Source organism: Rhipicephalus microplus, chromosome 2 (genome assembly GCF_043290135.1).
Source record: "Rhipicephalus microplus isolate Deutch F79 chromosome 2, USDA_Rmic, whole genome shotgun sequence".
Lineage (NCBI taxonomy): Eukaryota > Metazoa > Arthropoda > Arachnida > Ixodida > Ixodidae > Rhipicephalus > Rhipicephalus microplus.
Window position 1 is genome coordinate 236,462,568 of NC_134701.1, and position 121,896 is coordinate 236,584,463.

The following is a 121,896-nucleotide window of genomic DNA, read 5'->3' on the forward strand; positions in this document are numbered from 1 at the left end:
TGCACATTTGCATTTTCATCTCCACTTTTCTTACTGCTTTTATTTTTCGCTCTTCGCTTTGTGTAGGGTAGCAAACTATACGTGCATAAGTTCTGGTTAATTTCCTGCCATTTCCCTTATTCGTTCCTATCTCTCTTTTAAGGTACAGATGGGACGCGAAATCATCGTAGTGTCCTTTACACTCACCCGCAGTATGCAACTAAAGCACTGCGACAACATTGTTCACCGTTTGTAAAGTATGAGGCAAAGCCAGTGTCACACTTCTGCCATCTGGATGCCACAATGACATCTTATTTCAAAACGTTATTGATTACAAGGTTAGCAGGTGCGAAATCACTTGCCCATGGGAGTATGTTGAAGTTGTGTATTTCTACCAACGGTGTCACCTCACACTCGAGCGTATGAAGCGTATGGTCGTGCCACCTCAAGACTCTCGCTGAAGTCAATATCTCTCTCTCTTTCTTTCAGGAGCGAAGCTCATTAAGGCGTGGGTTGAGCGTCACGTAGTAATCGTATGTAGCCACCTCTCGTTAGTTCTTGAACCAGCCTTAGAGGGCAGTACTTGTACATATAACGAAATGCATATACGCTGAAAAATGCAAATGGTACGACATTAGAGGACATTACTTGTAGTATGATAAATAATTAATACTACAGCATATCCTTGGAATGAATAATGATGACTGGGGCGAAGCATCCATCAGTCCATCCGTGCTTCCGTCCATCCGTTCGTTCTTGCTTCCGTCAATCCGTGCGTACGTCCGTCCGTCTGTGCATACACCCGTTCATCCATGCGTCCGTCCATTCATGCATCCATCCGTCCATGCGTTCGTCCATCGTCTCATGCGCTCATCTGTGCGTCCCTCCGTCCGTACGTACGTCCGTCCCTGCGTTCGTCCATGCGTACGTCCATCCACGCATCCTCTCGTGCGTCCATACGCTTGTCTCTGCGTTCGTCCGTGCGTCCGTCCCTGCGTTTGTCCATCCGTGCGTCAAACAAAGACAGACGCGGCCAGCGGATGATTCATGGTTTGCCGATAAAAAGTATGACGTGCGCAAAGCAGCGGCAGCTCACACGCAAGACAGAACCCCGATGTGCGAGCGCACAAGAAAACGGGAATGACGTCACACGAAGACATTGGTGATCGCGTGCTCTTCGACGGCGCCGTACGCTAGGGAGTGTGGTGTAGTAAAATAAAGCCCGTTTTGGCACACGCGCGCGGTCAGAATGTCGGCGGATGGACAAGCCTCAAAGCGGCGTGCGCGTAAAGCAGTGGCGGCTCGTGCTCGAAGACGAAACCCCGATGTGCGAGCACGCGAGGAAGAAGCGTGCCGTGAAGCTGCGCGGCGGCACCGACAAGATTCCGGCTTACGAGAACGGGAGGCCGAAGCGGTGCTGCAGCGGCGTGCGGACTTCGCTCCACTCTCTACCATTCACCCCGTAGATATGCTGTCATTTTTTTTTCAACCGTGCCGTGAGTGGGCCCACTAAATGGCCAGACTACTAATGTCTTAGAACAAGACATCATGTGCTCACCGCCGTTACAGTGACGAGACATTAAAAGCGACACATTTCTCTATCTCAAGACCACTTGCTCGTGGTGCCGCTAATCAACCCCAGTGCGCCAGTCAGCTGCGATCGCGGGAGACCAAGGCGCTGTTGCTGCAACAAGCTGCTCGCCGCAGCAGCCGGTAGCCCAGACAGTGGTGCTGGTAGTGGTTAGAAGATGACAAAAGGCACCTAATTTCTGCAGCCCGGTTGGGAGCACGGCGCAGTGCCTCCCCCCCTCCCCCTCCCCGACAGTCGTGCGAGCGCGCAAAGGGTGGTTCCGTTCTTTCACTCTCTCCCTTCTCGCGAGGGCCGGTAGCAAGATCAGTTCCTGCCCGCCGGGAACACGGCCAAGGCGCTACCGGTCGCCGTCAGCTGTCACAGCGCGAAAGGAAACATCGCCGAGCCCATCCGCCGGGGAGCCGTTGGCCCGCGCCACTAGATGCCCTGAGACAGGCCACGACACGGCCCTGTGTGCAACTACACTCGGTGTGCCGCACCGAGTGCTAAACGTGGACGAATGTACACTTTTTGTTGTTATTGTCATTATTTGTCAGAAGAAAGACCAATCGAAAGGATTAAATGATTGTCTGTTTCATATAAAAAAGCCTAAGCTTACCTGACATCCTAGTTGTTTGCATTTTAATAATATTGTTACGGATGTGATGGGTTTATTTACAAAGAAAAATGTCAGCGCTCTACCGTCACTGCCGAATCACCATCGCTCGAGCGCGTCCGATCTCTTCTTCTTCCTCGCTCTTTCAGTCCGCGTTACATTTCCCTCCGGGCCAGACGAAGCTCACCGAGCGAGTAGAAGCGATCGGTTGTTGTAGGGCTTCAATCGGGCAATGTGCACAATTTGCGTCTTGCGCGAACGCCGGTTCTGAGCTGTCACTCTCGCGACAGCGTAAGTGATGTCACTTAAGCACTGAGTAATCACAAACGGTCCTGAGTACTTAGAAAGAAACTTCTGGCAAAGTCCCTTTTTTCGAACAGGCGTCCACAGCCAGACCAAATCACCTGTAGCGAAAGTCACGGGCGGGTGTTTTGCGTCGTAACGGTCTTTCGCGCGAGCGTGGGCGGAAAGAGTTCGGAGCCGAGCAAGTCGACGAGCTTCTTCGGCGCGACACAAAGTCTGCGCGACACTGGCATTTTCGTTCGTCGAAAATGGAAGTATGGTGTCAAGGAAACTTTGCGGATGACGAGCATAGAGAAGAAAGAAAGGCGTATAACCTGTGACTTCGTGTTTCGCGGTATTAAAGGCGTATGTAACAAAAGGTAATACGGCATCCCAGTTCTTGTGATCCGCTGCGACGTACATTGAAAGCATGTTGATGATGGTACGATTGGTGCGCTCAGTGAGGCCGTTGGTCTGAGGGTGGTATGGCGTGGAATGGCGATACTGACACCCACAAAGCCGTAGCAACTCTTCGACAACGTCAGCGGTAAACTGACGGCCGCGATCACTTATCACCACACGAGGGGCCCCGTGACGAAGTATGATCGAGTGTAGAAGAAACCATGACACATCAGATGATGTGGCTGAAGCAACCGCCATCGTTTCAGTATACCGCGTCAGGTAATCTACGCACACAATAATCCAGCGGCGGCCGGTGGTAGACTTGGGGAAAGGGCCCAGTAAATCTATGCCGACTTTTTCGAATGGTGATGTCGGTGGCTTAACCGGCTGCAGTGGGCCGGCCGATGGTGTGGTAGGTTGTTTGTGGCGTTGGCAGACATCACAACTTGCGACGTAGTGCTTGGTGGTCTTCCAGAGTCGAGGCCAGTAAAAACGTTGTCGGATACGGTGAAGCGTTCGGGCAAATCCAAGGTGCCCAGACGTGATGTCATCGTGCATGGCTTGGAATACCGCAAGACGCAGGCATTCTGGCACGACGAGTAGTAGTGTGGAACCATGGCTGGAGTAATTCTTGCGATATAGTAGGGCGTCATGAATCACGAATGGCGTGGCGCGTTTAGAGCTACGAGCCACATCAATCATTGGTTTCAGCGAAGGGTCACGCTGTTGTTCGTGACGAAAGACATCCAAATTTGGGAAGTTGGATGAGATTGCGGCCAGGTAGTTGTCAAAATCATCATCATCAGCATCCACAGTTGGAGATGGAAGACGAGATAAGCAGTCGGCATCTGCGTGACATCGACCGCTCTTGTAGGTCACAGAATAATTATATTCTTGAAGCCGTAAGGCCCAGCGAGCCAACCGACCAGCTGGGTCACGTAGTCCGACAAGCCAACAAAGCGAATGATGATCTGTGACGATCTTGAACTGCCGGCCGTACAAATAAGGTCTGAACTTTTGGACGGCGAAAACAACTGCAAGACATTCCAGTTCGGTGACCGTATAATTCCTCTCCGCCTTAGTCAAAGTACGACTTGCATACGCCACGACGTGCTGCCGGCTATCGTGATATTGAACTAGCACGGCACCAACTCCGATACCACTAGCATCTGTATGCAGTTCCGTGAGCGCCTCCGGGTCGAAATGGCGCAAGAGGGGCCCGGAAGTAAGCAAATACTTCAGCTGCTCGAAAGCAGCCTCACACTCAATGGTCCATCGAAATGGAGTGTTTTTGCGGAGCAACTCTGTCAGGGGATGAGCAAGCTGGGCGAAGTCTTTGATAAACCGACGAAAATAAGAACACAGGCCCACGAAGCTACGGAGATCCTTCAAAGACGTCGGTTGCTTGAAGTCTCGGACAGCACTGATTTTGTGCGGGTCTGGTCGTATACCGTCCTTGTCAACTAGATATCCAAGCACAAGGGCTTGACGCTCACCAAAATGACACTTCTTTGCGTTTAAAACGAGACCAGCTTGTTTGACGCAGTCTAGAACAACGCTAAGCCGATGGTTGTGTTCGTGGAATGTCTTGCCAAAAATAATTACATCATCGAGATAACACATACATATCTCCCATTTGAGACCGCGAAGGATGGAGTCCATGAATCGCTCGAAGGTAGCTGGGGCATTGCATAAGCCAAACGGCATAACGTTGAATTCAAATAATCCATCAGGCGTGACAAAAGCAGTCTTCTCTTTGTCAGACGGATGCATTGGTATTTGCCAGTATCCAGACCTTAGGTCGACAGACGAAAAGTATGCGGCCGAGTGCAGACAATCAACAGCATCGTCGATGCGTGGTAGCGGATACACGTCTTTCTTTGTGACGGCGTTGAGACGGCGGTAGTCTACACAGAATCGCCAAGAGTTGTCTTTCTTTTTTACCAATATAACAGGAGCTGCCCAGGGACTGCTTGACTTTTGAATAACGCCTTTCTGCAGCATGTCGTTGACCTGATCGGCGATCACTTGCCTCTCTGACGGGGATACGCGATAGGGTTTCTGGCGTATCGGTGTAGCATCTCCCGTGTTGATGCGGTGGTGCATACGGGATTCGGGCAACATGGAACAACGCTTGTTTTGAGCGAAATCAAAGACTCCCGCGTAGCGTGTAAGTACCTCCTCAAGGACATTCTGCTCGGAAGAAGGCAACGACTTGTTGATCATACGTTTAATCTCGGCTGAGTAGTTGGGCGCAGCCTGACTGATAGCTGGAGACTCTGAGACCATTCTCACGTCAATTGTGGCCTGCTCCTCGAACGTACCCAGTTTGAATCCGGCTGGTAGAACAACAGGCTCTGAGGCTGCGTTGAGTGCCCACAAGCAAGCATGTCCGTCGATGGCTGTAAGGACAGACCGTGGGACCAGCACATTCTTCTTAATGGCGTTTGCATGATCAGGCTCCACAAGTCCAGTGCAGGGTCCTGAGCGGACATGAGAAGAGCATACGGGTACAAACACTGCTGTCCGACCAGGGATCGTCACATCTTCAGACAACGAAAGAGCATCGATGGGCAGAGTCGGAAAATCGTCAACTATTGCAGCGGGCAACGTACTTTGTAGAAGAATCTCTCCAGTTCCACAGTCAAGCGTAGCGCCGCATTCATGAAGGAGGTCTATCTCTAAAATGATGTCATGAGTTGCGCGAGCCAGTACGGTGAATTCAACTCGGAAATTTTGTCCACCAATCGTGAGTACAACTGAACAAATACCAACAGGGCATAACGTTTCGCCTCCAACTCCACGAAAAGTTTCTTTACGATTCCACGCGAACATAACTTTGTGACCCAAGAAACGATGTTTGAAACGAAGGCTCATAACCGAAACAGCAGCACCAGTGTCTACAAGAGCAAGAGTATCTACACCGTCTATACACACACGCACTTTGTTCATCAACATCACAGCAGAAGGAGGAATTGGCGAAACTGACCGTCCCGCGACCGCACCTCCATCGGTCGCACCAGTTAGTTTCCCAGCTGATGCGGGGAAGGTGACCGACGACGCGGAGACGGCGACCGGCGGGACCGTGTCGGAGGCGGCGTCAGGCTTCTCTCGGAGGCAGGGGACTCGCTGCGAAATTCGTTAGGCCATTGCTGTCGGGGACGGTGGTCGGCCGAGTGAGAGGTCCAGGTTTCGTGCATACGAGGCGGGTGCGTCGAAAAACGTGGCGGCACAGGCGTTTCGTACATACGAGCCGGATACGTCGAAAAACGTGGCGGTGCAGGCGGCCGTCTGGGACAGAAGCGCGAAATATGCCCTGGGAGACCACATGTGTAGCAAACGGGGACTTGTCGACTTACGTTAGCCGGAGCAGAGGTGGCAGAAGTACGCGGAGACGGGTCGTGCTCCGCAGGAACATTTTGTGATGAAGCATAGTAATCTTCTGGTAGAGGCCTGGTTGACGACGGTCGGGGGTCCGCAGCGGCACGTCGAGATTGTACACGTCCTCGGCGATGCCTTTCAACAAATGACCGACTTTGTCTTCATCAGACATATTTGCGTTGACAATTCCGCAAAGCTTCAACACTTCTTCAATGTAGGTTGTGCACGTCTCGCCGGGCAACTGAGCCCTACGTGACAGCGTTTGCTCAGCTTTCTTTTTCATGGAACTCGTGTCCCCAAAGCAGGCCTTCAGTTCCTTAACAAATATATCCCAAGTGGGGAGGACATGTTCATGGTTCTCAAACCAAAGCAAGGCTGTCCCGGCAAGGAAGAATACTACGTTCACGAGCTTCGCCGGTGCGCCCCATTCGTAGTAGCGGCTCACTCTCTCGAAGTGTTTTAGCCAAGCGTCCACGTCTTCGTCAGTTTTACCTGAGAAAATTCGTGGCTCAGGTGCCCAGTAGTCTGGTTGTCGAGGTCGACGGCCACCTTGTGGCGTGTCGGTGGCACTGGTGGATGCAGCAGCGTAGGACGTCGATGGGATTGCTGTGTCGTCGTTCATGCTGATGTTGTCCGGAGGTAGGCCAGCTAAGCGTCTGCTTCTTCGAAGAACTTCTGCTGCGGGGTCCAGGATGGCAAGTTACCCAGCACCTCCACCAAAGCTGTTACGGATGTGATGGGTTTATTTACAAAGAAAAATGTCAGCGCTCTACCGTCACTGCCGAATCACCATCGCTCGAGCGCGTCCGATCTCTTCTTCTTCCTCGCTCTTTCAGTCCGCGTTACAATATGTATCCTGCGCCGAATTCGCAAAGCTTCTGTTTCATAAGAGAGTCCTTCCCACTGGTCAGCCGGCGTCACTAATAGTATTTCCAGTATCATGACTGGCTGACATATTCTCTTCCGATTTTTTTTTCGCGTAAGAGGTTTTTAAGAATACGTACCCAGGTTCATTTGCACGTTTAACTTTTGTTTATATATTCTTTTTCTTTTTTAATAATATGTTTGCCTCTCTTCAGAAACCTTTTAATCTCTCTCCACATCTCTATAAAGGGTATCGTTCCAGCGGTTATGTACACGCCGGAAACAAAAAAAAACGTTTTTTTTCTAATAAAGAGCCAGCCTCTCTGTATCTCTCTTCATCTTTCAATCGACAAAATGTGTGCTCTTTTTCTTGTTCGCCTATTAACTATGGCGCACACCCACATTTGGGAATCGACTAATACTTGAGTGATTTTGTAAAGTAGTATGGGGCTTCAGAATAATGAAGGTTACATAATAGAAAGGGTAGAGATTACATAGGACGTCATGGTGCTCGATCTAATGTTGGGCGAACATGTGTTCCTCTTTTCTTGTTTTTTCATATTTTAGAATATCCGTCCAGACTGTCCATTCATCGCAAAGGACAGCTATCAAAAGACATGCAGCTCATTTTTCAAAACTTTTTTTTTTATTGCGATAGCAATTGTATGGACACTCTCCTCTGGCTTTTGCTGCCGGCGTCGGCGTGTGCCGCCATTCACCGTATATGTACACGTATCTATATGTATGAAAAGGCAGGAAAGAAAAATTATCCAGAAAAAGACTCTCTCTCTCTCTCTCGAAACAACGGCTGGTGTCAAGATTTCTAGCGCTGAAATTACTTGCAATCATGTTCTTTTCTTTTTTATTTATATTGGGAAAAATATGGGAAGGTAGGATCCGTCGGAGCCGGCTATCCCAACATCACGGCAGTGATGTACAAGATAAACATGGAAATACGAAAAATTAAGAATAAAAGGAGAAAAAATTAACAAGATGAATTATGAACAAATTTAGGGCTTATAGCACAAGAATGAACACAGTACGTGTGGGTATAGTCCAGTTTATATATCGGGATCACATTGCAGAGACAGTCCGTAAAATAGTAGCAAACATTTTCCTCAAGATTCATGAGCGTGGTGGCAAAACGTGCCGCCATCGTTTGAAGGACATCTATGCTGATTCCTAAGCTGAGTGGATACGTCTGTACGGATAAAGAGGAATCAACTAATGAACGTCTTTGCACTGACACGCTTGAATTATTGATAAACAAAGTGCAATCGCCCAGCTGGTTGCTGTACAATGTGTGCATTAATGTGGAGCTAAAGAACATGAAGCAGTCTATGTTATATTGCAATGATGCGTGTGCTTTAACTGTTCTTCTACTTGTATTAAGCTCTATGCTTGTATTAAGCTACTATGCTCAAGAATGCTTAACAGTGTTTCTGACCTACAGAACCACGTAGTCCATGTTCATGAGTCAAAGAACACGGCCGCTCTCCAGACAGGGCGTGTATATCGACGGCTCTATACTTGCGCTTCAGGATCATCTTCTCATAACCAACGAGAGGTGTTATTTATTGGAGTGAAAACCAAGTCTGGCAAAAAATATCTCAGTACGTGACCATGTGACGTAGACCGCTTAATGGCGTATAGTTGTACGTGGCCTCAAGATCACGCTGTACAGCACGTAAGACAAGTCCTAGACACTGTATATTAAATTCGTGTCACTTATGCGTGGGGCGTACGGTAATTACGAAAACTGTTCTGAAGGGCTTCTGTCATATCGATAATAAAGAAAAGTCACAGTTTCGCCAAAAGGGCAAATCAATGAATGCGACAGCAACAGATTCGAATGTTTTACGAAGCAATAAGCGAGCATTTTTAGGAGACACATTAATTGTAGTAAACATGCGGTTGCTAAGCGACCAACTTTCCTGCGTTACGGCCACAGTAGATGACCACAACAAGGCTCGCGCGTAGTGACAGCGTTGATATACGAAGTGATGCTGGCAGTCAAATGATTTAGATCCGATCTCACGTAACTCTGCAAAACGCTGGCGTAAGAGAACACGGCCGCTCCAGGCACCCATTTGGCACCGTTTTTTTTTGTGTGTGTGTTGAGAGCGCAGCGCGTAGAAGCTTCCACTCCCTGTGGGGGACAAGGTGCACTATGATCGCTGCCGCGATAACTATAAGCGCTCCCTCCCCCCCTCCCCGCATGTTCGTTGGTGAGATTAGCGCGCACGCAGCTGACAAGGCTGGCCGGAAAGGCGATGTTCGCTCCGCAGAAAGAGGAGGCTATAGCGCATCCTTTCCCGTGCATACATACATACATACATACATACATACATACATACATACATACATACATACATACATACATACATACATACATACATACATACATACATACATACATACATACATACATACATACATACACGTGAATGACGGCGGTGGCGGCTACGGCAGAAACCAGCCGAGACTGTCCTTATAATTCCTATCGCAACAATAAAAACGAGTGATCACATTTTCTGAAATACGCACATTCTTCATTAGAATATTTTCTCCCCACGTACCGGACAAGTTGCTAGGAACGTATGGTGTCGCGTTGCTAAGCTCGAGGGCACATGGGTTCAAATGCAGCCCACGGCTGAAGCGTTTCGATGGAGTCGAAATGAAAGAGAACACCTGTGTATTGAGATTTAGGTAGACCTTAACGAATTACAGGTGGTGGCATTTAATTCCTTTACTACAGCATGCCTAATAACATCATTGTTTTCGCACGTATTTCCCCAGCTTCTTCTTCTTCTTGTTATTATTATTATTATTATTATTATTATTATTATTATTATTTGGGGTGCTATTCTGGACACTGTGTATTTCCACCATATTGTCAAATTTCGCAATGGCGGAATTTTAAGCGAATCAGAGAGGTCGTAGCAGCTCTCTTGGCCAATTATCATCAATCAATGGTGGAACTTGACAACATGGCGGAATTCGACAATGTCCAGAATAGCGCCCTTCTATTATTATTATTTATTAACATGTACATAAGTGATGTCTGAATATAACCAACAAATATTGCTGGAAAGCCACTGACTAAGGTCACCAACGTTTCTTGATAGGACAATCAGTAATTCGGTCACGTTACTCACCGATGTAAATCCACCAGAGCAGCAAGCCGTAGACCATGACGCATTCCCACCAGAAGCGGTGTTTAGACCATACATCCATTTGGGCCATGATCGGCGTCCACAGGGAAGACGGCGAGAAAACAACTGGCTTATAGCCAAGTATTTCCGAAGCTCACACAGGCTAACTAAATGAAGAAGCCCGGTCGATGACGTTCAGAATAGCGTCAGTGATGACTGCGTGTTACGCAGTAGCGTTGAAACTCGTGGAACGTCGTCACGTTGAAACGGCAGCGCACCCGCGCGCAGCGTAAGTGCGTCGCATGCCGGGGCGTTCATCCAGAAGCGCGCACAATCCGGAGTCCATTATTCCGTGGTCACTCGGCATTGAAATATGCGCCTGCGCGGGTGATACGCCGACGAGTGCGAAGGAACCGTTCATGTGTACGCGCCCGTCACAAGTCGCAGTACGATCAACCTCCTGTCACAGCCGCGGCAAGCGCATATCAGTACTGCCGCGAAGGGTTGGCAGAAAGCCGCCACCAACGCAACACAGCACAAACCGCGAGGCATCTTCGACGCAGAGACACCGGAACTTCCTCCAACGACACAATGATAAAAGAGGGAAAAAAAAGTAAAAAGGAAAGAGGACAATCCACATCTCCCGCTCAGCAAAGGCGCTGATGTTGCAACTTGAAAGCGACGGAAACAAGACAAAAAAGACAGCAAGGCTTTATTCGACGCATCAGTGGCGTCTCAGTACGTGGCAGTACGCGTGCACGCACACATGGCTGATTTTTCTATCGTACAAATCGGTAAGAAAAGAAAGAAAGCGAAACGTGTATTAACAGAGGTAGTTGAGCGTTTATTCAGCATTGTTTCACCACAAAGTCGAGGGAATGAATGTTATAGCGAGAAATTGTTATGCCACGCGAAGAACGGCAATCAGCTCGAAACTTGCAGCACGCTCCTCGTACAGAAAGCACGCACGAAAAGACACAGGACGAGCGCGAATTGGCAGCTGTAATAACTCGATATTTAGACCGTACGGCTCAAACAGAAAGATGAACGCATGAAACGAGCACACAAGTACGCAGAGGACGAACGCCAATTAACCATAGGGGCTTTTAGCTTGTACGTATACTTTTTTACGTTACCGTGTTACCTGGCACCGGATAGAATCTGCGCATGCGCGGGTCTTTACGGAACGTAAACCTTTACGTTTCCCGCCGGATGGGGTTTAAAAGTTTACGTTTCCCGCCATACAGGCTTTAAGTTTCCAGCCCTATCTCGCAAATCCACTTTCATTCGTAGCAACTCGTGGTATCCGCACTGCGGGGACTCGAGCCATCGAGTTGAAATAAGCCCACGTGCGAGCGCCAATAGCCATTACATTGTTTCAGCCGGATTACCAAAGCTAGAATGGCCTAGGACACAGAAGCCGTAAACGTGCGAACTTCTGACGAGCTGGATAGGTGGCGCCATCTAGCAGGGCAATAGTGAACCAGGTAATCAAAAAATTGTTATTGCAGAAACATTGTGCATTGTACGTCTGATGCAAAGACCGCGCAGCGGTGTTATTACAAATGAGTTACCTTTTTAATCATTTTCACCTCAGAAACATTACGCGTAAGCCGGCATGTACATGATTGTGGTTGCATGAAGTGTCGCAAGATGTCGACCGCATCGTTGCAGCAGCTCTGTATTTTTACCTTTTTGCGCATATGAGGGTACTGTACGAGATAGAAGAACGTCTCGTGATTTTGCCGCAACGGTAAATCAATCATATGTAATTAAATGTGGTTTATATGCAGTTAGCATCATCATTTATGGTTCAACGTAAATTGTAAATGGTTCAACGCAATTGTAAATTCAACGCAGGCCAAGCGTACGGCTCACTATCAGTTAAGTACCGGTAAGAATTGCGAAATCAGCACATTTCTTACCAGGCTCAACACCGTCCCCCGCTGTTAACTCCGCGTAGGCCGCCAGGGCATCTTCTTCCCTGTTGTCGACGCGACGTTTCGCTGGCGGGCGGGCGACCGAGTTTCTTGTGGCTCTTTTTTTGATGTCGTCGCGTTCAGCGAGCTGTCGTGCGGTTGACGGCGGTGGCGTGTAGCCGCACTCGCGCGCTATGTCAGCCGCTTGCTGCAGGAGGTCCTCCAGTTCGGACTGCTCCTCTTCTGTACCGGAGCTATTGCGGAGCCAGTAATCGCAATTTTTGTCAATGGGAAAGAACAGTACATAACAAAGTTCAATACAAGACGCACTTACCTCTTAATTTTCTTCTTCTGATCTCGCAAAAAACGCAGGAGGATTAAGTTAAGCCTTTCCCTGACACTGCGAATGCTGAAGCACCTGCCGAGCACCTCGGAGAGCCGATCGGTTATCTTCAGCCACCTCGCAGGGTCAAGGAAAGGATTTACATATAATACCTCCTTTACTAGAGCGATGTCATCGCTGAGAGTAAATCGCTTGCGCACAGACATTCCGCTGATTCCGCTGATGACAGAGCGAATGTAGACAACGTGTTCGCCATTGGCGCTTCTGCGTCGGCTTGTCTTGACTCGGTGGCTTGCTCCGGGCCCTGAACGTAAAGCCTATCCGGCGAGTAGTTTACGTTACATAAAGGTTCACGTTCCGTAAAGACTCGCGCATGCGCAGATTCTATACGGTATCCGGTAACACGGTAACGTAAAGAAGTATACGTACAAACTAAAACTTTCTATAAAGGTATACGCGTTTAAGTACGTACGTTAACGTATGAGGAGCTGAAACGGTGAACGATATCCGTTCCGGTAAGACAGTAAACGCAAACCGGTATCCGGTAAGACGTTAACGTAAAGAAGTATACGTACAAGCTAAAACTCTCTAATAATAATACCAGAGGTTTAAAGGGACACTAAAGCCAACTATTAAGTCGACGTTGATTGTTGAAATGGCGGTCCAGAAACCTCGTAGTGTTACTTTTGTGCCGAGGAAGGGCCTATTTTGAAATAAAATCACGTTTTAGTGTTCCGCATCAGGTTAGCGCACTTCAAATTACCCGCTTCAAGAAGCGGACCAACCGGTCCGTCTCACGTCACTCTTGCCGTGCACAACGTTGCCCGGATTTACTGCGCTTGTAGCAGCAGTCCGAAAGCAGTGGAAGCCACAGCAGCAAAAACGGCCGTTGATCGGTTTCACTCAATTGGCTCCGAGGTTGCAGATGTTTTTGTTTCAACTGTGCCCCGCTAGATGGCGCTACCTGTCCCGTGTAACCATGCGAAAATTGAATTTTTGAACCACTCACACAATTCGCCATATATAACGTCCGGTAGTTCTTTTTTCCACGAATCAAACAGAAACTACCAAGAAGCATTTTATTGCGTCTCTTGATGCTCGAAAAGTTATTTATTTAGTGCAGTTAGGTCGATTTCTAGGGATTAATGGTTGATGGTCCGTCTGATGTCATTGAGATCATTTTAAAAATGTCCTACTGTGGCGCTTGTGTTCTTGTGCATTTAAGGAGGAGGATTGAAAGAGGAAAGACAGGGAGTTTAGCCAGTTCTCAGACCGGCTGGCTACCCTGTACAGTGGGAGGGGGTAAGGGAGATAAAAGATGAGAGAAAAGAGACGTTGAAAAAAAAGGAGAGGAAAGGTCCTCAGACGATCCACGACGCTGCTTACAGTCTGTCTCTAAGACCACTTGCCCGCAGAAAGCGCAACAACGCTCTCAATGCCTTGCGTGCAGAGGACGGTCTCGGCCAGTGTCCTAATACCCTTTCTTCCGACAATTGGCGATTGTCTAGTCTATCTAAAGCATTCGACGGTTCTTTTCTTGGCACGCTAAAGCGAGGACACTCGCAGAGAAGATGGGAGAAAGTCTCTGCGCAGCCACAGTTGTCACATATCGGGCTGCTGGCCATTCCGATTCGAAACGAATAAGCATTCGTAAAGGCCCCTCCCCCCCCCCCAATCCACAGACGGCACAGAAGTGTCTCCTCAGCTCTGGTTATTCCTGATGGAAGACGGAGCTGTAGGTGTGAGTCCAGATTATGAAGGCGGACGTTGGTGAATGCCGGTGAATTCCACTGAGCGAGTGTCAGTTCTCGTGCAAGTGATCGAAGCCTTGCAGCGGCGTCCGTTCTTGATAATGGTATAGCTGCACAAGGGGCATCATCATGAGCAGATCGGGCTGCTTCATCTGCACGGTCGTTTCCATCAATGCTGCAGTGGCCTGGTATCCATTGATACGCTATGTCATGTTGTTCCTCTATAGCCCGGGGATGAAGCAGTCGTATTTCAGTAATTAGCTGTTCGTTTGGTCCACGAAGATATGGTGAGGCAATGCCCTGGAGGGCTGCTTTGGAGTCGGAGAAGATTGATCATGTCTGTTGCGGTTCTTCAACTAGGAACTCCAGAGCGGCACGAATGGCGGCGAGTTCTGCCGCCATGGATGATGTCAGATGCGTGGTCCTGAACTTTATCGTGATGGATTTCTCGGGAATTACCACTGCGCCTGTTGAACTTGTTGAAGTGACCGACCCATCCGTGTATATGTGAATGCGTCCACTGCGTTTCTCATGCAGAAACAGTAATGTTTGTTTCAGGGCCAAATTTGACAAATTTTTTTTGCATTCCGGGGATGGTTGTCAGGGCTTCCAGTGGATGTAGACACCACAATAGTAACGACGGTCTTGCTGCGTGCGTGAAGTTCGTGGGAATCACCGTGCGATGTGGGGCGATAATAGAGCAGAACGCAGACCGTGGCCTGGAAGTTGCAAGGGAGGCGAGGTGATGCGATTGAATCCGGGTGGCATGTCTTATGTGCGTTCTTAAAACATCGACACGAATGTAGGTTGTGATAGGGTGTTTATGAGCGATTGCGACAGTTGCTGCTGAGGATGCGCATCTCGGAAGCCCGAGGCATATTCTCAGTGCTTGAGCTTGTAATGACTGGAGGACGCGTACGTTTGTTATGCGAGCCTTGCCAAGCACAGGTAGGCTGTAGCGCATGAAACCAAGAAAAAGTGCAGCATACAGTTGAAGCATGGCTCGTACAGATGCATCCCATAATTTTCCCGCAAGAAACCTTAGGACGTGGGCGATCATGGTCAGTTTCTTCTTCATGTGAGTGATATGAGGGCTCCAAGAAAAGTCATGATCTATTGTTACTCCCAGGAAACGGTGGGTCTTTTGATAGCTGATCGTGTGTCCATTAATTCTGATGCGGTATGGCGTCATTGTCTTGCGCGTAAACGCAACCAGTGAGCATTTCTCAGATGACAGCTCCAGTCCTCGTCCTTGAAGGTAGTTTGACTTCAGTGTAGCCGCTGTCTGAAGCCTGGCTCGTACGTGTAGACGCGTGACCCCTGATGCCCAGATGCTGATGTCGTCCGCGTATATCGACAGATGTACAGAGTGTGGCAGGACGTCAGTGAGGCCGATGAGCGCAAGGTTGAAAAGTATGGGGCTTAGGACCCCACCTTGAGGTACACCGCGATAAGTATGATGGTGCCTTGTTGCACCATCTTCTGTCTTAACGAAGAAGGTTCTGTCCTTCAAACAGCTGTAGATCCATTTGTAAACGCGGCCTCTCAATCCAATGCTGCCCAAGGCGTCCAGGATGGTTTCATATAGTACATTGTCATATGCAGCCTTAATATCTAAGAAAAGTGCTGCTGATAATCTCTTTAGGCTTTTCTGCTGTTGGCCCCGCCGCGGTGGTCTAGTGGTTAAGGCACTCGGCTGCTGACCCACAGGTCGCGGGTTCGAATCCCGGCTGCGCCGGCTGCATTTCCGATGGAGGCGGAAATGTTGTAGGCCCGTGTGCTCAGATTTGGGTGCACGTTAAAGAACCCCAGGTGGTCGAAATTTCCGGAGCCCTCCACTACGGCGTCTCTCATAATCATATAGTGGTTTTGGGACGTTAAACCCCACATATCAATCAATCAATCAATTTTCTGCTGTTGCACAGACGTTACAAGATCAACAACATTGTCTATGGAAGACCGTCCACGTCGAAAGCCGGTCAAAGCATCGGGGTATATATTGTTATGTTCCAGGTACCATTCCAGGCGAGTCAGCACCATTCTCTCCATCACCTTTCCAAAACAGCTGGCAAGCGTGGTGGGGCGATAGGAGGCCATGTCCAGAGGCGATTTGCCTGGTTTGAGCAGGGGCACAAGGCGGCTGCACTTCCACGAAGGAGGAACCAAACCGTTGCTCCACGAGTCATTGTATACAGCTAGAAGGGCACGCCGATATGTTTGTCCTAGGTTAGCAAGGGCCATGTAAGTGACTCCGTCGGGTCCAGGTGATGACGAGCGCTTGCATGCTGCCAAAGCTGCCTGAAGCTCCTCTAGAGAAAACATATTGTCCATCCGAGTGTCTCTGGACACCGGCGCGTTTCGTAGGTTACTCATGTTGATCCCGGACCCCTTGTTTGCAACCCTGGCACAGAAGTCTTCTGCTACATCGATTTCACGTCGGCTTTGGTGGAGAGCAAGGCATTTGAACGGGCGATGCTGTTGTGGCAATGTTCTTAGGCCACGGATTATTCTCTATATTTGCAAAACAGGTTTGTGGGGATCGAGCGACTCGCATAGTGACTTCCATCGTAGCGACTGTAGTGCATTGATTCGACGTTGAATCTTATTTTGTAGACGTCTCGCCTCCGTCAAGTCGTAGATGGATTTCGTGCGCCTATAACGTCGTTCGGCGCGACGACGGATTGCTCGAAGTCGCTACAACTCCACCTCATATTTGCAAAAGTCTGGTAAAGGTCCACAATTAAACGTTGCCTCTTGGATAGCGGCTTCATTATACCTTCTAGGCTTTCAAGAGAACCTTCTTGGTTTCTCTCGCATTGCTTCTCTGTGAATGATCTGTACTTTGACCAGTCTATCCGTGAAGCGGGTGCGATTTGCGACTTGCTTAGCCCCTTGATCTTTACATAGGTGGGGATGTGGTCACTGCCATGCGTTTCATTGTCCGCAAGCCACTGCACCTTGGTACTTAGGCTACCTTACACAAAAGTTAGGTTGAGACAGCTACTATATGTCAGACCCCGTAAAAACGTGGGAGTGCCGTCATTTAAACAATATAGTTGGTGGTCAGATGCAAAGGAGGATACATTTCTTCCCCCACGGTCCATCTTCTGGCTTCCGCACAGCGGGTGATGAGCGTTAAAATCACCGGTAATAATCCATGGCCCAGGTGTTGGTTGCCGTCGTCCGCTGTTACTGGATGTTCAATATATGTGAGTTCTCACCTGATGTAAACAATGACCTTACTATTTTCGTTACGAGCTGCAGATCTGAAAGCCCCGTATTTAGAAAATCGTATAGCATTGTGAAGACGTGGTTCACAAATTACGATAATTGGAAACTGATTCTTGAATACATATGGTCGAGAATCCGAAATGCGGAGTTTAAGACCTCCGGCATTACATTGCAAAATTGATGCCTCTTTCACTTGTTTACGGAAGGGCTGCAGAGAAATAGCTATGGTGCTTCTCTTGATTTGATAGCACCGGATTTAAAGCGTCCAATATTTGAAGAGCGCTGTAGGCAGCCGGAGTCTGAATATTATTCAGGAGTACTCGAATTGTCTTCATGAGGGTTTTAATCACGTCTATTATTTCGTTATCTTGACTGTCATGACTTACTCGCTCTGAAGTAGCTTTCAGCGGGCGATTCTGCGGCTCTACTGGCGGTGTCACTGACGACAGCGCTGGCCACGTGTCAGGGTCAATGTTTCTTGCATCTTTCTGAGGGTGCTTGTTGTTGGCACTTGTTGATGCATGTGGTGGTGAGTGCGTGATATGGGGAAGCAGTGTATCCCTGGCCTTGGCAGAGGATGTCCTAGGAGTTTTCCTATGGCGCGAACGCCGACGTCGCACTTTGGCAGCAGCCTCCCTGTGGGTGGAACCGTCTCTGGCCATCTGCCTCGATCAGCACTTGCATCTCCTTCTTCACATTTGGGCACTGCTTTGATGACGCCTCGTGAGGACCTTGGCAATTGCCGCATTTGCCATGTTCTGCTTGGCAGGCTTCTGTGTTGTGCGACTCCGAGCATCGGGGGCACACAGCAGAACTTGTGCAAACAGCCCTCACGTGTCTTTACAGCACTTCCGACACTGAAGAGGTTTCGGCACGAACGGCCGTACTGTGTGTCGAAAATGACCAACTCTTACTTAAGTTGGGAGACTGTCACCCTTGCAAACTAGTTTCAAGCATCGTGAGTTCCCGAGACGGCGGGCTTGCAAGACTATAGTAGCTTCCGTCACTGGTTTGATGAGAAGGGGAAAATCAATATCGCTGATAGAAGTGTCGACGTCGTAGATAACGCCTGACCTAGAGTCCTTGGTATGTAGGGCACTGTTGTTGATAATATTGTCGTTTTAGGTGTTGTCATACATTGGGCTTTCACTCTGACGTAAATTGTTACTTGACTTTAGCATCCCTTTAACGTCCCGAAATCCCGATATGATCATGAAAGAAGGCATAGTGGAGGGCTCCAGAAATGTTGATGATTTGGGATTCTTTAACGTACACCCTAATCAAAGTACATGGGCGAGCACGAGCAACTTCCACAGTTTTTACTTCTTTGTGTGTGAGCAGCCAGCATCCTTCGCAAACGCGGCCGCTGCAGCGGGCGAAGCGACCTTCGTGCTCTCTGTAACTTCAACGCCAACTTGCGGTGAAAGCGCAAGATGTAGTACAAACCACCCCCATCAAGAGATCAGCGTGCGCGCATTGCAAAGCATGGAGCGATGACCTCTAAAGCAGCCCTGTGACACCTTGGGGCAGCCTTATTTAGCACCGGATATCATGGTTGCCGAGACGAATGCAACAAGAATAAGGCATATTGGTGCATGGTGCAGGTGAGCTAATAAAAGTTTATCCAATCCAAGGCATATTGGTGCATGGTGCAGGTGAGCTCTACAAGCATAACCAACCTCACAGCTCGCACTGGAACACGTGTTGGAACAGCCCTAACTCTAAATATTCCCCGCAAGAATTTTGCAGCCAGAAAAGCCAGTTTCGCCAGTGCTTTAAGTACTCCGGCCACACTGTGCGTCCACCGGAAACATGCCCTGTTTTCCTGTTTACCTTGTTTTAGCGTGGTATTGACTGGCTTTGCTGGTGGTGGCCGCTTGCGTTGCGTTGATTTCAGAGCATAGAACTATTCCGCTGAAGCGCTCGCGACTCGGGCACTCCCTTGTGATGTCAGGAAGCAGTCTCCGATGAGGAAATAATTTGCTATCACAAGTCAAAACGTTGCATTTCCCGACAGATGAAGGCAGGAAGAGCGCCTGCATTGCAGTGGGGAGGCGAGAAAACTGTTTTTCCCACAAAGAGCGCGTAGATTTGTTCTGCCCACTAAATCAAGGTCAAGTAGAGCTGAATGCATACCTTAATTACTGGCACCGAGGTGGTGTTCGGGTGTCATTTGAAGGCCCCCAGCTAAAAAAAAAAAAAACACACGTCACTCGTCGTCTTGTTCCACCGAAAAAAAAGATAACTGCGCTGACACCTGAAGTGGAAAGCAAAACGGGGAAGCTGGCTTACACCCTAAAATCTATCGCAAAGGTGTTTGTTCTAGTTTGCGTATACTGTGTGTTTGTACTGATGAGATCTGTACTGTTTGAAGCAATACTCGGGAGTCCAAGGTCGGCAAAAATTGTGGAGCTCACTCAGACTCAGTCATGAAATATATTTTACACTCCAGGCTCACTCGTTGTCACTCACGAAAACTTTCTTCCGACAGACTCGCTCAGACTATATTCACCGAAGTAGAATAGAATGGAATATATTTTTATTTCTAGAAATACAAAGGTTCTGGCAGATACCATCGGCTAAAAGCTGTTGTCAAACAGCTTGACTGAGCGGACCGAAGTATTACTCGTCCGCACTCATTCATACTCAGACTAATGGCTCGATTGGAGTCTGAGTCTATTAACGTAGAATTAGATTTTTCGACCATGGTGTCAATGCCCTTCAGCACGAGTACCTCACGTAACCGATACTTTTCTTGGCACCTTTTTATACAGTACCTTTGAATACGAATTATGAGTGGTTACAAACCAGTCAGGGCATTTTTATTGAAATAGATGTCAACATAAGATATATTTACCAAGTACTTCCCTGGAAGAGTTGCGGGAGGAGAGGGGGGGGCTCAATGAACCCCTTTATGCAATTCATACCTCTGATGAACAAGTATTTAAATAGTGTATTAATGATACTGCCTTGAAATGTATGAACAGACGTGACTATAAACTTGAATCCAGGTAAGGTGAATAGTAATGCTGAGAATGAGTAGATATGAACATAGGTCGGCAAAGAAAAATAACTGGGACTCACTATGACTCGCTCAAGAAATATGTCTTATTTTTTTAATCTGTCTCGCTTAACCCATACCTTTAATTTGTTCACAGTTGATATGGAAAACATGAAAGAAAATATTACCAATCTCAATGAGTTGGTCCACTTCAAGGCGCGATCGTTAGCTGTCCGCGGCCATGGAGGACCTCTGGGTCGACATTGAGACATGGTTAGTAGGGATCCGCCAACTACATACAATGTCATTACTCAGCATTTCGATATGGATAGGAGAAATTCTCCACTTCCCTAGAATATCTAGAAAGGCAGGCTACTTACTCTATGATGCACTTTATTCCCTCACTGTTAATGAACTCACACGGCTGATTACTCAAGCTAGTGTGTCTACCAAGCGTTGGTCAAAGGCCCTTCGAAGACCATCAGAGTTCTTGTTACTGAACTAGCTTCCTATTAACCCTACTTTCCTGCATTGAAGCTCTCACGAAACAGGAACGTTTTGCCGCGGCAGCTGGCAGTGGAAAACGAATCACCGAGAACACATGTATGCCGCATGCAAGAAAAGAATATCAGAAACGTTCAAAAATAGCCGGGATGAAGAAAAAAATGGTATACCATACAGTGCTTACTCCCGTTGAGTTAGGCTGTGCACATCGAATACAGCTCTGAGCAATCCACTCGGAATGAAAGCCGCACACTTTCGGTGGAATCTGAAAGCTTTATCTGTGCTGGCTCAGTGTATACATATATAAAAACGGTCCGCCGATGTGTTCAGGTCAAAACTACAGCGACTAAAAAAGTGGCACGATCAAATCATCCAGCTGTTTCAGCCATCTTGAAAATAAAACGACAAAAAAAGAAGAAAAGTATGATTGAGCAGCGAGCGAAACCTGTGCGCTTCTTCAATGACCTTAGTATAGGCCACGAATGCCTTCTACAGATTCCTGCGTTCTTTCTGGGCTCCCGGTCTGTTCTTTAACACTTCGTACCATGATTAAGAGAAATAATGGAGACAAGTATCAAAAACTTGAACCCCCCCCCCCCCCCCCTCTTCGACAGTGGATCGGCGAAATTACGCGTCACGATTCGGAGGCCTTGAGGTTGTTACATATACGCCTAATCCGACAAAGCGCTACCCTTCTTAACATGCGGGAACGCCTTCCAGCGAATGCAACGAAGAAAATTCTTACTTGACCCGACGACCATGCTGAATCCAACGTCGACGTCTTTTCTTCTTTGGGCAACCTTTCGAGAAGAGGTGGAGCTTCATTTCGCCTGAGTTATTGTACGTTTTTGTGGCAGCCCAAAGCGCTACGAATCATGTTTCTGCAACTCGGAAAGCTTCAATGGTCACTAAAATACGGCGTTTCAGCAAAACGTGAGCAAAGATGAGAACAAGATGACAAATAAGGTCGCCGGTTAATGCGACCTAAGCTGCAGTCACATCACTGACACGTGCGCGGCCACTTGAGGCGCTCTCGTAAGCGCATAGCTGACAGCGGAGTGACGGTCATCTTTTCGGTTGAGCAGTGATGCACTGCAGATCGTTCCCTTTATTACGCGATGAGGTTTGATAGAAGGATGAGCGCTTCATTCCGTGTGAATTGTGCATGTGCAGCCGTATCTGCCTGTTTAGCGCCCAGAGGATACTTTTCTACAAGAAGGATGATATCTTAGGGCGTATTGTAGACAGCACGCGTCAGCGCCGCCACCAGACATCCCAGTCAATTTTAAAGCGATAGCGTAAGAGAGCTCGTGTCGCAGAAATTCCGACAGGTGTTCTCTCTTCCCACGTCGGCGTCGGCCCCATTGGTTATGAGCGAAAAATCGTCCGTGAGCGAAAAAGCTCGTTACAGAAATCGCCGTGGAAGGCCGCTACTTGTCCACGCGTGCGCGCGCGATCACCCTGAGAAAGCCGCGCGTTTGAAGAAAAAAAGAAGAAAAAAGTGTTCAAGGTCACGAGGGGCGGGTGATGTAGTTTTTTTGCCCCTGCCACCCCTCTCTGCTTAGCCTCCAGCGCTTTAGTCGGGACGAGAGAAAAGAGAATGCAATTGCAGCATGCGACAAACCTTTGTAACTCCACTCGCACTAGACGTATTCTTAAAATTCTTGCGGCCTTCAATTCGTCAGGCAATACGCTCTTCTAGTTAATTCATTTCATGGTTTCTTGAAAAAGTGTTTCAGGGCCCCTTTAACGCATTTTGTTTGACAGGTCTCACGACGAAAACGAGCCCATTCGGCGATTTGTAGGCACGTTTCGGAGGCCTCAAACTACGTCGAAAAAGACCGGGATAGTGCAGCCATTGCCGCTAAAAACGCACAGGAGCTTTCAAACAGCTCTAAAAATGGACAACTATGTCCATCTAGCGGAAATCATATCATGCTTTTCCAGAGGCGTTGATCAAGCAAACAGCAAACGCTAGACAATGTGCTGACATTAGTGAAGCATTGTCAGACTCTTTATGGCATCCGAGATGGTAAGCGCGCAGCGTGTATCTCGGAGGCCATACGACTTTTGCTTTTTATCGAAAACCTGTACATACATTCGCGCGGGCGCGCTGGTACAATCTACTACTGCGTGTGTGTGTCCGTGTATGTATGTAACAAAACATATGAATAACGATGCACTTAGCGGTCGAAGGACGCTCTAGGGGCCGTATTTCGCTATCGCGTTCAACTCTTAAAGGCGAAGCTTAAGGGTCTCCCAATTTTTTCTAAACCGGCAGATTGCAGGCAAGGACATTGGACTTTAACCCACACGCTCAGCCAATGCCCTGGGTAGCAGAACTTCAACAGCAGCGAGGACTGGGATTAGGACAACTCTAATATAGGTTATTAATTAGCTGTAATGGTAGCTTAATAATTTTAAAAAAGAAGAGGTGCACCTTGCATAGAAATCCTTGAACGATGTGACCACAAGGGTCATTCTTTTGAAAGCCAGAAATACTCACAAAAGATCAGTTGTTCCATCGAATACTTGCTATGGATACACATAGCCAAATATTGTATGACCCGCATGCCCTGTCGTCATCTTCGTTATGTTACAATTCAAAAGATCACCCAAGTTGTGTTACAATTATCGTTATGTTACAATTCAAAAGATCACCCAGGCAGTTGCATCTGCCTTTAGCCCCTTCATTACAATTGGACTGTCTAAATAAAACTTTAATTCAGACAGAAAGGCCAGTTCAAAGTTGTCCAGAGGGCCCGTGAGAGAGCGGAGGGGAGTCTCCCATCTCCAACATGCATGGGATTAGCCAACAGCCAGCCAGGGACAGTGACCGGCTCCTAAGGAACCTAATGAAGTTCCTTGTTTTTCCGTATGTCTGCTTCTTCAACTGAGAATAAAACATAGACCCACAAAGTTCTGATTGATGTGATTTTAATATTAAGTTACACTTTGTTCATAGGGAATCTCTTAACGGATAGTGCATCCGCCTTCTACATTCAGTAAGTCGGTGCTGTCAGCATAAAAAAGCGCTTTCTCAAGTCCGCTGCAGTACTTAATGACTAGTTCACAACGAAAAGGAGAAGATGCGATTGAGCAGACAGCACATTCTATATATGTCATCATGCTTCTCCATTCACACAACTTTGAGAGCAAGAAAAAAAAACAGCGCATGAAGGTCTCAATACATATACAACAATAAAGTTCGCCATGAATACTGCTCCCGTCGTGCTCTTTACAAGACGGTGATGCGCCTGCGCACGATACTGGTAACGATCACTTCACCAAAAATGAAGGAAACACTTTAAAAACACTTGACGAACTGCGTTATCTGGGACTCAATGTGAATAAGAGACAGATCAAAATGCAGATACAAAACAAAAAGCAAGAAATAACAACAAAAGCACATTAACTGGATTGGAATGCAGATCGTTCTTTTGTTTTCTGTTTCACAGAGCTCCTGAGATGACTTGGTCGATTGAGTATGGCTTAATAGACTTAGGTTGCACAGCCATATGTTTGTCTCTGAAGCTCAACAGCTTACTTACTCCTTTATAAAAAAGAGCAAGATTTTTTTTCACACACTCGTTGTTACCTGATCTATTACAAGATAACTTGAGAACAATTCATACAACAGAAACATAAGTGCCCAAACGCTGTCACTTTTTTATATAAAAATGACATATATTAGGTTGCAGATGCATGGATATACAACTCGGGCGACAGTTTCACGTGAAGAAAAAAAAAAACACGAGACATCCACGCGCAATGAACTTTTTACTGCACAAATGCGTAATTTTGCGTGATTAGTTTTTAGGTGCCATTAAGCCCACGAGTAGCACGCACATCAAAAGCGTAGCCAATGCCACGCAATCAGGTCACACCTGTCGGCGCCACTGCAATATAATTAGAGGTGCCGTATTGAGGAACAGTGCATAATAATGCCCACGTATGCTGCTGGCTTGACTGTTACTCCCCTCAACATACAAGGATTCAACAGACAACATATAATGGATGCACAGACTATAGTTACACTCGGTGAGGAGATTCATTAACAAACACGAGGAACAAACGAGGTAAATGGCACAGTTACGCGTAACATGTGCTGACACACGCGTACGTAGATCCTTTGTCAGAAGAGTACGAGTCACTGAGTAGTGTACACCAAAGGTCCCAACTGAGCCGCTTGTCAGAACACCTGCATAACAATCACTTCGTGCGCAACAAACTAGACTCTGACTGATGAGGACTGGAGTGACGGACCAAATCGTTTCTCCTCTGGTTTCTTTCGCACGGTCACGCGATGCACTCATCGATCACATTCCTCAAGGGCCTAGGGGTGTAAGATATTGTAGCACACAAGCATGCCCAGGCAACAGGGATGAAGAAGACAAGAATACAATTCCACAACAACTCTATGTACACTAACAAACACGAGTCGATAATCCGTGGTATAGTACCTTAGCGCAACGAGTCTATGAATCTCGCTCAGAAAGACCAGCAGAGTCGCGCGAAAAAAACGTTCGCTTAACCATAGGCAGGGAGTGTAGCGAGGCTCCACCATTACAGTGAGACTGTCGGTCAAGCTCTTGATTACTCGAAGCCTGTCGTGTAAGGTCTCAGCTTGGACAGTGCCAAGCCCACTATCGCACCAAGTTCATAGGCTTACGCAATTTCGTGGCCGCTCACACCTCGATGCCCCCGCTACCGTCGACGCTAACGACCAGGTTGTACGCGGGCGGTGGCGTGGCGCAGATTTCGCTTACGTCGTCCGATGCCCTCGCGTCACCCAGTGATCCACCCGAAGGTGGCAACAACGGAGGAGGCACGTCTCGGCGCTTCCCCTGCGGAAGCCGAAGTTGTAGCGTCGGTCCCTTGCCGACATTCATGTATCCCTGGGCGACGCCTCGAGCGGAAGTGTCAACGTCCTTGGCGCTGCCGATCATGGGTGTCATCTCCATGCTGTCTCCCAAGGTGGCGCTACCGTTGTCGACGTTGGCGGTGGCAGCCATCTTGGCGTAGTGTGGCTCCGAACTCGGCTGCGCGGCGGTTCGGCTCGTGTTGATGTAGTTTTCGTCGTCGGACTTCATGTCCAGGTAGTCAGGATCTAGCTTGTTGCCCATAGTGAGGTAGTCGTTGTTGTTCTTCAACAGCAGATTCACATTGGCGTAAGGGTCGTTCAGGGCCATGTAGTACTGCAGGAAAAAGGGGCGACACATTATTAGCTCCCGACGGCATTTATACTATCGCAACAATATTGATTATGTTACAGGGCGAACGATTCCTTCTGTCAATGTTTCTCACTGCACAGAACCTTGTTTACGTTGCTGCCGAGCTGATGCAGTCGATGTACGAGCATTTCATGCTGATTGTTCCAAATAATGACACTCAAGGTCATTCTATTTTGATGCAGAAAATTGTTTTCCTTGCTCAAACTCGACGCTTATGAGATCGACTTCGCTTGAAGTACGTTTGTCTTGCAGAATGACAAACGATTCTGTTCAGTGAAGCTTAACAAGTCTACCTTCATTGGGCGACAAGAGGAATTATAACTTACATTTCTCACTCCAGCCTCAAGGAGGTCTCCAACGCGGGTAACCAAGGTCGAGAAATCCGGACGCTCTTTAGGCTCCCCTTGCCAGCAGCTTTGCATGATTTCATATCTGCGCAGAAAAAAAAAGTGTTTCGTGTCACGGAATTGTCCAGAGAAGAGAACTCGCTCTGAGCAAAGTTAAATTGACATGCTCCATGCTGAGTAGTGAAAGGTAGGCTCAGAGAAAATAATAATACGATTTCATTATTGCCTGCATTTTTGTTCTCGTAGCGTTCATACATTCAAACTTCCAAGCACTTTTGTCCAAGTAGTATATGTGTCTTGCGTCATTTAAGTCAAACGTGATGGCTTACACGTCGTCTGGGGCGTAGTCCGGTTTCTCCATGCGGTAGCCGTTCTTCAGCCTTTTGTAGAAGGACTCGTCGATGGCAACTCCAGGATAGGGGTTGCCTCCGAGTGAGAATATTTCCCAGAGTAGCACCCCGTAGGACCACCTGTCAAGAAAATCACGTTAAGTGACGGACTATGCCACCAAGAAAGCACTCATAATGAGTGCTCGAATCAGGGAAGGATTCTTGACCTAGAATTCTTCGTAAGTAAAATATGCAGGAAATCCTGATGTTGGACAATATTATTGCCGAACGTGGCCAGCCATAGGCAAATAATATGCACTGAAGGAGAGCATCCCTGATTGGCCTTCAAGACCGAGAAAATGCGGTGCTAGCTTGTATTGACCGGTCTTTGTGAGCGCACATTATTGAAACGCAAATGCCTCGGCGCGCATCGTATGACCGACAGAGAACTTTCAGAGAAGCCGTAACAGATGCAAGGGCTGCACCAAGTTCGAAGCCACGCCGGACGAGAGTGAATGTCTCATCTTTAGTGCAGGGAAGTGCTCAAGCTTCATTACAGCAAATGAGGCATGCAACACGATCAAGGTCAAGGAGTTAATAAGTCAAATTCATGAAAAAAGAATTGGGTTGTCACATGCCACTGTTTCTTTAGTATTACTCACTGCCGCAAGAGGTAAGGTCCTTAGTGTGCACAGACGACTGTGAGAAAGATGTGATTTTACGAAAAAAAAAATGCAGCATTGTTTCTGCGCAGATTTATGCTACCTGAAAATTGTGTCAAGTAAAATTGTATAGTATTGATAGTAAAAGTGGTTCGACTCTTATTGCTTCCAAAGTTTTATTTTTTATTTGTTTACTTCGCCTTTCATAAATCTATATTGTGTCACCACAATGAAACTTGCAATGGAAACGCGATTATTGTTCCCCATGTAAGAACATACCTGGGGATTGATAGGATATACGCTATATCGTGCGCCTGAATTCCTTTTAATGAACAAATTGTTGCATTAAGTTGCGGGTTACGAGGCGAATTACCAGTTTTAGCTTATTGACTACGCTCCCGCTCCCTCTAGTACAGAACCGACAGCTTTTCAGTCGAAATACCAATCGTCGACAATGTATAAACCACTAACGACATCTAATCAAGGTATAGAAACGTACACATCGCTTTTTGTTGTGAACACTCGGTCCATGATTGACTCAATAGCGGTCCATTTCACCGGCAGAAGACCCTGAAAGAAAAAGAATAGAGAGTGAGTTAGACAGCAACGTGACATAAAGCACATTTAAAAAACAGCCCTAATTAAGCAAACATCAAAATGCTCTACGCCTAATCTTTCTGCAAGGAAACGTCATTTAAATGTTTTATAAGCTTTTCTTCAAATTATGAAATCATATTATCGCACAAAGGCTTGTTCCTTCTCTTTGCACAACTTTAACGAAAAAATTGGATTAATTTTTGTATCGACATTTTCGGATTAGAAATCTTCAAAACTTGCGAAGTGTGAGAATAATTGTCATGGAACAGATACATTAATAATGTCTTTAATATTCTCAAGCATACTTACAGCACAATATAATTATTCTGCACAGTTGAGCTGTGGCATGTCATAACCACGTCATGAATTGAGTTCCCGTTTGGACCACAGGCAGAACTCATTAGAATGATTAGAAGAAAAAAAACACAACAAATAACACAGGAATAACTGCTTCTTTCGTGGTTAAGTGCGAGGTAGGTGCGCTGGTGCGATACGCATATAGCTAGAATTGGTGCAGTACATTCGCTAACTGCAAATTTGTCGCGTATGTAATGCTGTCAAACAACATTTCATGAAAGGTGGTTCTTACGTCTCCTTTCTTGATGTAGTTGGAATACTTGTAACAGTCCTTCGCGAGGCCAAAATCGCAAATTTTCACTACATTCCCTTCACCGAGCAGAACATTTCTTGCCGCCAAGTCCCTGTGAATCAACTGCAAATGGGAAAAAAAATGGCAATGAAACAATGTTAGAGAAGCACTTCGCGAACAGTCATTCTCGTCAACCCGTAATAGGCATCTAATAAGGATTTATAATGTGTTATGAAGTGCGAACAGAGCTATATTCTACACGGGTACAAGAAGACAATATTCAGCAAAGCACTGTGTTGAATGAGTTCAAGCATTCCTCAGTTCTATATATTTGTAGCTTTGTTGCACTATCCCATACATACCAATCCTGATAACAAAACGTTCATATTAACACACATCTGTAAGCAAGCAAATAATGGTAGTATATCGAGTAAATTCACTTCGAAGTGTATATGCTATAGGTGAGATATAACTCGGGCTTTGCATAGACCACGCGTCTCAATGTCTGAAAACCTCTTGGCGCTTCTGGCGAAACGACGGGACAAACGTCAAGTCCAATCAACTGCTGTACGTTGATTCTTGTAGAAATGTAAGGCTCCCATTACTACTAAGTAGAGACAGTTCATGAGGCCACACAAATGAAGTTGTTCTCCAACCAGTGCAAAAAAAAAAAAAAGTAGAGGGATTCTCATTGAACCTATGGTGTTATAGGAATGGAAAAACAAACTTCCGTTTGAACAATCTTTAGAAAAGAGTGCCTTCTGGAAATTGTTCTCGTTGGAGGCTCAAGATTGCTACCCCTTCTGGAGAATTTTCAAACAAAAGTTAGTTTTTTTTTTCATTTCTGTAACTCCATAAGTTCTATGCAAATGCCTCCAGTTTATTGTCACAGGCCACAGACCTGCTCCGATCGTATGGGCTCATGAACTGTCTCTACTTAACGATACGTTTCAGCTTCTGTGGTTAACAATCTGAACAGAGGGCATGGAGGCAGGGGTATTTTTTTTTGCAAGATTCAAAGCCTGGACAGTATACGAGCATTAGCGTGGGCAAATCAGTGCACAATTACCTTTCTCGAGGCGAGGTACTCCATTCCGCGGGCGCACTGGAAGGCGAAGCAAAGCAGGTCGCGAGTGGTGAGTGCTGCGTCGCGCATGTCTCCATGGTCGCGCAGGGAGGAGCCGCTCATGAGCGTCGTGTTGTTGCCGCTCTCCTGCGGAAAGCCGTCAGTGGTATCCGACACCGAGAAGCTGAACTCGTTCCCGTTGCTCGTCGGCGTGGCGCTCATGGCCAGGTCAGCGTACTTCAACGTGGGCGTGTTCTGCTGTAGACGCTGTTGGCTGAAAGAGTGCATTGAGGGCAGCACGATCAACACACCTCTCACTTCGACATTACGCAATTGAAGTAATTCCGCCTCAAGTTAGTTGTTATATGCTCTTGGGCTTGCTCATCCCCACCCCCCTCCTCCCCGTGTAGGATAGCCGACCGATAATGCGTCTCGTTGACCTCTCTGCCTTTCACTCCTATTATTTCCTCATCCTCTCTAGCATTCATGCAGAGCAAACAAAGATAGAGAGCAGTAGAAGATTCCACTGTTAATTTCGTATCTAGACGACCAACAAATATAATTCGGCAACCCAAGGACTCTGCCAGGGCTCAAGGGCTCCTGGTCGCCATCCAGAAGAGAAAACTAATCAGTCAGAATTTCGCCGAGTCACATTAATGCTGTTCCTCCTCCTCAATGAAGAAAAAGACACGTATTCATTCTGATATTCTGAAACACTGCTCAGGGAAGAGAAGGAAAGAGGGTGAGAGAGGAGAACCATTTTAAACTGTGACAGTACAGAAAAGATGAAAAATACGAATAGCCCACACGACGAAACAAGCTCCCAATATAATACTCTGTCATCAACTATTTCATCAGTGCCTGTGCCTCTAACCTTCTCCACCCCCCCTCTATCTGTCCTTTGTATTCATGATTTGTTGTCAGCATGCTGTCAAATAGTACATTTTTAATTGTTTTGGCAAAATAAGATACATAACTGAATAGAGAACGCGAACACTCGGTAAAGAAGGAAATAGAAATTACTATACATATATACGTGATACATGAGTGAACAGCTACAGTGTACAGCTACCTTACAGCAAGTACAATATGATAACTTAAACCCAGTGCACATGTCCACAACACTTAAGTGTTTATTGCTGCACCAGTTCAAGTTGTATAACCCCAATAACAATGACGTTACAAAGTGATGAGTGCATTTCGAATTCTGGCCAGCGTTTGACGTCATTATAGCTGATCGCTTTCGATAATTCTTATTACAATCATTCTGCTTATGCGGAATGATTGTAAAATCATATTATCAAGTCATCTTTTTTTTGTATAGTCCACTTATGTTCTGCTAGTTTACTTGTTGCTTCTTTCCTCATACACTCAAACCTTTTATTCATGTGGCATTAAGAATGCGGGGCCACCAATGCCATTTGATACTAATAAGTATCATCTGATGTGTCTTTGAATATTCGTGAATTAGTATTTGTTAGTTTTCTATAATATAGTTGGTCGACTCTGCCGCCTGAACATTTCAGATGTGATGACTTTTTTTCCCCTTTTTTTCTGCTTATCAAGTGACTCAAAGAAATGTTACGGTAGCTACGAGACAAAGAATGGTTGAATTTTTTTTCTTTTTCTCCTTTAGAATGTCTTCATGACTATTAAAAGTGCCCAGTCAGTATGGCGCTGTGACAGGAGTATATAAATAAAAAATAAGCAAAAATGAAGAAAGTTAACCTAAAGCGGCCGTAATGCAACGCTGAGAGATCTGAAAGTGACACTCCCTGGCACCGGTTCCACTCCTTTTGTGCACTTTTTCGGCATTCGTGTTTCGTGTGTTGCCAAAGCCCCATAGACAGAAGTGCGTGGTTAAGATTTGATCCATCAGTTGCCACAGCAGTGGGTTTCCGATTGGTTTTTGTGATGTAATTGCTGCTTGTACTGATTTCTACAATTTATACCACTCCATCTATACACAAACAAGAGAAAGGCAATGAGTAATAACAACTATGCAGTAAACTTTCACTGGACGTAGTGGTACTTATGTACAAGGATGGAACGATTTTGTTACTATGAAGGGGGTTACAGAGACACATTAAGGTTTGCAAGGAAGTGTTTTTTTATTTTCAGAGGAAAGTTAACAGCCGATTTTATATCCTGGGGCAATCTATTCCAGATTTTGGTACCGACGAACTGCAGACGCCGTTCTCCATAGACGTTGTTCGTGGGAACAAGGTTGAAATTACCGGCAGCAGTAATCCTCATAGGGCGGGATAAGGAGCAAAGAATGGACGAATGAACAGGACGGTTATACCTTATGATACTATTAATGGCAATGGCTGTTCTCTGTTGATGCAAACTGTCCATCGGTAAAATTTCTAGTTTACTAAACAGGGGTGCGCTGGGATGATCGTGGCTTGAGTGCGTTATTATTCTTAGTGAGCACTTCTGTAGTTTTCGTAAAGGCTCCAGGTATGTAGTGTAGGTCCAACCCCATGAATCAATGCAGTAGGACAGATGACAGTGGATGAGAGAAAAGTGCAAGATCCGTAATATTGCAAGGTCGAAATAATTTCTCGCTTGCAACAATGCATTACAGCCCGAAGATAACCTCGAGCACACTGATTTTATATTGGGTTGCCAGTGAAAATGGTTGTGGATAACTACACCTAGGGATTTCATTGAATTGATGCGTTCGAGTGCATAATTATTTATCTTTATTTGAATGCTGTCTAGATTTATTGGCATATGTCGGGAATGGATTATCATGTACTTTGTTTTTTTCGCGTTGACGTTAAGTTTATTTGCCTTGAACCAATGTGATATATTTGCTAGTTCAGCATTTGTTTTTGTTTCAATTTCTTGCATATTTTACCCGTAACAATTAAAGCTGCATCATTCACGTACAATAGTAGCTCTGCAGAATTAATGACCAGTGGTAGGTCATTTACATATAATATAAAGAACAAAGGGCCCAGGACAGATCCCTGCGGGACCCCTGTGCTTATCGGTTTTTGCGAAGAAGCCACCTAGAGAAACAATTTGACTACGATGAGTGAAGTAGCTGGAAAAGTATTCAAAGCTTTTGTTTCTAAAGCCATAGTTATTTAAATTTTTTTTAAGGATGCTGTGGTCGACAGTGTCGAATGGCTTCCGTAGGTCAAGAAATACAATAGAAACTAGTTTATGGCTATTTAAAGCTGTGCTGACATTTTGTGTCAATGTTTGAACTGCAGTGGAAGTAGAATATCCTGAGAAACCATGCTGTTGCGAATATAAAATTTTATAATTTTCCAGAAATTTGTTGATTCGAGAAAAAAGTACCATGTTTTTGCTAAATTACATATTTCTGTTATCTTACCCAAGTTCGAGTATCTGAATATATATGTCTGTACAATGCCTAACCTTCTTTACTATATCCGCAATGTTTAGCACCTTGTAACCTGGTTCAATGTCTTGTTCTATTGTTTTGCTACATGTGCTATTGTTGCCTTGTGCTATCGTTTGAATACTGTGCCATTTTGTATCGCATCATTGGACCCTATTCTAGCCTTTGGCTATGGGTCCAAACAGTTTTTTGATCTATCATTTTGGAATTGAAAATAAAGTGAAATGAAATGAAAATGAAATAAAATGAAAATGAAATGAAAGCCCATTATATCATACACTTAGCTTGAGCCATACTATCTGTTTTATATGATTTTACTTTATCGGAGTTTTTTGACAATTCTCAGGTGCTAGACGTGGTGGTCTAGAAGCTAGCAAATAGGGTTATGCGGTATGCGGTATTAGTGTCACTAATAAATATATGAGTGATCATGATCGCAGTCATATGCGATCGACGATCCTTCTTCAGCCCATATCTCACATATGCGACTCACCAGTAAACGGGGTTCGAAATGGCGAATCGAAAACCAGGTGACGTCGAGGCTGGTGACGTGGGGCTGTGGCACATGTCCGGATCCAGCTTTCCCGTCAACGGGTTCAGCTGGTTGACGAAGCGCGCCCGGTGTCTAAGAAGATAATGCCTCAGGTTGCCAAACTTGCAGTACTCCACGATCACCATCAATTCACCTGCGACGAAGGAATTCATTGAAACAATTAAACTGAGACACTTAGACGTCCATGTTCACGTCCTGAATTGTCGCTAAACTATCTCACGAAAGCCCTGACAAGCCATATATCGATTTTCACATTAGGGTAGCTTAAACGTACTAGTTCGTGGCGCGGCTTTACTGACTTTTGTTGTTTACTTACTGCACCGAAACAAGCTGAATGCATTTTTTTTAGAATTCACCTTCTGCATAGTAGTGGCGCATAGGTTGAATATATTATGGTGCAACTCCGCCAACAGCACAACACGGCCCGAACTTACAACACTTGCATAAAAATCAGACAAAAGCAGCCTTTAGACTTACCTTTTGCTACGTTTTTCGTCACTGCTCCAATGATATTCACGATGTTCAGGTGCCGACCAAGATGAATCAGTATCTTCAGCTCGGCCATCAATGCCTTGCGTTGAGACATATCGGCTCGTTCTGGATACAAAAAAAAAAAATGCAATAATAGAAGGTAAACAAGAGGAAACAATTTACGTACACTATTCAATGGGTATTTTTGTCAATAATGATCCGTTTCTTATTGGCACCTACAAAAATGTCAAGGCTTACCTTTGAGCATCTTCACAGCAACTGTGAGCGGCTGTCCCTGGTCACCGAGACCAATGGCTTCAGCCTTGACGACCCGGCCAAATGCGCCTTGTCCCAAGGTCCTTCCTGCAGACACCAGAATGCGTCAGCGCTCGAAATGAGCTGATAATTAGGTATATTAAAAAGGCCCTCCAACACGTTCAGAGCATATATTCAGAGAACGCTGCCGAGTGGTAGTCAGGGCTACCGAGAACATGCATGCCAAATATTATAGCACCGCGTGTGGCCTGGAGCTGACAATAAATTTTCGAAGTCAGCTGAAAATCTTTTATCTCGAAAAGTGATGCTAAGTGTATATACTAAAAAATAATTGCGCCATATGCCCGAATATCCCGCCATTGGCTGATTTGAACATGTAGTAATCGGGAGTTGCTGGGGCCGCCGCGGCAGGCCGTGAGGTGTCCGTGCGAGCGATCGCAATCACACTGAAAAGCCGCACATTCAAAGAAAAAAAAGAGAGAGAGAAATGTTGAAGGTCACGAGGCATGCGTGGCCTACCCTCTTTCCCCGTCCCTCCCCACTTAGCTTTTAGTGCTTTCGTCGGGACGAGAAAAGAAAGTAATTGCGGCGTGCGACATATATTTCTAAGTCCACCCGTACTGAATGAATTTTAAATATTTGAGGCTATGAATTCGTGAGGCAACAAGCTCTTTTGGTGAACACATTCCATGGCTACTTGAAGAAGTGTTGCAGAGCCCCTTGAAGCTGCGTCAATTTTTTTTCTATCCAGAAAACAATCGGGTAATAAGTTTATGGGTTTAACTACTAATTAATTTCACTTTAAATGTATTCAGTACACATTTTTTTAATCCAATTAAAATGCTGCTGCCCTACATACCCCCATTTGATAAATATATTACACGCGCCGTTTGTTCTCACGAGGACAACAAAAACAAATTAATTTCATCGGACGTCGATCAGGAATTTCCCCATCAGGCATGTCATGATGCAAGGTACGAAGCTAAATATATGAACATTCAATTAAGGAAGCACATTGAAAGCATCGGAGAACATGCTCAAGTCCCGAAACTAAGTTGCACTGCTCAGTTGACGAAGGCAGCCCTTCACAGGCAAGCAATATGGCTGTGACCTTGACACGTACGGTGTGCCATAACAGACATATTCACTTTTATGAACGCCTTCAGTGTAACGGTGGTTACATCGGGACACCTGTTTGGAAACATTAGTCCATTTGGTTGACCCGAAGCTCACGACTGTAAGCCGCCGCAAATGGTGGCTAGAACGCTATGGTGGTGGCAGCGAGGCAACGTACGTTGCGGCCAAACGAAAAAGTGGTCCGCGCACCGTCTCGTGTGAATAATTAGAATAATTAGCGCAATGACTAGCTGAGCGGCTGGCCTCTGCACACACGAGACAGCTGGTCATTTCGTGCACGTTGTCTCCTTGAGCCTAGTGTTGGACGTCATGTTGTAAGTTTTGGAGACACGTTGAAAGCGAGTGGTATAAACGCGATACACTTGTGCACTTCTTTTCACACGGTTTATCACGCCAGCCTTGTCGCTGGAGTGAGTGTTCTCGGCCATAGAAAGAGATATGCTCGTGTTTATCTGTGCACGTGTAACATGACGTTTAGTAACTTGATTATTAAAAGATCATTTATTATCATATACAGAGCTAATAGAACCATTGGTAATGCATTATGTATAGTTGTCCGATTCACTGATGTGGCTATCAGTACTTCTCCTTTAGGGAGAGATTGACTTTCTTCTAATTATTAACGCTACTTATTTTTGGGCGACCAAGGGCTCTTACGGTTCTAACCCACGACTTTCTGCTCATACCCCAAAAGGTTATGGAGATTCATTTACAGATGCGTCTGCGTACCGAGTTTGAGACGATCCTTTGGAAACTCCCAACGCTGGTCGTAGGGCAACAGCTCTACCTGCTCGCACAGGGGGAGGTCAGGGTTGAACATGTCCACTTGGCCTTTGTCGAAAAGCGTCTTGTTCAACAGCTCCATCTCTTTTTCCTCTTTCTGTTGTAAGAAAAATGAAATTAGGCGGGCTAGTAAGTTTCTGCACATTTATTGAACATGGGAGTCTTGTAAACTGACCTATGAAATCTCTGCTTTCTTTTCTTTGATGACAAACATAACTGGGCTCCGTAAAAACAATCTTATGCTATAGCTATTCGTAAGAAAATGAGATTCAACTGATTTGTAATGTTGAACTATCAGCAAATGTGGTCCACCAGTAGAAGAAACTACTGATGAACGAAAAAATTTGTGAATTAAGCCCTCCCGGGGTCAAACGAAGATCGGTTGACGACCATAAGTGATAATTTTTTGTACATTTCCCCCATTTCAACTAAAATGTTCATCGCCAGGGCCGGCTGAAACTTCTAATGACGAAGAATTTTACAGCAAAAACTTCATTTGAATATAGCATCCCTGACTGCTAGAGGTAATAAGGAAAACAAACGTTTTCTCGAGCTTCGTTATAAAAACGTATTGCCGAAACGTCAGTGCAACATTACGCATTATAAAATTAAAAAAAAAAGATTAAGGCGTCTTATAAAAAGGTTTTAAGACTCCGTAAGTTGGCTCTTAGGTCGTGACCGGAAGCATTAAGAATAGTTAATCGACGAAGCGCGTTTACAATCAAGGACAAGGAAAGGGACCCTTCCCTTGTCCTTGATTCTAAACGTGCTTCGCCGATTAATTATGTCTTACCAACATGCCCAACTTTATACTCTAGTCAAATAACAATAGCTTTCGGCCAACCGAAAATTGCATAGAGCTTTATTTCAGTTCATAATCAGCTAAGGCACAATTAATGGGCGTCATACTCATTCTGAAATTTAGAACTCAGAATAGCGCATGACGTATATTTTGTGTAGAAGGTAGTGGCTTATTACTTGACGAAATCTGTAAAAACCTAACGGTATTCATTTGACTAGTTAAGTGAAAGGCCAGGCATAGGTAGGTATAGCTGTACTCACCATGTGAGCGCGATATTTTTTGCAGTAAACCAGCACGATGAGGAAGCAGATGATGGCAATGACAAAGACGACGCTTATCAAGACAATGTGCGTGGTATTCATGGCAGGTGCCGGTATTCCTGAAAGAGTAAGAAATTGTCACGCAATTCTGCCTATTTTAACGTGGTTGCTTTAAATCCGTATATACAATCAAAATCAACAATATCAAGCTTTATTAGCAATCAAGAAGAGAGCTCAACGTAAAAAACCAGCTTGTGGGTCAAGTACAATTAACATAGAAAGTCATAGGAAGACGGTACATCGAAGTAGCTTTCATAACGTTTTTTGTTTAGGCTATAGTGATGACAATCTCAGCGTCTTACATGTTTTACTCAAACCTAAATTTGATTGAAGTCAACTATACACCTTATATAAACCGGAACTTCGCAGGGCACATCATGCTGATGGGCTATTATACTGTGCATGCACTTGATACCCCGCAAACGCCCCAAACACGAAGCGAAAATGAACGCGCAGCTCGCAAATCTCGAGCCACGAGGCGCCCGTTGTTGTGCCATAGTTCCTGCCAATCGGGCAATCATTCTTCCCACAGGGAGAACAGCTGGCCGCTGGTGTTCAGGCGAACTATTGTCTCCACCCATCGACGCCTTTACGTTGCGGTTCCAGAGAATAGGTCCGTCTTCGACTTAACTGTGGCGGCCTTTGACGAAGTGCCCCGGCCGCATATGAGTAATTCCTCGTACTGCGGGAATCCGACTGTTTTGGACAGTTCCATGTGTCGTGCATGCCTTACCACGATCGGTCGATGACCCAACGGCGTAGCAAGATGTCTTAAAGTGGGTGGACGACGTGGACCTCGAGCGCCGTAGAGAAGATACGAAACAATTGGACTTATACGTTAACGCCGTGCCGACCCCTTGTTGAGGGAGTCGCCCCAGCTGACTCTCTCGACCTTGCGGGAATTCGTATTCCGCTAACCCTGCTACAAGCTGCAATGAACGTTGTTACCGTTTTTTTTTAAAGCTGGCCTCCATATTCGATCTCGGAGTGAAAGTCCAACATCTCCTATATCGGCTAGTCAGCATTGACGCTCACTACAACACGCTGACATCGTTACCTAGCGAACTTCGTATTAGTGGCGACAGCAGTAGGATACTGACCCACTGAACTTTGTAAAAGCATGTGTTAATGTGACTTGTCATGTAATTTCAAGCCAACGCGGGCTCTTCGCTCAATTAAAGTCACGTTTGTATAAGAGGTCTTTCGCCTTAGAAATTTGCAATGAGGTACGTGAAAAATATTGCGCGCCCGCTGGAACAGCCTAAACAAGTGGACCTAATCTCACATGCCCAAAAGGAAAACTCCAACAGGTGACAATTTCTCAAACCAACTGCAAAATGCTTACGAAGACACGGACGAACGGAGGAACACGAGCGCTTCCTGTCATCCATCTGCTGCAGTCACCACATGTCACTCCAACAAGGCCGCACATTAGTGTTGGTCTATTTCTCGGGGGTCCCGTACGCGAGTAGTGCGTGTATACGTACCACTGGCGACGTTGATGGTGGTGTTGGCATAGATGGCACCGGCCCTGTTCTCGGCACGACACTGGTAGAAGCCGCTATCCTGGGGCGTCACCTTCCGCTTGACGAGCCAGCGGCCTTCGTCGAGGCGGTCGATGCCGCTCATGTTGAGCGGCTTACCGTCCTTCAGCCACGAGATGCTGGGTTCGGGAAGCCCGGTCGCCGTGCACTGCAGGTCGAGGTACGAGACGTCGCTCAAGACGTCGTTGCGTAGGTTGGTCTTGTTGAACTCCGGTGGACGCATATCTGTGCAGAAATTTCGAACCAGAAGAGGCGGCAAAAGTGAAGTAGCTTTTCGTTGTTGCCGATCGTCTGAATCTAAGCACACCTAGAAAATAGTAAAAACGCTTGGCAACATGCACTTATCCCTGTGAAAGTACACACGGGTGAAAGCAGTTCACGTGTGCTTTGTCACAGTGCATGAAACCTATTCACCTCATAGAGTGAACAAGATTGCTTGTTCAAAGATATTCCGGGCATTCAAAAAGAAAGAGTACTGACTGCGCCTGAATTTGCAATTATCGTCAACTTGCCCTTTCACCAGTAACGTTTAACGATATGGCGTTATGCAAAGGGAGGGAGTCGACATTGTGTTCTGGTTAGATTGTAAGCTGCCAGCTTCTGTCATCAGTGTAGCACAAAAAGAACAAGTACAAAAGGAAGAACAAGACAAATACACAAAGCGTACGTGTGCCCTTCACGCATCATTTTCAACATACTGCTGAAAGACTGGTAATTTCTAAATCTCACGGTAACATTTGTAAGGTCACGTGGAGCCTGTGTGCAGACGGTAAGCGTTCGCTTCAAGGTCTTGTTGCCCTTTTTGCAGCTTTCACGAATGCAATGCAGCAAGAACAACTCGCACGGAGCCGTACCTCGCACGTCAACTTTGATGAACCCGATGTGCCTCTGAACTCCTCCTCCACGAATGGAGCCAAAGCACTGGTACTCTCCTGACTGGTTCTTGCTGATATGGTTGAAGTGAAGGGTCAGGTTGTTGGAGAACGCCGTCGACGACATCTTTACGTCAAGATTGCCTGCACGAATGGCCAACAATAAGCTCACCACTTAAGGGTACCGAAGTATTGCCCCATCTGCTAAATTCACACTATCTAAACTCTCACGTGTCCCACCTGCTGTAGTGGCAGACTGAAATGCTGAAGCAAGAGACCCAACTATAGGCGAAGGTACAATCTCAATGATCGTCGGGGACTCAGCAGTTATGGATTGATTAATCTATAGATCCATCGGTTGATCGATTCAGTGAATAAATTTTCTGATTGATTGAATGATTGATTGATTGTGGACAGAAAATGTTGGCAGCAATCTTTATCACATCGTCAGTTTCTCTAAAAGTACAACTTATTAGTCTCTGCCTCAGACTTGACACACGTTACAAGTGTATGGAACAGTCATTATAAAAAAAGCTACTGATGGACCACGCTACTGCAGCGCCATTACCATTGGGGATGAGGCTGACGAGTTGTGAGGAGCCTCTTGGTTTCCACTTCCAGGTGAGGCCCTCGTACTTGAACTGGCTGGCCAGGCAGCTGAGCATCACACGATCCTGGTCGACGGGTATGACGTCTGAGGCGATAACCTCGAAGCCGTTCCTTGCGTCTGCGTGATTACGCAGACAGGCATCAATAAGAAGACCAGGAGAGGATAAGCTCTGACAATCAAGACAGACTAATAATAAAGGATATATCTGTAAATTAGGGCACGTCAGAAACAAAAGCTGTGCAAAAAGCAGAAAGCATTCTATCATATGAAAGGAATCAAATTCACCGTAAATGACAACAAATAGCATGCAAGCCCTGAAATTAAATCTAAACCGTAATGTAAGTATGTATGCAAGGCTTGAAAGTAAAACTGAATTGTAATATACGTATATAGTATAAGCAAGCTCACAGAACTATATCTATCATGAAAGGGGCAAGTCGGTCCTCAGTATACTAGAGCAAACCATCCTGTAGGATTGGCCAAGAAAAAATCACGAATGGAAATTTCGTATTGTAAGTAGTAAATCAATACAATAAAAAAGTGGTTTATCATAATAAATTTATGACCTTTGTGATACGGAGGTAAGAGGATAATCAAGAAAGTAAATCAGGGAATATTACATTGAGATGATACAAATACTAGCTGAAACAAATATTTATTAAAGCCAACGTATGCCAGTTGCTTTTCCCTTTTGTCCACCGAGAAAGTTCCTCTTCCACCTTTCCGCATTTTTTAAATTACATTACGACATTCGCTTGGGGTTTCCGTCTCTTTTTTCGCACAAATTAGGTTTTGTTTTTAAGCATGCCCTGAGAACATGCTTCAAAATTTACAGCACGAACGCCGTACGTCGCCGCTGGAAGCTTTTACATGAGATGCGAACCCACCAGTGACGTAGAACCTTGCGACGCCGAGTCCGGTGCCAAGCGAGTTTGCCGCGACGCACCGGTACAGGCCAGACTGTTGGGCGCGAAGCATAAGGGTCAGGTTGCGGTGCCGTAGTCCCTCAGTGCTGCGCACCAGATGCCCCGGTGGGGCGCCAGCGTTCCTGTGCGAGCTGTCGGCTGCCAAGCGCTTGAAGACGCGGCCAGGACCCTGGTCGTCGCATGCCCTAGGGTCCACGCACTCACGCCACTCCCACCAGGCACGCAACGGCTGGCTCCCTTTTACCGTGCAGACCAGCGTGTAGTTGGAACCGTGTGCATAAAGCTCCGTGTTGTTCACCACTGTCACCGTAGGCTTGGCTGTGCAGGACGACAGAGCGCAGAAGCAAGCAGGTCATACGCAACTAAAAGTCACTAGCAAGGACAGTTCCTTCACTGTAATCTACTCGTTTGTAACTCATCATGTAGCGATGCGCAGGGCTTGCTGCATGCTGTCACACACGGTGCGCACGTTTGTTGCGTGAAACACACACACACACACAAATGCGCCCCCCCCCCTCCCCAAAGGGAATAGCGAGAAAATGCGAATGCATTTCTTGCACCGAGTACGAGTACCATTGCCGTCAAGCATTCGCCTTCAGCGACTTCTGCCATCGCCTTGAGATTCACCCAGCCAGCGAACAGTCGAGAGTGAGGAGTGAGCGGACGGGAGAGTAGGGTGCCAGCGTTCTCGGCTCGGCGTTTCACATCGGCTTCTCGAGCACACATTTCCGGATGTTCTCGAGAGGTGTTCTGCCAGCCAAGGGTTGAGAGTGAGGCGCCAGAAGACGGGGGCGCGAGGCGTAGGGAAAAGAGAAAGCGAACGGCGAGAGAAGGAGCAGCAAAGCACTGCACATATACCCTCTCCTACACTTTCTCCCATCACATGCTCCGGTTGCTAGGGGCGAGAATAAGCGCGCGCCCTTGCAGCTATTGCTATGGGAGAGGAAGTGAGAGCGAAGAGATATCACCTGCAGGCGCGCATACAACGCCGGATGCCTGACATAGCCCGAGTAAGAAATGCATTTGAATTTAAAACACATTTTGATTTGCACGATTTGTAGGTTGAAATAGTAAATGTTGCCAAGTAGAACTCCACCATTTTACTGGCAATGATAGTTTTTGGAATACATTCAGAAGCATGTAAAATAAACTGAAGCGATTTCATCAATGTAACAAATTCGAAACAGGTGTGCCCGCTGAAGCTTTGTAGCACAAGCGTCTCAGTCACATATGCACCAAAATAAACAAAGAAATCGCGTTAAAGGTGGTTCATGTGACAGAACAAACAGAACGTCGTCAGATGCCTAAACAAAAGTGCCAAGCAGTACAGTATACACCACTGCGTGCCAAAAGTTAAGTTATATACACTTATTTACTAATTATTTAAGTTGCTTTGATGTCATTTGAATGAAAGTGAGTCCTATGCCAAAATATTATTTTTTTGTTATTTTAGTGCACCTTAAGTAACACCACGCTGCTAAAACTAAACTCGAGTGATCCGCCAGCGTAACGGACTTCAAAAGCCAAAGCACCGGTAATACCTCCGGCAATCAAAAATAACACATGAAATGGTTAGTTTCATTCTTTGAGCACAATCAACGTCTTACTGCTCTTCCTTTGCCATCTTCCGCAACTTCGTGCGGAGACGCTGATAAAGATGCCAACAATAACTGATTGAGTTCAACTTATCTCGAGCGAATTCTTTCTTTAGCTAGGTAGCGCATTTACTCACCCTGTACGAGCACTGACTAGATGTTGGTTAGCCTTCACTGAGAGACAATCAATGCCGACTGATGCTAGTTTTATCTGTTTTTATAACAACAAGAACACACTCTTCCTTGGACCTCGATACATTGATGGGCTTTTCGTTCTTTCTTGAAGCCGACAGTGAAGCAATACGTCAAACGTGGTATGCTCACACGAGATGCTGACGTTGAAGGTGATCTTGGAGGTGACGTTGTGTATGCGTGCGAACAACGTGTACTCGCCGCTGTCGTCGAAGCGGGCGTTGGACTTTTCGAGCACAGCTCGCGGTTCGCGGTACGAGAGCCGCAGCTCCCCGCCATGGTAGAGCATGGCGCCGTCCTTGAGCCACCAGAAACTCGTCTCGGCGAAGCTCGGGTGCGCCTCCACCGTTACCACCATCTTGAAGGTGCCCCCCTCGGGAAACACCAGGGAGTCCGAGGTGTCCAGGTCCGTGGTCAGGTTCACGTGCGCCAACTGTTCGGACTCTGCACACGGACGAGAAGGATCGGGGTTGGCATCGTCTACTACCGCAATTTACTATACGATGAGCTGTAAACCAGAACTCGCGCGCTTATAGTTGTGCTGCCGTCAACGGGAATAGGAGATATTTCGTAGGACTACAAGCCGGAAGTCACTTGAAACCGACACTTCGAATCACGGACGCCTAAAAGTGTTGTAAAAAGAGCGAAGTTGCAACCGACAGAAGCCTACGTTTTGGTATGTGTACATATGTTTGTCACATTTAGTAAACAAGATCACGGGATCTTGAACCATAGTTTCCTACATTAATAATGCCACAGAAGCCTTTCTGAGCCTCTTGAAGACCACCGGAGTTGGCAAGCATCTGTGAACTGCAAGCGAGTTGTCATGTTGTGTATTCACAAACACTGCTCATTCATTCTTTTCTCAATCTCGTTCTTTCTTCTCTATTCTACCTGTTATTTCCCCTCCACATGCCCCCCCCCCAACACATGTATAAGGTAGCCAACCGAGATAGAGCTTGATTAATCTCAATGCATTTCTCTTCATTTCTCTCTCTTTCTCGGTGTGTTAGTTTTCAACGATTCTGAGATGATTTCAAGTGGATTCAATGTCAACGGCAATGGGCTATTATTTGGAATGTTTATAGCGATTGCCAAGACTGTATAAAACTGAGTTTTGAGCTACGTTTGGAAATTTGCACGCATCTACGCTACAGTTAACTCTCATACCGTGTTACACAATAAATCACGTTCAGCGTGCCCAAATACTAGGCTGCAAATGTACTTTCCATTTACGTAATTGCTGACGCTGTTCATACAGAAATACCCTCTCAAGAAATTGTCAAAGGGCTCACGCACTCAACTGCTAGAGTGCCGAAATTCACGTGTGAGCGTATATATTACACGTTGAACCTATATCGAACCCTTTCAATTGCTTCTTATGACCTCGTACGAGCACCAATACCAAACCGGTTGAGCGCGTACAAACGTACACATTATGAAATATATTGCTAAAGCAGCAAGGAGGCGTGACTGCGCTTAAGTCATGTGAAAAGGTATAAAAAAAGTTAAACAAGAAAACAAATTAAAAATGAAGAAAACTTTGACACTGAACCCACGCGGCCCCCAGCGAATATACGCATATACAATAACGAGCAAACGCCGACTCCTGGTCAAAGGTCACGCGGGGCGTCTTTGGGGCGATAGCGATCGCCGTCGCGGAGTGCATTAATCATGCTATCTGACGTCAAGGTGTCGCAAGACTACGGGCTAAGTGCGACCACCAGCTTTTTCAGAAAGCTTGATGGGAGGGCCATTCCTGAAATCTGCTCCGCTTGAAAGCTGTGTCCTTCGTGAATAGAATATGGCGATGAACGATCCCACTTGAAAAGCTGGTGAAACCACGGCAAGTGTGACTTTCTCAACTCTCAGCTTCTTTTTTTTTCTTTTCTTAAGTTGACGGACATTTATACCCCTTACGAACCATAACAATGATTTCCAACGCTTACTAAAAGGTGGCCGAGGTGATATAAGAGTAAAGCGCACTTTGAATTTTTAAACGTTGATGTAATCAAGCATTTGCAATAACTTTGAATGAATGAGCATCTTATTCTCGTCTGGACACATGCGTAAGATAAGTTTAGGCAAAGGTGTACAAGGCTCGTCTTCGTAGGCCTGTCTGCCTGTCTGTTTTGGGGTGCGCTGCAGTCACGTTTGCAAAGAAATACCATTTAGCCCGTACGCACACCTTGTTTCTGTCTATAAGGACCGTACGCCGTTAGTACTTATCATGTAGTATATTTTGGCACGTCTGCGCTAGACATTTGCAAATTTTCGTAACCAGAACAACAACAGGACCAAAATGTAACGGAGAAGTTGTGCAGAAAAATGATACAAGGGTAGTGGACCTTCATTTGATATCTGTCAGTTCCCAAACATAAGTTTACAGTGCTCTGAGTGATCCGTGGTATTTGTAACTGCCACTTAGATGTGAAAGGTCTTGTGTGTCTATAAAAAAGCCTGACTTTATTTAAAGAAATCGAAAACACAGAATTGTAACTCGGCGCATAGCCTTTATAATTTTGTCAACGCTTACCCCTTTTAGTATAAAAAACTCCATGCTCAAGCGACATATAAACCATCGTTAGTTGCGCAACTAAACAGGGCACACGAGCTTGCTAATGTTTAAAGGTGTGAGTCTTCCCTCAATAAAATCAGTTGTTAGTATGCGCCTTTACTTGTCTGTTCCTTCTCATGTGTCCTGTTAGTTGCGCAACTCACGACGGTTTCTATATAAAAACACCAATTCGCCCAACAGTCAACTCTTTAAACGTTCACGCTTAAGTGCAGCGCAACAAAACTGTAGGAACGTCAAGAACTTTAGGGCTCAAAGCGCCGAGAGGGTCTTGACTCTCTTACCGTAGACGGAGACAAAGACCGAGTGATTGTGCGTCTTTCCACCATGATCCTTGCAAGAGCACGTGTAAAGCCCTTCGTCGCTCCTCTGCACGTCACGAACGGTCAGCTGTGACGTCACCACGGACAGCATGAAGTGATCTTGCCCAAACGGCTTGTCGTTCCGGATGGGCTTGGTGACTTCGATGCGGGAGCTCTGGAAAAAGGAGATGCAATGTGCTGGGTTGTGCGGACGAGAAATCAAGACGTGCGCTTGTTTTTAATAATGACATCGGAGCTGTTCTCAGTCGAGGATTCAATGTGCGGGGGCCGTCGTAGGTCGGAAACGGGTATGTGCCACTACTCACAACTCCGACAATTCACGACTACACCCACCCCTACTAGCTGACTGAACGAAAATATTTCATTACGCACGCATCAAACATCTCATTCAATTATTGTAATGACCTGTTCATCGTGTCTGTCATATAGCAATGCCCTCCCATACAAACATTTGTATGTGTCATATTTAGAGGATGACCTCGAGAGCGCCCAGGCGTAAGGCTAGATAGAAATGCTCAAAGTGCTTCAAGTTTGCAAAGAGATGTTCCGAATTAATACACTACGAAAGGGTCGCGAGGCCGACAATTGCTCCAAATCTGTAACTCTTCTCGGTATTCGCAATAGTTAAATTACTTAACTAAGGCTATTAAACAGTGTTGTGCAAATGATGACGCGGACACATAGGAAGAGACCGGTGTGCTACTTAGAACTGATTTACTGACAGGAGAGAATGTGCGTATTTATAAGTGTATTTGTATGCGTATGCATGATACGAAGAAAGTGAAACACGTATATCTTTTCCAGCCAGTAAATAACTTGCAAGTAGCGCACCGTTTATCTTGGTTGCTCCTTGTGTCCGTGTCGTCCTTTGCGTAATGCTATTTCACGTAGCCTGACTGAGCCGCCTAAACAGCTACCAGAACTTACGTTCTTGTTGGGGTAGTCCCAGGTCATGATGAACATGATGCCCGCTTCGACGGTGACGGTGCAGTTGAGGGTGAACGAGTCATTCAGCACAGGATGAAAGTTGTTCTCCTTCGAGATCAACACGTTGGGGGCTATGTCCACCGGTGCTGCAATTTGTTTAGTGTACAAAGGGAGGGAACAGAAAGGGAGAGAACGATTCGTACGCTGTTTTTCCTTCGGAGGCCATGCTTTCGATCGCACAGAAAACTTTATTATTAGAGAGCGTGCTACTTTTTGCAGCCTGTCTCACTCACCAGAGGCATGCTTAAATTAAATTTATGTTTACATGATTTGGACTCACTAAACTTGTTACAAACCAAGCATTTCGACAGTGTGGGCCATCTCTACAAACATTAGTTCTACATTGCCTGTCATCCTAATTGACCTTGCATGCAGCGAAATTTCTCGCGTGATTGTAGGATGATGAACTCAGTGCAGCACTCTACCAGGGCACGTCCCCTGGCCAAGAGCCAGAAAACTCGGACTCAGATATTTTGATTTCTACCTCTTCCTTTCCCCACGCGCAGTAGCCCGTCAGCGACTTCTATATGCCGGCCACACCTCTGCCTTTCAATAAAAAGTTTGTCGCTTTCTCTGATTGATATGTGGGGTTTAACATCGCAAAACAACCATATGATTATGAGAGGCACCGTAGTGGAGGGCTCCGGGGGTTTAGACCACCCGGGGATCTTTAACGTGCACCCAAATCTGAGCACATGGGCCTACATCATTTGCGCCTCCACCGGAAATGCAGCCGCCGCAGCTGGGATTCGATCCCGCGACCTGCGGGTCAGCAGCTGAGTACCTTAGCCACTAGACCACCGCGGCACGGAAACTTTCTCTCTCTGGCTCTCATGTTCACACTCTCGGAAAGGAGCGTACGTAAATGCCCCCCCCCCCCCAATACCTCTATTTCTTTCTGTCATTTCATTCTGTGCTCTCATCTTCTAGTGTGACTACCACTTTGGATTCAGTAGCTCTTTCTAGACAGTCACAGTATAGTAGGTAGTAATTTTTTATTTACCTCATCTTTATACGCATTTCCTAATATAAACAGTTAAGATACAACACGTAACAGCATGCTACACTCACGCAGGTAGACGAAAACGACGGCCATGGTCGAGTCGTTGTAGACGCGTCCCGGCACCGATCCGTTGCAGATGAAGTGACCGGAGTAGTAGCTGTGCGGGTAGTAGATGACGAAGCCCCGCATCGGGTCGAACTCGACATCGTGCGGTGCCAGCATCACCTCCTCCATCTCGTCCTCGCCCAGTCCATCATCTTTCCAGAGCTGGACGCGAGCGCCCGAGTGCGTGGGCAGGCATGGCACCACCGACATCTCGCCGTGGCGTACCGTCACAAACACCAGCTGGTCCATCTGTTTCTCCGGCTGGAACAGGTAGTAGTCATCTGCGAACAGTAAGGATACGAAATGCGTTTAAAGGGACAATAAACAAAGCAGCATTTTTGTAAAATGCATAGCAGCTCTTTGACTAGCCTGTGTAACGCTGTCCCGTACGTCCACACAAAGCCCCTTGCCGCAGATGTTGGAGCGGTGCCAAATAGGTCAAGTAGCAGCTGCGCGTTGACCTCACTCTCTCCTTCACCCGAAGTAGCTGCCGGCCCCTAAGTCCACTCACAACATCCTTCTCTCTCGATTCACCCTTTCCACCACCCACAACGCTCGACCACACGTCGAGTGGAAACACTATAATAAACAGTTTTAGTTGCACGTCCGTAGCAGCCGTACGGACGCGGCCTGTCACTGAAAATAGCTATCAGGCTGCGTCCGTATGCCTGATACGGACGCGCAACTAAATCTGTCCAGTCTTTAGGCTCATTTATCTAAGATGGAACTTACACGAGACCCAACCCACCTCCCGTGTCCTTGCGCTTGAAACAAACGTTTACCCTAGTAAGCAGTACACCGAGTTTCCTTTCAAACCTTTACTTCAGCACCCGCATCAACGCCTGTTTCAACCGAATCAACGCCATGAGCACCGCTGCTGCTTCGCATCCCATCAAGGTTAACTTAAGGGAGATGGTTCATAATCTTTTCTCATATAAAAGAAATAAAAATTTACGATTCCAATATCACCACTATCACGGTAGGCAGACGCTCGGGAACCAAAAAAAAGCAAAAAAAATTGCAGGTGGCAATGTCATTTTGAAATTTTTGCGCCAAAGGTTGTGACATCATAGACTTTGACGTCACCTACTACGTTTTACGTCTTTTGTAAACAGTAAAAACGAGCACATGCCCCTGTGAGGGGCCATAAAGTTAACATAGCAAGTTTCAAGAAATTTCCTTCAGTCAATGTTGTAAAAATACGAAAAATACACTTGCAACTTGTGGCGTCTCGTGCGGCGATTTCGTCACACGGAATTTAAAAATGAATCGTTAAACTTACTTGTATCCTCTATCAACAAAGCTGTGATAGTGAAATTAACAATATTAGAGTTCTAAGAGCGAAACTTGAGGCTCAGGCGATTTATTGTTGCGCTTTAGTGCCCCTGTAAGACGTTTGACATTGTTCCTAACTCAGCGATCAAGCCACATTGAAAGATGAAACTCAGCGATCAAGCCACATTGAAAGATGAAATATATTTTTTAACAATTTCAGCCCAAGATGAACCCTTCTGGCTTATGCGCGTGGTGTCGGCTTTACCAAGTTATGTGAAACAGCTCTTTTGGCAATGCGTTAGTGCTAAAAACAAACCTGGAGTCTTACAAAGTGGATTCTGCTTAAATTGAGGATGACGCAGAGAGCAATGGAAAGGAAAATGGTAGGTGTAACCTTGAGAGACAAGAAAAGAGCAGAGTGGATCAGCGAACAAACCGGGGTTAAGGATATTCTAGTTGAAATCAAGAAGAGGAAATGGACAATGGGCCGGGCATGTAGCGCGTAGACAGGATAACCACTGGTCATTAAGGGTAACTAACTGGATTCCCAGAGAAGGCAAGCGGGTTAGGGGGAGAAAGGAGGTTAGGTGGGCAGATGAGATTGAGAAGTCTGCGGGTGTAAAATGGCAGCAGCAAGCACAGGATTGAGTTGACTGGCGGAACATGGGCGAGGCCTTTGTCCTGCAGTGGACGTAGTCAGTCTGATGATGATAATGACGAAGACGATGATGATGATGATAGTGATGACGACGATGATGATAGCGCTAAAAAGACAAGTTGTTCTTACGATTACAAGTCCATCATGACCATTGCGTTTTCCTAGTAACATGAGGTACTGTTGCCACTGGTCAAGTTACAACAACTGCTATGAACAGTGACCATTCAGTTACAACGCTGCTGAAAACTAAGCTGTTTTTGCCCATAGCACGATGTGTACCATCTGCGTAAGGTGGTGCAACTTGATGAAGCAGGAAGCACACGAAGCTGCGATACGCCCTTGTGCGCGTGGTCTCCTGCATATTGAAAGCAATCTTGTTTTTGTTTATACGATTGCATATAACGGTAAAAGCGTCAAACACCTTGTGTTGCATCAGCCTTCGACTTGGTAAACGTCGTGTGGCATTAAGAACACTATACACCCTTATAGGCCCGAAAATACGCAGCTGGTGCTCTCTGAGCATCCAAAAGCTCGTGCTGGAGTGGCATAAAAACACCTATGTACTCCATGAACGCAAAACATTCTGCAAGTATCTTAAAGCAAAAGGCGGCCAGTGCGCGGATGCAGAACGCGATAAAAGCACCCACCATTGACGAAGACGTATACTGACGTAGCATTTCCCGAGTTGGTGAGATCTGTGGTCCCGTTGTAGTAACAGATGTATCGACCCAGGTCCATGACGTCAGTGGTGTTGAGCTCGAAAACACTCTTGAACGGCCGAATGCCGTTCACCTCTTCATCATAGATGGATGAGCGGAGAGACACGTTGTCCTGAAAAACATAAACGAAAAGGATGGAACTAGAGTTGGCTCGAGCAATACGTATATTGCATGACGAATGCGCGATAGATAACAACGCGTTATTTTGTATATTTGTGCGTTTTTATTAGTGCGCAAGCACGATGTGAGTTTTGAAGGAACAAGCAATATAGGCACATATGCATACAGGCGTCACACATTTAATTCGTATTGGCAAAACAACCATTGTGCCATGGCTTTCTAATAATTCTTGCCATTTAGTTCGGAAGAAGTATGTGTGCTAGTGTTTTTTTTTCATTGACGCTTATTTGTTGAAGATAACTGAGAATTTAGAAGTCATTATATTGATAACTCACTGCTAATAAACCGCAAACTATACTCGAAGGTGGAGCTGTTGCGGATTTTAACTGCATTCTGGAGACACAATTTCTAAAAAGGCACAGATTATTTCATGGATTTGCACACGCAAGGGTTATTATTTCGTTTACTGCCATTCTCCAGCGTGTTCTTCTCTAGCATTGTTTTTGGTAGCCCAGCTCTTGTGGAAGCCTAATTAAATAGACTGCATATATAGTTCATTGACCCTTATAGCGCACCAACTTTAAAAAAAAATAGCGCACCAAGGGAGAACACCGTGACGTAACCTTAGTTTCACAGTTTTTCAGGACAGCGTAAACACGAGATCTGCGTATGCACAGTGCAATAAATCTGCAAACACCCGTCGCAGCGTGCAGTATCCGCTGTATACAGAGTTATCGACCTTGGTATAAGCTCTGTATCAATGCTTTGATGCGTCGAACGAACTACAAGACAACGCCAGGGATTTTAATGCGTATTTGTTGGGTCTCGACGAATCTGCCCCATCAGCACCGTAAAAGCCTTGTCTCGACCACCGAGCAAGGTTATGTACACTTTCCCTGCCTGGAAGCCCAGAGTTTCAGTCAGAGATAAAACGCAGTCACTGATTTGTCAGCCGCGGGATATTGTGGTAGCATGCTGTGAGGAAGGTTTTCAGTGAGACATCGAAGCCGAAGGCCATCGTCGAGCCACTCTACGGGCTCAGTGAGTCGGAAATGTAAGATTACGAACGCAAGTAAACAGTACGCGCAGGTCTTTGAATTCGGGACAATCTGAACATTGAGGAACTCGCAAAAGCTAACATGGAAATGCATAGTTATCCATGCAGGGGCATAGCCACAATTGTTTTTTCAGAAGGAAGAAGGGAAAGATTTCTGCCACATTTGCTTGTACGAGCGTTTCTGCTATGCGTGTATGATGTAATACGCAGAATTAAAAAAAAAATCGGGTGGTTTAAACGCTCCCTTTCCCGCCACTATTTCATTCCATAAGAACTAAAATGATACTTGATTCGTTTGAAGAAAAGAAGTGCACAATTAAGGGCTCGTTACCTTTGTTGGACACAATATTGATGAGATTCAACAGACAGCGGTATTCAAAGGTCGCCGGTTCAGTCTCTGTCCACTGCAAGTTATCTTTCCGCCCACTTTTCTTTCTTCACATTTACATTGAAATTACCTCTAATCACATCCTCTATATTTTCTTGCACATGATTGCCTTTCAGATCGCCCTTGATTAGTTTGTCATTCATACAAGGGTTTACAAGATGTGTCTGGGAATATTCGTTTTAAGCATACCAAGTGGTTTTGCAGACGTCATTCAAGGCTGGTGGACACAAGTGGTGGAGACAAGGCCGGTTGAGGCAACGCTAATACCTGTGGACACAACTGAACTCCACCATAACAATGCAATTTTGCTATTTTTGTTTATCATAAGTTGCATCTCATTTCGTCCCACACTATACCTCCATAGCGCCACCGAAGTTCTGGAAGGCAACGAGACGAAGGTTTTCTTGGGTTCAGCACAACGCGCCACTCGAGATAACTGCGCTAAGGCATGAATACGCCGAAAAATTATCAATTTATTATGACGCTATCACGCGCTTAGTCTAAGGGGAAACTATATATAAGTGTTGCTATGTTTGATAAAGTTCTTATTTCATTTCACCAGAGCTGAATATCGCGGCACGGCCGCGAAATGCACGGGGTACTCCACGTATGTTTCTAAGTTACCACTCTGTTGTTTCAACGGTCTCAGACGCAATTAGCGTAAGCTCCTCCCGAATGGGCAAAGCTTGTTGACGGCTGAATAAGTGAGGTGCTCGAGCGATAAGAGCAGGGTCATACGAGCAGAGAAACAGTTCCTGCTAGACACTATGTATGGTATGCAGGCCCGATGGCATTGCTCCCTTGAACCCAAACCAACACCACATGCAATGACGCGACGTGGTTGGTGAACCAAACGAGATATACACGCGTTTACAGACGGAGCACTACTAACACGACCATGGGAACGACTACGTAGGAGCATGAGCATAATGTTTCGGACACGAAAACCCGCCTCAGTATAGTTTAGCAGTATAGTTCTGCACTAAGCTGAAGGTGGCGGTTTCAGTTCCCAGGCACGGTGGCCTCATCACACGATGCAAGTGAAACACAACAAGCGTCAATGTGCCTAAATTTAGGCGAATGCATGCTTAAGAACCCAGGTGGTCACAGTTAAACGGGGAGTCTTCGATTGTGGCGTGCCCATATTGTTACGCTTCGGAAACTAAGCAACGTAACGACTGCATGGTTTCGGCGTGAAAATCCCCAGGATCTCTGTAGCTCGAATTTCATGAGTGGCTTAACTGTGAGATCCACAAAGTTTCTGCAGTGCATTATTCCGATTGGTATGAAAGTATACAAGCTCGTTATTCTTTGTTCTGCCGTTGTGAACGTTCCCTCACCGCACAGGCTGAGATGAGATTTTATATGTATGAGTAAGCATGTCAGCTGCGTTTATTACGCCCTTAATTGTCATTTTTCATTATTCAGTCACCTTCACTGGCTCTGTCTGACATTTATATATGGCTAGAATAATATCTTACGAATACTGTAGCAAGTAAGGACAAATGCAGAGTGCCGATGGCTCATCTTTGCTCTGAATAAGGGCGCGCACTAAGACAAGGTCACTAGAACAGGAAATTATCAGTGCGCACCCTTATTCAGTTAAAAGATGAACCAATACTAACTAACCCAATTATCCGTGCTCCTAATGGCGCTTCTTGTGCGCTTTCTTGCACGTTCTATCTCTCTCTCACTGGTGTGTGTGTGTGTGTGTGTGTGTGTGTGTGTGTGCGTGCGTGCGTGCGTGCGTGCGTGCGTGTAAGGCAGATATAGTGAAGGCAAGGCAACAACTAAAAACAGCCCGCGGTCGCGACGAACCGCACAACAGAGATAACCTCACGAAAACAATAGCCGATCATAGAGCCTTCGTCACGACTAGTCGTCAACTGGCGCTATCTACAATGAGTGCGTCGACAGTAAACAGTCGGAATGAGTTCACGTCCTACGTGCCTCATGTGACCGTTCATTTGATTCTGCTTCGCTGAGACTGGGGCCGTATGTACCACGCCGTGTGTTTCTCGTAACGTAATAGTAAGCAGTTTTAGTTTCACGCACGTAAAGACTTCACATACGCAAGCGTGAAAAGTCCACGTATACGTTATGTGGCCACCATCTGAAACACTTACACGTATACTTGAAGCACGGTGAGAGCTACCACGTAGCTCCATCTATTAGGAATCATGAGCACTGCCGTAGAAAACTCTCGACACGCTATCTTGTTATTGCGCTCGACACGCTATCTTGTGCGAGTACCTGCGCGAAGCTGTCTCCAAGCGCAAGAAACGCACGCGAAGAATCAGATAACGGCCGCACGCACCAGTGTGCTGCCGCAACGTTCTGCGCATGCGCAATGCTTACACGTAGAAGCTCTACGTACGCAAATTCTCTACGTACGTGAAACTAAAGATGTGTAGTTATTAGCAAGAGGAAACACCCTTACATGTTATTGTGTGTGAAATTAAGGTGAAGAAGAAATAGAAATCTTGAAAAAAAGCCAGGAGTGTAGGTCGAGCTGAACCCTCTCGGCTATATATAGAAGGGAGAAAGGGGGTAGAAAACTCAAAGATTATTATAGGATAAATGTTCCCGACATACAAAACGTTAATGCAATGAATCGTTCATGATTGAGTTAATCAGGAAAGCAACAAAAGATACAGAACGCGCGACAGATAAACAGTGGCGTTCCAGTTTAGTGTGGTCAATGACGTGGGAGAGAAAAAAAAATTGGCAGATCCCACGCACAGTGGGAATCAATGATATGCGAAGCATGAATGACAAATGCTGATATGTCACATTAAAAGCAGCTCAACGTTACGAAGTAGAGGTAAATGATGCCGCACATGACTTCCATGTCATGATTATCATGTTTGGATGTGTCGTTTACCTTCGTCATCTATTCACATCACGTGATACCAAATTTAGTATATGTGGAGCTAGCGAAATGGCCGCGAGCGTGCTATGAGCGTGGTATGTTGTCATGCTCTTACATGGAACGCGTGTCAGGATTATCACATTTGCACCAGTCATATGTTTCATCATCGACTGACGTCACGTAACACCAAATTCGGTATATGTGTAGATAGCAAAACGGCCGCGAGCGTATCATGAAGGGCCCAATATACTCCAATGTAGCGTTGACGGGCGCCCACGATGGGCACAGCGACGGTATGTTAGCAAAACGCGAGCACTCTACAGTCTAACCCCAGGCGCGACCAGCGTCCGTCGTCGTGGCCTGACGGCAACTGGCGTAAAACGCGACATGCTGCATTTCGTGCCGATGCCATAGAGCAACATTACTCTATGCCGATGCGTTACCCAGACAACACTGCGTCTCCCTCTTTTCGTGACGGAGGGACGCCGGACGCGCTGAAACGCGCATGCGTTAAAGCAACACAGCACGGCGCGCGCCTGCGAGTATATGGCAGGACCGGCGCCTGGCGTGGCAACGCCTGCGTGACGCGACGAAATGAACGCCGGTGAGCACGCGCACCGCGTCATGTCGAAATGTATTGGCACCTTCACTGTGGCATGTAGTCATGTTCTCACATGACACACATCTCATGTTTATCATGTTTGCACCAGTCACATGCCTTCGTCATCCATTGGCGTCACGTAATACCAGATTTGACATACGTGAAGCTAGCGAAACGGCCACGAGCGCATCATGAGTGTGGCATGTAGTCATGTTGTTACATGACACGCATGTCGTGATTATCATGTTTGGATGTTTAATTTACCTATGTCGCCCGTTCGCGTCGCGCTAAACCGAGTTTGGTACATGCGAACCTAGCGAAGCGGCCGCGAGCGCGTCATGAGCGTAGCATGTAGTCATGTTGTTACATGACACGCATCTCATGTTTATCATGTTTGCACCAGTATCATACCTTCGTCATCCATTCATGTCCCGTAATACCGAATTTCATATAAGTAAAGCTAGCTAAACGGCTGCTAGCGCATCATGAGCGTGGCATGTAGTCATGTTACATGACATGCATCTCATGATTATCATGTTTGCACCAGTCACATACCCTCGTCATTCATTCACGTACCGTAATACCAAATTTGGTATATGTGACGCAAGCGAAACGGCCGCGAGCGCATCATGAGTGTGGCATGTAGTCATGTTGTTACATGACACGCATGTCATTATTTTCATGTAAGGGTCTGTGACTTGTGTTCTCCATGCAATCATGTCATACCATACCAGTTTTGCAACATGCCTTGTGAACTGAATTACCGCAAGAGCTGCCGGACCGTGAAGTGTAATACATACGTGTCATGGTTTTCATGTTATGACTAGTCAAATATGTTCTTCATACAGTCATGTAATGCCATACCAAGTTTGGTATTGATACCGTTATCTAAACGGCCAGGAGAGCTAAAAGTCGTAGGTGGCTAGATAGATAGATAGATAGATAGATAGATAGATAGATAGATAGATAGATAGATAGATAGATAGATAGATAGATAGATAGATAGATAGATAGATAGATAGATAGATAGATAGATAGATAGATAGATAGATAGATAGATTCAAAGTCGCCGAAGTTCGCTAAGAAATGCTTCGCATTTAAAACTCTGTGGAAGCATAAAAGTAGACGAAGCAATAAGAAAATATGAGGCTTTTTGATCTTTTCTGGACAGACTTACCCCGAGCGGTGGGAGGGACCAGGCCAGCGGATACCTTCCGTAGCATGTTATGCGCAGGGTGCTGTTAGCAGGAATGTCGATGTAGGCAGTGTCGATGTCCAGCTTTGGCGGCAGGAACCGGGAGACTCCGGACGTCGCACCTGTGTATCATGCAAACACGTTCTTTAGGACGATGAGTCTCGCGATAACCACGTCTTATAAATGTGAAACTAACAAGTTAAACTGCAGTGCACTATCTGTCCCGTTCTTTGAGCTGTTAGGCCACGACACTTTGTACTAGTGAATGAGTGTGAGCATGTGCTTGCGTGCGTACGACATCTTGCATCTACATCGTACACAAACCAAGCTGCTTGATAACGTTGGCTGGCTGTTTTTCCCCACTCAACAACTTTCCTTAGAACGATATTGTTTGTCGACGGTGTCTGTCTCTTCTGTCCACGACCTCTTGAACGAACCGCTTGTGCTTCGGTTCGAAAAGGCGTCGTGGGGCTTATTTTAGGGGCAAAGCGTTTCCGAAGCGAAGAGGCCTGTAGACTCTACTTAGAATAATATAGCGCGGACGTCTCGTTGCATGCAGGTCAGTGCACGCCTGTTAATCTTTGCATGAAGGCACCTAGCTTTCTCGAGGGCAATACAATTTGCACGATAGCGTGGGCGCCCCACACTGCCCATTCGCTCGCTGCGCGAGACGCGCGTGCACCCGTTATTACTGCATGTGTCGGCAGTACCATGCAGCGCGTGGAAGCCGCAGCACGCGTTAGCACTTCAGCAGTGCGATTCGCGGCGCGATTCGCGCGGGTGTCCCAAAATGTTGTACTTGGCGACTTGCGCCCACCAATAGTAACAATCAGCGGTTCGAGAAGCCGAGCACTGGCCAATCGTAAATACTCTTTCACGCAAAACTGACTCAGGGTATACGGCCGATGTAGTTTGACACCTGTAGCCTACGCGACGCTGCACAAAATTAAGCGAGGCAAGGCATCGCCGGACGTCACCTCTCCTTGCCTTCTTGAGACGAAGCAAATTATTGCTCGAGGATCGTTTCGGGAGGCAATGCGACTGGCTTGGTCATAACATAGGGACTGGAGCCCTCGGCGACGCGCAGTATTCTTCGGCGATTGGCTGTAAAGACCAATCGTGGAAGTCGGAATCGGCCCCTCCCGCCTCTGAGACTCCCCCGCCAGCCATTTCACGATGGCTCGCATGCCCCTTTCTCTTCGCGTCATTTGAGGGCAAAATAATTTACTTCCAGAACGTTAGCCTCGTTTCCGTGAGGCGCGGTACGATGCCGTCTATTCATTGAGCCAGGATGACATTTCACTCGGAAAGCTCAGCTTCGGTGAAAACGACTACGAACCACGAGATTACGGGAGAGAATTCGTGGTATACTCAAAAATACCACGCCATAGAAACAAAACTCGGCGAATCATAGTGTTTTCGGGCACAGAGCGACGCAGTGGAAAAAAAAAAAAAAAACACGGGATCCCACACGCGTTATTGAAAAATACGCGCGGTGACAGCTCTGCATGCCAGCGGAGCTATCTTAGGCAGTCCTCTTCCTGGAGATTTTCTATTGCTTTCTCCTCGTCCACAGCGCACGACTTCGAGCATATGGAACCTTCCACTTGTTCTTTTTTTTTTATCAGTGCCCGAAATAGCCATTCGAAACAACCAGGCTATGTTATCCAAAGCTCAACATTCTCTTACTGCTTTCTGCCTCTCCCGCCAGTGCAGATTTTTTTATTTATTTACTTATTTTTGCAGCGATGCGAATGAAGACTTGTTTCTTGAGTCGGTGCCAGCTGCGCCTCAATTTCTAGGATGACATTTATCAGCGGCAACGTTGCTCTTCCTAGTGCGTCTTTTCTGACCAAGGCTTGCATCTAGAGGCGTAATACAAGCGAGAGGACTTGTGACCGCGCGGTGATTAAGTAGAAATTAGCAAGTAGACATCACTTCCTCGTCGTTCTCAGTGGCTGTTCAGCTACTGCGACTTCAGTGTAGCCGAGAAATGGGGCGAAGTATACCTTCCTTATAACACCTTATCAGTAATGCATGTTGCTGGCGCAGATGAAACACGTTACTTAATCTTTGAAAGTTCTACGTCCCCTTATAGGTAGACAACGTTCTCTCTTTTTGTCAACAGACACAGAAATACGTGTCTAAAGGCCTGCAGTTGGCGATTCTGTGTCGAAGCGAACGGCAACGCCGTGCTTGCAAAAACGCTGATGACGTTCCGCAGAGTGGCAACTCTCGCAGAAACGCTATTATCAAAAAAAGCTTTGCACCAAATTCACATATAGGTTTCCCTTCGTAAGTGCCCTTTCCCATTGTTAATATGCCCCTGATGGTGATATTACCAGCATCCGTATTGGCTAATTTTTTTGTTCATTACGAGCTACTCTAGCGTAAGAAGTAGTTTTTATGAATAATACTGTTTTGTGCTCCTCGCTCAGCTCATGTAACGTGGGGAAGTTGAGGGAGCTTTCTATCTATCTATCTATCTATCTATCTATCTATCTATCTATCTATCTATCTATCTATCTATCTATCTATCTATCTATCTATCTATCTATCTATCTATCTATCTATCTATCTATCTATCTATCTATCTATCTATCTATCTATCTATCTATCTATCTATCTATCTATCTATCTATCTATCTATCTATCTATCTATCTATCTATCTATCTATCTATCTATCTATCTATCTATCTATCTATCTATCTATCTATCTATCTATCTATCTGTCTGTCTGTCTGTCTGTCTGTCTGTCTGTCTGTCTGTCTGTCTGTCTGTCTGTCTGTCTGTCTGTCTGTCTGTCTTTGTTTCTTTCTTTATTTCTTTCTTTTTATGTCTGCCCATCTTAAAAACGCGACCCTGTCCCCGTAGGACGATATCTCAACGTTTCACATTCACAAGAATAAACAATTTTTCCCTTCGCAGCACTGCCCTAGCCTTTCAAACACACAACCAAGCGAAAAGTCATCTGTTTTAATGCCTAAATCTGCAGCACTCGACGTCACCACAAGTGCCAGCAATATATTAGATAAGGCAATGCTCTATTACCCGTTATCACTGTCTCCTTCATATTCTCTCGTAATTTTATTGAACACTTATTGTCAATTAGCCGCAAGCTGCAGGCACTGCTGATATCAGCAAACGTTTATAAACAGTGCGTTTGTGAGTGCGCGTCATTTGTCGCGCCATTCAGCACCTGGTTATCAATTCGCAGCTGTCGCACGCTTCACATTGTTGCGCCATGCAGGGCCTTTATATAATGTTTTACTTGGCGCAAGCCTGATTTGGAGGCTATGATGCTACCTTTACTCTTGTATCTTTTTTTCTGCACGCTTGTTTGTTTTTTTTTTTTTTGGCTCGCGCTCTGCTTTCTCTTTTCTCCCGTGTGAAAGGCAGCAAACCAGAAGTTTTGATTTGATAGATTTGTGGGATTTAACGTCCCAAAACTACCGTATGATTATGAGAGACGCCGTAGTGGAGGGCTCCGGAAATTTCGACCACCTGGGGTTCTTTAACGTGCACCCAAATCTGAGCACACGGTCCTACAACATTTCTGCCTCCATCGGAAATGCAGCCGCTGCAGCCGAGATTCCATCCCGCGACCTGCGGGTCAGCAGCCGAGTACCTTAGCCACTAGACCACCGCGGCGGGCAAAACCATAAGTTTTAATCACCGTTAACCACTCTACCTCTCTCTCATTTGCTCTTTCTATGTACAGAGTACAAAAGTACAGAAGAACGCCTGCATAGATGTACAGACATTACCTCTCTACCTCCGTGCCACTCCTTTTTGAGAGAGAGGTACAGTTGAGGCAAGAAATCATTTTAGTGCCCATTACTGTCATTTGCAGCATGCAAAAACGTTCAGTGAAGACAATGATAACCGTTTGTGGTACATAAAGCAAATCAAGCATCGCACTTAGCTGGATGTGCCACTGCCACCTCGTTAAAATTCGCGCCAACAAACGTAATCGTTTACAAGGTTAGCACGAGCGATTGGACTCGCCCGTAGAAGTACTTTTTGAAGTTGTTTGTGCCAATGGTGTCATCTCATACTTCAGCGCTCTAAGCAGATGACCCTGCTAACATTTCCTGACTCTAGCATAGGTAAACATCTCTCCCCATTTTTGTATCCCAGGGCATCTTGCTATTTTCTTTGACCGTACCATGAGCGTCCAATGAACAGCCACGATACAAATTTCTTCGTACATAACCTGATGCTGCTCATCTCTGCTCCGCCCATCGCGACGTTGTCTCGCATTAGAAGCCGAGCGTTTATCTGCCTCGAGGCCCCTTTCTCGTCATGCCGCCCTAATCAAGCCGAGTGCGCGCGTCAGCTGCGGTGGCGGGCGACCAAGACGCTGCTGTTGCAACGAGTTGTTCGCTGCTGCAGCCAGCCGACCAGACAGTCGTGCGAGCGGGCAAAGGCTGTTTCCCTCCCCTCTCTTTCTCTCAACCCTTTCGCGAGCCTGTGGCAAGAAGCGTTCCTGCCGAGGACGACGGCCAAGGCGCTATCGGTGGTCGTCAGCTGGCAACGAGAGAGGAAATCCCCGCCGCGCACATCCGCAGGGAAGCCGGTGGTCCGCGCCGCGAGGCGCCCAGAGACAGCTAGCGGCACGGCCGTGGGTGTAACAAACACCGTGGCTGTAAGCACACACAATTTGTCGCACACTTTGATCCTTCAACCAAGAAGTGTTTGTCGTATTGACATGCGGTTTCTTCTTATTGCCTGTTTTTCCTCCATAATTTACAATAACTGTTCAGACTGTCCATTCGCCCCGCCGCGGTGGTCTAGTGGCTAAGGTACCCGGCTGCTGACCCGCAGGCCACGGGATCGAATCCCGGCTGCGGCAGCTGCATTTCCGATGGAGGCGAAAATGCTGTAGAGCCGTGTGCTCAGATTTGGGCGCACGTTAAAGACCCCCAGGTGTTTTAAATTTCCGGAGCCCTCCACTTCGGCGTCTCTCATACTCATATAGTGGTTTCGGGACGTTAAACCTCACATATCTATCAGACAGTCCATTCATCGCCTATGGCACCTGATGAAGGGCCACGTACCCTATTATTTTTTTTCTAACCTATCTTTCTACCTTTTTTACGCCTACTTTCTTCCCCCTGCATTACAGCGAATAGGCGAATATACGCTGGCCAATCGTTTGGCTTTCACTACCCTTTCTCTCTCTCTATGAATACGTTTCAACAACGTTACCGAAGTACAGAGTGGTGACGCATGGCAACGAACACAACATTTACACTCAGTACAAGAGGTTACGTAAAGCAACTGTGCAGTTTAAATACTGCCCACGGTCAGCGATTTTAGTGTAACTATACTATTATGCGTGGTAGAACTACACTCTGCATTTACTATGGCTCCGTCAAGTCGTTCCGGATCCGAGTTTCCGAACAGCTATAATTATCCGTTTTGTCATATGCGTGCTGGAGCTGAAGAAAGGAAAGAGTTCTGCGAAGAAAAATAGCGGGCTATAGTTTATCGAAAAGACTGGGTACTGCCCATAAGTATGTTATAAATATGTATCGCGTAGTTTTGAACAGGACTCCAAGAAGCATAGGGGCACAGTCCCGCGATGAAATTCTCTATCAAAGCTACGTTTTTAAGCTGGTGAGCACGATTTTTGTTTGCCATTGGATGGTCAAGGGCGTCTTTTTAATGCAAACAAGTTTCGTTGTTTGTCGAGTGGGTGGCGTTGCATCACACGTTCGGTTAGAATGTGCCCTTTGGAGTTAGGAATAAAAGCCCTTGCAGTTTGAGCATCTGAAGCAGGACTCACAAAGCTCCTCATTCATAATTGTCATTTTTTATTGGCTCGTCGCATTCGAAAATACGAGATGTCTCCGGCACTAGGATTCATTAAATTTAGATTACGAACATTTTAGCCTACAAGAGTTTCATGAGTGACCCAAAGCCTCATGTTCGCAAGAAATCTGTCAAATTGAACGTGTAAAATGTAAGAAATATGTATTGATAATCATACCACGACGTTTGAGCTTTCCTAAGCTTTCTTGTGACCCTCGGCGGGCAGAAAAAAAAAGGACAAATGTACAAAATAAATTTGGCAGGCGCACAATTGAAGGGCTACAATACTGCACATGGCTTCCCTAACGAAGCTGTCCTCCTGATGTGCCATTTAGAAGCCCACCAAGCGCAGTTTAGCAACTAGCACATCTAACTAGACGCACCAAAACTGTCGCTCCTAAAGATTGCAACAGCTCGGCTGCTCCGACGCCTCTGACGCAAGCGCAATGTCGCAGAGACCGCTTTAGTGCGTGCGGAGAAGTCAAGGATGGCCTCATCGAAACCGGTATTGCCACGACGACCAAATGCACAGCGTCGGCCTCTTGTTCATGATCGGTGCCAATATAAACCCATTATTATCGAGCTGAACGGGACCGGACTCTCCCCACTCGAGGAAAGACACAATATCAGTGCCTGAATGGAACACCCCGGAGGGCGCTCTCGCAGATACTGCCAGGTCCTTGGCAGCGCCGGAGTGGAAACATCCAACAGAACGGCGCGTCTCGAAAGCGTAGCGACGAGCATGAATCACTCGTGAATCCCGATCGTAAAAACGGATGAAGAGCCATACTTTGCAGAGCTTTCCGGAAAGTAGGTTTATTCCTTCGAATCGATGTAAAATTGAATGTCTCTGATGCGCATTTGAAACAACTTGGTTCGAGTTGAAGTGGAAAACACACCACCTTACACCAATCTAATCAACGAAATGGAGGAGCGTATCGACAGGAGAAGCAATTTTTGGTTCTTGCACTGCATGAATGATCTCTTCTCGCAGTTATCAAATGCGTCCTGAGTACAAAACAAAGAGAAGAATGTTACACCGCGCTCTCTTACTTTACTCGCGAGCATAAAAGACATTGTAGGCTCGTGAGCAAATACTGTAACCTAAGCGCAGTGCAACATATCCTACCGACATCTACGGCATGAGACATCGCCCGCAACATTTATGTTCGCGCATTTTACCTCGGCTCATCCTAGCACAAGACAAGACGAAAGTTATGATGTACTCATGATGGAGCAGAGATTTTCTCACAAACACATGTTATGAAAACGTCAGGAAGATGAAAAAAGTCGCAGGTGTGTTCGTTCGACAAGGGTCACGTGTGAGCTGAGGTCTCGGAATAAAGATGGTCGGAACGAAAATTGCCAGGTCGTGTACACGAAGATTCATGAAGTTACATGAAGGTCATTTACACGAAAAAGTCACAGCTTTGCCACAAAGGCAAAGCAATGAACGCGATAGCAACATATTGGAAGGTCACGCGAAGAATGGCAAGCAGATCGAAATATGCCCCGCGTTTCTCACGCACAAATGACGCACGAAACGTACTCACAGGTACAGATGGACGCGAATAATCGTCTCAGTTGTTACTTCGCTGTGTCTGAAAAGCGCGCCCTTTTCGCAAAAGGAGGCTGTGCAACGATTGCAGTGACATTTGTGCGCCCGGTAACTACAACAGAATCGTTCCGGCGAAATCCAAAAGCTAGCCAAGACGTACGATTCTCCCCATGGCAAGATAAAGGCACTTAATCGAGCGTACATCCCCTTATTATTTGCGCGGGCCAAAATACACGTGAGATATGAGAGCCGCCGCGCGCTCACTGCGCCATCTTGCAGATAACGCTGAAAACACGATAAGCCCCCCCCCCACCCCGAGATGCCCGCCAACAACGGTTGAGTGGTATATATAAATAGCCTGCCGTTTAAGCGATGACGGAGGTATATCTCGGTGGCTTAGTGGTTAACGCCTGGTATTCACGACGCAGAGGTCCTACGTTCGATTCCGCACGCTGGATCCTTTTTTTCTGAGATTTTTTTTTCTTTTTTACGCTTTCATATTGATTGATTGATATGTGGGGTTTAACGTCCCAAAACCACCATATGATTATGAGAGACACCGTAGTGGAAGGCTCCGGAAATTTCGACCACCTGTGGTTCTTTAACGTGCACCCAAATCTGAGCACACGGGCCTACAACATTTCCGCCTCCATCGGAAATGCAGCCGCCGCAGCCGGAATTTGAACCCGCGACCTGCGGGTCAGCAGCCGAGTACCTTAGCCACTAGAAACTTTCATATTCATAAATACGTATACATATACATACGGTGCATGACATCGACGCTGATGCTGGCGGCAAAATCCAGCCGGGAGTGTCCATAAATTTGTTATCACAATAAAAATGAAGTTGAAACTTCACGCATAGCTGACGTCTGCTTGTCAGGCCAGCGTAAACGATATAGTCGGTCAGGCTGAGTGAGTTAGGGTCGAGCAGTGGCAACTCGCCTGCACGACTGACCTTTCCTCACGCTGGCTTGTATGACGAAGCCTTTGTAAATAAAGTCCTGTTGCATCGGCATTTCACATTAAGCCAGAAAAATGATGCCACATTAAACTTCGACCCTTCTGAGTCAACTCACCACGCTACTGCTGAGTTACGCGAAAAGCTACAGTTTCCCCACAGAGCATTGTTGGAGGATCTAGGCGACTTCACTCAGTGCTTGCTGAGTACACTACTGCCCATTGCAACTTCGCACGTGTTTCCAAGCTGGGCTTTCCTTTCTGTGATGTTTTTACAAACTCTATAGCTTGTATGCCACTCAAACAGACAATGCGTTAATCGGCCGGGTGTTACCATCTAAACACTGACTCGTGTAAACATTAAAGGGGCCCTGCAACACTTTTTTAGCATGGTCAGAAAACGCTGCCGATCGGTAGTAATGGCTCCCGAAACCCCGCGAGCCAAATAGTGTAGCACAGCACGCGGCCTGGAATTCACAATAAATTATCAAAGTAAGCTAGAAATTGCTTTCTCTTCTCTCGACAAATCACGCAATGTGCCCAAAAATCACTCGTCAATTGCCCATCTATCAGCCATTGGCTGATTTGAACATGGCGCACTCGCTCGTCACAGAGATCGCCGCGGGAGGCCGCTACTTGTCCACGCGTGCGCACGCGATTACAATGACAAAGCCGCGCATTCGAAGAAAAAAAAAGAAAAAGTGCTCAAGGTCACAAAGAGCGCGTGAGGTTTCTCTGTGGCCCTGCCAACGTTTTTAGATCTAAAAACGTTGGGCCCTGCCATCACTTCCTGTTTAGGTTGCAGCGCTTTCGTCAGCACGAGAGAGAGAGAATGCAATTGCAGCATGCGACAAACCTTTGTAGCTCCACTCACATTGAACAGGTTCTTAAAATATTTGCGGCGTTGAATTCATGAGTCAATAAGCTCTTCCAGTGAATGAATTCTATGGTTACGTGAAAAAGTGTTTCAGGGTTCCTTTAAGGTGCTTTCTTCAGTTTCAACCACGCGTACTAGACCCCGCGACGCTGTGGCCTGTATTCACAAACCAACCTTATCCTTATATCATGTTTTCCTTGGGTTTCTGTACAATCTACGTGTGTTATAAGGCCACAAAAATGGCCCCGCCACGGTGGTCAAGTGGCTAAGGTACTCGGCTGCTGACTCGCAGGTCGTGGGATCAAATCGCAGCTGTGGCGGCTGCATTTACGATGGAGGCGGAAATGTTGTAGGCCCGTGTACTCAGATTTGGGTGCACCTTAAAGAACCCCAGGCAGTCAAAATTTCCGGAGCCCTCCACTACGGCGTCTCTCATAATCAAATAGTGGTTTTGGGACGTTAAACTCCACAGATCAATCAAGGGCGCAAAAATGTTAACAGGGAAAAATATAACTGCAAATTGGCTTGTGAATACCACCATACTATATCAAACGCACTAAAAGCCTGGAACCGATAAGGAAAACGCAAAGTAAGTATAAGGTTGGTTCGTGCGTACAGGCTATGACGTCATTGCGAATAACACGTAAATAGAGAGCGTCTTATCGGTTGTGACGTCGGGCGTATAAGTGTTAGTATAAGAATAAGAATAGTTATTGCTCCAAGCTTGCGAGTTCGAAGACACGGGTCGGATTCCTTTCTCCTGCAGTGACCCCATTTAAGGAAATACGAGACGCAAGAATAAACACTCATGCGCTTATATTCAGCGCTAAATGTTTCTGCGTGCTCAGAATGAATTCCGAACCCTCCACTTCTCGACGTGGCTCAATAATCTCGGTATCCCCTCGTATAACTACAGAACTTAGTTTTAACAAACGCTACTGTATGTAGATTCAAGTAACCGGCACACTGCTAAAGCATAATGCACGACTGAGTATGTATTGATTATTCACAGCGCCCCTATATATATAGGGGTCAAAGTTCCAGAGCTATGAGAACAAGATTTCAAAAGCGCCTACTTATGCAACATTACGACGCAGGCTAAAGTGTTGCCATGCAATGAAGAGAGTTTTCTGGTTAGTTTTATAGCGTAAATGGGACTTCGCTTGGCTGAGGCTTTTTCGCCTTACATTTACTCAGCGGATATTAGCGAGACGGAATGCGTTATTGGGCCATTAAGTTCTGCCTCTATCGTAAGCGGCGATAAAGTTTTCTAAGTAAAAGAGCCTTTCCCACTTTGCCCACATTAGCAAGGAGGAAATAACTTTCTTTGTATGCGTACGCCAGGGACATTTGCGCAGAGTACGTGGTGATGCACACTTCCTAAACTTTATATATATGCAAAGTTCTGCTAACGGTTTAAAAACTTTACGACTGCCGAAAATGCATCAACAGCGACGCACCGGAGCTTAAGGAACTAAATGTGCATCATGCAAAGAGAAAGAATATTGTCTGGTATACGGCACACTTAAAGCAATTTTGTGCGGTCAAGTCAAGTGACATCATATACCTTTCCATTGGTATGAGCCGCAAACGTTTCCTTTTTCCATAATTTACTTTAAATGTTTGGCTAAACTTAGCAAGCGGCAGGGGGTAGTGTCACAAGGTTGTACTGTAGGTCGACATTTAGCAGCCTATGGCGCTAGAAGCGCATGCCAGCTTTCCCAGCGAAAGCTATTGTGAGATCGCAGCAACCGCCGTTTTTGATGTCATAGTTGTCCGCCACATTGGTTGGTGTCTGTAACCTCTATCGCGCTAAATGAGAACAAATGAAATTAAAACAAAAAGTATTCAGGATCGAATAGGAATTGAACGTGGACCCTCTTCATGGCAGTCGAGTACTTTGCCGCAAAGATACTCCTCTGCTTAAAAATTTGCAAAAATACCGTATGAAGGCATAACGTGAGGCAAGAAATCCCATCAGCATGTGTAATATAGATTGGAAAGAGTAAAATAACAGCCAGGCATCACCCAATATGAATTATGCGACAAGAGCGCGGCTTATACTTTCCATCAACTACTAAATTCTCAGCCATAATTTTGGATCGCTGTTGTTGTTTGTTATGGGCATGGTTCATACCCAATGAAGTAGACTGACCAAGTAGAGGGCGAATTTCTCACAGTATATTCTGTAGCGTGTCATTCCTAGCAGCATCGACAAAGTGCACACAATGCCTTACAGATGTGTAGCTGGTACCTCGCTTTGCATGGTACTTCTAGTATACAGTGTATACTTCTTAAAAAATTATGATGACCTGGCGTAGTGGACACCTGGCAAGAGTACTTGCATTATTTGACCTAAAATAGCTTATAATGGGCTTTAGAAGTGTGAGTATAAAGTGTCAGTAAGCGCGGACAGAGCGCTAATTTCAACTGATCTTTAGAAATCAACCCCCTGGGTTGATAAACAACATCCCGCAGTATGTAAGTACAAGCCAAAGCATAAGTACAAGCAAGCAAGGTCACTCTTCCAGCTGTCGTTGTGACTGTGATGCGAGTTCCGCACAGCCTTGGCGTTTTCTCTCTGGTAGCGTTATTCGAGATGCTAGCCCAGTATGTGTCAAACTCTTTTAACGTACAGAAGCAGTCCTGCAAACATGCGCACCTGTGTATATTTTCAGTGGAGCTGAGCTTTTGTTTCACTAAACCGTTTTGTTGTCTGCAATAGTATACCTTGGCGAGAGTGCATCTACAACGTACCACCTCGTATTTTTTTTTCTTACTTTGGCACTATGCGATGGGAAGCAGCCGTCACCGTACGCGGAAGCCCAAGTAGATATCTGATGGAATGAGGAAGCGCCCAGCCTTTCGGCACAACAAATTACTGCGTATCGGAGGCACCGCATTTTCAGCCTGGCGAATAACTAAAAATGACGCACAAGCAGGAAAGTTACGCGATTCGTCTACTCGCATGTGGTCTGTGCAACTAAACCAGACTGTGACACACACACACACACACACACACACACACACACACACACACACACACACACACACACACACACACACACACACACACACCCGCACACACCCGCACGCGCACACACACACACACACACACACACACACACACACACATCCGCGCGCGCGCACACACACACACACACACACACCCGCACACACCCGCACACACCCGCACACACACACACACACACACACACACACACACACACACACACACACACACACACACACACACACACACACACACACAAATTAACCACAACGATGAAGTAATATCCTAATAGGATACCCTATCCTGTTGCACACGTTTTACGGACTAAATGTCGCGGTTAAATGCATACATATTTTCACAGTGAATAGTAATGTTCTTCTAAGTAAGCGCACGTAGTTCAGACTCCATGATCGAAAAGACTGCCGTGGTTGTCTAGTGGTTGTGGTGTTTCATTGCCGACTCAAGGCCGCTGGATCGAATCCCGGCCGTGGCAGTAGCATTTCGATGAAGGCTAAATACTAGATGCGTGTGTGCTTGAATTTAGGTGCACGTCAAAGAACCCCAAGTGGTAGAAATTTCCGGGGCCCCCCACTGCGGCGCCTCTCATAATTACGTGGTGTCATTGGGAAGTAGAACTCCGATAATTATTGTTTTAGGTGCAAAGCGCCTCAGGGAGGTTTGTCGGCGTCTCCTGCCACTGCACTGTGTGTCATGTAGTGGCGGTTCTTCGTGAAAAACGCGTATGCGCAACAATGGGTAAATGCAACTTCTCGTCAGCGGTCGACTAAAAATGAATAAGGTCACAGTTACACCAACTACAACCAACGACGTTACTGGAGCGAAAATTGCTCCAGTAACGTCCAGTTTTTGCTCCAGTTTTAGTTCCTATATACGTGCCGTATAGCAACTGAAGCCGGGCCTTTTGGAAGAACAAGAAGAAAAAGCAGCAATTATTTAAAGTCTTGCTTCAGAGTATTGCTGCTGAGTCAGCCAATACTTCAGAGTGGGTGTGAGCCATATTTATAGGCCATCATCATCATCATTATCATCAAGCTGCATTCCTATGCAGTCCAGCTTGGGACGACATATTGCGAGCTTATATTATATTTATGAAATGATTAAACAACTAATTTTCAATCTGTGACATCAATAAGTGCATTAATCGTGACCAATCGCCCATAGTAAGTTGCGCCAATATATTGAAGAACATTTCAATGTATCTATCTTTTCTTCCTCGTCCCACGTCACCAGATGCATGACATTGCGGAATTTTAATCTTCCAACTACTAAAAACGTGTATGATGAACGCTTACTACAGTTAGTTGGAGCTAAAGTGTGGAGTAACATACCACTTTAGATTGAAGATTCTAGGGCTTTCTCGAGCGCACTCAAAAGAATATTTGCAACATGTAGAACAATAGTATTGACCACGTACAAAAGCTTACACATAGTTCAGTCTCATTCTCACTTTCTCTCTCTCTTACACATAGTTTGATGTTTCGTCTGTACTTGTTTATTGTTTATTTCATTATTTATGAACAAAATGCAACAATGTGTTCTCTATACATTTCTGTACGTTCTATCAAGCATTTACGTCACCTTAAATCCCAATGATATCTTCTTGTATTTTTGTTCGTTTTCTTGAAAAATCAAAGTTTTTTTTTTGATGTTCTGATTTTTTATACAGATTGTATTCTGCTTGTATGCTTTCTCCCGTTAGACCCCCTACTAGTCTATGGCTATGGGTCTAATCAGTGTTGTGCATTTCATGAAATGTAATCAAAACAACCTCAATAAAATCCTAAACCAACCAACCAACCAACCAGTTGTCGTCAGTGGAGCGGCGACACGCTTTTCCACATGTCCAGTTTCAGCCTTGGAACCACTAGTGCCTCATCTAAGAAATATCTGAAAACACTGAACCTTTCGCCCTTCCCCCAAGTTTCACGTTTGCGGAGCTAATATACTTTCCTAGATGGCTCAACCCCTTCTCGTGGCGTTTCTCGTATTCTATTATTAACGACCGAATTGTTCAAGCAACGGTAATTAAATTGAAACAAGACTGTTTATAATGCACGTGTGCACATCGCAAAGGTTTGTTGCGTCGTAAGTGACTTGGCTACATAACTAGGCTGCAGCACCGTTGCCAGGAATGTGTCAGAGCGGACGTTTCTTCAACCGGAAATGCGCGCACGAGAGCAGCGGTTTCGCCGAGGAGCGCGCTTCCACCGGAACAACAAGACCGTCCCCTCTTCCGGGCCGTTGGGAAAGAAGCCACCACTCGCGAACTGCGCATGCTCGCGAGACTGTTGGAAAAGATTTCTTTCCGCGAGTGGGATAAGGAGGGCGACGACGAAGTTTTCATTTTTTTTATTGCTGCACGTCCTATCACCGGCAGCGCTGAACTGTGGATACATGTGGCAGGTGTAACCGCTCCCGTAGGTGTTCCTGAAAAACAAAGGCGCTGCATTTTCTTCTGTGTACAGGGTTTGACCTGAGATTGATGTCATCGGCAAGCAGGAACATCCTCCCCTGTGTGTTGTTCTCATTTCTTCTCTAAGAAGAATACAGGAAACGCGCCGCTGTAGCATGGCGGACAAGCTTAAAGACGGTCTCATTAACTTGCATCACGATCAATCAAGAAAATCAACCGAAGTAATTTATCGGGTCTCTTTCCCTTTACACATTAAAAACACAGAACAAATTGATCTTCCCGCCTTGTTTTTGCGAACTAACCTGTTTGTTGTTGTTTTTAGTTGTTGTTTTTGTCTTTCAGAGAGAAAGACAGCTGGTGTAGAAATTGAAACAGTACACGAACCAGCGGTTGCATTGTGGCATGATCTAAGGGTTCCGGCTGGATTAAAGGCGATAAAAAATTAGAATTATATACGATTGTTATGATGAAAAATTTTATTTTCATCAGAAAGAAATTGGGTTGAGAGAAAATCAATCGGGTACGTTTTTCGGGACACCGTTGGCATATAACGTTGACCGTGATGCTTAGGTAACGATATGCAAAGTACAACAGAATGAAACACAAGAATAAATAAAACGGTCACAATTAAACAGAAAAAGGTGAAAATAAAAGTGGGGCCTTATAACTACCCTGCATAGCGGGGTGACGCTTCATCTCTAACGCAATGTCCGCACGACATCAAAGAGTGAAGCTGCGTGTGTATGCCATCATGCGCTCAGGAGATTGCGTTCCAGTGTTACGAGATTTTCTCTTGAATCAATGGACAATTATGCAGTCGAGAACTTTTTCTTAGGCGCACTATATTAGACATTTTGTCGGAAAAGACCGTAACTGGTTCCTTAGCACAATCTTTTCGGGAAAAAAGAATTTCGTTTAAATATAGAGACCGAAGTTAAAGGGAGAGAGAGAGAGAGACAGAGAGGCCCAGTGCGTGATACGTTATCGAACGCGGTCGCCAAATATGGGAAGACCTCAACATGGCAAAAAAGATTATTTATCTGTAGAAAGTTGAGCAAATTTCAACCTAAACTTAAAATTAAAAGCACCAATGATTGTGACCCAATATCGATTTCTGAGCGATATTTCGTCGTCAGTATTATGACGTGTTGACTGTCCCGTTACCTATACGTGCGGATTCACCTTTATGATGACCACAAACATGATCAGATCATCAATAGCATTTCGGACGCTTTCTCTGTTTCGAGTGGTCTAGAAGAGGTCGACAAACTCGGGTGATAGCGACTCTTTGTACGTCTACTGCAACGGATGAACGCAAACTGGTGTTATCTTAGTATATGCTCACGCTGTGCTCCTAATAATCCTTCCTCCCATATTCCGAAACTGTGGCTCAGGGCGTTCCTTTTCTTTGAAATAAAGGTTCCATTCATTCATTCATTCTTTCACGTTGGGGTAAGGTTGTTCTACGTATGTGGGTTTTGTGTTTTTTTCCCATAACGTATACTGCTTGTACGCATATTTGTTGTACTGCATACTCGATCGAACCACGAGCTAATAGTAGCCAGTGCTTTATTTGCGCGCCAAATCTATTTCATCTCGATAAACAAAATCAAAAGGTGCTCCAACTAAGACATCTTTTTGAAATTGTGGCCAAGTACGCCGACCGTCTTCGCGGAGTATAGACACGAAGTTGGAGAGAATGAAACAAAGAAAACGAAGTTCCTTTTCCTCTGGACCTGACTCAGCCGTTTTAATGCAAGCCGGGTTTTTCGTGGAATTCGCTGTCCACCCTTGGGGTTTACGTCCTATACACGTGTGCCAGTGGTGCAGCGAGCTCAAGAATCATCCACGGATACTGAAAGGCAGGGAACCAGCGAGTGTATATGTTAGTGTCGGAGAATCCTGCGAAAATTTTTGTTGGCTGCTGCGAAAATCTCCTCGAAAGGGAAGAGAATTAGTAGCAACCTGTACCGAAAATTGGAAGAGTTCGGGAACATTCCGAAAAAGTATCGACTTGGCTACGCAGTTATTATTTTTCCAGAAATACGTGGACGAGCTGTTGCGAGTGGTTTCATTTCCGAAAAAAAAAAAGAGAAAGGAAAAATCGCATTTACACTTTGCAGCACTGAATGTTATTTACCCCAAATTTAACTCTAAAAAAACTTATTAAAACTCATTCCGCTTTTAAAATTAGGCTATAATAAAAGAGCTAATTAAGGCCCCTCATTATAAATATACAGTATGCCTTGGTTGAAAAGAAGATAACGTATTTCCTTCTCCTAAAATTTCTATAGAAACGCATTCGAAATGGCTGTAGTGTCTCATAGGTGTCCTCACAAATATCTTGTGACGTGAAGTATTCGTGTTTGACGTTAAGCTCGCGAGAGCAATTTAAAGAGCTGTTCAAGTAAGCAGGTTATAAAAAAGTCACTGCAGGATAAAGGTATGCAGTGTTTCGGTATTTTTATAACTTCTAGAGGTTTACGGAACGGGTTCACTGAAAAATACACAATTCAATGCCTCTTTGTTTCTGAAATTACTCATCAAGTTGTGTGGCACATTGATAGCAGATGTATGCAGCCCTGATAAGTGTTATTTTTTTTATTCATTTTCTTGTACACTTCCTACAGTGAACAGGCGCTGTTCTCCTCCTAGTGGCATTCGTTAGCTATATAACTGTTTCTATGGGTTACTTTTCAACACAAAACTTTTATACTAAGAATACGTCGGCTGGTCTGCGAAATGTTAAGGACTTCATGCCGAAAGCTTACGAATGCAATGTGTGGAATCAACGAACGGAGCTTTCCTCACGAAATATGAAGCCCGACATGGACAAGGTTTATTTTATATAGAGAGAGGTTCGGTTTCAATACTGTATATTTCTTTATAGAAGTGGGTACTTTTTTCTATTTCGACTGAATGCCATATGAACTTTGGTGTGGGGTTACACAAACTTTTAGGTGAGCACGCTGCTTGTATAGTATGACTCCGGGGAAACCTTTCGAATGCCAAGAAGTTTTCTTTCGTAAGGATTCCCTGTAGAAAGGTTGAAACGTATATTATCGCAGCGATCGCCACACCAGTCGCTCCACGCTGGACAAATTAAAAACAAAGAAGCCTACTCGATGTAATATCTGAACTATCGGGCAAACAGACGGGTCGTAAGTAAGGCCTAAAACGTGACCATGAGGTTTATTGAAATAATAAAAGAAAAATGAAACACATTAAGCGACTGTTCATGGAACTAAAAGGCTTCGCAGACACACCGGGTTGGCACATTGTAATAAAAAAATACGAAATTCTCATTCCTATCCGTCAAAACGACGTGACGAGTGTTTTGAATAACGTTCATGAAGGCACCGCAACGGAAGTGCTACATCAAAAGCACACGGTGAAAATACCGACATTAGCAATAATTACATGTTTTTTTTTAACCTTTAATAGAGGTGACGCGCAATTCCGGCGCCTACAGATTCACGAAATCCAAACCAAGGCCGCAGTGACATATCCAGCTTTCGACTTCTGTGTTTGCGCCGCAATGCATTCGGTATATCATAAACAGATAGGAGACACCCACTTCAAAGTCTCGTGAGCACGATGAACTTTCGTGTGATTAATTATTCTGCAGAAGGTCGTAACCACAGTTTATGCTATCCTTGCTCCCAGAATCATCAATGTTACTATTCAATAACGTTTCGTTACAACGCGTAGGGCGTACGCGCCCCAGTACACTTTATCGGTTGAATAACAGTGCCAAAACATCAAACCCATTGCATAACACTGCATGTCAGCTAATGCTCTATAACTTGTGTTCTAAGCTTTCCTCGGAACTTTACGATAAAGAGTATTAATTGCGATAGAAAGCGAGATTTGAGGCGTTTTGCTGCGCCTTAGGAAGTAATTTACCTCGAGTTTATTTTCGCCATGATTTCCTGCAGGAGCTCGCATACACATGCGCTCAGCTACTGACTTCGCTTGCAGAGACGGAGCGGAAAAGCGACACGCTAGAGCGAGTAGCAAATCTCAAAAAAAAAAAAAAAACACCCAGGCCTACGCGTTTGCCGTGTGCGTTGGTGAAGGTTGCGTGGGTGTAGCACTGCATCGCATTTTGACGCATTGCAACACGCCCCGTCCTACGCCAAGGCGGCCGGCCTCGATGGCTACCTTACTTGTAGTGCGGCTCTGTATGTACGCTGTGAGAGACTTTCTTCGCGTCGAAGTGTAAATGTCGTTGGCTGACCTTCTGCGCATGGTGTTCGTAAGCGACAGAAATGCGATTTCAAGAAAAGACGAGAAATCGTCGAACAAGAAGCGACAGAGAGAAGTATGTTTTCAAGGAACTGGTGTGGGTGCGATGTACTATTTGCGAACTTTTCTGTGATTTTCGGAGTGAATCAGCAACTGTTTAAACTTATATTTTTCTCTTCAGCTATACTCCGGAGCTGGGCCGAATTCGCTACGCGTCGTGCATGGCGAATACAAAGGGAGAAGGCAACACCATTGATGCCAAATTTCAGCATGAATTCGCTTATTTAGAGAAACAATAATACAATGCAATGATAAAAGCTACTTGTTATAATAAAGTGATTTTTTTCTTTCATCTATCTATCTATCTATCTATCTATCTATCTATCTATCTATCTATCTATCTATCTATCTATCTATCTATCTATCTATCTATCTATCTATCTATCTATCTATCTATCTATCTATCTATCTATCTATCTATCTATCTATCTATCTATCTATCTATCTATCTATCTATCTATCTCTCTATCTATCTATCTATCTATCTATCTATCTATCTATCTATCTATCTATCTATCTATCTATCTATCTATCTATCTATCTATCTATCTATCTAAATTACCAGCCCTGTGGAATAGAACAGAGTAGCACTACCAAACAGACGACGTATAAATTAGCGTACCACGAAGGTCGATGGCATTGAAAAACATCACGGGCCCGGAGCGGAGGTAATGCCCCGAGTGAACTACGGCCAATTTCCAGGGAAAGAAAAGATTCCCCCGAGATGGGCCTCCATCGTTTGTCTCAATGGCAGCTTCCATTGAACTTGGCCGTCCCATCGATCCGTACTTTTTCCTCGCGTCGGTGCTGTATGGCCGGAGAGTTTATAAGGTCTCCACCTTGGTACGTACAATACACTTCGGGGAAAATGCCGACTTGCACTCTGCTGACCTCCCTCTGGGAGATGCTTCGATGGGCTTTCAAAGGGCAAACTCTGTAACTCAGGGCAATGTTTGGGCCGTGTTTGCCTATACCGGAGCGTGAAAGGTCACGTCACGGCTTTCACTGTGTAGGTGTAGCCGACAGATCGGGCACTCCCGAAAGTTGCTGGCACGCTGGCTTACACCCTTACCTAAACTCCTTCGACCCCTGTAGACGCCGAAAAACTCGTCGCACGTGTCCCGTTGCATTTTTAAATTGCCATCTAGGGACTTGTACAGCTCGATCGATTCCGTAGTCGACACAAGACTCCCGGACGCCAATCGTCGGTGGTTAATTGACAGAGATGTGCGCTTGTCGTCGTGCGTGCTGTCTAAACGAGGAAGTGGACAGGCATCCTGTTTAGCGACGACGCTAAATAAGTCCGGCAAGACGCGAAACAGAGAGAGATAAGACGATGTGTGCACATTTTATTGTCCGCAGCACAACGAGAGGCGAGTGCAGTGAGCAGCTCCTTAGGACAACTGTTCTAACGCCGTTAATGTTTGTCACTGCAGTCTAAAGGAAAGACTCGCTCACACTAAAGTGGACCCATTTATCGCACGCTGCCATTTCATTTCTCACAATGAAACACCAAATAAGGTCGAAACGGTTGCCCGCTGTTGATGTCAACAGACACTGCCTAAAATCAACTTCGTCGTTCACTGAGAAAATGAACAAGTGTATACTCTGTCGGACGCGTAAGGAGTTTGTGTGAACGAATTGGTTATCTTCTTCTAACAATAATTTTAGAGAAGGCATAAAATGTAGTAAAAATACAACTAAATAATCAATAACGTCATTGAAAGTGCCATGTTTAGTGGAATACATGGTGCGAATGCATGGCTGTAGACCTGAGTGTGCGAGGAAATTGGAGTGATCACCAAGTTATTGACACCATTTCAAGCAACCAGACGAAATCTGGCGGTACGTACAGCAATCGCATTCTCGTGAGGGTGTCACGAGAGAAAGACTTGATGAGCTTTTGTTTCGCGCCAGACATATCGCCACTGTTCCAGCCACAGCCGCTAATCTTGCAGATATCATGCTTGAACAATGTGTCGCTTTCCTTGTACCTCCACTGTCGGACTAAAGGTATTGTTAAAACACTTCACTTTGTCGCACATCGAAAGTACAAAAAAGTTGACCAAGCAGCGCGGTCAATGTTTTGTAAGCGACGGAAAAGGAGGCTTCGTCTGGTCCACGGCAATAATTGTAATCCGCATGAGGAAAGAAAAAACTACAATAAACGAAACGAGAGAAGCTACACTTTTATTGGCCAGAGGAAATTCGTGCACACCGAGTGAGACCTGGATCTGAGATGTTTTCGCAGTGCCATGATCCCATTTATTCTGTAAACCATTTTCCTATAGGGCATTTGTGTTTCTATATATTGTTATTATTTCTTTGCAATTACTACCGAATTGCTTAATATAGCCACATCTTTGGCGATGTCCTCTCACGTGCTACTGCGAGCTCAACAGCAAATTCTGATGAGGAACTTCCAAACAGTATTATTAGTTTTATAAATTCGATGGATGCTTTTCTGATAAAAAACGTTGTTGTTGTTGTTGTTGTTGTTGTTGTTGTTGTTGTTGTTGTTGTGATTTGATTTTATCTCATCTGATTTGATATTTCTGTCGTCATCCTCGTCATTGTCATCGTTGTAACAAATGGGGTGTCTCTGATGACTACAATTCTGAGCCCACGAGTTTCTTTGTTCCGATGATTTTCTAGAAATTGTCGGGCGGAAGAGACGTGTTTTTTTTTTTTTACGGAGAAGAAAAAAAAATCAGGTACAAACGTTCATGACCCATTTAAGTAGGTAATGCAAAGGCTAGTTGTACAATGTAACCATAGTATAACGAGTTGAGAAGCACATATTCAAGCTATCCTCTACAGTCTATAAACAGTCAAACGTCTTCATAGGCAGTGTACTGGACCATTTCCAGGAAAAACTGCAAATCTAGAATTCAGGCCGCTTGGCCAGACCTCATATAACTTTGTTTTCAGCAGTAAGGTCTTGGACTCTTTTGAGCTTCTAGCATAGATTTGCCCATTATATGCTCTACCTTCATCTTTTGTCTTCACCGTCATCCATCTTGTACTTATTTGTTTCCATTGTCTCCTTCACACAGCATGCACAGTTATAATTTGTCATTCTTTTGACAAGTTATGACAGTCTGACAATTATGACAAAAAATGACAGTCTGTCATTCTTTGTATTTTGCTCTCTTTATTTCGCAAGGCCAAATAATCTTAGCTTTTTACCAGAACTATCTGGGAAGTGGAAAGCGTAAGAGAATGCACATGCAGACCTTCATCAGGCAAACTATAGTGATATAGAACGTTGGTTCTAGTTCACTATAAGATTAACCTTGACCACATTTTCATTGGCAACACTAACGTTTACCAATGTCAGAACAATTTAAAGAATCACTGCCTCTCAAAACCCTACTATAAAGAAAAATGGAGACATATATATAAAGCAAGAAAGTAGACATTTGGAAAGCTCGACATGAAAAGCAGAGTTGGACGCCCGATTTCACTTCAAAAGATCTAACAACCTTTCGTTGAGACAAAACCTTTTTTTCTTTGCACCATGGTCGTTTTTTGCTGTGGCCTACAACAAAGAAGAGCGTACACGTTCGTGCGTAAATCAATCAGTTCTCGGAGATTATCCAGTGATTCTCCGGCGTTCTGGTTTCTCCCCTGTCCATGCTCGCTCTTTCGGTAAGTAAGTTTCGGGAATTTCGTCGGCTTCGAAGGGACGCGCCTCCATGCGTCCTCCAAGTCCGCCAAAACAGAAAACAAGAAACAAAAAAAAACACACACACATCAGTGATCCACCACTCCGAAGATAACCGGTGTTTTCGTTCTCCTTGGAATTCATGTTTCGGACATTTCTCAAGGTCTACAGCCGCACACAAGTTGGACGGCTTTCCTCCTTCCCTAGCCGTTTCCAGTTCGGAGCGCTAAGGGACTACAGATCAACGCGGCTTTTCGGTGATTGTACCTCCTCGCTGTCATGAACGCTATCCCGGGTGCATCTTCGAGCTCAACATTCCTCTTGAACTTGGCGCTCAAACACACACACACACACACACACACACACACACACACACACACACACACACACACACACACACACACACACACACACACACACACACACACACACACACACACACACACACACACACACACACACACTGGAACTTAATTAATCCTGGTATTTTAACTACACGTTCAATAAACTAAATAAGTGGCTGCCTAATCTACCTGTATCTATCAAAAGTATTCTTGCAGCTTGGTGCCATACGAAAATTGTAGAGGGAGCGGTTAAACGAAGTTGCTTTTTTTTTCGTCATTTTCTAACTTTTATTTAAGCCACAGCGCATATAGTAGTAGTGGTCTGTTGATATTGTATTCACCAATCTTGAGCTCATTTCGTGCCAGGCCATTGATTTCTTCGTAGTTCTGATTTGAAATATTGCAGTGCGACGCGACTTGTCTAGTATAAAAACATCCGGCTCAATGGTTTTCTTCCCGGAACCATGCTCTTCCCCCCCCCCCCCCCCTGTACCCTTTATGAAGGGGCACCTTCTTGAATTCGTTGTGCGGTTTCTCATCCTGTTTGATATTAAGCCGGTCTATAGTTGTACGTGACACTGCAGCATCTGCCGCTAACGTATGGCGGGACTACATTGCTTCGTAGCACACCACAATCATCGCACATATACTTCTAAATGTTGGTTGCATGTGCGATAAAGGGAGAATAAAATCTGCTTCTGAGTATACAGCTTCTCGACAACGCGTGGCGAGCATCTGGCAAAAAAAGAAAAAAAAAGTACTGCGCAGCGGCTACGACAACACGAGCCGACTATCAAATCTCCAGTGCAGACGGGGGCGACTATTTTACGCGCACTGCACATGTTGGATTCGAGGCTCCAAGCAATAGACCGGCAGTCGATCCACTTGCTCTAAAAGTAACACAAGGCTAGACGCAGTAAATGTCTATATGTATATTGCGACGCGACGATACTGTAGCCTCTAAACTTGTTTTATATATATATATATATATATATATATATATATATATATATATATATATATATATATATATATATATATATATATATATATATATATATATATATATATATATATATATGTATATATATATATATATATATATATATATATATATATATATATATATATATATATATATATATACCGTCCACTTGGACAAGTTGGTTTATAGCCGCGTTGTGAACGACTCGATAGAAAAGCATAGTAGCTCACAATGCTGGTTCGTCTTGTCCAACCCCAGCGGTTTTATCCAGTATATAGGGTAACGGTAAAGGCTATGCATCACGAAAACAACAAATTGGCGATTGCTACGCAATGGTTAACGTTAATTAGGGAAGGCCAGTTATGTGTATTCATGCAAGCAGAGTCTTCTAAGAGTATGAAGAAGACATCGGCATGATTATTATCTAAATTACCATTGCGACGCCTGGCCTGTTTTCCAGAGTAGGTATGTGCCCGAGGAAACAAACGAACGAACAAAAATGTCACATGCATCTTCCCACGGGCGTGAACCCGAGTAAATGCGTCACAGAGTAGGGGGAGTATTGCGTGATTGTTGCGTAATCGGCTATGGTTTGGGAATATTTAATTGTTATTTCGTCCTTATTATTCTTATTTATTGAATGCTGGAGAAGCGTTGCCTTTAACGTCAAGCGAAAGTCAAGTAAAAACGCCTTTGACTGAATTCCGAATGCGTGATTCAGATTGGAAGCGTTGTACTGCAAAAACAATTTCTGGTCACCTAATTTACCAGCTCCCAACGTCGAAACTGAAACCACGCTTTCAAGTTTTTTTTAAGGGTAAAGAAAACCTCTCTTTAGACTCAGATAAAATGAAGTCTCTTCTAATTTTTATGCAGCTCAGAAGAAGATTTACTTGAATATATTTTGTCAAATAAAAGAAGAAAACTGTAGAAAATCAGGGGGCCATTTTTTAAATTTTGCCAAATAAAAGAAAGAAACTATAGAAGATCGTCAGGATTTCCAAAATCTTTTCTTGCCCAAAGGCACATTGGTAGACGAAACCAGATGTCATCAACGACCTGTGTTTGTAAACAGTGAAAGGGGCCAGTCAACGGTTGTGCAGCGCGAGCAGTGTTTTTTTTTTTTTACTAACAGACACTGCCTACGTCGGCCTTGCGAGGCGAGAGAGTGGGAGGGGAGCGACAGGTTTGCGGATGTCTCCCTGGGCCGGCACGAGAAGCACACGCAGCGGGCGTGTGGACGGCGCCACCACCGACGCCGAAGCGCGAGATCATGCGACTAAGTATAATGCTTCGCACTCAAAACAAGAGCCCATGTCTCTCGCCTCTTAAGAGCTATAGGCCCTGCACAAGTGTCAATGGGAAGACGTAGACTGATTGATTGATATGTAGGGTTTAACGTCCCAAAAGCACCATATGATTATGAGAGACGCCGTAGTGAAGGGATTTGGATTTGTGGGGTTTAACGTCCCAAAACCACCATATAATTATGAGACGCCGTAGTGGAGGGCTCCGGAAATTTCGACCACCTGGGGTTCATTAACGTGCACCCAAATCTTAGCACACGGACCTACAACATTTCCGCCTCCATCGGAAATGCAGCCGCCGCAGCCGGGATTCAATCCCGTGACCTGCGGGTCAGAAGCCGAGTACCCTAGCCACTAGACTACCGCGGCGGGGCGAAGACGTAGACAATGTAGAAGAAGATGTTGAAGAATATTCAGGGAGTAATATAAAGCGAGCCAACAGTTTTGCGTCTTTAGTGTTGAACCTCAGCGGTGCGTGAACAAGTTTACTTGCACGTATACACGCGCCGTGCCACGCTACAGACACAATACGTAGGAGCCACGCAGCACTAAACTAACTGTACAAAGCCGGCCGTACCTAATGAAAGTATCTCTTACTCTATAAACACTATCAGCATGAAGGCTTAAAAGCTGACCTTAACCAGCAATATTTGACTAACTAATAATTGACTAGTCGTTGCAGCTTTCCTTCATGCACAAAATTTTCATTAAATGTTAACAGACCTCAACATCTACTTTTATGAAACACTAAGAACAAACCTCCTTTTTATTTCATCTCTCCAGTTGCTCCGAGGTTTAGCAAGAACATGTGAGGACGCATACCTTGCAACCTCGTTATTAGCTGTTCCACGTGAGCCACTCCCGATGGGATGAACAAAAAAGATAGCGCAGTTGCGTTACGTCTCGCAACGTAAACGCAGGAAATAACCGTCTGGCCCCGGGCGACAGCAAACACCGTGCTGGTCGATTTCTCACGCCTTTGTGTCCACATCCTTGACGCCGGGCATTTCTCTGGCATACAACCGCTTCGCTTGTCACGCATTACTTTGCTTTCTTTGTCTAGTGATATTTCCTACTTTTCGTGCGTTTTTATTGCAATGGTGTATTTTAACAATTTTGGTTCGGCATTTTCTAATGATGTTCACACATCATCAAGTAAAAAAGAGGACACGAATTGAGCGATTTTTAATTATAACAGCTTTTGTGGGGCATTACGGTAATTCAGCTGCGAAGTGGTTGTTCTGTGCTTTCATTACATACTATAGTTAGACGCAGCCAGATGCAGACTAAGTACGTTTGTCGCATTCAAGGCAGAATAAAAGTACCGTATTTACTCGGCTGTAATACGACCACGATCGTAACGCGAGCATTGACTTTTCATTACGTCCAAGAAGAAAAAAAATAGAGTTTTGCTACGCGATTGCAGCGTTAGGGTGTACTTTAGGTAACGAAAATCTGGCAAAAAGAAACTCGCGTTACAAACGAGTAAACGCGGTATACGCACTCCGTTATGTTTCCATCGCGTGCTGTCATGTATGTCAGAGTTAGTTTCACTTGAAGTGTATTTTAAACTGTCATGTAGATCACTGAACAAACATTGATTTAGGCAGTGTTACTCACTTTACTGAGAGAGAGCGGTAATCTCTTCCTGCATTGAAGTAACCACGGACGTGCAACTACGAATGGAGGCCTGATGCGCATAAAAGCAAATGGAGCCCTAAACGACTGTGCTTTTGAATTACCCTTGCGGTGGGCAATTACGTTGAAAGTGGGCGGTGTATGACGTGCAAGTTACCCTCCTGTTGTGTCAGCCACGTGGCTCAGCAGACGGTGCCGAATGAAACTCTACAGGGTCAGCAACTGCCTTTCGAATCAACGGGGTCAAGGTTTCTAGCGCTTGAATTACTCGGAGGCATTTTTTTTCGCCAGATTAATGAGCGTAGTGGGAAATCATGCCGCCTTCATTTGAAGCACCTCTACATTGAGCCGCATGCTGCAACGGTTCGCCCACATGAATAAAAAGGCATCAGCGCTAAGCACCAACGTGCTTGAACCAATAACGAATGAAGCCCTAGTGTTTGCTACAATGTGTGTATTTACATAGAGCTAAAGAACAATGAGTGGTCTATGTTGCGCTGAAGTGCTCTGTGCACGTCAACTGTTCTACTTGTTCGAATGCATATACTGGGCGCAAAGAAGTCCACCATGCAGTTCATGTTGATTAGACAGGGAGTGTTCATCGGCCTCTACATCAATGCTTCGAGATCCCCTTCTTAAGTTATATTCGGCGATGTGCGTTGTTTGATGGAGCGAAAACCTGATCTGACCAATGAGATCTAAGTACACGATCATAACATTCATACGCAAACACCACTGAAACTCTGAATTACAGAGGTTCTTTTTGTCATTATTTTCTTTTTGAAACATAAGTAACATCTGAATACTAAAATCAAATATTCTTGGAAAGCCCGTGACTGAGCTTGCCAAAATTTCAGCGACAAAAATGAACCACCCAATCGGTTACTCACCAATGTACATCCAGCAGAGGAGCAAGCCGTAAAGGACAGCACATTCCCACCAGAAGCGCCGTTCAGACCGCAAAGCAATTCGCGCCATGGCTGTCGCCCGCGATGAAGACGAGAACTAAATAATACTCCACTATGGAAGTAGCACAAAAGGCTCACATGCCCTAACTGAATAGAGAAGCACTGTCGACGATGTTTAGGAGAACCACATCAGTGTTGGCGGCGTTGAACGCAGTCACGTTGAAACGGCAACGCTCTGGCTCGCAGCATATGCGCGTCGCATCCCGTGGCGTTGATCCAGAAACGCGCACGATCCGGAGTCCATTATTCCGTGGTGGACAAGACGCTAACGCTTGCGCCTGGGCGGACGGTACGCCAACGAGTGAGTGAGATCGGTTGTGCGCGCGCGTCACAAGTCGCAGAATGATCAACCTCCTGTCACAAACGCGGCAAGCGCATCCCAGTACTGCCGCGAAGGCTTCGGTGAAAGCCGCCACCACAGCGCACACCGCTAGGCACCTCCGACACAGACACACCGGAACTTCCTCCGGTGGCCCAATGAAGAACGAGAAAAACAGAACGAAACAGAAGCCAATCTATCTCTCGCTCTCGGCAACGTCACCACGACTTCGCAAGGAGGGCTAGATCCGACAGAGAGGGCAGTTGTCGCATCTCTCCCTCGCTCATACCGCCCAAATGCCTGGCTTCCCGTCGATGTCCTCGGTTCTCTTGCCGTGTTGTTTTCTTTTGCCATCACCCGTACCACTTTTCCTTTTTGCTCTTGGCTCCTTTCCCAGCGGAGCGAGAACGTCAGAGTAAGCGGTTTCTCCGCCTTGTGGGCCTGCCCCGAGAATTCAACAACGTGAAAACACTCTCCATTTCTCGCTCTCCACAAAACGCCCCACGGTTGTTGTTTCTTATTCTGCGGTGGTACGCGGTTAGCGTTACGCAAACGATCACTATATACGGGTCTGCGCGCTCACCTACGGACGGACCTGTGGAGCCCGACGGGAGAGGGCAGCTGCTACCAACCCCCTACACGCAACCTCACAGACGTACGTCCTGCCGGTAGTAGCTGAGGCGTGACGGCAACGGTGAATGCCGCCGGCCGCTATACCGTAAGGGACCGCAGCCAAATGACCACGTGTGTGCGAGCGCGCGGAAAAAGGCAGAGCGGGCCCTCTGGCGCGGTGCAGTGATTTGAACCGGTGCGGAAGACCGACGGTGACGTCCTCCGTGCCCATAGAAGTGAGCGACTGTTCGATAGAGTCAGAGCGGTCGAACTTACAGTCATACAGTTGGCCTATGACCCGCCTGCATAGGCGTGCGCCCAGAGGGGTAAGCTCCGCCTTCCCGCCCAGTAATCTCAGGGGTACCGTCCCATACCTGTCCTCAGTTGGAGATATCCCACCGTTGTTTAAAATAAAAGATTACGGTCATGCAGGTTTATTCACGATAATCGCGGCCCAGGACCACTGATTGATTTCATGAGCTGCTCAATTCCCATTTTAAACTCCCGAAAGACATGGACCGAAGGCAGGTCACTGTTGGGAGCACCTAATCAGTTCATGTTAATTTTTGCATTCCCTGCGAGGCTTGTTTCCGTTAGAACTAGACCAAAGAGTGGGGATGTTAAAGAGGGGGGGTTATGGTGATACTTCGTGTCCTCTTATGGGAAGACCAGAGCCCTTCTATGCACACTAATTTCGAGTTCAAGCCAGACAGGGAACCATATATAGTAATGACACATCCTCATTCGTAGACTGCACTACGAAATTTCGTTGGCAAACCAAGAGGGCACATCAAGGACGTTTAGCTACTTTAAACCAGGTTGAAACCTGAAAAGAACATTACGCATACGAGGACACGGCCCATGGGCCACGCGCTCGAACGCATCATTTTCCAAAGTACTAAGTACATTCCTCCGATGCCATTTATGATATAGCGTACTGAGAAACTATATAGCGTTTATCGAGAACTATGGCTTTCTGGAAGGGAATGAGTAGATAGCGGAATGAGAAAAAGATACTCCCGCAGTACGTTTATCGCCGTTTCAGTCTACGATATATAAAGATAGAATAAAAGGCTGCCTCGGAAAAAACTGCAAACTCTTTCGCTGTTTCGACGCGACACGAGGGCGCCACAACAGTTATACGATCGTATCAGTTCAGTCGAAAGACGCTAACAGTGATGAATGTGTGTGTATCTGCAAGTGCGAATAAAGAGGGTTTAAATGAGAAAACAGTGTCACAGTCGCAGGACTTTGCGCATTCAACTGTCGAAACAAACTGCCTTGCTGTATTCGTTATTCTCGCTTCATTTGCTGCTAACTTTGTGCTGATCGTATTGCATCGGGTTTCATTCAGTGAGTCAATGCATTGAGAACCCAGGTCTCCGCACAGTCGGGTTGATAAACGCGCGCGCTTAGATGCGGTTTTAACGCAAACGAACCACACCGTAATGAAAATCGCAGCCGTCTGAGATTACAACGCTGCTTCTCATTCAACACAAATGCCAGGAAGGCTATTAGTGTTTCAAAGCTGGTTTAACAGGCGCCGTTTCTAGAAACAACAGTTCATCGTGAACGATGTCGACACTGTTGCATGACACTGTTTAAAGCCTGAATAGAGTGAGTCGGAACTGAATATGGGTGTCACAGTCATTTGATAGATTTGGCACAATATCAACTGAGCCTCTTTGCGTTTAATCTCATTAAACATACTTTTTATTTTCAGTAGTATTACACGACATATATATAGGGGAATCGGCCCTTAGACTGCGGCCGTTGTAGATATTTGACAAGTTCTCGCAAATACGGCATTCTGGAGATATACGCAAACGTATCATAGTAATTTATTTTACCATCACGAGGCTTCGCAGAAGTCGGGGGAAGGGGAAAAGCGAGAGGGTAGATCAAACACAGAGGAAGCGTGTCATAAAACAAATACAGCAGAAAAAAATGTTTCAAATGTCCTTCAAAAAATCCTTCAAATGTACGGGTCACTTTTTCTGCAAACTTGCCACCACCACGACGCAATGCCTTCAATGCAAATTATTCAGTGAGTCTCGTGATATTTTACGTACCGCAAGTTGCGATGCATACGTTATCTCAGATCAAAGATATAAAGGTTTCTTTACTTACGTATTCGACTAGTGGTCAACTCAGGGAACTGTGGAAACGTTAGAAACGCCGTGTAAGGCAAAACTACACCGCGAACTGGACTCGATGGTCATGGGTCAGCCTATAAGCATCCAAATCAGCTTATTCCCATAATCTACAGCTACAAAACTGTATTAGGCTGGGTCATCTTATTTACCTACATTGATCTATAGTTGTACTACGAGGTTCAATAAGAGGTGAGTAGCGTCAACGTCTTCTTCACATCTACTAAGAGTTCTCGACTGAGCGTGCTCTGAATTAACAATTCGTAAGGATTCAATACGCATCATCTCCCTTGGTATCCGCCTATTATCACACGGACTTTGTACTGTTTATTTACTTCCTACCCCCCCCCCCCTTTTTTTTACTAAATGTATATAAGGAGAGTGGTGCCATGCGTATCGCCAGCTACGCATCTTCTTTTGCACAACGGTCGTGATCGCATATTAGATATTAAACACAAAGCTATACAAAAGTGCATTGCAGATCACTTACGCACCGAGTCTGAGTTTTTCGATCCAAAAATCTGGCCACACCTTACAGGGTTTTAAAACACACACACACACACACACACACACACACGCACACACGCACGCACGCACACACACACACACACACACGCACGCACACACACACACACACACGCACACACACACGCACGCACGCACGCACACACACACACACACACACACACACACACGCACGCACGCACGCACACACACACGCACACGCACACACACAGTAATGACGCAATTAAAATGTCCACACCAACATGAAAGTTTGCTAAAACACGGTCAAAAATGATCGTGTCTCTCGGCAGCAGTCCCTTTAGTACTGCACTGTTTTCACAAATATTCCTCCACCAAAATGTGAACACAGGAACACTGAAGTGAAACATACCTGCTAACAGAACGTGAATACACTTTATTTTCTGGTTTAGTACTTTTGTGACATTTCTGATTCCTCCAGAAAGTGAACTACTGCACGCGCAGCAGTGGCTTGTAGGTTTCTTTTTGGCTAGTGGCCATTAACTTTAAATGCGGAGCATTTCATAGTCGCACCTATAATACAACTCTCAAATCCGGCGTTGGTGGCGGCGTCGGCACCCCCACTGCGCATGCTCGCGTCTCACGTCTCGAGCCGCATGCTCGCATCTCGTGCAATTGTATATGATGAATATATGATGAAAAGATGCGAGATGACGGTACTTGGAGTGTCCGTCCGTCCGTGCGTCCGTCTGTGCGTCTGCCTGTCTATCTGTCCATCCATCCGTCAGTCTGCCCGCCCGTCCATCCGTCCGTGCGATCGTGCGTCTCCCTGCGGAGAGCTTCACCCCACTCGTCATCATTCAGCTCGTGGGTATATGCTGCTTTTTTATTACTCTAAAGAATACTTGCGTCATGTGCAACATGCAATCAAATCTTCCTGTACACCATGCCAGGAAGTGCAGACAATAACACTGTCAATTCGTTTCGCAAATCCGTGCTTTCTTCCTGGCCATCATTTTCACACAAATAAGCTATACCCCTGTTGTACAAAGAATGGGTCTGATGAGAAGGTCCTACGATATTGTATACAGCGACCGTATTCGGTGCGATGGGGCAGTAAAAACCTTTGCACAGAGCAGTTCATCCTATTCATGAACGTACCTTCAGGCTCAATATACGCATTTTCTCGCATGTAGAAGACAGAATCAAGTGGACCTCATTTTGATGTACAGTCTTCTGCATTTCTTCAGTGGCTGCTGAGATGAATTTTCGTACGAAGTATCGGATACGGTTGTAGGCTACGCTAGTGTTTCTGGGATGGAATACAAAATATGCTTACGCTCGCAGAGTTAAGTGCCCGAAAAGAAGCTTAACGTGTTCAAAAAAAAAAAACAGTAGCCTTTCTCTGTGGCGTGAAGCCAACATGTCGTTTCGTAACATTGTTATCGACCAATAAATCGGCCTACCAAACAAAAAGGCATTCATTAAATAAGCAAATCGAACATTCGCGTAGTTAATGAATGTTCCCATACACTACACTGAAAGTTGCAACGTCGAAGTTGTTGATATAGTTCACCGCACAGCTACAAGAATGACGGTTACTATGATTCAGAAAAGGTGCACATATAATTTTGTCCGCCTTTCCGGCACTCACCCTTGTGTACGAGCAGTAATATGTACCAGAAAAGACAACGAAATTTAGTACCACACGGAAACCGGCGATATCGTTGAATGATTTTAGCAAGCCATGCAGCAATGGCTGCCGGATTGTTTTTTTTCTCTTTTTTTTTGCATTTCACATGACCATGTGGTAGTTGTTCTGCAGCGAAAGCACCAACGTTCTCACGGAGCTCGAAGGTAACTGTTCTCACCGAAATTTCCTTCATACACGAAAACTCTCCTGCGCCCATTGAGCACACGGATGCCAATGTCCAGGCGCTCCGAGCGGCCAAGTAGATGATCCGGCATATGAATAAACATGTATACGCGCACAGTCCTTCTGCGTTCATTCATTGTTTAATTCCTCAGCGAGTAACGGTGCAGCTGGCGGGAAGCGGAGCAAGGTGAATCAATTTCCTCCTGGTCCCAAAGTCAAACACTCCACAGCCATGCGGATTTCCCACGGTGGGGTGCGGACGGCCGCCGAACGCCTTGCAGGGTCTGCGGTCGGGGCTCCGGGTCGAAGAGAGACTCATCGGCTCGAGACCATTAACCTCCACAAATGTTGTCTGTTTCGGTTGAGCAGATGACGTCGACAGTAGCACAGCACACGGGCTTAAGAGCAAAGAAGGATGTACTGCGGGAGAGGCGACGCGGTCGAGCGAACAGGTGATCCCGCTGTATCCGAACCTATAAACGCGCATTCTTTGTGTCTAAGCGCGCGTCCTGTTCGACCGTGTTTGGCCGTCGCAGGTGTATAGCTCAGCGCGAAAGGAAAACCAGCCAGACGTATACACACACAGCACCGGTGCACGGTCCCCGGACAATGGCGTTTGCTCAGCGGCGCAGTGCTCCATCCCGTCGGAAATGAAGAGGAAGTGTAAAAGCTGCATAAACACTGCTCCGGGTACTGGTGTAGATGATATAAAAGAACAAGTGCAGTTGGAAACATAACGGCATGGAGTAAAAACAAGAAGGGGGGGATGCAGAGGGCAGAGTGTCCTCGTTATTGAGAGTTGCATTGTGACACAGCCTAACTAAGAGATAAAGAAAAAGAGTGCAGAAATGTGAATGGCGGAAAACTGCTCGAGACCTTCCCACTCACCAAATCGCTAAGGGAGGTTTGTTACAAGGTGGTCATAAGGTAGCTGTACTGGCGAGCGTCAAGTGCTTGGTCATGGAAGGCCTGACCAGTATGATATAGTATTTGTCTAGTTACTTATACGGTGAGGATGACCAGCAACAGCCGTCCTGAGCCGTGGAACGTCGATTAAAACTTGTGCAAGCTGTTGTATACAGCGCTTATACCATACTGCGCATATGGTACGAGAACCACCCAGCAAAGGACTGTTAGTGTGCGTAGATGCTCACTTTCCATGCATTAGCATCGACATGCAGCAGCCTCGGTATATAGTGAAGGCCGCGACCTCGAACAGTGAGCAGCAAGATTCTGCAGCCGTTCGGCCGCGCATACGGCCTATGTTTAAAACGTTTAACGGGAACTATAAAATAGACAGGTCAATTCTAGCGGAAGAAACGCAAAAATAGCGCAAAAATAGGCTAGTTGTTACATAGTGAAGTGGAAACAACGGCAAGAAAAGCGTACTGAGACACACACAAACAGAGAACATGAACTTGTACAGATCGCACTATAAAGCCTCGTCGGTGAGCATACTAAGACACAGCATACTGTAAGAACACTCGGTAAGTGGGGGTGGGTGGAGGGGCGACCTCTCACCGCTTCTCGTTCGCACTCCTACGAGAAAATGTGAAGCAGCAGTGCAGCCAGAAACATTTTTCGGGGGGGGGGGGGTACACATTTTTTGTATGCCCGTACGTGCGTTTGTGTGCGCCTGTTATACTACACATTACTACACATTCAATGTTGATAAATTCTAGGGCAGAAAGGTAGGACACCCCCCCTGGCCCCCTTCCTTGCTTTCTTGGCTATGACAGTTATGTGAAGCGATTAAGTCAAAAAGGGAACCTCGTTACAACCATTTAAACCTTTGTTTTAGGTCTAATTCTCACATACAGCAGGAAAGCGCAGGCGCATGTTCATTGCCATCATCATGCGGGCAGACCCGCAACCGCTTCCACCGCCGCTTGACTCGTAACTTTATGGAGGCGGAAATGTTGTAGGCCCGTGTGCTCAGATTTGGGTGCACGTTAAAGAAACCCAGGTGGTCGAAATTTCCGGAGTTTTCCACTACGGCGTCTCTCATAATCAAATGGTGGTTTTGGGACGTTAAACCCCACATATCAATCAAAACTCAAAACTTTCTTTCTCATAAATTAGGCTATTCGTTTTCACTTATCACAGTTCAATACTTTCTATAGACGAACTCTACAAATACAACCAATCACACGGCTCGCCCTAAAACACGCGTTGGAACTGTTCCAATGTGAATGTTTCCGGCAGGCGTTGCATCCAAAAGGGCACACATATCCGCACGTGTGACGTGAGTGAGTTTCGCCAAGAGTCGTGGGCATGTGTATAGAGACAGCAAAGTTTTGTTTGAGTACATGTGCTCGATCACGTGCACATGTCAGGCATGCATCAAGAACCGCCTACAAAGACAGTCGGGGCGAGGATATCTCAGCACACTGGTGCTCTTCGGCGCTGCGCTTTGACAAAAAAGGGACGTGAGAATTCGTAATCCGATCTGCTCTGGTACACGCGTGCTCGACTCGGATGCCCGTTTCATAACGCTACGCGTGCGGAGCGGTGAAGACAGATTGGAAGGAGCGGAACGTGAGCTCTCCGCAACGCAGAGGCGGGAGGGACGAGTCCGCAGTTGCGGGCGAAGACATCGAGCCGTCACGACTTGGATCACTGGCGTGATCCCGCCGCAATCGCTTCAATATGCTGCTCGAGAGGAAACCCTCCCACCATCGAGTGAGCCGCATAGCCAAGCCGCGTCGTCTTTTGCCTCTTGCGGAATGCTCCGTTACGTGGCAAACGCCGGCAGTGACACATAAAATAGTCTGACATGCGTGAGCAGTTCGAGCCAAATCCAGCCGAAACTGAGGGCTTTAGAGCTAACGAGCTTTGGAAACTACCTCGCTCCATAATATTACTACGTTAAGTAAAAGGCGCTATATATAGCGCCTTTTTTAGGCGCTATATCTTTATATCATCATCAGCAGCAGCAGCCTGACTGCGCCCTTTGCAGGGCAAAGACCTCTTTCACATTATGGCAATCAACTCATGTGCTTGTTGCGACCACGTTATACCTGCAAACTTCTTGACCTAATCTGCCCAGCTCTTTTTGTCCCCCCCTCGCGTGTGAGCCCTCTCTCGGAATCAATGTATTGCATTTAATGACCGGCGGTTATCTATCTTCCTTACACGCCATATTCCCTGCCCACGACTATTTATTCGTCTTGATCACGACTAACATGTCCTTAACAATCATTTGTTCCCTGACACACACTGCTCTTTTCCTGTCTCTTAAGGTTATAACCATCATTTTCCTTTCCATTGCTCGCTGCGTCATCCTCAGTTCAGGTTGAGTTCACTTGGTAAGCCCACAGATTTTTGCCGCTTAGACACAGGTAAGATGCAGCTTTCACGTACCTTCGTCTAGAAAGATATTGATAAAAAACCATATATGATTTGAGAATTATTGATGGTCTTCCCTTCATCCGGCTATGAAATTTCCGCGTTTTGCAAGTCTTTCAGGTAAGTTGTATCACTGCTCTTTTTAAGCACTCTTCATTAAGCTTTGAAGTGGTAGTATAGCCTAGCCACCACCTTTCGTAAACCACAAAGCATCACGTGGCAGCGGTGTGACTATGGTAACGCACACATCAATGGTTGGGCTACCTGCTGTCTTCTTCCTTTCTAATTCGAGTTGTGTGCCGTTGCATTTATTCTAATTTTGTGTCACATACGCGTCTATAATGATGATGGTGTTCTGACAGGCCACAGGTATGTGGTACTAACCAGTTTGATGGGATAACTATTGACTTCTTCATTAGTGGCCAGTGCTGAGTAGTCTGGCATTTACACAAACTCTGTGGCGCATACTCGTTCATGACGCCCGCGAGCATTACCACGAATCCTGAGCATGAAAGCCTGTAGAGTAAGAACAGCTTCACCGTTAAAAATTTTGTGGCGACGTGACTCATTTGGTTAACGTATATTAAGAAACAATAGGCTAAAAACTGGAATAGTTATATTACAGTATCTCATTTTCGAATTGATATTGTGAATAATACTAATGCCAAGTCATGTGGCAAGCAGGTGTCCCATCGCAACCACATGTGGGCATCTTTCTTTTTATATTACATTATTTTAAATGTTTCCCGAGTAACAGGCGTATGTTGCAGAACGCACTAAAACGTACATAACAAAACTTTCTTTTGTCTTGAAGCAAAATTGTCCACCTGAGATTCGTGCCAACCGTAAGCTCAGCTCACGAAAACCTTCCTGTAAGATTCGCATAATGGCGCAAGGCACAGACACATCCAAACAGTCTACAAAAGCGGTACCCCCTTTTTTACAACGGGAAACGAATAAAAAAAAATATCCACCCGTACACGCTCGTGCGACTTTTTGCACGCGCCTTCATGTAGTTGTACGCAGGAACAAAAGCTCAGAAAATCACTTCGTGAATGTCTTCATATGTGAAACAAAGAGACATGGGAAGGAGTTTCATTTCCTTAATGAAAGAGGGCGAGCACTTTGGAACCCATTCCGCGCAAGGTTTTATGTTTCTACGGGCATAAGAAACGCCAGAGATGAAAACGATGCCATCCAGTCACGCCTGAGAGCGCCACCTTTTCTTTTGCGTACGTCTTGTGCGTTTCTCCTAAAGGTTAGTGCTGCATCTCTAGACTAGTATACGTGTAGATAAATTACTTTGTCAAAGTGGAGATTCTCACCTGGTAGTGAAAACGTAATTTGAAAGCGACATGTTTATTTCTTCCCGAGCATTAAGTGGCCTCTGTTGTGGCACCAGAAGGCAGAAAGAAAAAGAAAAAACAAGCTTTATTCAAGCTCAACACTGACGTAGATAAAACCATTTGTGAACTGCACAGCGCAATTTCTCTGTCTCTCTCTTCTTTTCTTCTAGGGGGCCCTTATGCGACAACGACGTGAGGTGATTTGTGCACGTGCCTTTCGTTGGACAAGCACAGGCTTGGTAACCCAGTACCTGAAAGACGTCCAAGTTTTGCCGCTTGAAGAAGGCGCAATTTTTTCTGAACAAAATACTCAGGAGGACAGCTATAGTTACATCGCGGTGCAAGCTAGGGCTATCATGAAAACTAAGCATGGCATCATAAAAACTAAACTTCACTATGGTCAGCAACAGCGGGTCGTTATAAGAACCTGAAGGAACAGCAAGCCTGAGCGAAGTGCTATGAGTTTCGCTTTTAAGGACAAAAAAAAAGCGTGAGCAGGATGATCAAAATTTAAATAGGCAAAGGAAGCTGGTTATAAAAGCGGACGTGTTAACTGACTTGCTTATAATATCGTGATACGTTTGTTAAAGACAGGTCTGCGTCAGGTTCATGTGCTACATGTATTCAGACTTTCAATGAAGGTCTCCTGGTGAATATTTGTTGTTCGAGCCACTTGTGAAACGAGAAACCTGATACGCTGTGCGTACGATCTGTCTCGATAGCCTCAAGGCACTAGAATAATTTAATGGTAAATCAGTTCTCCCAGATCAAGCTAAGGACAGAATGTATTATGAAAGGGAAGATGGGCATTCAACTGATTAGAGAACAAAACTACGAGGCAATCTTTACGAAATGCCGAGAAAGAAAAGCTTCCTTGTCGAAGCAAAGTTCGTTGTGCAGCGTTGGAACAGCAGATACATACTTTTTCTAGATGGTCACTAACAGCTGAGCAAACAAGGAGGCGAGCAATCGACTCTGCAACGTACGGGTCTGCGTTGTGGCTTTGTGGTATTATCTGGTGGATAACAGTTTCCCCACTTTCATGAGCCAGTATACTGGCTTATGGTATAGCTCGAGTGCTCAAAGGAAGCGTAACTTCTCCCTTAGTTGATTTCTTTCAAATTTGCCTGTAGCGTAGCGCTAGTGGTGGCCAGCAGGCTAGAGAAAATTATGACAAGCGCTGGTGGCTCGCGGCACCCATAGAATGTCCGTACGCTACTGGCTCGCCGGACGCCACGGCCACTGCTCTACTTCGGCAGCTCGCTTCCTCCTGTACGTCTCGTCTGCTCATTTAACCTGCGACAACAGCCCCTCTACGTCGGACGCCATCACGTCGCCTACATGCTCAGAAGCAAATGTGCTTCAAATGAAAGGGGGCGCCAGAATTTTCTTCATCAAAGAAGAAGTTACAGTGGGCGGAGCGAGAGGAAGGCATCATGATGACAGGTGTATGGAGTTGCATGGGTAGACCTGAAGCAGTTCATTAGAGGGATGGAAGGACAGCCTGGGTGCGTATTCGCAAAAAAGTTTCTGCGCTAGAGACATGTTTCTAAATTAAAATCCAGAGCAAGATATTGCATTAAGCATATCATTTAGAAAAGGTGACGGGCGAAGAGAAGACAGTGCTAACGAACGAAAATCTTTGTGAAATCAGCCCATGTTTTGCATACGTGGAACAACAAACAGTGGCGAGCACTTGTGCTACAGTGCTTCCTCTCCTAAGATGTTGCATAACCCTTTCGCAATACATTGCAGTGGTCAAACGAAAGCCTTTCTTCTTCGGGGAGCATTTTTCACCGCTATCTCCCGCAGTGTTTGTCTCCCACTCGAGATCTTTCGCAGGCGCCCATGAAAGATGTCTATACTGGAAGGCCACCTGCCTCCTCATCTTGTGTTGCGGACAATAAATAAAACAGACAAGACAGCTTTCGCGCTCTGCTCATTTGAAATTATTCTCTCTCTCTCTCTCTCTTTATATATATATATATATATATATATATGTATGTATGTATGTATGTATGTATGTATGTATGTATGTATGTATGTATGTATGTATGTATGTGTGTGTGTGTGTGTGTGTGTGTGTGTGTGCGTGTGTGTGTGTGTGTGTGTGTGTTGTGTGTGTGTGTGCGTGTGTGTGTGTGTGTGTGTGTGTGTGTGTGTGTGTGTGTGTGTGTGTGTGTGTGTGTGTGTGTGTGTGTGTGTGTGTGTGTGTGTGTGTGTGTGTGTGTGTGTGTGTGTGTGTGTGTGTGTGTGTGTGTGTGTGTGTGTGTGTGTGTGTGTGTGTGTGTGTGTGTGTGTGTGTGTGCGAAGTAAAAGCAGGGGTGTGTGTCACCAGGTGTTGAAAGGTCTCGTACTTCACAGAAAGAGAACCAACGGATTCTCTTCCTCGTTGCCACGCATGACCTTCAGGAAAAACGACGTCTGGAAATGTTCGAAGCCTGCAGACCGATGCTTTCCTCTCAGTATCAAACTGTGCGAACAGCCACGGAACGCTTGTTATCTCCGGTATCACTGCAGAAGGTACAGAACGGCGGGAAGCGTATCATCCAGTCTTGAATAACGAATTCCGGTAGCACTCGGGTCGGTTCTAATGCGGTACAACAGCGTTACTTCCCGATGCATGTTGTGGACCTATAGTTGCTTCAGAATGAAGAAAGGTCAAGTACGCAACCCACGTAGACGAAAAAAGAAGGGGACAGGACAGGATCCTGTCTCCTTCTTTTTTCGTCTAGGTGCAAGGTTGCGTCCTTAACATTTCTACCGTGTTGCTCCTTTTGCGAGCAAGTCCGTGAATAACACAGATAAGAGAAGAGTGGCTATAAGCTACGGAAGAGAGAAACAAGCGAGACCCGCACGCTGTGTCGGCTTTTCTATTTCTGACCTCGTTTTTTTCTTCACTTCGCCAGCCTAGCATGCGCCCTTGCCCAAACGCCGCTTTGTCTTCACTACAGCTAATACACTTCTCGTTGCAAAGTGCGTAGCGGAATGGATAATACTTTCCATGAAATTACTGCTAAAGTAAATATTGGTATATTACATTGCGGCAACCCTTCATTATACACATCTACCTCGCAACCTCGTCGTTTCTTTCCGTGACGCACATCCAAGGCAAACCCCGACGAGCATAACTATTCATCACTCTCGTATGATTCGTAATGCTCAGTGGTTCCACACGTCTGCTGCCTCTGAGCGAGGCTGCATCAAGGCGGCGTTCCGCGCCCACGGGGCTCTCGCGACGCGCATGCTTTCTTGTAATGACGTACGTTGAACCTTCGATGCGCAAGACCGGAAGGCTAACGCGATTCGCGGTCGCAATTTCGGGGTCACTGATAGCCGTGAAGCGGCCGCTTCGAGCTCGTATGGCAACACCCATCTTTGCAGAGCCACAAAACTGCGTCATCACTGCTTCGGTGCTCACAGATGACGATGACGTAAGGCGGCACGTGTCCCGCACGTTGTCGAGGCCAATACTATTTTTGGAATTTCTGTAGCTTTGTTTTGCTATCGCTTGACAATATAGCTTTTAGATGCGAATCACCTCTTCGACTGGCCTGTGTAACTCTGTCCCGTACGTCCGCACAAACCCCTTCGGCGCAGGTGTTGGAGCGGTGCCAAGTAGGTCAAGTCACAGCTGCGCGTTGACATCACTCTCTCCCTTACCCGCAGCAGCTGCCGGCCCCTCCGACGGCTCGCAACACAATTCTCTCTCGCTTTACCCTCTCCATCACCCACAACGCTCGACCACAGGTTGAGTTTCCGGCTCGTTTATCTGCGATGAAACTTACACGAAACCCAGCCCGCCTCACATGTCTTAGCATTTCAAACAAACGTTTAGTCGAGTAAACGCTACACCGAGTTTCGCTTCGAACCGTTCTTCTAGCACCTGCTTCGACACTCGTTTCAACCGGGTCGACGCCGTGCGCACCGCTATACTGCTTCGCAACACATCAGGGTTTCCGAACAGAGAGATGGTCCAATTTTGACGCTTTTGTCACTGGAGAGAGTGTTTTTAATGTATCCAAAAACTATTCGAAACTGTGATGTTTCAAGAAGAAAAAAACATGTACCAAGAACCGAGAAAAGCGTGGATGCACTGTGGAGATGCGTATATAGTGGTTGAATTGAGAGCTACAAACGTGGTCACTATACTTTATATAGGTGAACCTGTCACTGTCATTCAAGCGTTGAGTGCAAATCAATGTAACCTTGAAGACAGGTAGGTTATTATACCAACAAATAACTATCTTGGTAAGGTGACAGGTGGACACATCGGCCATTAGCAAGACGCACCGAATAGAGAGCTGTTATTGTCGCAACACCGGCTTCAGCAGCACTTATTGATCTATCATTGTTGATCCCTTCAACACCGCATCTTCTTGTTGATCACTGTCTTTTTTCAGCTTCGTCCCGAAACAACACAATGCAGGTATACAAGTGACTACATATCGAGGAAGTGCTTCGCCTCTGAATGGGCGACACCGCACTCGCAGCAGATGACAAGTAGAGGCGCAGAATGTAATAAAAAAGACTAGGGGAAAGAGTTACTGTGGATGTACCTGTCATGCATTGCGCATGTGTGAAATTATTAAAATGTATACGACGAATAGGTGGTGTTTATTCATCTTCGAAGCATTTCTGATTTATGAGAATACTCATACGAAAGTATAACATAGGAGGAAAAGTATTCGGGGGTGATTTCATCGTACTGTAGAAATCACTCTTTGGGAACACGAACACTGTTTTCTGCCCGCGGACAAAAAAAAAGTGTTGCTGTACACAGGCCAGAAGGGGAATGTGTAGAGGCGTCTGTTGCAGTTAGTGCTTGTTCTGTCATGATCCTGTCCCGCGTTCACTTCTTTTCCTTTTAGGGGCGAAGCTCCTTATGGCGTGGCTTGGGCGTCCCTCGTAGTACGTAACCACTAGTGGCACATACCCGAAATAGGTATAACATTTGACCTCCAAGGTGGTGCCGGTGAGAGATTTCTTCTGTGCGTTGTTTAACAATAAACAATAGTGCTCAATGTATATGCCAATGGCTGCTAATGGGGAATGAGAGACAGGAGCATTCGGCTTTTAGTCAACGCGCACGCTGCGATCCCCATTAGCAGCCATTGGCATGCACATTGAGCACTATCGGACAAGAAAGGGTTGCTACATTATACTAGCTGGGTGTAACCTCCTTAGTTTTAGAAAGGTTTAGCGAGCGTTGAGCCGCAGGGCCATGAATACAATGAACTAGTATATACCATGAATAAATTCGAGGTGGTTAAAGGGGGAAAGCAGATACGAAGCGCAAGCCGTAAGAAATTAAAAGCTGAATCCTCCTGTCTCTCATTTCACATTAGCAGCCACTGGCATGTACATTGAGCCCTATCTGACAGGAAAAGGTTGCTACGTTATACTCGCTGGGCGTAACCTCCTTGGTTTTAGAAAGGTTTAGCGAGTATTCATGGCCGCAGTGCCATGAATACAGTGAACTAGTATATACCTTGAACTCAAGGTGGTTGAAGGTGGGAAGTAGACCCCAAGCGCAAGCCGTAAGAAAGTGTGCGTGTGCCACCTCTCGTTTAGTCCTTGGAATGTCCACTGAATGGCGGTGCTTCTATATGGGGAATATATAATAAAAAGATGCGAGATGGTGGGACTTGGAGTGTTGAATAGATGGACGAACGGACACACAGACAGATGCATGGATGGACGCATGAACGGACGCATGAACGGACGCAGGGGCGGATGCATCAACGAACGCAGGGACGGGCGCACGAACAGACGCATGGACGGTCACACAGACGGACGCGTGGACGTACGAAGGCTTCGCCCCACTCTCCATCATTCACTCCGTGGATATGGTGCCATTTTTTTTTAAATTTTGTGACGTTAATTTCGAACGTACCCACAATGGGTTTCAAACCACAAATTTCACGCAGGTATCGAAGCGATTTTCTGTAACAACGTTGCTTGCCACTCCAATCACTCCGCCATGCATCTCACATTCGGCTGGTGTTGCAAAGCTTTCTGCAATGTACCACAATAGTACAGAACCATCGAGTCAGTGCGATACAAAAACGCAATATAATATGGCTGATAAGCAAGCAGCGAGTTATCGCGCCCCGGACAAAGCTTTCGGCAACTCTTTGACTCTGTATATTGCTCTAAGTTCATACGAGATAATATTATCCGGTAAGTGCTTAAAAAAAACGGCTCTCCAGAAGAAAATGTATCAATAACATATAATATATCAATTCTTAATTGCTTCACGATGAACGGCTTATTACTTACCTCTATATTACGTACTTCTCGTTTAAGCCACGATGTGATCGTCGCGGCTATGCTGCCTGGGGTTTGGAAATATTCACCCTTCTCCGAAAGACCTTAGATCGGCTACATCGTAAAGGGCATTTTCAGAACAGATTTTGCTATAGGACAAAAGCCGCCACCAGTTGTCGACGAAAGTATGCGTTTGCCCACTCGTAAACTACTGAAGGGGTACCGCACTAAGTCATCTTGCGTTGCAGTTATCGTGAGCGATCTTCCGTGCAGTGTTCGCTCTCTTTTCTCTTATTCCTGTAGCCCTTCTTTCGTTATCACCGCCAGTACATGAATGGCAGCAAATCGAACTATCGTCTCATTGACAATCCTCCTTTTAAGTGTGAATACACTTTATAAGCAACCCCAAACCATCCACCGCCGTCGGCGGCGTCCGCAGTCTTCTCTCTATCTTTAAAAGAAAGAGGACTTGGCGGGCCGCAGCGCGACGCTCTACCGAATAAGCCACGGACGCGACGCTGATATCGGTGTCAGTAACGCGCCTTATACCCCCTCCCCCTTCGCTCGCTTCTCCGCTCTCCTCGCTCGCTGCAGCTGCGCGCGCACCCCTCTCTCTCGCGCGCCCGCCTTCTCTCTCAGTCTCCCGTCAAGAGCGGGTCGTGAGGGGGAGTAAAGTTAAAATCCGTTGGCATTCGCCAGTGAGTTAACGTAAACTCCCCCGTGTGATCAAATTGCGATTCCCAGGAACCATTACACCATAGAGGCACCATAGTGTGATGAATAAATATAATAGTGCGAATTAATAAATACCCCTCATAGCATCACCCCGTGTATTCGCACTTATCCATGTTCACCCTCGGGGAAATGCTTGGGAGTTTTTTTTTACCACTTTCTTGTTTTTTTTTCTTGCTGCTTACAGGGATAGGAATTCTCAATTGTAAACATTTACGTTGAATTAATATAGCTTGCGTTGTGACTGTACGGTTGGAATATCATACATGTATCCTAAAAAGCAGCTCTACCTTAAGTACAAGTAAAGAGGTTTATTGTTCATAAAGCTCGCTTAGTCAGCGCAAATATATTTCCAGTAATCGAAAACACGAACACTAGCCATGGTCGGTCCTTAACCCTCCGAATACGACGTTACACGTTCTGTATAGCCGACGGCGAAAGCCGAATCCGGAGAATGGAGAAATAGAAAGTGTTCGCATGGGTACATTAAATCGGTACACATTCCAAACCAATCGCCGGCCTGACTGCATTTGGCACTAACACTCCCAGAGTTAAATACACAGATGCACTAGTAACACTACCCAATGAAGTGTACCTGGGGGATGACCGCCGATGTCGCACAACTGGAGAAGAGCATCGGATGTGTATTTCGAAGTATACGGATCGGCTGCCAGAGGCAAGTTATCTTTTTCCCGCTTCACTTTCTGCGCGTTTACATGATAATTAGTACAGATGACGTCCCATGTGCTTTTCTTGGTGTTATTGTTCTCTTTTTTTCATTATTATTGTGTCTAAAAAATAACGAGCCCTTACAATTCCCCTTCATTTCTTCATTCATAGAAAGTACACAACTTCTCTCATAGAACCTAATCGTGCTACTATCAATCAGTAAGGAACACATTTTATACTGTACTCGAAAAAAAAAATATGATGCGATCACGGCTTGAAAGTATATGACGCGTATTTAGCGCAATCAGCTCAATATTCGAGCTCGAGAGCGTTGACTAACTGTGAGTGCCAACGGTTGAATGTGATTGAGCCTATTGTGCTCGGTGTATCCGACAATTCGTCGAATACCTTGAATGGTGTTCAAAGAAAACCAACAGATAAATGTAATCTGCGTTGTAACCGATCTGTTTTCAGAGAAGAAACCATAGGATGATGATACTTGTTGATGATGTACAATGGCGAACGGCGCGCCAACGGGCACATTGCTGATTACGGGAGCGCCTATATCGAACGGGGCCGAACAAAGAGAAGACAAAGGCGAATCGAGGGTCACGGTGCCAGACCCGCATTTACGAGAGTGATAGTAAATGAATGAGGTCTATCGAGCTCTGAAGTTAGCCAAGTGCGTCTTCGAAGTTACGTAGTCCTCTGAGCTACGCATTTAGAGAACGCTTTCTGTGAATACACACTTCGTAAGCCTAAGCCTTGGCGAATATCCTTGACTTCGTGCACGCAAGGCAGCTCTGTATAAAAAAAAAAAAAAAACTCCAAGATTGTGCAACCAAACGTTGTCTTCATGATATGGAAAAAGCCTCAAAGCATTTAGCCGTGACAGCACGCTGAAGGATCGATATTTCCATTGCAAAGCAAGCGGTAATGACGAGGACGCAAGAGCGACTGTGTAATGCCACCACTCCGCTGCTTGGTCCGCTTCTTCGTTTCGTTGTATGGGCTGTCAGACTATTGGCAAATGTTATATCCCGAGAGTTGACGTCACGCTCGCGTCACACCATTGGACCATGCCCACTCTTACTCCTCTAACTTGCCGTTGGAACAAAGATTCAGGCGAACTTTTTTTTTTAGATCTATCTATATACATTTAGTTGCGTAAAATGTGTGGAAAGCACAAAAGAAGGACATAAAGCAAGCACTGGTGATACGTGCAAGTCTGATATGTGTCGGAGGAGTCTGAGGCTCAGGAAATTTTTAATTTCTAAAAGGACGTCAACTGTTTGCTTGAGTACCGATATCTTCACTTTAAAAAAAGTTACAGTCCTCGGAAAGGCTTAGTGTTTTGTGAGAAAAATTCAAAGAAAGAAAAAAGAAAGAAAGAAAGAAATAAAGAAAGGAAGAATGAAAGAACGAACGAACGAAAGAAAGAAAGAAAGAAAGAAAAAAAGAAAGAAAGACTGTGTCACTTCATGACATGCTCCTGATAACATCAGCTTCCTTGTTAGCATTGAAGGGGCTGAAATAAGAAATTTGTTGCTTGTGTATATTTTTTTTTGTGCCAAACGGGTCATATTGCTCAAGGAGCATGGCACACGCTCGAAGATACTCTCAATGAATATTTTGATTTGATTGATATGTGGGGTTTAACGTCCCAAAACCGCCATATGATTATGAGAGACGCCGTAGTGGAGGACTCCGGAAATTTCGACCACCTGGGGTTCCTTAACGTGCACCCAAATCTGAGCACACGGGCCTACAACATTTCCGCCTCCATCGGAAATGCAGCCGCCGCAGCCGGGATTTGAACCCGCGACCTGCGGGTCAGCAGCCGAGTACCTTAGTTAGCCACTAGACCACCGCGGCGGGGCAATGAATATTTTAGTATCGCATTATTGATGTGAACAACCTTCGGCATCTGTTTCTGGCAGCCTAACTGAACCCTCACGTCACTGTCTAAGACATGTGAAATCATGGGTCCTACAAGCTGTGACGCGCAAAGTGAACCATCTTCTGATCCCGCTGGAAGCAACGCGAGTATATAGTATACCGAAACGTATCGTATAGGGGTCAAGGTCAACACCACCTAGATTTTCAAGGTTCATAAAACCCCGGGCACAATATGCGCTGCTTATTTTCCCCTTTTATTTAAATGAGTACCAATGGAGACACCTGTTAATAGCAGCGTGAATTCGAAAGTACATTGTTAACATGCAGCCGCGTCCCACCCAAGCCACTTTTCACTCTTTTCGCTTTCAAGCATTCGTTTGGCCAAAGATGTAACGAACTCCACAAAACGTCCAAGCCGGCCACGATTGCGTACGCATTTCCTCGAGTGTGGACACGACCACTCACTTATATCGCAAAGCTGGTATACTTCACACCTTCCTCTACGAAGCAACAGATATGCGCTCTCCATGCACTAAAAAAATATGATACGCTACAGGAAGAGCACCGCCTCGTATACGCGTATGACGTCAAACGGAGCGTATAAGGAACAGCCATATTGAGATAGTCGCGTCCGAGTGGGAGGCTTGATAGAGTGGCGAGGAGAATCACTGGCTTCCAAAGCGCCCCTCTTATCGGCCGTCTCGGATCTGCTTACTGAACCCCTCTTATATGAGGAAACCCTACAGTATCTCCCCTCCATCAACGTCCCACGTTCTCTCGCTCGGTTTCGCACTTTGTATTAGTGTTTACGTTTTTGCTGGGCGACGTGTGAAGTGCAAGGTGAAGGGCGTCCACTTCTCTGCCGTCCTGGGCCACACGAGGATTACATAGTGCTTTCTTTGGCGCAAACAAACAAATAAATAAATAAATAAATAAATAAATAAATAAATAAATACAACATAAGACAGACGACAGGTGGTATCGTTTCGAGCTAAACAAGCACTGTGCATTGACACCATGCAACTAGCCCACCGACGCGTTAGGTTTGGTGAATCACTTATACGTTGATTGCAACTACATTAAATCAACAAGCATAACTGCAACAAAAAGAAAATGAAGAACGTGCTTTATAGCGACGCGCAAGCTTTGACAGTTTTACAACTGAAGCAGAATGTGTGTACTTCATGGTTGGTAAATCACAACGCCAGGGCACGTGTTAACTAATATCCGAGAATGGTGTAGATTAGATTAGACAAGAAAAGCACTAAGTGTACCGCATATAATACCTGCCGTCTAGCCACCTGCCGTCTGGCCACCTGCCGTCTGGCTACCTGCCAACCTTTCAAAGTGATAGCTAACCTATACGCCGCACTAGACATGTACTACATGTCACTCGAAGTTGTCAGTGGGACAGTGTGGTGTCTAGGTAATAATACATGGATGATGAGTCACAATATGCGGGGCAATACGGAAGTTTTGTGAGAATTGGGGGTTACAGTGTCAGTAACTTATTCACAGTTTGATTTTCTTTTTCTCACAATGCAGAAAAACGGTCCCTATTATTTAATACCACTGAATTTGAGATGTGCAGTAATGTGAAAGCTTCGCATTAACATTAATCAGTGTTCTAGCATTTCACCTCACTAGAAGTGAAGCACTCCACGCTCAGGAAGCGAACCCGTGGCCTAGAAATCCGCAGCAAAATGCCACTACCGCTAAGGTTCCGTAGCGAGTGCCGCAGAAACTTTAGACCGTTTCGCATTAACACTATACAGAAGAAGGTCAGCATGTCACACACCGTGCATGGACACGCAATCTTCCAAGGTTTCCTCTGACGCACCCAAGACATCGGGTTTCGTGTAGCGTCAGGCCTAAAGAAGTGCTGCACGGCGGCGGGTAGGCGGAGTCAACCGGAAGCACCAATCACTCACTTCCGGCGAGCGCTATCGCGGCTCGGCTCCTGCAAGTTATCGCGAGGATGGGCAGGCTGTGCGCGCCCTTGCGGCTCGTTCCGCCTGAGCGGCTGCTGCAGACCGCTCGGCGCTCGCGTTCAGTTGGATGAGAAAGCGGAGGTGACGTGCTCGCTTTTTAGCGCGCCCATTCACACCGTAGAGTTTTCTAAAACTGACTAGAGGGGACACTGGCGCTGCGTCATTTTTCAGCGACCATGGGAATGATGGGTAGCACACAAATTAGTCTAATCTTGCACATAGTCTTCGTGCTTGCGGGCTTCAAAGGCACTTGCGACTTCGTTTACTGTGGTGCTTTATAGTTTTGTTACCAATAAAAGAACGGACCGTTGTACACTTCGTGAGCCTAAACCGTTAAGGTGAAACTGCTCAACAGCTTCTGATCGTCGTTTCGTGACAAAGCGGTTCCGCGCCACGCGATGCCAAACGGAGCCGAAAGAAGGAAGATTAAACAAATTTGTGAACTTCCATACTCGCTGAAGCACCATGCCACATCCTAGCCGTGTGTCCCATAGACACTAGCATCATAGTTCCCTCTAGTGCACAGGAAACTCTGATTCACACCACGGTGAAACACGGACAGCCAGGTTGTATGCATTTATGCACGGAGAACAGACAAACGTAGGACACTAAGGACAAAAAAAAAAAAAAAGGTTCCCATGGGATTGGAAACGCATTCAGGGAAGACAGGGAGCTGAATAGAGTGAAGAAATAAAGTTCAAAGAGATAAAATTTAATCAGTTCGCACAGCATAGAATAAGCTGGAGATCATTGGAAGGCATTCGTCCTGCAATGAGCTAAAAGAGGCTGGGAATGAACGCGGGTATGACAGCAACGCTTGCGATGCAGCTACCATACTTGGCAGTAATGAAATCACAGTGGTGTAATAACGTATCATGTAATAAGCAACGCGAATTACTATTTTGGGGGTGATGATTCAGTAACGTAATGATTACTTCAAGCGAGTAACTTCAAGAAACTTGCACATTAGTTTCACAACTACTTTTCACCATGTAATTGCTTTCTTGGTGGCGTAAAAAATTGACCAATGAGGAAAAGGGAAATAACAAAAACAATCAAATGTGGGTGACAAACTTGAAGCGTGGGAGGCTCATGGCAAAGTTCTCTTAAGTGTGAACGTACACGTACATGTGTAGTGAATAAAGTGAACACGAGCTGTCCATGAATGATGAACGTTTTCCTGCGCGTGTAAGTGCGCTTAGCCATATGCTGGTATAGACTTCATTAAATCAATGCTAAAGAGAAATAATGCCTTCGTCTAGACTGACAAACTCCACTCTGAGAACTCTAATGATATACGTTTCTGTTCCGTAAGTTCATTATTAGCAGAGAAAATCAAGGTTGAAGTTCCATTTTTAAATATCGCGCCGAAATCTTCGCGCGTGACGTCGAACATTTTTAAATGTATTGTTCGTATTTTCACGACATTCGTTCGATAAAACCTTCCTATGCTATAAGTCTACGGCACCCACATATGCCAATGTAGTTAATTTTTATCAATTAAAAGCTGCGTAGGATCCAGCAGACGCCTTCGAATGCTATGACGTCACGCTGTTTGGTGCATGAGTCTCAACGCGTCATCTATCCACTAGCATTTTCTTTTCGTGCGTTTTCTCGCTAACCAAGCTTCGTGCCGCGGTAAGAGCGGTGTTTCCCGTGTGGTGAAATTGTACTTCACTAATACGCAAAATATCGCTTTGCTCTTCAGTACCCTTTTAATAAAACGACCAGCTTTTGGGTAGGTTAGATTGCTTTCTTTCGAACAGTAGCGTAAGAGCATTATAAGCATGCCGCAGTAGGTTATTATGAAGTGAATTACTTCGATGACATCAGAATCATTTTTTTATTATACCTGAGTGTGCAGAGGTAAGATGGGAGGCTTCGAAAGTTAAAGCTTGAGACTAAAGCGTGGCGACTCGCCTTAGAACACGTCTCCTCCCCGAATGCATTTGACCTAACATAACCTGTTGATTCCGTGGACAAATTACTGAAACAAATTACGCAAGGGGAGTTGTCTCGGCAGTAACGCTAGTTTCCTTCAAACGAGGGTTCAGCTTATAGGTGTTATATCTTCCAAACATTAAGCGGCGCCCCGCCGCGGTGGTCTAGTGGCTATAGGGTACTCGGCTGCCGACCCGCAGGTCGCGGGTTCGAATCCCGGCTGCGGCGGCTGCATTTCCGATGGAGGCGGAAATGCTGTAGGCCCGTGTGCTCAGATTTGGGCGCACGTTAAAGAACCCCAGGTGGTCGAAATTTCCGGAGCCCTCCACTATGGCCTCTCTCATGCATAGTCATATGGTGGTTTTGGAACGTTAAACACCACATATCAATCAAAGATTTAGCGTCTTGCCACTTTATTTGTCAGAGACCCCGTTTCAATTGTGCGTATGAAAAATAGCTCCCTTTATCGTGGAGAAGCGTCCGCTAACCGGTGTACCGATACTGACTCCTGCCTACTCGTTAGCACGTGCCATGTTTGACGCGGCGAGCGAGAAATAAAACGTTGAAAAAACGTGCCCTTTGTTTACACCGCATGCAAGCTTGACGGAGTTCGCATATTTTTGCTGACAGCACCAGCGTATATAGAAAATAAGCAAAAAAAAAGAATTCACTTGCGAAGCAGTGCTGTATATACGTCACTCAAATTCCAGGCAGCAGTCGTGACCGCGTTAGTGGACGGAATGCTTTCGTGTAAACGCACTCTTCCCACGATCTGATTGATTGATATGTAATGTTTAACGTCCCAAAACCATTGTATGATTATGAGAGACGTCCTAGTGGAGGGCTCCGGAAATTTCGACCACCTGGGGTTCTTTAACGTGCACCCAAATCTGAGCACACGGGCCTACAACATTCCCACCTCCATCGGAAATGCAGCCGCCGCAGCCGGGATTCGATCCCGCGACCTTCGGGTCAGCAGCTGAGTGCCTTAGCCACTAGACCACCGCGGCGGGGAATTCTCATGATCTGCGGTATAGATGTTTGTAACTCGTGGTGATATGCACCGTTGGGGTGCCTAAATTATGCTGATGCCTTCTAGACCCGCATCATAATTTCAAGATAAAGATACAACGGCGAAAAGAAAGATGGCTTTCAACTTTTCTCTGCCAACTCCGGTGTTATCGGCGAACTGCAGCTCCAGTGACAACAAGTATTATACGTCCCCTCTCACAACAGCCGGTAAACCTACTGCGGTTCTGCACGACCCGGTGCGGAACAGGTGCTTCGGCGGGCGGCACGTTTTGTGTATACATGCATTCCTGGGCCTGTCTGGATGCCTCAACGCGAAGCAGAGAGCCAGGGAATCGCAAACTGAAAGAGGGGCACGGAAGGCGCGGAGAGTTGCGTGTTCGCCACGAACAGAAACGCACGACCGAAGCACGGCTCCCGGAGAGAAAGAAGCGCCGTACTGTGTATGCGTCAGGACCCTCAGTCACACATCGCCGCTTCCCGTCTTATGATTCTTCTTCACGGTCAGCTTCATTTTCTCACGGTCTACTCGTCGAGAACGCGCGCACCACCGAGCACATTTCGACGTCTGAGACAACCGCGACGTGTCATGACAATCGTTGGAAGATTCAGTTTGAAGTCTGGGTCAGTCGGTGCATAACGCTCAAAGAACCAACCAGTCAAACAAGTGTCGGACAAAGTAGAGAAGTGGCAAACATAACGAATGGAACGCTCGAAGACGCGGGTAACTTTGCTATTGGTTGACGCCTTGACACCCATCTCGTGCGTGCATCAAGGTACCAGGGTTCTAGTGGGAAATCGTTTAGGGGTGAATATTAACAGAGCAAGGTGAGAATAGGAGTGCAGGGAGGCGTGTCGGTGGTGAAATATTAAGGTTATTAATTTCTTCGGAATTCCCATTTTCGATACACATCTGCATTTAATTTCTGATCGCGCGTTCCTGGCATCCCTGGGGCACATGGAAAACGGAAGCAAAGAAGATCGTGTTTTAGCGTTAGCACTGGAGTTGGCGATCCTTGGAACCGACTGAGGGCTACTTGATGAGATTCCTTTTCACCTAACAAGGTGGCAGGACGCACGGATCACTGGCGTTGCACGCCTACAGCTGCTTATTTGTTGCTCAGCAGATTATTTTTTTTTTTCAATGGGGTATCGAAGAGGTGGGCGACATTTTCATACCGCCGACCTCGCTGGCGGTGAGCAGCGGGAAACGCACAGGCGGCTGGTGTCGACGCAAGAGGAGTCAAGACATGACATACACAACAACTTTGCTCACATAAGAAGTCTGTCATTGTTCCGATCAAATTTCGGAAGATAGTCTACGGGAGGTATATTCGATAATTACACATGTACGAAACAAAATGCAGAGATATAGCACCCCTGGGGGAGCGCTTAAACAGTGCATGCATCAGCTGTGAAGAACATACATATCAAGAAAATGCCACTTTGATGACTCATGTTAACACAACAAAGTCTTCGTCATACACTTCCAGAACTGTTGAATGAACTGCATAAATGTGGCATTGACTTAAAAACAATTGAAAACCATGCAATCAAAGCGTTTTTTTTTTTTGGTCACCGAAAATTAATCCATTGCCTTCTTGTAAAGGGTACAGCTTCTGTTCGATACAACTCCAAATTTTCCTGTATTTCTTTTTTTTTCACCTAAAATTGTGTAAAGGAAAGCTCATTTTGTTGTCATGATTTGGGAAGGATTTATCATTGTATAAATATAATAATATATTGTATTTCTTGTAACTATTGTATTGTTCTGTGGCATTAGTTTAGGTGTTATGTTCCATAAAAAGCTGTATATGTATTGTGCGCTATCGCTGTACGCCCTGTAAAACGGGGCTCAAGGCTTCTCAAGTGGATAGTTCCGCTTTTTCTCGAGCCTCCGTGTTCCATAACAAACAAACTTGTGGACGAAATAAAGTTTGATTTGATTTGATATCTCAGTATTTCTTTGTAACAATCCTCAACTTTACAGAACGAAAGGACTGGAAAGCGTAGTGAGAGCGAAAAGGAGAACATATGCGATTTAAAACACTGGTATTGCCTCAACCGGAAGTGAGGCGAAACCCAGCCGTTTGCATACGTACGCGTCTACTAACGCTTACCGAAAGTTAACAGCCTAATATGATGGCACTTATACCTATCCGTAAAACAGTCTACATACAAAAGAACCATTGAAAAATGTAGGGGGAGGGGGGGGGGTGCCAACCTTCTACACTCCCAACCCTAGCTACGCCCCTGCTAACGGTATACGTAAGCATCAGGAGGCGATACCATGAATGTTCTCGGATTCTCAGAGTTGAATTCACAGAACGTTTCTTTCGCGTGTGCTCACTGGCCTAGGTTAATCAAATGTCCGGCATCACGGTTAGCTGAAACATTTCCTTGTGGGCATCTTCTATGCAAGAAGTTTCTGATTGCGGATCTTCCATGGTTGTGAATGTTAGATGAGAAAATCAACTCAGACTGATATATGAGATAATTATAAATAAAAATTTTGTATAATAAACCTTCAAGTGCGCTTCAACGCACACACAGTTTGACATAACCGTGGGGATAGAGCTCAAGTGGCATGTAGAATTGTAATTGATGTGTCAGCATCCAAGCTGCAGATGGCGGTATCATTATTCGTCCTATGTTCCCGACAATATCTATTCTTTCAAAATACCCTTGTCAGCATCACAACTAGCGACAATTAACGCAGTCAATGCCATTTTGGCTAGTTGCGTGAGAAGGCCCGGCGTGCTTATAAAGTTACAGAACGTTGCATATCGGCAACCGCGACATTGGTTCGCTTAAAAACTGAGAACATTACCGCAGTTTTTTTTTTACTACGTGTAGCAAAACATCACTGCTCGATTGTAACTCCATGCATCGCAGAAACCATTCACGAATCAACAGTCAAGATGCGATAGCGCATCAATCGGTGCAGTTGAGGTACGATAAGAAAAAAAAGATAATCTCATGAGACAATTATGCTTAACGTATGCACAATTGCTATTTAAGTATATAACGTTTTTATCCTTCATTATATGTACGCACCCGACAAAAAAAAAAAAAAGAACATTACGCGTTTCAATTTTGGAGTCAATCCCGCTTTCTCGCCATATAGCCAACATTATCTGGCACCCCTGATTTCACAAAGCGAGTATGCACTGGTCATTCCGCAAACAGCTTCTGTTTGGGCATTAGCCACAGACGTGCTCAAAATTAGGCACGATTTTTTTCTTTTGAAAATTGCAATATCCACTCTTACAAAAATTATGTGTATACGTTCCGTTCAATGTCCGCTATTTGGTGAAACACGGATGGCTGTAGTTGACAAAACAAAAACTTCTTTTTCTTCGTTTAACCGAGTCACATGCAACATTCGCCGCATACATTTGATATTCCTGCAATGTAAATTTAAGCGCGTAAAGCGGCAATGTAAAGTATGGTACTTTATAGAAGTGAATTTCATTACACACGGGCATGGAGATTTTTTTTATAGGGCACGGCTTCAGTAATGCAACACCGGTTAAAAAAAAACGATAAGGGAAAGCGTTAGAGCTGTTATGGTCATGTATGCCTATCGAGTTTCCTCGGTTGTGTGCATGTGTTATGCATGTTACACTCTAGTACTGATGATAACAAAAGTGAGCAACCGAGATTTTCCAGCCAAGGCCACTGTAATGACTCTGCAGGAAAATTTTCACGGTGGGCGGGCCTGGTGCGGTGGGAGTTGGTGCATATGTCGGGAGGGAGGGGGTTCGTCATGCATCGTTTTATGCAAGACATCTTCGTAAACAGGGTAAGATAGTTACGACCGTAAATGTAGTGTATATAACTATGAATACCGATGTAAGTTCATATTGACTTGATGTTCAGTACGTTTGGTCGAATGCGCCATTTGCACACATGTCTTTGACAAGAGTACAAGCAGCGAAAAAAAAAAAAGCCCGGAAAACCGACGGTTATGTTAGGAAAAATAAAACAATTACTAAGAAGAATTCAAGTGACCTCAGTTGCGCTTCCAACTATACTCCTTGCAGCGTGTGCAGCGTTCTGAAAAAAAATCCCGGTAGGCACTACATTCGAACATTTCCGGCAGCTGGTAAGGTACATAAATATATCACTTACCAGGTGCCGAGTTGAAACCACACACAATATATATATATATATATATATATATATATGTGTGTGTGTGTGTGTGTGTGTGTGTGTGTGTGTGTGTGTGTGTGTGTGTGTGTGTGTGTGGATTTGTGGAAGGCAGTATATTGCACCAATAATAAAATCTACACGAAGTGTGAACGCAGTCCGTTGCGCCAGGTATTTTACTCCACACAACACACGTGCGGCCTGCGTGTTATTTTTCTATCTGGTGATGACAGCCGTAATTAATTTCTCACAATCTCTAACTCGTTCAGAATACGAACTTCTAATTTTGAACCTATTGGTCAATGATATATCAAACATATTTATCGATAGGCATATCCAGGCAGTCGATAAAGCTTCAGCTAGCAGCGGCTCCAAGCGAATCGCCAGGGTAGTCAGCAGTGTTTGAGCCTACCTCGTAGTACACTCGGTACAGTAAATGAATAAGCAGAACTTGTAGATATAGCATTTTGTAGAAAAGCGCATTTCGAAAATAGGATTGTAAATCGTTTATCGAGAAGCAACTTCATTTGCGTTGTATTAAGTCCATCTTAATGTAAAACTCGAGCATTGCGAAATTTTAAATGACAGTAATAAACAATGGTGCAGTCATAAAATGAACATAACTCATTTTCTTGTAATCCGTTAATTATTCTATGTATTTGGCATTTTTAACAAGTGTTCATAAGCGTCAAATGACCTATTGGAGTGCCAATTATACTCACGGTCTCCGACGTGCAATGTCCGGCACAACAACAAGAGCTGCATCAAAATCCACGTTTTCGCGACGGCTGCCCATGATGTCATCCTCGAGAGAACGCGGAACGTCCATCCAGCTACGAGTACGACGAAACACCTAAAGCACGTGGATGCATCGACAGCCTACGGCTCCCCGACGCGGTCCAACATAGCGTCGCGCATAGCTCCGGTCAGCGTAGGGCGAGGGCCCGCGGAGGCGGAGTCCGGCGCTGTTCAGCTGATGTTCAAGCGCGGGAGAAATAACCGGCGGGGGAAAGCGGAGCGCGGGCCGTGCGCTCCGCTCCCGTCGCTCGCTTGCTCACGTGGTTGCTACGCCGCTGATTAAACACACCGCCCCAAACAAACACAGACTAAAAACTGTGCAAAGCGGAACGAGCTTGCTCTACTTTGCTTACAATTGATGTATATTTGCAATGAGCTTGCGTGAGCCTCTCGCATGTTGAAACGGCAGCTATGGGATACAAAGTAATGGGAAGTTATGCAATACAAACATCAAGTACATTTTAGCCAATAGGAAACCGAAATCGAAACTGAACAATATTTAGACAGTGCTTTAGGTGGCGAAACTGTGTAAAATTGTTCTACTTTGCTTACAATCGATGTATATTTGTAATGAGCTTGCGTGAAGCTCCCGCATGTTGAAATGGCAGCTATGGGATACAAAGTATTGGGAAGTGATACAATACGAACATGAAATACATTTTAACCAATAAGAAACCGAAATCGAAACTGAACAATATTTAGACTGTTTTCGGTGACAAAACTGTGCAAAGCGAAACAAGCTTGTTTTATTTTATAAATGATCGCTTTATGTTTATAAAACACAGGTAAAGTTTTTAAGTATTCAAAGAAGATGCGATGTAATAGAAGAGATCCAATACACATTTAAACTACAATAGATAAGTTTAAAATCGAAACCCTGAAACGAAATCAGTTTTCTAGGTGGCGCTCAAAGTGCCGAATGCTTTTTCTGTTTAATATTCAGCCGGCCATTTTGTTTAAAAGCTGCTTGTTCACTGCTTCAAGGTAAGTGCTCTATACGCCTTATTTTGCTAACTTATTGTAAACATCGCTGCTTGCGATGTTTACTGTAATTAATAGTAATTACATGCGCCTAAAAAACTCCCAAGTATTAAAACCTTTGGCGAAGCTAAGCTGCAGAATCTAACTGCGAACGACTCCGCGAATCAATCTTTGCATGTCATGTCGCGTTGCGCACAGCGATGTTTTCGGATTTGTTACAATACGGCATAATCACTTGTCTTCCCATGACTGTGGTATACATTTTAATGTGTGTATCGATAGTAGAAAGGCCCTAACTAGACTGGTACAACGATTTTTATGTGCAGCCGTTTGAAAGCACGGTTGGTGATGTGAGGATGCTTATGTGGGCTCCCGTGTTGACGCTGTGAACTACATCATTTCACCGTTTTTTTTTTTTTTTCTCGTCAGATGAGTCTTCCACCACTGAGACTCACAGACTCTGCGAAGAAGCCTGCGTCGATGGAGCATGGCGCTTATGGTGTGCCCGAAGTTATGCGTTACGGGTGAGTCTCAAAGGGCCGGACAGACTTTTATAATGTTCTTGAGGATGCATCTTGATTGGTGGATAATTTATCTGTTTTTCATCTTCAGGTTTTACAGCGTGAGAAACAACCTCGCCGCTTCCCACCCGTTGGAGGAATCGGAAAAACATGTACGTTTGCTTTGTAGCTGCTTGACGAGTTTATGTACATAAAACTATTTCTCTCCCTTTTTATAGTTCGAGGAAAATGCTAGAAAGATGCAACTGGCCACGGCTCGATCTATTCAGGGGCTTCATGCCCCTATGAAAATTATGTTGGAAAGAAAAGCAGCTCTACAGGTAAGCTGTTGCAGCAACTCCTTGTAGAACGGCAAATAGGTATCAAGTGGGAAATTCACCACGAAGTCTCGCTTGCTCAAAATCATCGGTAGTACTACTACCGAAAAACATCGCTGTTGATGTCGCGTCATCCATAACTGGACAGTACAGCTCTGCGACGGGAGCATCTTTAGGAAAAGATCATACATAAGGAAATATAAATTTAACAAAGCCTTCCAACCTTTCTGAAAAAGGGACATGGTAAGCCTTGTGGCACCATGTCACTTTGCTGTTGAAAATTACTCACCTGATGGTCAAAAAGCTGAATCAAGTTTGTACAGACTTTTAAGGAGCAGAAAAAGTAGTGCCTTGTTTTCATTTGACATTGCCCTGACCGCTATAACTATGGTGCTCAATTTACTTTACAAATTTTCAAGATACAAGGCAACAGCACATTGAAAGTGTTGTTCAAGTGTAGGCTGATTACTTCAATTCAGTAAAGAATAGTTAGTTGTTGCCATCATTTTTTTACACACACTGACTGTTTTACTGATTACCACTATCGTAACGTTCAGAGCCTTACTTAAAAAGAAGTGACACCCTCTTTAATCGATGTTAGAGCTGAGGGCTTTTGAATGACTTTACTACTGTAGACTTCTAACCAAAGTAGTAGCCAGTGTTTGCAGTCTGTGCTCTTATTGACTGTAACCGATTACTGTCTCCGCCAGATTGGCAGATTGCCATTCTTGCCAACCTCTAACACCATGTTGGAAGCACTGGACGGACGGGATGAAACCATCACATTTGAGGACATCTACAATGGTGCGTCGCCTGCACTCAACTGGGCCTTTATATTTCGACTTTAGCGTTGAAGGATATTATAAGTAAGGAAACCGCAATAGCCAATACTGGAGCCAGAGATATTAGATTGCATTTGCCGTGATTGTGCGACTTCCGAGCAGCTAATCCCGGTGATTTGGCATACGAGCCAGAAATATTCGATTGCATTTGTTGTGGTCGTGCGACTTCCAGGCAGCTAATCTCGGTGATTTGGCATACGAGCCGGAAATATTCGATTGCATTTGCCAGGATCGTGCGACTTCCGAGCAGCTAATCCCAGTGATTTGGCATACAAGCCGGACACATTCGATTGCATTTGCCGGGATCGTGCGACTTCCGAGCAGCTAATCCCGGTGGTTTGGCATGCGTCATATCTAAGCAAATGAACTAGGGTCACTAAAGTGCCAAATTAAGTTGGACGTTAGAAAATATGGCTTAAGGTGTCTCTAGCATGCCCATGACCTTACTTTCAAATTTCAAATTATTATGCTTTATAGTGTGACATTTATTTGAAATAAACTAAGTTTTTGCAAAGGCCATTTTAGTTAAGCACTTGAGCTGAAGCAATGTTATCCATTCTCATTAATTTGTTAGCTAGCACTATTTTTTTTGGTGTTGTAGCCAATGTAAGAATTTTTTTTTTCTTCAGGATATTGAAGTATAGTAGTCACATTGGCTGCTTTGTATAAAAATTTCTTGATTTCAGGCATAAAGGTGCAGAAATCATATCACCTTCATTTTTACTCTCTGAAGTGTTACGAAGCTAATGTGGTAGTAAGGACTTGTTTCTGATCAATATTGTTATTTTTCAGAGTTCTCAGAATCCGAAGTTCTGCGGCCACCTCACCTGGTAATGGAGAAACATCTGAACATGCTGTGATCCTTTGAAGAAATTTGGTCATGTAAGCTTTCGCCAATAAATCCAGTGTTGGGCACACACAAATGTTTTCTCTTTGGTATGGCCTTGTTTATCACACATTCGCTCATCGAACATCTTTGCACATCCTATTCATGTACAATTGTTCTTTTTTTAGGAAGCAGACAAGAAGGCAATAGGTCATTCCTTGTAATCGGCCTACATCAATGGCTGGGGCTACATATTCACAGAATGATTAAGCATATACAGCATACATAACCTATAGGTAAATGTTATCACTTCACGAGTATGCACTTATTTTTTAGGCATTAATTCTGCAAATAATATTTGAAGGGGCTTCAATAACCAGCATATGACGAAGAAATTGCCTTGGCAACAATGAAATACATAAAGAGGATACTTGAAAGTAACAAGAATACCGAATTTAGATGCTCCTGAAACATTTTTAAAACAATTGCCATCTAAGTACACCATCTGGCATGCTATGGACTTATCCCACTCATGTAATTACTGTTAGCATACTTCATATCTTTTGCACTGAATTCTGAGAACTTTAAAGTTCAATATGCTGGGATTAGATGAAATGTCATCCTTTCTATGGCGGGAATGTCCTCGTATCGGTGCTGGGAGTTGCAGGTTTCCATAGTCGCCCAAGCAACATCTCCATATGCCCTAAAAAATTCTCAAACCATTTTTTTCCGGTTTTTGTTGCATAACCACATAAGTAAAATTTACCTATTGAGAACTTTATGCTTGTTGTTTTTGCACTTGTCTTACACTCTAAAGAACTTTACGGGGGTCCGCCGCATTGGAGCAGTGGTTAAGGTGCTCGGATGCAGGCGTAAAGGACGCGTGTTCGATCCTAGCTGTGGCGATTTCAGTTTGATGGAAGTGAAATGGTAGAGGTTCACGTACTGAGCAATGTATATGCTTGTTACTCAACACCAGTTGGTCAAAATTTCTAGAGCCTTCTACTATGGCGTCCCTCATGTTGTTGTTTTGGCACATAAAACCGCACATTATTATAAAAATCTTTGCAGGAGACTGGTACTTTATGTATTGCTGGGAACGATGGTATCATACATACCTAACTGCATGTTCTTTATTTAGTACCCTTTGCACCAGTAAATGTTTGCATTTCACAGGTGCATTTACTGGAATATCGCATTTTACATTTAAATCTGTTCCTGGCATAAAATTTCAGACAGAGGCAGCTTTTCGGTGTGGGTCCCTGCATATTGAGCATTTACCAATTATCGTCCATAGAACAACAACAAAAATATAGCTGTAAAAAAAGGGGGGGAATGGAAAAGGGTATCAAAAGAGGATATACAAGAAACAAGTGTGCTGGAAACAAATGTGCTACATAGATAATTATTAGAGATTGTTCCTTCAAGTTTTTAAATGCCTGTGTAGCATGGAAACTGTCGACGTTTATTGCGGAAATCCCCTCCTATTAAGGAAGCAGTGCTTTGAGAGTGTGAAAGGGCACATGTATCAAAAGGTACTGACACCCATTTTGAAAGCTGATTTTAACTGGTAACTGCCGGACGAACCTCCTATATACACAAAAGTGGTTCTAAGCAATTGCGGTGCTCAGAAAATGCTGATATGCTATTGTACTTTCACATTATAGTCAATTTTCATTTGGTGCATTCACTAATGTGAACCGTTTTCTCTGACACTAGCGTGATCTCACGCTTAAGTGTCAATACTAGTCACTTCATGCACAAGTATACCTAGTAGCGATGACAAAAACATGTTAAATGGCCGCTCGTGTATCGCCAATTTAGCCACAGAGCTCATCAGTCCCTGATAATGTGCCACTGAAAATTTTCGTGTCAGTACCCGTTGAACATTTACAACTGGTCTAGAGATGCACATCCTAACTTGCTATGGAATATCACTGTGAATGACACATGAATGATTCTTTATTTAATATTCTGTGTTCTCGATTGATTGATTGACATGTGGGGTTTAACGTCCCAAAACCACCACATGATTATGAGAGACGCCGTAGTGGAGGGCTCCAGAAATTTCGACCACCTGGGGTTCTTTAACGTGCACTCAAATTTGAGCGCACGGGCCTACAACATTTCCAACTCCATCGGAAATGGAGCTTCCGCAGCCGGGATTCGATCCCGCGACCTGCGGGTCAGCAGCCGAGTACCTTAGCCACTAGACCACTGTGGCGAGGTTATTCTGTGTTCTTGCTCCAGTGACAAGAATGCAATGAAAAGTATAGTGAGAAGTAAAAAAAAAATAGTGTACTAAACTTCACCTTCTGAGAGGCTGTTTTACTGGCTTTGCTATTACTTTTGAATAAGCCTCCATTGCACATCGCTACCTTGACAAAGCCAGTATAAGTATACGCCAAGTTGCTTATGAAAGTCTGCAAGCTTTCTTTATGAGGTTCGGATATTTTCTTATTTTCAGCCCATAGTAACTTTTTCTAAATAACCCGCAGCTGAAGATCTCCGTTTACGCTACTCACGAGAACAAGCCGTGGGCACACAAAAAAGGCATGACGCAGCTTAGTGTTCAAAATGACGTTCCCTTGTTGAGCATTTTCATATTGAATATGGCGCATCGCAATTTGCTGCATTTCACTAGGAACGGATATGATGCGCTCAGGCCCTATGCAAAACAACGCAAACTGACCAAAACATGTGCTTAGGTGCCATTGTGTGACAAGGATGACAATGCATCAGACCCCTCTGATTGGAATGCTAGTGCCACATATGTGGCTTTCGTTTCAAGCGATTATAATGTACAGGCAATCGTTCCCATTTTCACTTTCATTTGGATATTTTTTGCCCCCCCCCCCCCCCCTGCATTTTCCCCTCTTGGCAAGTTCTTGTGTTCTGTTCTATACTGTACTATTGTAGGGGAACTAAAGATTGCGAGAATGTGAAAAGACAAACATTTTTTATTGCTTTCTTTGCTTATAAAGCCGGCCCTTTCTCCACCTACAGGCTAGGGGTGATGGATATACCAGCTTTATGCGCTGTCCTTTTTTTCCCGCTTACCCGCCTTCTCCCTCCACGTCGCGATTTGCTTGCAATTTGCTTTCATGTCCTTTTTTTTTCCCCCATTTTGCTTTCTCTTGTTCCCCTCAATCCCCCATGAGATTGTAATGTTCGTTGCACAGAATCCCTGCAGTTGTTGGTCGCTGCGAGAATTTGTCTTAACAAAAGAGGCCTGTTGCGCGGTTCGTCTTAAGCATATTTTTTTGCGTTGAGTCTATGGTAAACAAAACACTCCCATTTTAATTCTTCTAAACAGAATTATACTTAACGAGAGTTTACTGTAGATCTATGGACACGTTGTCAGTGGCCTTCCATCGCTTCAGGTTCTTTTCGCAGCCGCCACTACCTTTCTCGTTACCTAGTATTCTCTCCTTGTGCACACTTTGGGCCTTTGGCTCGTCGCCGTCGCTTTTGAGCCCTATTTCTGCGGCACACATGAACATGTTTTTTTAAGATAATAATAGTTTTTTTGGTATGCTGACAAAGAAAGATTTGCTAAACAGCTTTGCTTCTGACAGGTAGGACTCCTTGCGTCAACACGATGCGCATTCTGTGCTTTGGCACTTGAGAGAACGCAAGGCAGCTATGCAATTTGTGGACGCTATCTGATGCAAAAGCGGGGAGATTGTTGGCTCCAGCAGCTCAGCCTGTGGAGACATGGTAACTAAACGGTTCCAATTAATGTTAACGTGCCT

The 121,896-nt window shown here is 45.4% G+C and overlaps 3 protein-coding genes across 7 annotated transcripts in view; 1 reads left to right on the forward strand and 2 right to left on the reverse strand.

Annotated features, from left to right (window-relative positions):
- LOC119169507 (vascular endothelial growth factor receptor 1) overlaps positions 1–12,739 on the reverse strand; it is a 154,116-nt gene extending 141,377 nt beyond the window's left edge. The window contains exons 1-2 of one of the 2 annotated variants that reach the window (XM_075877744.1): positions 12,503–12,739; positions 12,175–12,422 (exon numbers count right to left, since the gene is read on the reverse strand). In XM_075877744.1, the coding sequence (XP_075733859.1) occupies positions 12,175–12,422; positions 12,503–12,717 (463 nt within the window). In that variant the 5' untranslated portion in view covers positions 12,718–12,739. Of the gene's footprint in view, positions 1–10,252; positions 10,840–12,174; positions 12,423–12,502 lie in introns of those variants that run through there. The other variant, XM_075877748.1, reaches the window with a different exon arrangement.
- A 12,574-nt stretch (positions 12,740–25,313) lies between these two features.
- On the reverse strand, positions 25,314–114,806 carry LOC119170244 (vascular endothelial growth factor receptor 1). 3 transcript variants are annotated; one of them, XM_075877780.1, is made up of 22 exons: positions 114,579–114,806; positions 57,143–57,282; positions 50,856–51,039; positions 48,239–48,556; positions 47,108–47,253; positions 46,142–46,334; positions 43,415–43,726; positions 41,457–41,813; positions 40,528–40,686; positions 39,930–40,103; positions 39,031–39,312; positions 37,484–37,602; positions 36,368–36,518; positions 34,484–34,588; positions 34,232–34,351; positions 33,695–33,887; positions 29,826–30,096; positions 28,757–28,879; positions 28,070–28,140; positions 26,909–27,049; positions 26,559–26,664; positions 25,314–26,196 (listed from the first exon to the last, which is right to left on the reverse strand). In XM_075877780.1, exons 1-22 carry the CDS (start codon positions 114,658–114,660, stop codon positions 25,687–25,689), a joined length of 4,257 nt encoding a protein of 1,418 aa, XP_075733895.1. In that variant the 5' UTR covers positions 114,661–114,806; the 3' UTR covers positions 25,314–25,686. The 3 variants fall into 3 exon arrangements, with proteins under 3 accessions (XP_075733895.1, XP_037277251.2, XP_075733891.1); XM_037421354.2 differs by lacking the exon at positions 114,579–114,806 and adding an exon at positions 84,959–85,180 and having other exon boundaries at positions 39,942–40,103; XM_075877776.1 differs by lacking the exon at positions 114,579–114,806 and adding an exon at positions 84,959–85,180.
- A 709-nt stretch (positions 114,807–115,515) lies between these two features.
- Pomp (proteasome maturation protein) lies at positions 115,516–118,238 on the forward strand. Of its 2 annotated transcripts, none has more exons than XM_037421353.2 (6): positions 115,516–115,638; positions 116,065–116,159; positions 116,248–116,308; positions 116,375–116,476; positions 117,184–117,277; positions 118,108–118,238. In XM_037421353.2, the coding sequence occupies exons 2-6, from the start codon at positions 116,065–116,067 to the stop codon at positions 118,173–118,175; spliced, it is 420 nt and encodes a 139-aa protein (XP_037277250.2). In that variant the 5' UTR covers positions 115,516–115,638; the 3' UTR covers positions 118,176–118,238. The 2 variants fall into 2 exon arrangements, with proteins under 2 accessions (XP_037277250.2, XP_075733929.1); XM_075877814.1 differs by lacking the exon at positions 115,516–115,638 and adding an exon at positions 115,866–115,889.
- Positions 118,239–121,896: the final 3,658 nt, after the last annotated feature.

Coding starts and splice junctions, on each gene's coding strand:
- Pomp (XM_075877814.1), top strand. Junction 116,160..116,247: donor CCCGAAGTTATGCGTTACGG/GTGAGTCTCAAA, acceptor TTTCATCTTCAG/GTTTTACAGCGTGAGAAACA. Junction 117,278..118,107: donor ATTTGAGGACATCTACAATG/GTGCGTCGCCTG, acceptor GTTATTTTTCAG/AGTTCTCAGAATCCGAAGTT.
- LOC119170244 (XM_075877776.1), bottom strand. CDS start 85,046: ATGGCGCGAATTGCTTTGCGGTCTGAACGGCGCTTCTGGTGGGAATGT. Junction 43,727..46,141: donor GGTCTTTGTCTCCGTCTACG/GTAAGAGAGTCA, acceptor GTCCGTGTGCAG/AGTCCGAACAGTTGGCGCAC. Junction 37,603..39,030: donor CACCATCAACGTCGCCAGTG/GTACGTATACAC, acceptor TTACTCTTTCAG/GAATACCGGCACCTGCCATG.